This window comes from Anticarsia gemmatalis, chromosome 16 (assembly GCF_050436995.1).
Source record: "Anticarsia gemmatalis isolate Benzon Research Colony breed Stoneville strain chromosome 16, ilAntGemm2 primary, whole genome shotgun sequence".
In the NCBI taxonomy this organism is placed as follows: Eukaryota; Metazoa; Arthropoda; class Insecta; order Lepidoptera; family Erebidae; genus Anticarsia; species Anticarsia gemmatalis.
This window is the reverse complement of record NC_134760.1, coordinates 5,206,961-5,351,139: the sequence shown is the minus strand read 5'-3', so window position 1 is coordinate 5,351,139 and position 144,179 is coordinate 5,206,961. Positions and strand designations below refer to the sequence as shown.

At 34.8% G+C, this 144,179-nt stretch overlaps 1 protein-coding gene across 1 annotated transcript; it reads right to left on the bottom strand.

Moving 5' to 3' along the window:
• Positions 1–41,285: 41,285 nt before the first annotated feature.
• LOC142979553 (transcription factor hamlet-like) lies at positions 41,286–133,946 on the bottom strand. Its single transcript, XM_076124545.1, has 3 exons — positions 133,506–133,946; positions 95,481–95,553; positions 41,286–43,954 (listed from the first exon to the last, which is right to left on the bottom strand). The coding sequence occupies exon 3, from the start codon at positions 43,932–43,934 to the stop codon at positions 43,158–43,160; it is 777 nt and encodes a 258-aa protein (XP_075980660.1). The 5' UTR covers positions 43,935–43,954; positions 95,481–95,553; positions 133,506–133,946; the 3' UTR covers positions 41,286–43,157.
• Between the last annotated feature and the right edge of the window lie 10,233 nt (positions 133,947–144,179).

Here is a 144,179-nt window from a genome sequence, read left to right as displayed (position 1 = left end):
TCGAAAATCCCGCAAAAGGTACAATACCATGCCATATCTAGGTGAATAGATAGTACATCTCTCTAGACCATTATTCTGTACCTTCAGTGAGACTAATGGGCCATCAGGGCAATAACTCAGTGCCGGCTCATTGTCCACGGATCGCACTCTCGCACTATCTATAACGCGGGGACAAATTTATTAATGTTCGACATTGTAACGGTGCTTATTAATCTCTTACTATATCTAATTTGATGTACTCGCCGTGAGATTTTACTATCGGACCTGTATCATGAACCTGCTGATATTTCAGTGAAATTGTATGAGTTTCAATGAAGACGAATGGTTATGTATCGTCCTATTCCATATAGGTAGATAAATTATTTCAATCTAGCTCTTTAAATAACATTCCTACATTGAAATTGAATCAAAAAGTAAGCTAAGATAGTAACGCTTCCTTATATGAGTAGTTAGACCTTTTATATTAAACATGATTTTCTGTATTGTTTTGACTCGACTAGACGTTTCAGTCTTTTCGAATTTCAGGAACTTTAAAACAGACTTACCGCCCTAATATGGTATAGTGTAGTATGAAGAATAGATTGGTAAATACTGCCTCATTTATAAACTATGTAAGGGAGATGATAAACGATTGGATATTAAGGAAGATAAGAAGATTGAAGACTCGTGTCCGTGATGAGTTAGTAGAGGTGTATTACGCCCACGTATCGCTGTTTATGGTCAAATCGGAAAAATTTGTCGAGTATTCTGTATTTGCCGTACAATTTCTATACTACAGAGAACAAGAACTAATCGATTTTAAAATGTTTTTTGAAATAAAACTAAAATAAAAGAGTAAGACACACAAAAAACGTAAAAAGACGATTTGTCGCGGATGGGAAAATATTAAGTTAAAGTACATACATTTCACAGACGCACCCTGGTACCACCTTAAGTCATTTCGTTTGACTTGCCCGCAAAACAAAACATTTTATATAACGAGACAAAGTCTCGAAAAATCTCGCTTTTTTAAGAAGTTGGAAACCGACGCAAGGAACTTATTTGTTGCACTCACAAACTGTCAACAATTTCAAATATATAAATGTCTACCGTTATCGTCTGTGAGGTAACATCTAAGAAATAGTGTTTTACATGTTGTAGTGATTTATTCATAAATCTGAGATATGCAGAACGTCGGCCACTTTCATTTGCTTAAACAACCCAGTTGTATAAATAAACTCGTTGTGAAAATCTAACCGCTGTTTTGCACTGCACTGCATTTACCAGTTAATCAAACACGCACTTTTTTCTTTATATTCAGGCCGATTGCGAACTACTGTCAAGTCAGCAATCGCGTTGTACTCGTCACTAAATATGAAAAACTAACCGCCCGCTAGACGACGTCCGCGTGGAAACCCTTCCATAACTCCGGGATAAAAAGCCTATGTGTTATTCTGGGTCCTCAACTACCTACATACCAAATTTCACCGTAATCGGTTCTGTAGTATTTGCGTGAAAAAGTAGCAAACATCCATGCATACTCACAAACTTTCGCAGTAGTAGAATTTATTCGATTAACGTGTTTGTAATGATCTTCTTTTTGAACAACAAGATTCAGTGCTTCCAATTGTGCTACATGTTTATTTGAAGTCTACGATAATTACGTGTTTATTAAGTGATTTACTGGCCGTCACATATGCGGTCTTTGAGAATATGCAATAGACAAGAACATTGCGTGTTAGCAACTGTATAGATAAAAATATTGGACCAAATCTATTTGTATTGTGAATGTAAGAGTGTTAATGACAACTGCATTAATTTAATTGCAGTGTAAGTAAGTGCCTTCAACGTTGCATGTGTAATAATTTGTTTATAGACTTCATGATTGAGTATATTAATTACATATATTTTTTATATTTCATTCGTAATTAATTAAACTGTTGTTCCGCAACTGTCCGGTTACAAATCAACTAACACATCAGTATTAATTGATTAATTATATTCTAATCGATTTCTTTATATAGTTGACGTATTACTTGTGTGTTGTAATTGATCATTTGTTTGGTATTTTATTGAATCGTAATACGCGAATTTATAGCTTCCGTATTTGTTATGCGACTAGTACATCATTTATCTACTTCATGTATTTCGTGTCAATATTTGAAATGACAATATTTTTAAAAAATCCTTGGAATATCGTTTCTTTACCGAAAACCAGTAGCAGTTGCATTAAATCAAATATAGGAACACTGTCCGTCTGTCATGCTCTTGCGATCAAGCTACTGAACCGATTGGGATGAAATTTATTTTTCATATAAAATTTACATTTAAAAATATTTTTTGCGTAAAAGAAAATCTCGAATAATTTAAAAATAAAATTTGCGTTACCGATCATTACATTTTGTTAGAACTTTCAAAACTCGAATGACTAAAAAGTCTTACACAAAAAGCAACATTTTTGCATCCAGGATGTAACACTGGTAGCAAACATTACTAGATCACTTTAGCGGTTTATAAAAAAGAAAAAAAAAAGCAAGTGGACATGTACGATTAAACTGATAGATAAATTAATTACTAGCGATTGTATCAATACAAGACTAGTGGTACATTTGCATGTAGAGAACATTGCAAGTGATTAAAATAGCTCTTTTATCTATACTTTCTATTTCTTCCAATGTATTACATAAGTTTGTATGTAGACATGTCATTAAATACCTCAATCGAAATTGTAATAGTCTGCAGTAATTGATGTATTACAACCGAGTATGTGCAGTAGCAATCGAGCTAGATTTTAATTTGTATTTTTTACAGTACATATTTATTTTTTCAATTTTCGTAGATATAGGTAGGCTGATGGTATAGGTATGCCTCTTTACCTACATATTGTTCTGAAAATCGCAGTCTATCTTGGTAGACAAAGATAGTAAAATAGTCATAATTCATCCTACTGATTCTATTCAAATGTTGAAAAGTCCCAAAACCACAATCAAAGAGCGTTGTGGGCTAAAGGCATACTTTCATCCCCAACGCGAGAGTATACTGGTGCCCGACAGTGGAACGGCTATCAATTAAACTTGAAAACAATGTTAATTATTACCATAGATCTAAATAGAAAATGGACTACTAAGTCGAAAGTTTCCAGACCATGTAAAATTCATGAAAATAAAACCACCATAACACTTTTACATAAATATGATGTTATCGTTAAGCGAATACTCAATCAGTGTCAGTTTCAGATGTTAGGTGTGAAGGTCTCATCGGCTCGTTGATAGCTTTTACTGCGGTGACGTGGCTACAGGCTATAAATCATCATTCTAACTTATTACTTTACAGTTTTAGCGAGTAAACACGTTTATTAACAAGCTTCAATTTATGAGTGTTTCTTATGTAATTTAAGTTCATTTATCTAGTCTACAATATCGAATATATTGGTAAGAAATATGTACTGTACTACCACCGATATTGCAAGGAAAACTGTGTTTCCATTTTATTAAGACAACAAATGTGTCATTTACAGTACTTTTCACGTAGGTTTTGAATAGGTTCTTATGTTTTTTGTTTAAAATGTAAAATAAATAAATACTACGAAACCAAATCAGTCCACAAGATGAAAGTTTCAAACTAAAAATTGTTGCGGTTGGGCAAAAATCTCACCTCATTTTTTGTTGAAACCACAGTAATTTACCCACCAACATCGTCAAAGGAACCCATCGTCCTTGACGGGGAAGCCCTAAAATTGACCACAAGGTGGTCCGCGTCGCGCTATGCACTTAATTACTTTCAATGGCCTTGTGTCGCTCGAAATCACTTGTCTCCGTGATAACTAATGTACATACTATACAGTGGAATGTCTGTCTGTTGGTGTATTTTATTCTCAAAATATGCTGACGTCGCTCTAATTTAAGGATGCGTCTTTGATGTGCCGCTAAAACGTTTGTCGTGAAACAACAGTCGTACCTTCATACGATATAACTAACAAATGTTTGTCAGTTTCTTACGATGCACGTGAAACCGCAAGCGTCTTTAGTCAAACGCAGTTTCTTTCCACTGGTGATAAATAAGGTTTTCGAGTTCAATTTGATACATATAACTTACCGGCAAGAATATGATTTTTATAAGAAATGTGTGAAATACATAAAGGACATCAGGTTTTTGTGTTCCAAAACGATATCAAAGCTCGTTCGTGGAAACGAAACCGGAATGTTTCAGTTGGTTGGTGATTCGCACAAAGAGAGCCGCGGGCCTCAATCAAATCGATGCGTAACCCGAGCAAAATTGAAAGTGCAAGGTGACGGTCGATGTGCGACGACAAAAACATCGATGAGTAAGCTCGCTGGACACTACAATGGTGCGGGACAATTAGCCAAACTAGGAAATAGCTGTTTGTCATCATAAGAAGCAAAAACCGATCACGGAGTTTATGTTGCGTGAAATTGGGTACGGTGTTTTTTCATGATGCGAGTATATTACGGTCTGTGAGTATAACGTCGCGCGGCGTCGGCGCGGCGCCGCCTGGTACGCGACGCGCTGAAACGTATTATACAGCTGATTCTTTTGTCTGAATGTTGCAAGCTGCCCCACTTACCGATCCACATCCTGCATCCGTTTAATAGGATTTTTAATGCATTTTGTCATTTACACTTAGCTATTATAGTGCTCTTAATGAGTTCTTAAATGGCAAAGTTTCAGTTACATTCAGATGATTGAAAGTCTGCATAAGTTGATTGTGTTTCTTGAGAACTAAATTAACTTACCTAGGCGTCAGCTGATAGCTATTGAAAATCTAATAATGGGTATGATATTGTTCTTAAAACTAATTTCCTGCAAATATATCTAATTTTCTCTTTAATTTATTCAAAGGTCGACCGTATTAAGTTAAAGCATATAATTTATTACGTAAAAATTAGATAATAGAACTGTACTGAAATAAAAATTAGCAACGGTAGCCACCGTTTAATAACAATAATTATTGTAGGTATGTGTTATAAAAACGACAAAGAAAAATGTGACCTGTTTAAATAATAACCTTTGATAAGCGGTCCATAATAATTTGTAAAGTAAATATTCAAATTTTGCGCAGCCAAAACGTTTAATCTGGTATGTAAAACACTGGTAATACGATTAATGTGCAGTAGCCAGTAGCTAAGTGTTATTTAGCCTAGTCTTCCGCGTTCTCAAGGCTGCTGAGGAGACTGATGGACAAAAAATGTCGCCACTTAATTATATTGAACATACAACCGTTTAAGAGGGAGGCACCGACAAGCTTTCTGTGAACGTAGACTTGATGTTAATTATACAGCCAAGAAACCTTTCAGTTTTCTCTCCGAGACTATTACTTGCAATTATTTCTTTTTCCGATGTAAATACATTATTTTATCCTTAAATACTGTTAAATGATCTGACGGAAGCACAAGTTTATTCGTAGCACGTCGATATATCCACTCGCTTTGTAAAAGTTATGTAAGTAGGTTGTAATTCTTAGCCTATTATTTTTTATTAACTGGTTATGTTCTAAGAACTGTTCGATAGTTTTGTATACTAATAGGGCTGCGGTTACTATTCATACATTTTTGAATTCCATAGTAATTTTTATTACAATGCCTAGGTACTGTTTATAGCGGGCAATAATCGAGTTATTTCGCACACAATTACATATTTTATATTGCGGTTAAACTTCCTTGCAGGGTCAACAAAAGGCCTTATTAGGTGCAGCATTGAAGAATTCGCAGTAAATGACAGTAGGCACTTTAGTAGTAAGAGTGACGGGTGTCGCAAAGACGAGGCAAGGTCAAACTCCGTCCGAAAATATTCTGTAATGACACTTTTTTAATCAATTTGTCACAAAGCTTGCAAAACATGCAAAAAAAGTACTCGATGTACCTTTGTTTGGGCTAACCTTAAAAGTCACTCATTAGTTCCAGCTTAGAATTGTCTAGAGGGTCCTTAAATTAGGAATCGATTCTGTTGTGATTGTGTCTATTATTAGTTGTTTATCTGTCTGATTTCATACTCATTACACGTTTTTTTCTATAATGCCAAGTAGGTATGCAAACAGGCTGTTGCATATCTAAACATGAATGGAACAACTTAGCTTAGATGCATATCTAAGTATCTAACAGGAAAAATAAGGCGCTGAAGTGAGCAATGAGGAAGCTTATTCCCGGTGATCCCGTTGGACATACCAAAGAATTTATGTGTGGTTCTTAATACTCTTCCGATGTGTAAGTATTGGCCCTTAACAGGGCTTTTAACTTCAATTCAAATTTACGTAAGCCGACCCCAGTTTCGCTTTTCACAAAGTCGACAATCGTAAAAAGATAAAATATCTGTCAATAAAATCTTACGAAAATATGAATCACCGTGTACTCATATGATTGATATTTCCATATTGAAAATGAAAGGCATATTGATTATAAAGATACCATACAATCTTGGACTTGGTTTTATTGTATTATATCACTATGTAATTCGATAAAAAACTCGCTTACGCCCACAGCTTGGCCTTGCAAACAATGCATTGCTTTTAACATATTATTTACTGTATAAAAAATCGTATTAAGTGTATGTGTAGTATGTTTGGTGTCATTGTATTTATCCATTGACCATTTAATATTAATCAATCAAGTTGAATAAGCTCACATCAGCGTGATTAATATCTAAGTAAGACGGATTATAATATTGTAATTATTTCTAAGTATACTTATCTTACTTGTTACTTTAAAACACTTAGTCCAGTCATTATAGTAAGTTCACCTCGGAATTTGAGATACCCAGCTGTAAGTCTGTAAATACTTGTATATTGACACCCTAAAAGTTGTCTCAAAACCTACATATGGTAGGGTGTACGCATCTATAAAATTTCAAGGTCCAAAGTCCCAAAAACCGGTTTTTTGAGCTTTTTTTGTAAATATCTCATTTCCTATGGAATTTTTGCATTCGTATTCATTACCAATATTGTACAGTATAAAATTCTCTACAAATTTTGTTAGAATTTTTTTTTTTACGGTGAACCGTTTTCGAGATAGAGGGCGGAGAGCGCGCGGTCACAGGATCATTTCAAGTCAACCGGTGCCTCCGGTCGAAGATGCGCCATATATAGTTGATGAACTATCGATAAATCAATGATTATAATAATAAATAAATTTAACCCATTACTGTCCCACTGCTGAGCAAGGGTCTTCTCCCGTAATGAGGGAGGGGTTAGGCCTTGTGTCCACCACGCTGGCCAAGTGCGGGTTGGGGACTTTGCATGCCCTCAATAAATGTATTTAACAAATTTTATTCATGCAAGGTTTCCTCACGATGTTTTCCTTCACCGTTGGAGCATGTGACAATTATTTCTAATACACACATAACTTCGAAAAGTCATTGGTGTCATCATTTTCTTCATAATTATATTAAATCTATATCTTTTCAATAATACTGATTTATTTGTTTTTTCATCATGTAAGAAGTTATTAATATTAATTAGGTTGAAATTCAAATATAGTGCCTATATTTTCATGAAAAATTCTGCAATTACATGGGCAGGTAAGTGTTGATAAGTTAATTAATACTGAATAAAAAGTGGATAGGTTATGAAAAAAATGATAAAAAATAATGTAATAGTTAATAGAAATTGACAAATATTTATTAATCATTGATTTATCGATAGTTCATCAACTATAATATATATGGCGCATCTTCGACCGGAGGCACCGGTTGACTTGAAATGATCCTGTGACCGCGCGCTCTCCCCCTCTATCTCGAAAACGGTTCACCGTAAAAAAAAAATCAAACAAAATTTGTAGAGAATTTTATACTGCACAATATTGGTAATGAATACGAATGCAAAAATTCCATAGGAAAAGAGATATTTACAAAAAAAGCTCAAAAAACCGGTTTTTGGGACTTTGGACCTTGAAATTTTATAGTTGCGTACACCCTACCATATGTAGGTTTTGAGACAACTTTTAGGGTGTCAATATACAAGTATTTACAGACTTACAGCTGGGTATCTCGAATTCCGAGATTCTTACCTAATTTAAGCTTAATTGACTGCACTAACTGATGCTGATTTAGGTCAGAGACAAGTTTTGATCTTGACCTAGTTTATTGGGAAACGTATCCTACCAGCTATAAGAATACATTCGATCTATAGTACAAAGTCATAAAGTACTATAGACTAAGCATAAATGCATCCGGCTCTGACAAGAAAAAGGTAACTGCTTAAAATGAATTTAAATCTTAGAATAATACATTAAATTAATAATACTGTTCAGTTCTAAATAAATTAGTTAATTATTACATAGTTTAAATTAATAGCATTCATAAAAACATTTACATCAGTTATAATAAATTGATGCAAACCGCGCTTAAATCTTTTGACGGCGCAAATTGCTAGCTAATTATAATGGGTGAATGTATTGATGTGAATTCTTAGCTCCTACATGCATATTAACTTTATTTATTATTAGATTAATATGTCTGAGATCTTATCACGCGTGCTTGTGCCGTACTATAGCACTACATCGGCGCGTGCGCAGAGATTTACATCGTCGATATATATTGAGAGTTTACATTAATCTTCCCAACTTAATCTGCGGTTAAATAACGTGTTATTACTTTATTAAGCGATTATGCAAGTTTGTATTGTTAGTAGATAATTAGTAGTTACTTGCTGTGCATCGCTGCGAGGAAAGCAAATTCTGTTATGTTTGAGAAAGGATATTTTGAGAAAATATTTAATAGAATATTTGCTCTACTTCTTTTATAATGTGCTCGTTGAATATTGTTCAATATAAAATTAACTATTTCTAACTAATTCTTTGTTATAAATAAATGATTGAGTAACCAACATAATCAAACAAATTGATCAACAGTCGTCATAATACACGACAAACAATCAAACAATAGTAGATACAGTAGTACACAAAGCTACGGTATTGAAGGCAGATACTCGTACATTGTCGAGTTGTCGACCACTCTGACTGATTTGTGATCAAAGGCTTGATTTAATTTTAATTTTAGTTCAGTGGCTGCACGTACCGTCATGCACGATCGCGCAGGACCTTGACGGTTGATCCTGTGGCGCAAGATGTGACTTGCACAACTACTCCGCTATTTTTGATACCGGTTACTTGTCCTTTATGATGACTTTACGACTTTTTTATTATATTTATGAATGTCATAATGCAAAACCTTCATGAAACCATTGTGTGGACATTCGAGTTAAATAGCATCGTATATTTTTTCAATCGACTCTTATTATCATAACGGACGTGAAGGCTTCTTCAATCGTTCTCCGAATGTTGCTACATCGTAGGCGTGTATTGGGTTACTGCCTTACTGCTCTACATTTTATTTTTTGCAATTTTGCGTATTTTTTGTTTGCAATTTTTAAAGAAATATTTCTTATTTTTCGTTGAATTGAAAGTACAGTGACATTGATGTATGGATGGGTGATATCAGTCGACATCAAACTAACGTTATCTCCCGATATCGCTGTTAATAAATCATGTAAGTTTATTACGACAGTAGCCAATAAACCTATTTGTTCGCAAACAGATTCACATAATCGGTCGCTAGTTGACAGATATGGTGCCCTAAATCACGGGATTATTTTCTTTGTAACATTATTCCGATTAATTATGAGCCTTATGTGGATTGCAAAAAGTAGCATTTCCTGGTTTACATGTCGTGCATGTGTCCCTTAGGCGGTTATTTGGTTATGCCAGCAATTTTACGAGAGGGTCGATTAAGCTAGTCTAGTAGATAGATAATAAATAACGTAGGTATAAAATTTTACAGGTTTGCTTTGAAATTACTGCCCTTGTAATATGATCCTTTATTGTGTTACAATTAAATTGTGACTTCAATGAATTGAGAGGTTCATGATAAAGATTGTGTTTAAGGGCTTTCTTTGCACCAATTACTTAACTTAGTTACGACCAAAGATCTATTTTCCTTGATTTCACAGGCATTCATAGATATAGAAATTCTATATTTTGGCTTAATTACAATTGTTAAAATTAAAAAGCTTTTCCAAAGTAAGGTTTAAACTATTATTAAACTAGTGAGATAATGTAGTTGTGTTATTATAACAAAGATTGTCCTTTGAACAAAAATAGAGCGGATACTCATATTCATTTTACAACACTAAGGTATTTCGAAAATACAAATATTTGGGTACAAATCAGCAATCGTCAGTGGTATGTAGAATGCGCGGGCGCATATGTGGTGTACCGCGGAGTCACGACGCGCGATCCTCCGTGACCCGCCAGACAAATCGAGATGAATTGCTCGAGTACTTTACCTCCCTACTGGCAAACTCGCTAATGTATGGCACATTACGTTGCGATTACACTGAATCATTGCTAACCTAGCCTTTGTTGTTACAGTTTACCGAAGAAGCAGTTTACTTGTTCTTTTTACTGGTAACTATGACTAAAGGGAGCTGTCACGATGTTTGGCAATAGTTGACAACAAATTTCTATATGACCCTTTACTAACCCACTGCTGGGCATCTATCGATAAGGGGTGGGGTATGCGTTGAATCCGCTACGCTGAACAAATAACAATTACTATTGATATTTCATTTAAGTAAGTTCAATAATAATATAGGTTATCAAAAATTAAATCGGTGGTAAATAATATATGCCTGGTGTTTTAAAAGTGATGATATCCTATTAGTTCTATATTTTAAATCTTTAATAGTAAACATAGTCTAAAAATAGCACCAACATACTAAATTCAGTGTATTTCTAGTCCAGGTTTAGACAGAATATTAGAATGTTGCCGTGACAATATTATGCATGAATAAAATATCTGTGGATGTCACATAATCTTTTATTTTTATGGTGTAGGATACAGCTGTGTTTGTTTAAATTATAGCAGTAAAGTTCTGTATTTCTGGAACCTCATTTAAGAAATCTCTAAACAGTTTTGTGTTGTTTTTTTTCACGACGCTACTATTTCAAACTTTCACATCTCATTTATATTTCGTTAAAAAATATTTGGATTTGCTTTAATTAAAGTCAGAAACTGACCTTTTAATAACATGACTGGTTATAGCTTCATCTTATACACGACCAAGGATATCCAACCAACAATTTGCTTTCCTCATTGAAAAAATCTCGCTATAAATGTTTTAAGTTAAACATTACATTTAGTTGTTTAATCATAACTAAATCTCATAATCCCTTATCGACCTACACAAATCATGTCAGCTTATATTTGTACACGTGCTTATTGTCAATGTCAATAGGAGCATAAAAGTAATTGCTATTTAGACTTTTGCAGGAAGTAATTAAGGAAAAGACTGATAAAATAAAAGAAAAAGCCCTACCGTAAACATTTATAAACGGATTAATACTTATCGGTAGAGGTTTGATAGACTTGTACCTATTATTGAGGTAGGTGTATCGTATTTTAAAAAATGACCTAAGTTAAGTCTAGTCTATTATTGATTTACAATTGTCAATTTCCTATAATAATAGTAGATGTGAGATAATGTAACTTTTAACTACTGAAATAAAAACGATTTGGTTTCGTGCTTCTGTGGTGCCAGCGGTATCTCGAAGAATACTGGCAAAGAAAATAGACCTCCTTCATATCGATAAATAGCGAACTCACTGCTCAGTAAAGAATAAATAGAATCGAGCTTAGAATTTTATACTATAGACGAATGATGATCGACCTGTCATGGTCAGTCGTCTTGCAGACTGGAATATCTGTGTATTTTGCCTTTAAATATTGACCCAACAAGTTAATGTGCGGTCGTATTCAACACATGTATGACAGAATAAAGCAATAATTATACAAATCATGTTATTGACGTAATAAATCATAATAGCAGCTCGAACAATTTTCCTGGACGCTGTTTGTGCACCATTAATGTAGAATGTTACGTTTTATTGACACAATACATTATATTCAAGGTGGGTACATATACTTGTGAATATTATGATTATAATGTGTGTTCCACGTGATCGTCGACCGTCGCAGTTTCCGTCTCACTAAGTACTCTTAACTGCAGTTTTAATGTAGGAATGTGTGTTTATTCTTCCGTAATTAGTCATATTTATTTGTCTTTTAAACTATTTGTCTAAATTTTTGTCTAACGTGCACTGCATATTGTCTTACTTACAGTCATAATCAACAGCTACTGTGCATATTATTCGTACCACGTTTGATAGAAACACATAATTTTCTGGAATTATCCGATTCCTGCATAACGGTAGTACCTCAAGCTTCGTCGACTACTTTGAATTCAAATTGAAGGCTACTGTAAGTAGCCTAAAATTTTATTTGAGTTTAATAAATCGACCAGCGCAGCGTAGTTAATTACATCCTTGTGTCAATATTGCAGATTGGTTTCATATTAATATAAAAACCGAAACTAGGTACTTAACCGAGAAAGGTTTAAAAACAATATAACTAAAATGTCAACACATCACTGTGACTGTAAGAACCTGTCCCCTTTATTTCTCACAAGCTGAAAAGAGTTCACGTTAACATTTTCTTATCGAACAAACAAATCATATTTTCGGAATCGGTTAATGGTTGTCGTGTTTAATCCTCGCGCACGTCGCATATGTGCACTGACGGTGATAGCTCCCGAGTGGAGGCTGTTGATTACAGGGCTGCTTGAAAAGCGGTCGCGATGACACACTTGCGAGTATAGGGGAACATTTTCTCTTATTTTATAAAAAAATATGTTAACGTTGGTATTATTATACTACTCGTGTCATGTAAAATGGCTCAGCTCAACGATCATGCCTTTTCTTACAATGTTTTGTTCTGAATGACATATTGGAAGAATATTTTAACTCGTTTAAGAATTAATTTCAGTAAACGATGTACTAATCAGCAATCAAACAGAAGGTTTTACTTACTTTCTTCATAGAAATTCAGTCGGCAATCTATTTATCTAGTGTCACTCAACACAAAAGTTCTAGTTGGTCACAAACATTGGGATTTTGTGTTTCTTATTGGTATAAATGAAAATATATAAGTGAAAAGTATGAGGCAGTAACTCGCTGGCAGTGAGCCAAAGCCTTACCGTGGCGAGAAAATCCGAGAGTGGCGGACGTCGGGACGAGTGCAGTTTCACCGCAATATCAATCAAAATCAAATCGGATCTTTTAATCCAGCTGACGGCCGGACGTCTTACCTTAATTAAGGACACGATACAAACTGGTACCTGTTGCTTTGTACCACTGCTGCACTGTAAACTTAATGTGAGCATTAACAGAATTAACCGTTGACCCGCGCTTTTAACGTTTTATCTTTTGTTAGCATCTCGAGAAATATACGCGTTCTTTTTTAATATTTTTTAACTTTTACAATGTGAAGGATTACTTTCCATGAATTTCTTGGTTAAAGTCTATGACAACGACTGTCATTTTATCGATATCACTGGAAAACTTTATATTTGACTTTATATCAACTAGAAATCGTAGGATAAGTACCGCTCCATTCTGAAGGTGTAGTATTATAATCATGTTCGATTACAATGCGGTTTTTATAAAGGAGTTTTGATGTACGATATGGCTGGAACCAGAACACAAGAAAATTATTCACATGTCAATACATAAACTTGTAAGTCCTTTTTTAAACTGTATCTTCATTATAATGTTGACTGAAGGCCGTCACTTCATTTCCTGTAGAGAACAAATTAATATGATATTATGCTATTTTGGTGCGCAGATGGTACCCTGTTGAGTTGCATGAAGGTTTAAATGACTGGCTGTATGCGGCTTCGTGTAAAGATCAACCTGTCGATGTTCATCTGACAGCTCTGCACACGTCACTTTGCGATCATTTATTTCTCTCTCTGACGTGAGCATGGAAAACATTATGGAGCCTGTTTTGACTAAATTACTCTTATTTAAGGTCTGATGTGGTTGGTTTTCTAACCAAGACTGTCATAACGATGTATAAGTACACTGATGAAGACTCTACAGGTGTGTTAAATTTTACTTCATTTTAGAGTTTCACATCGCAACTATAAGCACTACGTTATTATCATTTTGGTTGGCGTTTTATTTCTAAGAGAATGCAATCTAGTCGTGTTAATTGACAATAAAAGCTAGATGTTTTAACGAGGACTTGTTACGCGAAGCTTGAAATAGTAGGTGACAGCTATGTCTTTTAGTTGGTTTCAAGATCGAAAATATTCTTGTTATGCTCACTAACGCTGTATTTAAAAGGAAAACCTCGAATTCTCCATTACATCGTTTGGTGAACTAACATCTTTCCCAGGATCAGAGGCATGTTAATAGCAGCGCGTAACGGCGAGAATGGACCGATACCACCCAAACTTCGCATAGTTGCGCATTCCGCGCATCACGCCCGCGCACCTCCGTCTCCTGCGCCGTGGGAATGTCAACATTCAACACGTTTATTTGCCCGAATTATTACTGGGGGGCCTCAATTAATTATTGCACGCTACCGACATTAAGTGCAGCGGACGGATTTTTTCACTTTTACGCAAAGTAATGAAACTCCGCCGAGAATAAAGAACTAAAGTAATTTGCGTGTTCACTTGATAAATTGGAGTAAGCCGATATTTTTTGAGCTTCGGGGGCGAGCGTTTCCGTCCGCGCGAACAAGAATTATATCGCTCGGTTATATAATCGAGCTCCAGTTTGGTTCCGACGCAATTATTAGACCCACAACCTGCACTTGTCTTGTTTTCGTGACGAGAGTGGTATAATGGACGTTTAATTTTCATAAATTTCGGTCGTTTTACGCAACGTGACGCGGCCGGTCTGTGGTATTGCACGGATACGGACCACGTGACGGCGACGTAACGTAACGGGTCCAGAAACTGTGAAATTGATTCACGCATCGAAGAACATGACTTATTCAATGACATGATTATTAATAAGTGATGTTTAGATGCGATAAGACGTTATTTGTGGGTGTAAGTTGATGTCGTAAGGTGTCACTTATTAAGTTTGAGTTTTTTCAAGGGCGATGTGCTGTCAAACTAGTTTGTCCAACACGCCTTATGTTTGTAAGGCTTCAGCTGCACTGCGTGATGAAAATGTATATGTATGGACAGATTTGCGAAACCGATATCAACTTATCACAGATTGACAGTTCCAAATAAATATTAACCAGATGAATTGAATTTACACATCGAATGATCTAATTTTGAATATTCATATTCGATTTAGATTTATGTATACTAATAAAGCTCTATGATTCGCTACATTTTTGTATTAAATTAATCGTTTACGTCTAATCAATGGATACTTCCGTTCACATTATATTGACAAACCAATTAATTCTACATTTGAAGGTAAATATAAAAAAGAAAATTATGCGAGTACAAGCAGTCATGCAGAAGTTTGCAAAGTATAGAACCATACGTACAATACAAAGTAAGAAAATACACGGAATCTTAAGTGTAAAAGAAAAACAAGAAAAAATACAAGAGTAAAATAAATAATGACATGAATCATCGCGGAAACGTAAAAACTGGAAGCGAAACAACTAAAAGTCCGTACGATCCAGTTCACGTACATTTAAATCAATTACGCGAAGGTTGTGAGAGCCTTTGTCCGGACACAGAGTACCACGCGGTAGCGGGAACCAGCTAATTTGAGAGCCGAATTGTAATAGCACTTCATTCGAACGAAATGTTAAGGGAGACACGTTATTCAAGTATTTACATATCACAGTATGAATAAATTTAATTAAAGAAATAAAAATAATGCAACATTCATTTTAATATAGTAGTCTCGCAACTAAAATACTTTAATTCTCTATTTATTCAGATGGGAAACCTGCCCATATTGTCAGGAAAACTGATAACCTTTGAGAAGAAAGGTTCGTTTGAAAACCACAGCGTGGGATGTCCTCCCACCAGATAGATACAGTATCTAGTCAACGTAGCAGAGGTCCGTTGTTTAACTCTTATAGCCAAAGGTTTATCTAATGTTGCTATTCATTAAATGTCCACTTTATTCTTGTATGTGAATCGAATATTTTGTATTGGTGCATGGAAATCAAGCAAAAATAAACAAAACTGTCCTCACCGGTAGCTGGAAACCGTCAACAAAGACGGACGCCTGAGAGCCTCTTATTCGATTTATTTCATAATTTACTGTTAACGTTTTCTTGATATTATGTTAAAATATGGAAGAAAACATCATTGCCCAAAAAGTTTTTGCTAAAGGCAATTTTCATTATATATTCAACGTTAATTTCGTCTCATTACCGCTGCGGCGTGAAGCGCAACGATGTTTGCCGATGAGCTTCTGATTCCAACCACCGAGATATCAGCCTACCGATCCGTCCAATAAATAACCAAAAATGCCGCCGCAGATTAAGTGATTATTAAGCACAAAAAGCGTGTAAAAATTACCACAAAAATTGATAAGAATTTCTTTTGTTACTTCAGTGGCGAGTAAATTGCTGTGTGTTGCGTTACCGCTTAAAAAACCGCCTTAAAAGAAGGGCGACGTTGCAAAACCTTGGAGAAAGGTAGCCTCTTTTAATAAAGGCGATCGGCGAACGGACTTATTTAAAGTCGCAATAAAAGGAATGCCTTAATGATGCTGACGCCGATATTAATATTGGACGAAGTCGTCTGGCTGGCTCTTCGGTTAAATGTAGTTATAAATTACGTTTTTGGAGCTCGGTGCGGTCGGGCCGGCCGCGGCGCTGCGTCTGCCCTTTCCACTTGTTGATTGCTGTTACTGTCAGCTCCACGCGTTGTAGCGCACCTTGTTATTTATTGGTGCCCATTATTTATTCAGCTTATTATGTCAATACAAACAAATTAGAGCTTATGAAAGAACCATTTGCTTTGGAAAATAAAATATCATTTTATAAATCATTTTTCATTTATATCATTGTATAGACGATGATGGGTATATTCGAATTTATGTCCCAGGAACTGCTAGAGAGCCTTGATCGTATAAAGAAGGAACAATGCGTTACTTTAGTCGTCAGCACAATGAGACTATAAAAATACAGATGATTGTAATGGCTGCAATAAATAAGTGTATTTCGTCGTAAATATTGAAGAGTCACGCTTAAAAGGACGGTGTAAGATAAAGTATAAATTAGCATAACTTCTGAATTCTTTATCTAGGTATTCATTTCTCAGAAATTTATTATTTCTCCCTTATAATGATCTGAGCCACTTACTACCATACTGTAGCATTAAAATATGACTATATTTTTCGAAAGAACTTATTTGTCGGTTCATAAATACATTTTATGTCTATTTAATACCCCTTATTATAACTCATTCGTCGCAGCCCAACTGATTCCGCGAGATAAATTGTGTACTTACTCATTATGTATGTACTTAACATTCTTGAATATTTTAATACTTTATTACCGTGTAAGTGCAAAAAAGTAAAGCAGACATCTTCGTGATTTTCGAAAGTACTCGAAAACGTACGAGATACTTTCCGCTCTGTACTTATTACGTATTATAGGCATAATGTATCTTCCTATATCGCACATGTATAAACAGTTTCTCAGAAAATCATATCGAGCATCAATTTTATTGGCGCATGATTACGTCGAAGATTGTGAGTGCACAGAATAATTTAATGTAATTTTTACGAAAATGTCGAATTTAAAGTTATCGAGATTAAAACATAATCAGGCGGGCGGGGGTTATTACGTGTCGGCCTCGAGTCCGTGTCGCGAATTACATACTGCGCATGCGCACACTGCGGACTTTGCACATTATTAGACAACCGTGAAGGCTGGCCTTACACTTTATGACACGTAAACATACTAAATGTGGACGCTTTGTGTTATTTTTATCCGACCTATAAAACTCTATATTACACCTGCAACCTGCTATTTCAGATTATAAGTAATACTAAATAAGTACTCACATGTATATGTTCTAGAGTATAACTCTATGCATTGTATTATATTTGTATTTCTTCTAGTCATTCACAATTAATAACATCTAAATAAAAAAAACTAAGTCACAAACTAGTTACAAGACCTAAAAAATAGATAATTATCTTTCGATAAACAGATAAGATCTACGAATCGTGTTAGTTCTTACAGAACAAGTATAATCAATTTCAGTCATTAGGCTTTATATCACACTGGTCATTGGGCTCTCTACAACTACTAGTCCACCGTCCATTTGTGACTACTGATAACATCTATACTTCTATATGGCATAGTGATTGAACAGAGGAAGTATTCGTTTGACCTTACGCTCATAATTCTGATACCATTGATTCACAAAGTGTTAGGAATAGAGCTATTACGAAACTCATGTAACTCTGAGTCGCAAATTTATATAATTTCCGAAAAAAATTGTTTGTTTGTAAAGCTTATACGATTTTACAGATGCTGTTTTATAAACAACAACAATAAAAACGTGATCAAGAGAAACAATAAACATGACAGTTTGAGCTGGATGAAAATTGGGCCGGGATATCTTCCGATGATCATCTCGGCACTGTCAAAATTTACATCCAAGGATTGATGCAAACCGTGAAACTAAATAAAAAGTATAATCACCAATTGAAGCAGTTTTTCATACAATATCATTAATTTCATAAAAAATAATTCTGTCAAAGGCTACACATATTTTTTGATGCTTGAGTTATCTAACTCAAGCATTAAAAAATATGTGTAGCCTTCAGTATAGATATACTGTTTGAGAAACGGTGCCCACTACATCGATTTTACGTGAACCATAGTGTTTCCTGTCATTATGACGTCACAGAGCAGATTGCGAGATGCTACGGATGTCTTTAATTGGAATTCACGTTCAAATCACTGGTTTGGTTTGAAATCGGAATTCTTATTGATAGAAAACACACCATCTCAGTTCAGAAAAGACATAAGTAGCATTATTTTAGTACAACTTTTGCTTTTTTTCTGCTGAACGTACAATCTATTTTTTGCGTAGTTCGTAGTTTTGGTATAATGTTGTTTCCATTAAATAAGTAGTTTGAAGTTAAGTGGCGCAGTTAAAATTATTGAACGATAATGCGCTTAGTTTGAGATTGCTATTGATAAAATAAATAATGGACATTATCATTTTCATGGCCATTTTGTTATCACGAAACTGGAATACATACTTTTGAGTTAGAATATACTATTACTTAAATGTCAAAAGTCAAAGTTTAAGTTTCATGATTGTCACCTTAATTTTTTTTCGTAATGTGTTCTTTATTTTTTGAGTAAAACTTAAAATTGAGTGATAGTTTTCGACCGATAATATGTTTAATGACGAAGTAAAGGTTAGAGTTGATGATTCACCCACATTTTTAGTTTTACAATCTATTTCTTAAAGCTCACGTACTCGCCAGTACTTACAGGCAGTTTGCATAGCTCCATAGCTTCCTTATGTATATTGTTCTTGTAATTACATCATACGGCAGGTAAACGCTTGCTAAATTATATATACAGCAAAATTAACTTGAATTCTCTAGTTTAATTGTATAATTACAAACGTCTAGATTACGTTATACTATTATATTATGTTATATTATTAATACTTATGTTTAATATAATATATTTCGTCTCTATTAAATGATCGTAACAGGTTTTATTCGTCTATAACAATAAGTACACACAAATACATAATGTTAACATGCAAATTACTTAAAGTATTTAAAACGTATTGTGATTTGATTACAAATTTATTCATGTAACGCTGTCGTTGATAACATTTATTATTACAATACGTAATATGTTGTAATTAAACTTTCATAACAACAATTAATTGGAATTGTGTACGAGATTAATTAGAAATTGTCGAGTCGAGACATTCGAGATGTTTGAGATAAGATCGAATTGTTTATTGTTTCACATTAGTGTGTATCGGTACTTCGGTAGCTCATGAACCGCACCCAGGTCATTATAGCACAGCATTCAATGTGTTTTGTGTAACAATAGATAGAGTGTAATAGCCGAAGGGTACCACTCTAGAATAGGCTTCATTTTGCAATATTGAGTGGCGGCGGTAATTAGAGCCGCGTCCGGACGGTTACAGCATCCTGATTCTAACGCGTGCCACTACCACCAAACAAAACGACATATATCACCTTATCTTATGTACGAATCTCGCCTTTATACACAGTCGTATAAAGAATAAAATCGATAGAATATGCAAAAGTACATTCCGGAGTGACTTCATCTATAGTCCAGTGCAGACTAGAATACTGAAAGAGTTAAATGTAAATCAGAGCACGAAGGATTTTGCACTCTATATTCACGTCTCCAAGAGTTAAATTCGACTGTATTTTTTGGAGATTTTAAGATGTTATTTAATGTTGAACGGGGATATGGTCCCTTAGAAGCTGGACGAGTTTCGCAAGGGACCGCCACGCTATCGCATCGAATTCATATCGTCTAATTATAAGGTACGACTCGGAGGTAGTAGGGCGACGCGGTTCGCTATCAATTTGCCCGTTACGTTTCATTCAAGACTTAATAAACGTGGAATGAAGAAGAAAGCGAGATGACGTACACTCGTACACTTTCTGTCGTTGTAGTTTTAATAGTTGATATGAGAACTCATTAGAATAGGTTTTGAATATTCCTTATAGTTAGTATAGCATCCCGTAACACACCGTGTTCTGTGTTTTATTATTTGTGTTCGTCTTTAGAACTCTAGTGTTCTGAAATAATATGTGTTTTATGTTCAATGTTAATTTAAAAACACTTCTTAGTCATTTTTTAACGACTCTGATTCAACGTGAAAGTAAGGTTGTGTACATGTTTATCTCTATACTGCTATTTTAAACACTGATGTAAACACTGAACCAATTTCAATGAAATTGGGCAGAATACCTCGAAAATGAAAAAGGACACTCAAGATATTTTTATCGAGCCGGCAGACGAAGCCGCGGGCGGAAGCACTGCCACTGAAGTTTATGACTGATAACTTGTAAAACCTGTGAGACAAACAGCTTTGTTATGTCTCAAATTATGGCTCGACAAGCGCTTGTCATTCGATTAAATTCTACAGCAATAATGTTAAACACCATTCAATTTTATTTGATGTTTACCGACCACTATAAATTCGGCAAACGAGGAGAGACATAAATCAATATTCTAAGGTATTAAAACTGTTGATTAGCATTACAGGATGTCAAGTTCCACTCCTGACAAATTATTCATTAAGATTTTAGAATTACAGAGATAAAGATCAAACGAGGTCGTTCGATCACAGTAATCTGGGGAGTGTGGCCTTACCTACCGACAGATCAATTCACTCCTGTTATATCAAGTCTTGTTGTTTTGATGGAAGTCGCAGTGTCCCCGTGTTACCCTAACACGTTTTCAATCTACCATCTAAATACGGACAAATTAATTTGGTGAACATAGCAGCGGAGGTTGAGGCGAGGTCGTCGCCGCTCGCTCGATACTCACTAATAAAAAAATACCTTCTTTATTATTGCGATTGTTGCGAGAGGACGCCGTGAATTATGAACACGGCTTCCTTTATCGAGCTTTTATTATACATCACGTCATCATTTTTATAATGCCAATTGTGCCGAAAGTACTCGTGAGATCTGTTCGATACTACGAGTTTATATCTACAATTTCGTCGTAAAATGAGCAAACGCCTGGCTCGGTCGTACATTTATTTTTTAACGAGTGAATATATTTTATTCTGTGGTCGTTTTACATAATGGTGGTGCCCTTAGGTGATCTTAATGCGTCCGTCTGGTAGGCAGTGAGACGTCACCGAGCAAGGAGGCGACAGTAACGAACTGCGAGGACCGTTTAAGGCGAACACATTATGTTGCCTTTTGACATCATTAAGGCGAGTCTCGAGCCGGTCCCAGGGAACCCTGGAGGATATGTAACGAGTTCGCTTATTGTTTTGGTGAAATAAAACTTCCTTGTAAGCACCAAGTTGGCATAATGTGACGTGTGCCTACGAGACGCTATTTACCTGTACGCGGTGTAATACGCCTTCACAATCTTCACATGCGCCGAATAAAGTGCTGGCTATTAAAAATACTGTCTCAGTTACTTTGCATGAAATAAATCATGACTTAACCTGTGACATTATTAACACTGGGCCTTTAAATTTTTTTAAATTGTGATAACGCTACTTGTTAACGAGCCAGAACTTCAAATAATGACAATTAACATTCAACGTGAATCTATTAGACTTTATAAAGTACTGAGCAGGATTCAGGTAATATTTGAAAACGAAAACAATATATCGGTTTATATCGGCTGAATTATAGAACCAACGATATAAAATATTAAATAAATAAATATAACAGCGATTAAAACTCATGATTGTACTAATGTCATACGTGTTAAAAAAGTCTCCTTGAATCCTTCTCGTTACCACAGAGTGTGGCATCGACATAGTTGAGTCATCTTTGAAATTACAATATAATTAACTACGCACATTTAGTTTTTATCCTCAAGGAATGTCGCCTCAAAGGAATTCAAAGTGCCGATGAAAAAGGAGTGAAGATTATCCAAGTTATTGAGGTTTTAAATACCTGGAAACCACACGTCAATTCCATATTAGCCTTAGGACAAGAAAATTAGCCGTACTGCATCATGAGGTTAGTTTTTATGTAATTTATAAGGTATGTGAATATAAGATATGTGAATGTTTCGTAAATCAGAGATGCGGTTAATCATTTTAGATTGTAGTTTCCTCTTCGTTTTCCTTGTGAGCAATCGTTTTTTTTAATTCACAGAATTATGTAATAAAATAGTTTTTCTTAGCGCATTGCTGTGCATTAATAATAAGCATAGTAAATTTCGGAAGATTATCGAAAACCGTAAGCAGTACATGTTACCGAACATAATGACGCTATGCAAGATTCGTTGATTCCAAACTTTATTCAGTATATCCATTGATCAAAATGATTACAGTATTTATTTTCAGTGACTACGTGGTACCAATGTTTTAACTGTAGGTTGTAAACAACAAGTTTGACAGCTTCTAGTCTTGCACTAACTCCAAATATTTAACATTCGCTCATTGATATTCTAGTCTTTTTCCAAGTGTCCCGACTCTTCTGACCCCGCGCCGCTAATTACTAATATTTACTAGAAGCGACTAGTATTTAGTTCTTGTAATCAAACTGGTTTAATCTACAGATAACGACTATCAAGTGCTTCAGCGCAGGATGCGGTGCTACAGTTAAAACGACACCACTCATCCATTCTGCTCTATTTGAGATTGATATTGATTAACATGTAAATTTGTAGAAGGATTAACTAACGTTAAGTATTAATTGCGAAATTATTATGTTTAGTAGCCATTAAGTCTTGTTGACAGATGATAGCAACTCATCTACGATTGGAGTCGTCAAAGGCTTAGTCGTCGGGCGACTTAAGGCAACAATAATATGTTAAAGTCTGTTTGTTTATAAAAGCCTTAACACACACATTCAGTGTTAATACTATGATTTGTAGCAAAACAAAGCGACTTCCTACACGAAACTCATTTCGGCAATACACAACGAACAAAATGAAATAAAAAATATCTTAAGAGCGTGTATGTTTGCCGACTATCTTTAATAGTATCTTGATTCTAATGTCGGTTTTATAGGCTATTATGTGTGCTCAGCTCGGCTCAGCTGACTGAGTGCGTTTACTTGTACCATTTAAATACAAGATTGATGATATAAAATTGCCGGGTGACAGGACCGGGGTAATGATGTCTTCGATAGTCAACGCGATGACCCATCCATTATAAATTTACATAGTAATCATGTTTAAACTACGCCAATAAGTGGTTTTGTAAAAATCTGTATCAGGTTTACAACTGAGAAAGTGGAATGTTCACGTTTATTAGAACATTGTAATTTCTAACAACTTTATTCCTTGGTTTCTTTTATGAGTTTACTTTTTTCTACTGATATTTTTTAAATGAGTTTGCTTTTTTCGTGTTCTTTTTGTGTTTAATTTATGGATTGTTTGTAGTTGACATTGTTACGTGGATTGAGCTACACCTGCATTATAAGTGACTTGATCGTCTTCTGATTGGTGACAATGAATATTTATTGTTACACTTTAAACAATATTATTGCTCTAGTTAGCGTCAGTCAAGCCTAAGTGTTTGACCAAGATTCACATATTTCACAATAACATATTTTGCTTAAGTTCCTTGTACTAGATCCTGGCTTTATTACTTAAGAATAGCTAGAAAAAATACTCATACTGACCGATATACGTCTATGATTTAGAAAAACCTTAAAACAAAGCAACATAGCAACCGAATGTCTATTCGTCATACAGAAACGAGAACAGCTGTGTATTTGTTGAGTCTAATGTTGAATGCTCGAGGGCTTCCATGATGAGATGATTACGTTTAATTGATTGTTGAGGGCACCCGCTAATGTGAAAGTTAATTTACTGTCCTACTCGCAGCTTATTTAAATTGTTTCTTCTTTCGTTTTTGTTTATTGATACAATGTTTGTATAGTGAATGGAAGCAAGTTTTGTTGCTGAAGAAGAGAACTAAGCAGTTTATAAATGTGGTTTGCAAGTATATTAAAACTTCGTCGAACATGTTAAAAATGAAAATATTTGAGCAACTTCGGCGTGCGCGCGTTGAAGTCTTTTACTACGAGTTTAACGTGAATAGATTAAATGGATCATCCAGGTATTTCATTTTGTTGTTAGTCATTGAACTACTACAATAATTGATATATATGTATATATATTCGCTTAGCCTTTGTTCCAAACTATGTTGGAGTCGGCTTCCAGTCTCTCCGGATGTAGCTGGATACCAGTGTTTTACATGGAGCGACTGCCTATCTGACCTCCACAACCCAGTTACTTAGGTATTAACACGATACCCTTCGGTAAGACTGGTTGTCAGACTTTCAAGCTTCTAACTACTGTTAACGACTGTCAAAGATCTTCGAAAATGACAGCCGGGACCCACAATTTAACGTGCCTTCCGAAACACGGAGGAACTCGATATGTATAAGATGGTCACCCATCCACGGAACAACCTCGGCAAGCGTAGCTTAACCTCAGAGATCGATCCGTGCGGCTGTTGTAAACTAAGCCACGAGCACATATATATCAATAATTGATATATATGTATTACATGGATAATAAAACACAAAAATGAAACATGTTTGTCTTCTTTGGTACACTTTATTTTTTAATCTTGGGCAGTACAGACGCTCTCACCTCTATCTATTAACATCCAGAAGCATTTACTTGCAAAGTACTAGTTAAATATACCAAAAATGAAATCAACACTGGCAACAGCTTATCCATCATCACAATACACCAAACACAAGATAGAAATATGCTCTACATACATAAGAATGCGTTTAATCACTTTGAACCGACTAATACATATTTTCTTAACGCAACAATTAGCATGCCATGCAAGTATTAATCAAAGTGAAAATAAACAAAACACAATCGAAAGAATGCCATCCTTTTTGCTCTTACTAATGCCTCTACGGTATCATTGCGCTGCGCCATTCAATCTTTGTAACTCATCGGATTTTTAAACATCATATATGTCTCAAATATCTCTCAAGCGAAAAAATACTTTACCTATACATGTTTAGGTTCATTTTCAAATGTGAGCAGCAATGAGATGAGTTGTTTTAGTTTGAAGAGCGCACGCGTGCCTAGCTCGTGCCAATTTGTGAATAGCGCCGGACGCTCCGGGCAGCTTTCTTTCCTTCATTGCTAAACTTGTTAGTTGAATATCACTGCTATGTTAAATAGAGCCTATATCCACAGCGTATCGATATCGATATTATCTATACTAATATGGTAATAAACTGTTTTTATTTACCTATCTTAATATTATTCAAGTATATTATAAGATGTATTAACATGCGGTCCGTATGACAAGATAATTGGACGTGAATGAAGCAAGGGTAGTTTGTAAGGATCGTAACAAGTGGCATTCTTTGGTCTCTGTTTAGCCCTTTGGGAAAATGGTGTGAGGAAAATTGCATGCATATGCAATATATGCATGTATGTTGTTCAAGGCATCCGTAAGCCTTTTACATATCTTAACGAATTGTATGGTTATTAATAACAACCGGATCGATGTTTATCGTGCTTTTAGAAAAGCGGAACAGTTCTAAGCGGTCACCCATCAGAAAAATATCCTCGCATAAGATTGCTTAACCTACGGATCGTTTCCAGACTGGCAATTGCAATTGGCTGTGATTACCTTGATTGGCATATAATAAACAGTATAATATAAGTACAAATATATTCATAACAATGTTTATTTACTCGTTTTATGATTATATTCGTCGTAAAATTATGATTTATATTTAATCAATGGTTGTATTACAGTAGTTTGAATATGTTCTCGGATAATAGTTGCAATTGGTGAAATAATCTATAAATATTTATATCTTATTCTACGATTCTATTCAAATAGATGTGGTTGGTTGGTATATTGATAAATAATACATTTTGGTTTATGAAAATATGTCCGAATATTCAACAGTTTATAGTAATTGTGAGAAGTAGAAGAGAGTAGCGGAGTTGTGGTATTAAATGTGTCTGAGACATAAACTGTACAAAACAGAGTAAGTATACGATTCCAAACAAAATAGAATTTGTTTTCCTACCAAAAAGTGAGTGGCCCAATAATTTTTCGAATTTGACAATTCTACCCAAGGATATTGATCCTTGTGTAGAATTGTCAAATGAGGTTAGAGAAAGAATTGTCATTGATAATTCTTTCTCTAATCGTCTCAATAATCATTAGATATAATATTATTTTTTTCTCTTTCTCATCAGACATCAATACCTTAACTTTAGCACTTTCACACCGAATCGAGTGCAGATGATTCGATAGATCATATGTGTGGTACATCCCTAGCGTGGTCACGTGACGGCGGCCCGCGCCCGCGGCGGCTACACCCGTACCTGCCTACCGGCCGCGAGCTCATTAGAATGATTGATGCCGTGTTTGAATGCATAAATATGTGCCTACGGACCGTGTGCCATTGACTACCCATCTGAATCACGTAAGTACTTTGATTGAGATGGCCAAATCTCGAAAAGTTTGGCCAAACTTACAGATATTTTTTAGGTTGAGTGTAACCCTTCTTTTTCATCTTTGTGCCTTTCCAAAGTTTATATTATTTTTTCTTTTATCAATACGATCCGAAACAGGACATATTGAAACAGAAAATACTGTAAAAATGCATCAGTCATTTTAATGTGTTTGCTAATCAATATATTTATAGAAATAAGTAAATCTCTATAAAGTTATAAATTTTTTTCAAGCTTTAACTTATCATATCCGGGTTAAAACCAAACATAATTAATGTCGAACCAAAATATACATTTATTATCGCTACAAATCTGCAATCCACAAAATACACAATATTTTGACTTTTCAAATGGTCTTTCAGGATTGTGATGTGTATCCCGGAGTATTACCCGGTCACGAGCCACGTCGCGCGTCTAGCTTCTCTCGGGGGAGGTATAAGGCATAACCACTGCAACCACTTCACACTAACACGAATTGCGCCGCGATTCTTCTCAGAATACTGACCACGATCGTATATACTAGTGTATTCTAATTGCGGAGTAGCTGTGTGGAGAGACTTTTATGGAATAAGGAACATTATGTAGGTATAATTATAGGGCTTGACTGTTGTAGAAGTCTTATATAGTTTAGTTGCTGTGTTAAAGACTAGGTAAAAATATAAATGTAAAACTTTTTGGTTTTTACTCCTTGCAAATGCATTGATAGTTATTATTGTTATTGAATTTATAAACCCGAGGCAACAAACCATGACTTTTCAAAGTTATGTGTCTATAAGAAATAATAATAATTTTCTCATAGTCATTAATAATTTATCGCATTATTGAAAGTATCTCGTTAACAGTTTATGTGTTAATATAATTAAGCCTTATTTGGAAAATTAAGTTATTAATATGGCAGCGGAATTGTTTTATATATTAGAATCGTTGTTTAAATGGTATTATTTATGTTTTATAAACAATAATGTGATAGTTACATTCCGTTCCAGTAATATTATATTTGTCTGCATATATGATCCACATTTCTTGTGCAGTTGAGTCAGACTTGCAATAAAGTGGTTTTATTCAGAAAACTCAGTGTGGTAGAAACAACCGACTCTACACAATATTTGTAAAGGTAATCGGGTTAATCCTATTTTACAAGAAAACAGAAAGAATGCCAAAATTTTTGTTAGGGTGACTGTTTCAAAGAGCCTGCACCGTTGCACCAGAGTCGCGATGACCACTGCAAGGCGAAACAACATTTAAAATAGATTCCGTCGTATTTAAAAAAATACACATTTTTGTATTTGTATTATCTATCTTAGATATTTGAAACAAAGGTGACACTTTATTTATTGGAAATTCATAATCACCATCATCTTCATTTTCTTTACCTTATCCCACATCATGGAAGAGTCGGATCAGCACGTTTTTGAAGTTATTAAAACTATCGCAGTTTTCACACATATAATACAAAGTTTACTGACTGTCTTAAGGTATCGTAACCATTAATATTCTCAAGCAAATTTTGAATTAGCATTTTTTTTAAACGTTCGTAATCATTTTAAGGTAGGCTGTATTAGCATTAGGCATTTCTAAATATTATCTTAAACCAGTGGAACAAATCATAACACTCCTTAGACATCAGTGTACAAATAATTACAGGAGATAGTCGTGTAAGATAGTGCATTAAATGAAGAGACACGTGTACCTCGTGACTGGTGTGTGGCGTCGCCTTTCTTCTGCACATACAAGTTTATTGTTCTGCTTTGTTCAACTCACTTCAGCTTTACCTACAGGGGAGAAAATTGCCTAATAATAATGTTATTAACGTGTGCTTGTATGGAAGGTAGATGTTAGACTAATGTTGTTTGAAACTGTTTGCTAATAACGGGTGTGTGGATTAGGTACTATTTTGCAAATCATTGGTTATTTTGAAAAAAACGAGAATATATCTTAAGTTTGAATAAATCGAAAGCCATGTTTTGTTGATTAGTAAGAATAATAAGGTTCTTACTAATCAACAATTTAGCTAAGATATTGCTCTGATATAATATGACGTGAAGTCACTTATTGTTGTTTAAATTTATGATTTTTCCTTAAGAAGGCTTATTAATCTAATAGTTTCTAATCTCTTTTATAAGAGATTCGGTTTTTTTCAAGTATGACCACATAGCCCGTTGTTTACATCCCAAGATTTTTCGGGCGGAACGTTAACTTGTATTTTAATAACCAAACCCATTCAACCATGAAAACAGTTATGGTGTGCAAAATCACTTAAAGAATTTTCGTAACATTTTCGTTAAGCCCTATTGAATACATAATAACATAAATGAAAGTAAAAAATAAAGAGTTACCTACAGTAACTTAACTGTTCAAAAGATATTTGTTTAGCAAAGTACAGTTGTTTTCTTGTCTATATGGTTTCCCACTATCAGCGATCAATTGATATTTTCTCCGTGAAGTTCCCTTCCTCGGCCGAACAATCCCATCATCAATAAGAGAAGTCCCGCCATCAATCAGGCTCCCAATCAAACCGCATTGAGCCCCACATACAAAAACATTTCATATCAAACAATTCCGACCATGTAATGTCGATGAATCTATCATTTTTTCCGACCAAATTACGACTATAAGCGTTGAGAACGTTCCATATAGAATCAATTCCATATATTTATGATACATTTATTACTTCGATATAAATCTCGAGTGCGCACGGAGCAAAAACGGCGCGGTACAGGCTCGCCTTGCGACATCAAAATCGCAAGTCGTCATATGAATAAAACATAGATATGATGTATTATCTTGTTGCCCGTGTAGTGAGTGTATTAGTAATGCATTGGGTTCGGTTTCAGGTCTGCACCTAAAGCCTTTAAATTCATTCACATGTGCATTACGCAGTCGGTATCGTTATTCGATAGTTGTATATTTACTAGAGTAATGAAACGAAGGATCGCGCGAAATGATTTGGGTTTTAATAAAAATGTACTTTTTGAGGAGTATTTCTTTATGCAGTTTCACTACGGTATTTATGTGTTTCTTAGGTCATTGTAAAGATCCTGGTGTACAATATTATGGTAGAGGGGAGTGTAGGTGGAGCTAGTCCAATAATGATATTATATCTATTAATAAGCGCGCTTGTCACAGTTCGATTGGATAAATCGGTTACACGTGATTAAATATGCGATTACAGTGACCACGTTACGTCTCACGTCGATGCATAATTATTTACATACATTAATTAGTCGCAAAACAAATATTATATTACGATAATGCTTAGTAAACGAATAGGATTCTGCATGCATAACTAATTTTATAATGTCATCAATGAGGTCATGAGTATATTATTAATTCATTAGCAAGTGCCGTTTTTGAAACGGATTTCGGTAGAAGCCAAGCAAGTCTATGTATAACAATATACAAAAGCAACATGTATGACATGCACGCAGCAATTATGGAGTAATATGATTAAACAGTATCAAAATCCCTGTAGCTGTTAATGGGGTACCTTTCACATCAAATAATATTAATAATAGTGATATGTTCATGTGTAACGATTATGTTTCAATCTCATCCAAATTGTGCGAATGCACCTGGGCTTTCAGCTGGCATACGAGACTCGGTAACGAGGTTTAAAAAATATTAATTGTAAAATGTTCTACCAATTTTCTTGAGTAACTTCGGTAGCTAATCAATTACTCAGTGAATTTCCATTGCACGAAGTATCAATTAAATAATTCGTGAACGGAATATGAGAATCCACACACAATGGCCCACCTAAGGCTGATCACAAGTACGCTAATTGTCTGGTTACAAAACGTATCAATACGATACATTCCAGTGTTTGGTAACTGGTTTATTTGTGGCAAATTACTTTCCCATCAGAGGTACCGTGCTTACAATGGAGCGGGGAATAGAAACCAATCGATGTGGTTGCACAGATCGCTTCTTTTGTAACCGCAGCTCCGTATGAAATCACACTTACCAGCCTTGTGTACCTATTCACTGTAAATAGGTGGGTCACTGTTGGTCACTGTTTTTTTCCTGCGGGTGAAAGTTGATTACGTCGGTGGTGTTATTGAAATCATGTTCATCAACCTTTGTGTGTTACGTTTAATTCCAGGTGACGCGTGTGATATTTAATAAATCAGAAAGGATTTTTTACAGCTTTTCGATCTCCACTTCAGAGATATATTGAGACGATTTTAATGAAAGGGAAAGTTTAATCTCGGTTTTTAGTATTCATTGTCAAAATTCAAGCCTTGTACCTGCCATTTATTTGGCCTGGCTGTATTACACATTATTTATTGATTAAAAATGCGGAACACAAACAAATGCCCGTATAGTGACTAATATGAATACCATTAATTTATGATATGAATCACCGCAAAAAAATCAACAAAACTATATTCAGCCTGTTTTATATTCAATTTGGTAGTAACATTACAAAGTTTAACGATCGACCAGCAGTATCTTAAGTATCTGCTAGCATACCGTTGTGACAGATACGTAATGGATGGTTGTCACTCGACAGAACTAGTTACCCATAATCATCTCATAATTTGATTAAAACGACACTTAGAGGGTGCTCCAGTTAAAGGGGTCAATGATTTGCATCTGCGTGCTACAAAGTTGCATACCTAAGACTAAACACCAGGACGTGAATATAAGTTCCGTTCAGGCAGTACCGCGTGGAATTACCATTGGAATTCGATACCTGATCGTCATTTACTTCAGCGAATTCTCACACAGCAGGAGTTTCGATACCGGCGAACGTTATAATTGTTTATTTATGAGTTCAAATCGAGAATGTATCGTAATCTAGATCCAGATTAAAAACATACTAGAGCTATACGTATGAGAAGATATTTTTTCAATCACGTCGTTTTACGAGCGACGAGGTATGATCGTAATGTGTAATATTTTAATTGTGATCGTTGAGTAGCCAACTGTAACATTGTCGCAAATATGCACCAGTTATATTGACGGTTTTTTATCTGTATGTATAATTGATAAGTACCTTGAATTAAAATATAGAACTGAATGTGTTACTGTGGTTATTAAAAAATATTTTTCTTTTAGCTCATGTCGGAAGTAAACCAGGATTAGACGACTCATAGCTATATAACTTCAAAACTATGTTATTATGCATATTTTATGCGCTAAATTGCACACTTTATTATACTAAAAAGGCTAAATTATGCGTTCGACTGTACGTGATCTGTTTGCAATACTGACATTTTAAGACTTGTAGTATTCAGTCTGAATGAGTCTGGGTGGTTTTATTTTCGTTGTGTAGTTCGATATAAAAAGACGTGGCTACTGAACTCTTTCGAAACTAAAGCATTGCAATGGTGTCCCTTTAAAAATAGCTTCGGTAGAGATATTTTTAGCTCAACCTCTCTAAATGCAAACTGACTAAAAAGTGCAATGACGGTAACCGTAGCAATCGGTGCGTATGCGCAGCTTGCTCTCATTTTATTTCGCGCCGCTAACAAGTTTTTTGCGGCAAGAAAAACGTTGCTACGCACTCATCTCGGGCCCCGGTCGGTCGAGCGAGAAAGTCAAGTCACTCGTGCACGACATGAATGTAGAATAATTTCAGTATCCACTAACTGTACTAGGTTGTTTTTTTCAATCACGCGGTTCAGATATATTTCGTTTATAGAAAACGAAAACTGTACGATCGGTTCGAAATTGATATTCTTAGATTGCCTAGCCTTCTTTTTGGGAACGTATAAACTCGTAAGTGGTGGCTGCAATTGAAACTATCTTCGGAAATTGATGGAAAAAGTTGAATCAGATTTTTATTGACATAGATCATATTGTTAAAATGAGGACAGTTTATTTGGCTTTAGACCCACATCTTAAAACAGTCTATAATCATAACTTCACTATTAATAAGAAATTTAGAATGTGTGGTTTTTATTAGGTACACAATTATAAGTTTTTGCTGGAACAAAAACGGCATCGATAGAGCGTACTATACCTTAAAAAGTCATATTTACGTTAGTTATCTTTTTTTCACACCATAGCTGTGGCTTGTTGACAACAATCAGTGAAACCAGTCGCGTAGCGAGTAGCGACCAAATGAAAAACTGTATCACCGTAGAAAATCACCTAGCGGGATGGCATAGAGAGTGAAAACGAATCGGCCGTGGACATAACCAATTTATCTGGACACCAATCTGATCATTACATTTCACTTGTTTTAGTACATTGTTTATGTATGTTCGGAGGCGGGGGAGGTCTCGTTAACTGGCTGCTATTTATGTTTATCATCAGGTCGCCTTTCAATACGTCTATTATTGTGAGACAGACGTGAGTTCTGCCTCGGGCGATGCAAGGGTGTTATTCCGCTGGTAGTTGATGTTGTCATAATTTTGTTTACATTGGAATGCCACATGAATTATTCATTTGTATAGACGTTTGTGAAATCTCTGTACGTATTTATCTTAAGAAAAAATATGTAACACGAGAGATGAATTGCATAAGCAGATTCTGCAATGCTCTCATTTTTTTTGTTTTGTCGGTGTCGCTATTTAAAGACGACAAATGAATATAAAACGAACCGCACCGAGATAACAACAGGAGCTTTTTACGAGATGTTTAAATTGATTTACATTCAATTTAGGAGTTCGCAAAGTTTTTGTGTTAATTACTAATACCTAATAATTTAATTCTCGCCACATCACGTCTATGTCTACGTATAATAAATAAAATGGCGCATCATTGTGCAATTTTAATTTAAAAAATGGCGTCTGACTTATAATGAGATTTATACAAACAGCATATCAAGGTACCCCAACGCTGTTACTCTTTTACGTTCCTTCCAGGAAAAGCAAGAAGGCAGTTTTAAAACATACCATACATTGGTGCATGGTTTATTTTACTGATGAAGAAATATGAGCATGAGAAATATGCATGCGTTCGTCAACACCACAGATTGACACGTTAATTAAAATAGACGTACATTAAACAAAAAAGTAATGTCGACCTCCCAATTCGGTATAAATCACACAAGCAATTAACCGGGCCGGTGGTTGCGCGGGCGCATGCGACCCGCACTGCCCGCGTCTTCCGTGCACCTCATTATTTCGGCATCTGCTCTTGTTTTGCAACTCCAAGTTTTTTTTTCTTATTACTGAACGCATACTTTAAATGTACTGTGAACGCTCTTAAATTTACTTTTTTATGTTTAATGTATTATGCTAAAAGGTAGACCCGAGAGAATGTAATATCAGTCTTACTATAGCATGCTATTATCTCTGAAATACTTATATAGAGTTACTTATTAGGTTTTCTGTTACGTTCACGATGATTTTAGGAAAGTACGCTTACTTGATTCTATTTTTTATGGCTATGTAACACGTACTTGTATCACATCGGTTAATAAAGATTGGCCAGTTGTAGCGTAGAGTAGATCTAACAAAATAAAATAGTATCTAATACCGTATCTAATATCCTCTCGTTACATTTTAACATCAGTAAGTGCTAAATAATTGTGAGTGAGTCAACCTAACGTTGAAATGCAGTTTGTGCCTATCTATTAATTTGAGGCGGCAATAATCTGCGTATAAATCGACTTGTTGCGAAAAACTCGTCTACAATTTACACACTGATTTCGAGTCTGTTCCACTATACACCTTTTTGTAAAACTAATGTTTGGTAGAAGGATATGATAGAAAAGTTCTAAATAAAAATACAAGGATAAGTTATAGATGATAAGAAATAGGTGACCAAAGTACGGTATGAAAAAAATACATATTCTAAGCAATTATTGTTCTAGTGGTAACGACATTTTTTTACTATAGTGCCAATCTTTAATGTTGGCTCAATATTTAAAAACAGCTCTCGAAATCAAGTGTATCTTATCACGTGCATCGACACCTAAGATGTGGTAAAACACATGTCAGACGTATGAAACGTAACCTTGATGGAAGTTAATAACAATGTATAATATCAGGAAATCTAGATGATATATCGCGTTATTCTTCAGTACGGAAATTACGTCTAAGAGCGGAATTTAACATAATGGAGCTAAACGGAAAAACTTGTTGCGCCCGCGCTGAATTTATAATGCGACGACCGACGACTCGCCTTGTCACTCATCTAGAGCAAGACGTGGTCCCGTACATGGAGTTTAATTAATTTTATTACGTTTTCACACTTATTAACTTAATATCATTGTAAAGGCGTTTAATGGCGTGTAATTAATTCGGTCTTTAATTGATTTCCTTAAGTTAGTTAAGCCTTTAAGGAGGGCTTCGTTTATGAGCTTAAGTTTTATGAAATTGTACTGTGTCATTTATTTATATGTAATGCATTATTTTATTGCAAATATAAGTGTGAAGAATAAATGACGACAAATTATTTTAAATTATCGAATCTTCGCCAATACAATTTCATATTTTGCATACCTATAAATTGTAAATAGCTTATAATATTGTGTACTCTTAGAGTAACATTTAATATAACATGCTAATGCACGGTTTTCTTGCATTTCCTCGCTACCCCGGCGGACAGGACCGGTCGCGGCCGGTAAGTACCACGCGTATGCACTGTATAATTTAGTAATACTGGACGACATTATGCACAATAGTGTCGACGCTTATCGTCACCGCTACCGTGCAATTATCGATCCATCGTGCACTTATATTGATACCGACCATCGTTAAAATAAGCCTATAAGTTTCTCGATTTGTATTTTCCATTAAAATGATGGATAACATCGTCCATTGCCGAATTAATCTATAATCGAATTTGTCCAAATTTATTTCGATATATCGATAATTACAGTGTTCGGCGCCTTCGGCTATCGTACTTAATTTTATTACAACTTATGAATATAAAACATTTAATAAGTCCGTGTTATCACGTTATTTTAAACTGTTTCTAGCTGCTACCATATTAACATGTAATTACTGAATAGATGCTTAGCATGAGTAATGGTGGCTGCCCATCCAGAGACGCCTACGCTACAAATAATCGTTAGTAACAAAATTATTCCATTTAGAATTACACTTTACGATTCAATAATATTTATAGATTCATAATTAAAATACTTGAGTAGTGAGATGTAACTTAGCCGGGACTAGACATATTGTTTTTAAGCATGCTGCCTTCTTACCAGGCCGTATAAAGGCTAGCGTTGCCTAAATCGGCGACGTCATTAAGGCTCCTAGCGACGTAACTCCGACCGGTCATTACCGTGTCTATATCTAGTCTACGATATCGATAAGCAAGTTTGCCAGTTTATTAGTGAACGACTATACGAGTCTGTAATTAATTTATCTCGTCCTCATCAAAATATCTCCGCGAGGCATGAGGTCCTGACCAAAGGGGGTCGACTCGCCTTAACTGGTTGAGTAGCAACGCTATGATATCGTATATGCGGATACTTATCAAAATCACGAAATTAAATGCAAGTTTATTGCGTAGAGTGCGTAGTAGCAGAAACTAGAGCTTAGAAATTGATGCTACATTTAGTGGTATATGTAAATATAACAGTCGAAAAACACTCTTAAAGTACGTGTTTCCTTTGTGTTTGACTAAATATATAACATGTTATCCTCTATTTAAATCTTCTCGTTCAACCTAGCTCACAATATTTTAAGATTTAACCACATTACACGTAAGCGAAGGAAATGTACAATTTAGTAAACGTTGGCGGTTAATTGGGCGTGTTAAGCGACCGAAAATTTTCATATCAGTCAGTTACACAACGTTACGATCGCATGTCTTGGAGGTGTAAAGTAAGTACAGGGTACTACCGCTGCGCTGACGGGTTAATGGATTGCTACACTTTTGGGAGCACAATTTACTTCAACTCGAGCTATCGGATTTGCGAGTTGCATAAATAAGTGTTTTGCAGTTTTGGATTTGTTGGTGTCATGCAAAGGGTATGGAGTGCTATTTGGTTTCGATAAAATTATAATTCAAACAATGTAAATAATATAAACCTAGATTAAAATGTCGGCGACTGGGCAAAAAGTATGTTTACCAAAATTTTACTATTAACTAAACGAGCACAAATATTATTTGCCTGCTAAATACCGTATGTAATCAATGTATGTCATTTGTTATGATATAATGATAGTACTAGGATGCAAAGCGCTCTTTCAATTATTATTAATTTCATTACATGACTTTTTTGGTTATATTAGTTTTTTCAATACCAGCAAATCAAGTTACCATTTACATATACTATATTAAAGCTCTTGTCTCTCTATGCATATGCCTAATACGCCGAATAAATTAAATAAATCAAGTACAATTTGTACTTGTATTAGAGTACTGATTACTTCACACCAATCTTAATTAATACGCAAGTAATTAGCATATTAATAAACCTTGATGCGTGTTGCGCAGATTTGCGTGCGACGTGACGTCATGGATCTGAGCGACATCTACAAGTACGATGTAAAAGACGACTCTTACGCAATGTAAAGATAAATACATAATGTACTAAAAATATGTTAAATAAGACCAACATTTGAATCTTTAATGTTGTGTCTTTTTAGGTAATTTAACATCATATTCTGCATAGTCTATGTATGGATGTGAATGATGCAAAGGAAGTTTGTAAGGGTCGTACCAAGTGCCGTTCTCTAGTCTCTGCTTTTTCCTATGGGAAGAAGGCGTGATTTTATGTATGCAGGTATGTATCCTGCATCTCCACTAAAGCAAAAATGGTGATTACTCACAATCTCTCTAATCATGGGTTTAATTTTTTATCATGTGTTTAATATGAGAACAATTTATGTACTTTTATTGTACCTACCTAGAATTATTCTATTTCGTTATTACTGTCCCACTGCTAAGCAAAAGTTACTTTGATTTGTATTTGAATATTGAAAAAATCACATTCATGGACGACAGATCTTATTGCCCCAGTACACAATTTCACTTCGAAGTACAGTCAGTCACATTTTTTAGTGAACGTAGCTTTATATTTTTTGGTGACAAACTAGAGTGGGTGCTAGGCCTGTTTCATCAGTCGACCTTGCTTTCCGTTAATTAGCCACGTCCACGCTGACCGCCGTGATGGATCGGTCACATGCACTCACAATGATTCCGTGAAGAATCTAGAAGCGGCATTGAAGCGGACGTTAGGCAACTTGACATTGGTGACATGCTTTAAGTTTTGACACTTATTACGCTTTCTTAAAATAATTTGGGCGATGGTCCATGCAAATTAGAAGTAATTATGCGTAAATTATGCAGAAATTCAGAGTGTTGGTGACGCAGTGACGCTTATTAAATAGTTCTTACAAGTCAAAGTTCAAATTTAAGTATTGTGTTCTCAAAAAAAGTATACGGCATTAATTTTAAGTATCTAGTGTCGATTTAATAACGTAGCAAAAAATATTTATTATAACTTTATGGAAAAGAAGAAAATGCTTCCTAAATAACTGAAACTTTAAGTATAGGTTCAATTTGCCATTGAAATTTACTCTTTATAAAAAAGTGATTCAAAATGCCCAAGTTTCAAATGACTTATTTTATAGTTTGCTCAAAACAGCTAGTCCTTTCCAATGTCTTTGCATCATTGTGTTCAAGTGTCGGCTCACAAAAATCATGCGACTGACCACAGACAGGTTGATTTGAATAGTTACATCTTATCTCGGTGACTGTACCAACGCGGCAACGTAACGTTGCCAGCTAACATCTAGGCGACCTTTAACATCAATCAGTAACACCTATGAATTTACGATTATTATATTTTTATTGGTAGTAATTTACTGCGTAATTTGAATTGAGCTACTGATGCTACTGTTTAAATGCAAGCGATGTCGAAACATTAATAATGTTTTCTGCATCAGATGATTTTTGTTTCTGTCACTATATCTACTCTACTTCTATTCAGCTTACTACCAACTACTGACTTGAATATTCATCCTCGAAATACTTTGTCGAATTTCTTTGTTTCTCGAAGTTTAACAAGGCAGACAGGTACCTAAATTAAATAAAGAGTAGAATTACATTTTTGAACTTCTGAAAGCTTCATACTTGCTAGTAAAACTGTATCAGTTACGTTTAATGCATTGGAACTAAAACACAGATGACTTCATCAACCGTTATGATATTAAAATACGACACTAGTTAGCATTTTCACATGCAAATTGCTACTACAATACCCATTGACATGTTTTGAGTCGAGGACTAATAAACGTTTATGTTACTACCTACTTACGTATTAAGTAACCAAATTATTAAGTAGATATTTTATTCAAAGTGTTTATCATAATCGTAAAATATTAAGTACCTCACTACTTACAACTGCACGCGATAAACTCGTAAATTAAGTAACAGTAATTTATTGTTACATTGATTACTTTTACTCAATCGATTTTGGTCCAATTAACTTAACGAAATGTAAAACAAATGGATAATTTTCAGGACGATTGCAAAACATGACTTTTTTGTTTTTTTTTGTAAAGTGTACCTATATTTTATCATTCATTACTATGTTTTTCGTTGTGACAATTCTGTAGAGACTATTCGTTGATGATAGAACAAACAAAAATGTAGGTCGATCATTAAAAACATTACCTAAACCAAACAACAAAGCAGTAATAATTGCTTTCTCTTTGCATCACCAGTAATTTGCGTTCCAACAAAAATTGCTATACAAAAACGAGGTAACGATCGACCACAAAAGTGTCTAGCTAAAGATATCGGTAGTTTTTCAATAAGCAATAAATAATGCAACGCAACGGTGGCACGCGCACGCTCGCCCGCTAACAAGGCAGCCGCGCAGCCCGCGCCTGCGCACTCGCCGCCGTACCATCGTTGTGCAACTGCCCCACCCTGCTGTGGCACTTCGAGCCGCAAGTCACTGACGCTCTTACAACAGGATCTACTCTATTACTACTTAAGCTAGTGACTAATTTAATTTTAGATTTATTTAGCGTTGATGTAATATTGTAGCGTATTTAAGTTTCATTAACGGAGTAATGATACAGACGTTCTTAAATAAAAACTCTTTGTTTTTCAGTTACTTTCTTCTTGTAGGCTCAGATAACTAATTTGTTTTCTAGAAATAAGAATGATCTATTTAGGAAGTACTAATGAGACTTTGTAGTTTAGAAATTGCCACAGTTAATACGTAGACGTAGACCTGTCCTGTTTAAATATCCCATTATATTTTGCGCTATTCTAGTGATATAAATTCATAGTTAACATATAAGATTTAAGACCTGTATTTCTAAATCGCACCAATTAGTCACCTGAAGGAATATAAATCCATTCTAGATTTTCGCAAGGCTCCTTTTAATTGGACCAGCCCCTTAGTGATACCGTTCTTGTCCGACTCCCGTGTCCACAATATACTATAGAAGTTATCTACTCCGGCCACTTTCTGTATCTATTAGATCACTGAGCCATGTATCTAAAGTAAAAAACACGAGCAAAACTTTTGCTATCAACTGTCATTGATTAAAAAAACTACGGATTACAAACATTACGTCCTCCAAATAGGTTCTACCTTTCTAATACTGGCGTATTTCGATATCGACAGTCGAAAACGAGATCCTACATTTAGATAACGTCTTATTCATTAAGTTGATAATTATTTTGGTTTGGGCGGCTAACTCGAGCATTTTGCATACGTCAAGCTTGCATACATCCGCAGAAATAAACTATCAATACTTATTATAAGTGGACTTTGATACCACGACATAGACACTAGATAATTCTTATGTACTTTACGATAATATGTTGTTATGATTATTGCTGTATGTACGTGGCATTCAGTTGTTGTGATTAGATCTATAAATTTAATAGTTCGCCCATATGGCGGTCTAGATGGTGCTGGGCGGTTTCGTTTGTCGCAAATTAATGGCAATAAAGCATAATCATATCGTAAACGGCGTTCGTGAGGCAGCGCCGGCGCAGCCTCCGGGCGCCCTTCAATACAACATGGCGCTCCACTTTAATCGTATTTGATGGTTTTTTTGCCAATCTTTTTGTTCAAGCACGCCTAATACTTTTTTCGACAAGTTTTGTTTTTGTCGTCTGGCACACACCCGAAGATCAGACTTACGATAGAGAATTTATTTTAGACTAAGCGGGCCCATATAGAGCATGTTTAGGATACTCAAAGTTATTTTTCTTTTAGAAGAAGAATCAGGACAATACTAGCAATCTAAAATTTGACTCGATGTAAATATTTTAAGATTTTAACACCCTTAGGTATATTTGAAACAACTTCGCAGAATATCCTCTATGTTGTAAAATGTAAAGCATGTTACTAACTTTATGGCACAGGTTTTAACCCCGACTACCAGTTTGTTTATGGTAAATAGTAAGAAAATGTCGAATGACGGGTGAACAATAAAATAAAAATGCATACATAAAAGTTTTATTGTTATTTATTTCATTTTGACAAGGTAATCGGTGACCTTTGAACGACTAATCGGTATCAAAAGTACAAAACGATACAGGTAATAATCTCTATAAATTTTACATTCTAGTGATAAGTTAAATAGCATCTCTTATGCGATTCAAACACGAATTTGGTACGAGTATACAACAGTAGGCATTCATACACAAGGTAACATTGACTCGGAAAGAGTAAATTCAGGAAATTCAGCGGCGGCCTTGGGAGTAGCGGTAGAGCCTAGAGCGAGGCAGTCAGATGTAGCGTCATGGCGGGCTCACTATTGTCTTGGTGGTTTTTTGTTAATGAGAGCGTGATATCATTGAAGCGAAGTGAAGGTTTATCTACCTATGGAAAACGTTAAATCTCTGCTTCGTTTATGCAAAAATTATACTCCGTAACCATTTCCTTTATAGCTCCTCTCCACTTCGCTTCATTGGAATCACATTAAGAAGTCTCTCTGGTTTTCTACTTAGGCAAAGATAAGTGTCTGTCTTTAAACGAAAAGGCCTTTCAATAGACAAGTTTTATTTGAACTACGAAATTATGTACATCACTTGGTTTTCTTGAATAACAAATATAATGGATCATTGTAGAACTTCCCGGGAATTCGTAATGATTTCAATACATTAAATATATAATCAACTTGACACTCGCAACAATTATAGAGATCTATCTATACTTACAGGAACGTTTAGATTAGTTCTTTGAGAGATTTGTATAAGTATTTATCTGTTTTAGTATTGTTTCCATTGTAGTCCAGTAATAAATTAAATCACAGATTTGTATTTATATTAATTTAGTAATTAATTTCGAATAAGTACAATGTTGTAATAAAATTCTGTAGTAATCTCTAATGTCTGTATAAGTTCTAATTTATAAATCTCAATACAATAAAAATAAAATATCTAATTTGCGTAATATTTTGAAACTTAACAATGAGAGCGCCAGACGGTCGCAGTACTCACAGCACTGAGTCGCTCTGCGGTCGGCGCCCAAAACGACAATAATTTACGCAATATTCTGTATAAGTCATAATATATATAAAATTTCGACAGATTAGATAATTTTTAAAACAACTTTTTTTCTAACATTTCATAAAAATATTTAATAATATCTTCAATAAGCAACAAGTTATATTTTTATTGGTAACCGGCGTTTCCTCTCAGACTAATAATACTAATTATTTATATCGAATAAAGCGAAATTTACAAAAAAAGTACAAAGAAACTACTTACATCCATACAATATATCGATATAGCATAATTCTATAATAGCGAACACTCTCTGAACACTTAACATAATTGTCTATTTACGTCTTTTACGACGAGGAATATATACGTACAAATATATTTGTCATACAACTATCGGTAGAGAAAATTCGGTACGCGTCCTAGCTACATACACTAAACTAACTTATTATTTACATTAAGTACACGAGATTCAATATCACTTTATTTATAATACATATCCTAATAGCCGACTTGGTGGCAAGTACATTTACTTTCACTCGTTTGCGCCAATTCAATGTGCCTAACGCGGTAACAATAATGCGTATTTACAAAATGTATGATGCGTGATCATTATGATTACATTGTACCTAGAGTTTCCTGGCTGTACTTTTATCTGCTGCTGGTGGAGTAACGTTTCAAACATTTTGAATGTTATCATCGCATTGCATTTTATTCATCATTATCAAACGGATTAAAATAACAGTTGGCGCTTATTCCATAAGTAGTTTGAACAAAGAATTCACACAATTAAAGGTTTTATAACATACACAAGAGTCATTTGGATGCATCGACCAGATTATTGTAACTGTGAATGTGGTCTGCATGGTTCACTATCAGGTGTGGTCCGCGGCGCTTGCGGTGGCGGCGGCGGCGCGTCGTCCCGGCGCCACGCGCCCCATGAACGACCTGATCTCTTCAAAGTACGTCTCATCCGGAGACCTTCGGCGGCTGTCGTCTCCATTCTCCGCCTCGTGCTTCTTAAGGTGTCTATCGAGATTCGTCTGCTGGCCGAAGCAGCGGTCACAGTGACGACACCGGAACGGTCGCTCTTTGTTATGAATGTTTCTCACATGTCGCTGCAGATTCGACGATATAGAGAAGGAGCGTTCGCAGTATTTACAGCGGTAAGGTTGCTCTCCCGTATGCGTTCTTAAGTGTCGCGTTAGATTTGCACTCCGAGGGAAGGCTTTGCCGCAGTAGGAGCATGTGTACCGGTCTCGAGCTCGTGGTGCTCCGGGGTTCTGAGGCACGGGCGGTGCTCGCGGTGCCCCCGGGGCTAACAGGGTGGCTGCCGCCGCAGGCAGGAATGGATACCGGCCGAACGATGCAGGCAGAGCTAGAGGTAATCGCCGACAGAACTGTAGTAGCGCTGGATGCGCGGGGTGAGCAGGATGCGTGGGATGCGGCGGTGGTGACGGCACGATCAAATTGCAGTTTTCGTCTTCTAGTCTATGCGGACGCTTATGAGTAACTCGGAGATCTAGGGGCTCGTCGGCGCGCGGCGAGCTGAGCGGGCTGGGGTGGCGCTCGTGAGGCGACACCGGCGGGGAGGCGAGGCGGCGCGGCGCCGCGTGCTTTTCGCGCATGGCGGCCGCCGCGCACGCGCTCATCGGGCTCGTGCGCCACCGACCTGGAAACAAACAATCAACTATTAATCTTCGTGGATCTTTTCTCTATTCTATCCTATAAAATGCTAAGCAATCAAGTTTTGCCTAAATATAGTACTGTGGTCATTTAATTCAAACAAGCTGATAGTTTATTGGTCAACTTTGCCCCTCATCCTAAGAGAAACACCGGTATGCTAAAACTTGTAGAAATATTGCGAAATGACGCGCCGGTGCGGCGGGGGTGGCCGGCTGATCGATGTCAGCTCCTACGCTCGCCTTCGACGCACGCCCACTTACTTACGACATCGGTAACTAGAGCACTTGCTACCGAAACCACCACGTTTTTTGTTAATTATTAATACGCCTTTATAAAGCCAATATATTGCGTTCGAACCAGTTGCTTATGGAAGAGTTGCGCATGCGATCGACTGTCTGACTAGAATCAGAATTGACATCCACGTAACCAGTCGGTTGACATATTCAATTCAGCATATTTTGAGTGCGAGAGTTCGTTCGTGATGGGTGGGTGAAACATTTTATGCTTAATATTACCCAAACGTCGGCCCAGATATGTCCATCTAGTTTTTTTGCCCAATCTTGTGTATCCCTAACAATGGCTCTCACCTCGAGCTGCCGGGTAAAAGTGAAATCGAAGGCACGAATTGACATGAAAGATTTAAACGGTATTAAAGTGCTTTCCTTTCGCTATTTCTTGCTTCTGCCCACGTCGTATCATAACAGATAGTGTTATAACAAAAATTATATCCGCGCCGATAATCGTGCAACTATAAATTGGACAACTTCATTGTGAAGATTGATCGGCGCGCGCCATCACCCACGTACCGTCACGCGCATTGTTGGCATGCGCCTGCGCAGCAATGCGCCGCCGCCGCCTCTCCGACCGACGCAACGATATATTTACATGTTAAATCGCATTATGTTGTCATTATAACCACGGACTGTGATCTGTCATAGTTTTTGCCTCAATGCCGCTTAGTGTTTTAGGAGCTTTTGTTATAATGTACATCTGAAAGTATGGTACAAGATAAGAAGTCGATCGATGATACTGATGTAGAACGTATTTTAACGGCTGGTTGATTGGAACACTGTGTTCGATACATATATGGGTGTACCATAGCACGAAGTTGATGCAATTTTGTGCCGACCTATTAACATAAAAAGTAAAAGCAAAACATCCTAATAGTGCTGCTACAAATTTGTTCGCTCACGCCTACAGTCGACATGCGCTAATTTGCACCAAAAGGAGCCGACATAAATCCTTTGAACAAGGGTCGGGCATCGACGTCCGCAGGTCCATATACGGCGCGTTCGTGAGTCCCTGCACCATGCTTATGATTTGTGGAGAGCGCGCGGACGTGGCCCTTTTATGCAAGGATTAGGTGAATAATTGTCTATTATGTCGATGGTCAATCTTAATCGGATACAACTATGCTCTGGGAACTGGGATTATATAGATATGGTTTGTTTTATTGTAAGTTTATTTTTTAAAGGTTATAGATTTTTGATTGTCAATATTTATTTCAACGTTGTTATTAGTAGGACAGCTGTTCACTACGAAACTTTCTTTAAGGCTTGGCAATTTAAATCTTCCTTTTAAAGCGCAGCTTTCTGTTCGTATAAGTGAGCTTATAATTAGAAATTAATTGGTGGTCGAGGTTGTTCCAGTAAGAGCTCGTGCTGGTGGTTCGTGAAGAACATATTTTACGGTAGCGGCGGCATGTGTAGTGTCGTACGAGGCAGCGAGTAGTGTTGTACCGGTTAAGAACAGTTGCACGTTTCGTAGGTAGCTGTTATGTTAGATGAGGTCGCGCATCTCCGGCGCAGTCACGATCCACTAATTACTAAGTAATTAACGATGTTTGGCGGCGGCGTGACGCGCGCGCTTGCCCCGCCCACTCCGTCGTTATGTATGTTAATGTAAATAGCGTGGCCAATGAGAGCCATCATGGCGCGCCGCCTTGTGATATATTAGCATTTGAATCGCTTATTCGTTCGCCGTCGAACGCACTCGACCACTTTTGTGCTATTCCATGCGTTTCGACGTCTCGTCCCACTTGCTTGTTATGCTGTTATGCAAAACTATAATAAATTACCGCGATTCGTTTTACTATGTGCTATGTATTTGGAATTCCGCGCGTCGAATGCGATAAACTATAGTAGCGATAAATTGCTTTATTCAGTCAATAATAATGTAGGTATAATGTAAGAGGCGAGGTGTGAATGGGAAATGAGATGTTGTGTTCGTGGTTTGTATATCTATCAGTACCAGATACCGCGCACGATTCTATCACTACTATGTAGGTATGTAGCGTGCCGAGTCAAAATCTATTTTCTCTCTGCTTAGCGGCAAAACCTGAGCTACAAATAAAAATACTTAAATAAGTTTTATATTTGACTATTCCTAATTAATCATAGTATTTTTTGTTCATATTAATTTATTGTAGATACCTACATAGCTGCTAATTTTATTGGCAGATAAACTATTATAATTTATTACGCATAATGAGGCGTGATCGAGGAGGTATGCGATATAATCAATCAGGGCTATTAAAGAAGTATGTAGGTACATAACTACACACGTCGAAGCTATACAATAATGTTTACATAGTGAGCAGCCAATCGCAGTAGTCGCGCATGGTCGCCGGCCCGGAACACACTATGTTGCGCCTATTTGACACGGATCGTTACCACTGCTAAGTGGTATGTACAATATGGATGATTCAATAAATCTCTAGGCTTGACGCCAATTCATGGGAAACGAAAAAAAATGGCGATAGATTACAACTATAACAATAATTGATCCACATACTTTTTTAAACTACAATGCAATGCTGCAACAAAAATGCCCGGATTTCATAACAGCGATCTTAAGAATTTCAAGAGAATATTGCCGAAAAAAAGCGTGAGCCGAACAACAATAGGTCTAGAGCGGAGATTGCACCACAGTCACTATTGCTACCGCGTATCGATAAAATGATTAGTAAAAAACACAACGGCTTCTATGGGCCGCAACATTGTACAGTCACGAGCCACGGTCCTTCGCAATATTGCGATGAAATACCTGCCTTATAAATTGTAAGCATCGCTCCGCAAAAAATAAGAAAAATATTCGTGCGAACGTAACAGCTGAATCGAGCAATTTGTTAATAAATGTATATTTTCTTGAATTCACACGAGTTCCTGCACAAACATGAGCTTGAAATCATTTTTTATCAACTAGAGTCAACTACCAATATTACTAATTTAAAACAAGGACTGGTTCGTTACAGATACGGTAGATAAAAATATCGTCATTAATGGTCACGTTAGCAACATATTAACAAATATTAATAGCGCAAATCGCATAAGTCATGACGTTAATAGTTGACATTCCGTATCATATTCTCATAAGATCGCGGGCGCAGCAGATTCACACGCACCGCACGTTTTTTTAGACGACATCGTATCGACAAGCACTATCTTTGATTTATTTCACATCACTATTTTAGGAAACGCGTCGCGCCGATCGCCTTATGGCGAGATATGAAATTACTCCGCGATGTATGAACTTACGAGTGATACGTAGCACTAAATGGGACGGTGTTCAGATGGATCGATTATATCCGTGTATTCGTGGACGTATCATGTCTCGGTGCGGTCGATCGTTGCAAAACCAAAGCTACAAGTATTAAATCCTCCTGTTAAGCGCACATTACTTACACTGTATTAGGTCATGTTATTTAAAGCTTCTTCATTGAATATTATCTTTTAGATGACAACCAGTTTGTTGGCTGTGCGAATTTATTTAACATTAATGTCTCTTAACTAGACGCAGTCGTCGATATGCCATTTATTAAGATCGTGATGGAACGCAGTCGTAAATATAGGTGTCTTTCTTTAGCATATTCAATGATAGCGTGTACTTTATTGACAAAGGCCATATCTTGACCCGTGCGTGACACGATAATGCCTTCGTGGGCACACTCAGGCAAATCTCGAGCTATATATCGTGAAGCATTGTAGTAATCGCCTGCCAATAATCTGCATCAATTTACTTATCGATTATTCCAAAATTACATATTCAAAACGCAGGCCGATGTTCTAGGTGCCAGGAGAAATAATTATCTAATCTATTATCGAAATGCGTTTATGGACCAATCAAAACGGATTGCTATGTATTTTAGAGTGGGTATTTAATACACCTCGGGGGCCGATTCCGGCCAATGGCAGATTGATTTGCCACGCATGCGCACTTATGACGATAATGTTGTTTATATAAAAGTCGCGATTGCATGTGGGAACCGGGGCGACGCGCGCCGTGGGAACCGCCGGAAATCGGGACTTTTTTCTGTTCGCCTGAGCCTTACCTACATACAACTTATTTAGCGGTGATTAGTTATGTGAGCGGCGTCCGCAATTAAATTTATTGACGCCGATTCTGCGAAGTATCAGTAGATAACCAAGGGCCATTTTCGTGACATCCTGAGATGACTCGACCGTTAAAGTGCGTTCCAAATTTCATTAACATTTCTATTTAATGGGTATTTTATCAGAGTCATTTTTAGTGTAGCGTTATACATTTAACATCTTAAAACTTGAACGGCTGGAGCTGATAAATACTGGTATATACGGACAGGATTTAAAATGATATTTCGCGATCGATAATTGGATGGTAAAAATGGTAATGACAAGCAAATAGGGCACGTCAACCAGACGTCTAGAACTAAAGATTAGCATGCGTCACTCGCTCGACTTTGCACAACTAATAGCTAAAAGTTGCGAAATATTTTTGACCCCGAAACGGCTTGAAACATATCCGCAGGCAATAAAGGAGATTTATGACACCGAGCGCAGTGAATCATGTACGGTTCGGATAACATAATGTAATTAAATAGACGTACAATGTACTTGAATTATTACATATTGTGAATGATTGCTATGATATTAAAAATATCATCTTTAAAGTTATGTATTCGTCTAGTGAGATAATTTTAAAGATGAGAAGTTCAGAGAAGAATTTAGTAAATCAAATGATTATTTGACTTTGATAAGTTGAGGGTCCTCTTCAAAACCCCGTGTGTTGCTTCTTAAGAAATTATAACAAAATGACTTAGTGTAGTGTGATGTAATTGGTCTGCATCGGTAGCGAAGTGGCTCTATCTAATTAAGCGTGGCTCGTAAAACTTATGCGCGCTGCGCACGCGCCACATTGCAACATTTCATTTCGCGCCGAACACTCGAACATTTCACAATGGCCGTTTATGCTCCGAGCAAGATTAATAACTGATTCAATACAGGCGACATTACTTTACATACAGAAAAGTAACGTTATACAAGCGACAGTCCAAAAAAAGACAGTGCTTCTGTTTTTGTCCAAGATCCAGTCGATGTTGTTACTTTTGTACATTGTTTAGAATAGGTCAATCTTATTGACCTATCGCACCTCTACAGGCTGATTGCAAAATTTCGCATAACAGAATAATGTATTTTCATTACGTATTCAAAGCATAATCTCAACGAAATTCTATAGAGAGACGCGCGCAGATAACAAAACTAGCCTGTCTTATAATTTATAGTTTGCCATTAGATCGTACTTTGTATACTGGCTGCATTTCATTTGCATTGGAGATTCGGATTTGCGGTGACATGTCCAGTATTAAAATGATGTATCGTGGTTTGATTGCGGCGGCGGCGGCGGCGGCGGGCGGCGCAGGCGCAAGGGACGCGGCGAGGAACGCGCGCACCTCTAGGATAAACTACTACGCAGAGCCCCACAACCTCTAACTCTCGTTTGACTTTAACGACGCATATTTACGTTTATGACAAGTATCAAATGATTATTTCGTGTCACTTAAACCATGCTAATGTATAGCCTCGCAAATAATGCTAAAGCGGTCCAATATATTTTATTATGCCCCATTTTATGTGATCTCCCGTAAATTTGGAGTGATCGGAACGTGTTTATTTTAAATGGAGTTAAGATGGTGATATTTTAATATTCAATTAAAGGTAATTGAATTCAGTGGCTAATAAATTTAAGCAGTTTGAATTAATTAACTTTTTATTACTTTAATTTGATGAAGTATGTAATTTGGAGCATAGAGTTGTGACTACTGAAAAAGGTATTATTGTAAGTAAAAATACTTGGTTTAAAAAAAAAGGAGAGCTAATACAAAAATATATTTATGTTGTAAGGGTAATCGAGGTTTAGCGGGTACTAATTTACCACAGACAAGTTGTACGAAAACCGATACTCCGGTCCTTCGATACAACGCATACCAGTGCCATAATAATGTTGACTAGTAAAATCCCTAGTGCGATTTACACCGAACGACTTCCATGTATACGACCTAAGAAACTAAGTAACCAATATCAAATTTCTAGTTCGTGACCCATCAAATGTAGAGCTTTTTACATCTATTTTTCTTTGAGGTTTATTACGAAGCTCCGGTGGTCTGAGTAATAAGTAACTTTGGTGAACAAGCGGCAATTCAAGATTGGGTATATGTATAGTTGATTTTTTTCAGTGGGACAGTTTTGGTGCCCTATTTTTAAATGTACTCGATTGAATTTTAAACTAAAAAGCAATTTTATTGCACTCTTTTTCTGTCTTTTGTGGGAGGAGTCAAAATTAATGCTTTTATGAACAGTACTTGGGTACAAAACCGTATGTGCGAGCATTAAGTACCTACCAAGGATAACAGGTGCTATGTTATTAAAATTTAATTACTTACTATAAAAGCCGCCCATAATTGAAAAACCTTTGATCTATTAGTGATGTCCATTTTGAACGATGACCGAAACATAGTAACACCTTTTTGTGCGATTTTTGTAACTAGTATTTTTTCACATCTCTATGGCTATAAGGAAATAAATGACCAATCAAGACACGTGCACATATTCAGTTGCAGATCATTATGTTTTATTGACATCTAATTGCCGTGAAATAGAATAAGACGGACTATTATAAAATATAAATGAAATATCGAAGATTTATGCTTGAAGTTGTACGTAGTATGTAAGCTAGAAGTAATATTAATTGTACTAAAGACAAGTAAACTGTTTGAAAAAAGGATATTTCTATTAATTTTGTATCGGACCAAACAAATTTGTCCAACCTAAGAATCGAATTCTGACCGTGAGCGGCATTAACACGACGCTCAGATCATGAAAAATATCGTAGAAAACCTACTGAAAAGTTATAAATACCTAAAAATTTCCTTTAAATAAAAAATATTTTCGTAAATCGTCTAGTGTAAACGTCGTTTCGCCAACGCGTTTCTAGCTCGTAGGTGGTCACGCCTTTATCACAGGCACAATACAACTAGAGGGGCCCGTTGCACTTTATTAGACTTCCTCTTAGTAAATATCGAAGCTAGGCCGGCCGCCTGGTATTTCCATGCGTATCTTGTGACGAGAAAATCTTTGGCAATATGATAAATACAAACAATAATAGACGAAAGTTAAAGTGTAATCGAAACGCGCAACTATAAAAATAATAAAACAACAAAAACTTACACCGGATTTAAAAAAAAATATCACTGCTTTTATACATAATAAACTAAAAAGGTTGTAGTAAGCAATGAGGAATTGTTACTGGCCATAACCTGCGAAAAAAATCTTTAAACGCCATAAATAGAAAAAAAGGAAACACTCTACTTATTTTATTTAATGGCATTTATAGTATTTTTTCGGGCCTTTTGTGCCAGATGTTACAAGGTGATTTATTCTAATAAGGTTTTATTACCAGTAGTATATTTTATTAATAACAATAAACGCTAAACATCGGCTAATAACTTTATAATAATTTAAATTAATTCAATCTAAAATGCACATCGTAACGAAACTCGTTTAATCTGAATGCACATACATAAAGATGACGTAAAATCAAATTGGCTTGTTTGCACTGAACCAATAACGGATCGAACTTCTGATTAAAAAAAAAACGGCTAACAGGTTTCTCTATGGTCGTTATGGCGCCATCAAATTTGATTATGAAACAATAAATAGTTGATAACTAAATATTAATTTTGAAGTGTACATATAGATTTTATTAAGCAACGTTGGTTATTATTTTAATTTGCATGTACCGTCCGGTATTTGATGTTCAATAATTACATCTGTAAAATTGATCAAGTGCAAATTGTATTGATTATTTTGTGTCAGTTTATAAGTGTTTCGTTATGGCGGATATAAAATTAATAGACTTTGTTGCGTGGTTTTGTTTGATGGAGTTTTAAAAGAGATTTAAAGTCAATGTCGGTTCGGTAAGGCAATAATTAAATATTAAGGTAATAATTGTGTTATTCTTTATAACAATATTCGGAAATAAGATCGATGAATTATCTTTTGGGCTTTCAGAGATAAAGTAATTCTACCTAGCAATGTATGTTCAGATTTCATTCGAGTTGTTGATATAAAAATAAAACAAATATTAATACTTTCAATTTCAAACGTTTAATGAGAACTCGCGCTAGCTATGTAGAGTGCTACATTATCGAGAAAGCTTGTCAACGAACAAATGGAAACAAGCCGTCATCATTATCATATTCGATACTTGTATCACTTTATTAACAGCATTGTGGTACAAATTGTTTACAATCCACATAAACATGTAGCTCGACATTATCTCGAGCGTTCGACATTTACTGCACTACGGTTGTAAGTTTGTCAAGTCGACAAGTGCTCGGATTATCGCATCCGTACGTAATAAACACTCTCCATATTATTAGTCGAGCAAGAAAATTAACGCCTACAATAATTACGCGTTTGATCGGTGAAAGCGAAGCACCGATGTCGCCTTACTGCGTATTAGGGTTAACACAGAGGATATGATTTAATAACTGTTTTTACTTGTTTATTTCAGTGTTATATCCGATTATGCAGCTGTAAATTTATATGATGGTTAATCTACCTTGGTTTTTGAGTAGACAGCGACATTTAACAGGTTAAGACGCATAAGAATGGAGTCACATTTTTTTTCCGTATTTTCTATGCGATTACATTTATCATATATTACATTAAACAGACAATTGATAGCTTTGATTTCCTTTGTTATTCGGTTTTTGTTTGTAATGGGCGGTAATAGTAAAGTATTTTAATGATTAAACTATTGAAATAGCCCTAAAATATGACGTAAGTTCTTTTTCTTTAAAATGAGTTGTAGAATCGATAAGAGTAGAACAAAAGAATAATGAAAGTACTTTACAATAAAGTGATTAAGTGACTACTTTGACAGCCCTAGACACTAGTCAGGATTGTGTTCTGTCATTTAATTTCATAAAGATTGAGTTTAGATTGATATTTCAAAAAGAATGCCAGCCAGTTTGACAGCTACTACTTTTTAATGATATAGGGGATCTAAATATAGGTACAGTCGACTACATAAAGCAATCATTTGATTGATTCTTTCTTTATATCCATTGTGAACATGAGTAGAATTGAAATAATTAAGTGATCGTTTTGTTAAAACTCCAATAGTTGCGGACGCAATTTTGCATTTTATTATGCCACTAGAAATCGTAAATCATTGTCCATTGATTAGAGAAATAGATCTGCGGGTACAATAATAAATATTGTTTTTATTACTTAGGTATAAAGCATGTAAGAAATAAATTTTCTAATTTTATTAAACCGTTATTTTATTCAAGAAGATATACGCAATTAAGTGTCGACACTATAAATATTGGTGTTATCTGTATCATATTAGCTTATTAGATTTCACTTTGACAGATTGTAAAGTCACAGTTTTATAACTCAATTAATATTACTTAGTATGTAAGCGTAGAATGTTGCGGTCAAGATGATAATGTCACTCGTAAAGGTAAGACTTGATCGTAACACTTTAATTATGTGTCTCACTCATTTTGGTCTCATCCGTTTTCTATGTGAAAGTTTTTAGTTATAGAACACATACTTAGTGGCTGTAATTATTGTTATGCTTACTTGTTATTGGTTATGCTTAATGCCCGGAACTTAGGGGTCTTTGAACAATGACATCTAATAATACATATACATAGGGCGAATCGGGTTTGACCAAATGATAAATACATCATACTCTGATCAATTTATTTTTCTTATTAAGAAAGTGTTAATCCAAACGAATTTCTGTACGCGACTGTATGCTCATTTCTTTGCACACATAACTACAAGTTTTTATAATCAGAATCAGAGCTGCAACCACTTCCATTTAGGGTATGTTCATCCACTTAAAAATATATCATATTAAGTCACCGTGCGATCAGAGAGCAGTGCATTCTTTCCCATAATGTATCACTATTGATAGGTTCGTATAGTCTTCATGGCCTTCTGCATGTTCCACTTATAACATCTATGTTATGTTAATAAAGTAGTTAGCATTGTTATGGAGGATTCAGTGCTGTATTGACCCCGCTTTATATTACTGCATCGCCATATATATGAGTATACGATACATGACGTAATTGCACGTTTATCATATTGGTTTTGTGTCGCCAACATAGCTTTAGAACGGTTCCACTAACGCAGTAACAGTATGCACTTAATAGCTTACGTGTTAGCTGAAATGGGTATTTGTATTTCTGTTATAAAGCTAAATATAATTTAACGTGCTTCAATTACCTATGATTATAAATGATTCTGATGTTAATAACAAAAACTAGTCTATAAATATTATCTCGTTAGTCTTACAAAAACAACTTATCAATATAACTAAAATACCTACTTAATTAAGCAGAAAAAGGTCTTTATAACTTTACTCTATTTTACGGTATTTTTGTCGCTATGCTAATGAAATTAAAGATTATATCTCGATGCTTTAATTAAAGCACTTTGACTAAGTCGTTTTGGCGTAATTTCTCGTCAAGTAGAGCAAGTCGAGCGCATTAGTTGCGATCATGCAAATTCTGGATTACTACAACACCTACTAAATATCGCTTATCTCATATAAGATTTTATCTCTAAATTCTGTAGTTATATATGCCGCAGATAGCTAAGATAGACAGTGCTTGAGCTTAAAATAGTAGGTGTAAAGGAAATATACGCACGTTCAAAGTATCCTAATACCTTACTTCGGTCTGAATATAATCTTCGGATTTAACCTACCCGTCAATAGTACCCATATACGTTTTCTAGTGATTCCGGTATTAAATACCTAGTATTTTAACTAAAGAGCGAGTTACTTTAAATGCCCGCGACATATGTAATTAAGATTATACTTGAGTGAATGTTTAAAATGTTAGTATTTTACTGTGGGTTGGCAAATTAACTTAGTAATGGCCGGATACATAAAATCATCTTTAATCTATATTAATTAGTTTTATTTATGTTTTGATAATATTTTGATTGCTTTAGTGATGATGTAAGTAGGTTTCTGGTCTAAGGTTAGGAATTTGAGTTCAATAGAAGACAAGTGAAATTGGTATCATTGCAATAGCTATTAAAAAGTGCTTAAGAAATATTTATATTTCCAATGTATGAGTTATAATCAAAACGGTTTGATAATGTAATATTAAGTTAAATAAAAACCGATTAGTCATTTAAATAGAAAGAACCGTGCCTTCTTTATATTCCTCGTCGCCAATAACATTCAAAGCTCACTCGTAAAACTAAAGTGGTCTAGTTTTTGCTCCCATTCATACAGATAACAACAAGAGTGAGCATTAATATCAATGTTAATAATCACATCACCTCGAGTGAGTATATCATCATAAATCTACACCGTGATGTTTATCGTGAGTAGAAGTCGGGCAAGGTCGTCTCCTCCCTTAACGCAAGTTCACTCATTACACACATATACCAACATATATGTCGACTCTGCCTATTGATTTTGAACCGGTTTCAGCCTACACACTCGCTCGTCTAAATCACATTAAAACTCTTAGTACCAATTATTTTTTGCAATAATTCGATTGTATGAGGAAGTGACACCTCTGATTGCCAAGTCTCAAATTACAGTAATGCCTAAATATGAAAACGGAAACTTGTTTGGTAGATATATAAATTATTCAGAACAATTCGCACGTAATAAAGTAATATTATTACTGTTTTATATTTACATATACATGGGCTACTTCGTGTTTGAATTAAGAAATCGAAATCCTATTAAACTTTAGGAAAATCATTGATAGGCGTTGTGATTTGATTTGTTTAGCGTGATATGCAAAAAACTCTTATTATGTGAACGTATTGAAATACTTTTTATAAAAACTGCATTCAGACTAGAAAAAATATGTACTATGGAACTATGTATATTGAAATAGACTTATTTTATTTAGGTTAAGTTTGTTAGTTCCTTGTGCTATTGTTATTTAATGTTGTCTAACAAGATTGTGGTTTTGTCACACCTGATGTAATGCATTTGTTATGGTTCGTATTGAGATAAATCTGTAGCAAAGTTAAGTGGAACTAGTTACTGGAAATATTCGCGGATAAAACCGAAATAGATTCGTCTACCGTGTCGAGTAGCCAAGTTATACTTAAAAGACTTCAGCGGTACGTTGTTAATGTGAAGTCTGTATTAAATAATTGAAGGTATGTTCGAATACCGCGAACAGATTACGACAAATACACTGACAAATAATTTCTAACACACATAAATAGCAGTCATAGAAATTGCCCGTCCATGTGTGCGTGTGTAATGACACTGGTATAGTTATGAAATGGTTAAAATTGTGCGCGTGCGACGATGATTACAGTAATTTGTTGCTTTGAGCCGATATCGCGGCGTTCAAGATCTTGCCAAGGTAAGATTTATGCATTGCGCAGACGATCATAGTATTCATACGTGATAAATTGCTGCTTTAAAGCCAAAATTGAGATATTACCTGTTTTTAGTGAACATCTGTTCAAAATTTAATGGCTAGTTCTTACAGCTTGTCTGTTTAACGCGGTGATTAAGAAAAAATACGGGTGACTTTCATTTAAATGATTGGTGGTTTGCGAGGTGAAGTTATCGGATAGTTGGATGATTTCTGAGTATGATTAATGGAGAAATTGTAAATTGATGATATCTGTTATAAATGCAACGAATGATTTCTTACAACATCCTACTTTAAAAAAGTAAAGTAAGTGTTACTAATTGGATTTTTGTACTTGTATCGTTATTTAATCAAAAATATTCATATTACATAAGTAATCTTCCTTATTTCGGTTCAGAACCCGATACGGACAGTGAAAACCCGTCTGTAGATCCGAAGATACGGTGCATGGAAACCAGTCTTCATAGTCATGTAACCAGTACCAGTATTAGTATCGATTGAGTACTGATGGAATATGGAGCATGTATGTAAATGACTCAATACACTAGCAAAATACTTAGAAACTTTTTGTTTACTCGAATTAGTTGAGAATGTTGAAATAAATGCGGTTGAGAGTTTGAAACCTTGTTTGTAGAAGAAATTTAGGTAATGTTTATTGGTTTAGCTTTTGGAGTACCAGTTTCGAATTTTTGTACCTAAGGTTTAACGTGAGTTACACGGTTCTTCCTCTTTAAATTGCATTGTAAATTTCCTAGAATATAAAATATTACATTGGCTTTTCTTATTGCTTCACTTAATTAAAGCTAAGTTTTTGCGGTTGCAATTTCTTAGAACTATAGACGACTAAGTTTTGAATAATACATCCATCCCCATAACCTCCTTATTTGTCAGAAAATAGAAAATTACTGTAATCGTTTGACTTGATTACACTTGATTTAAATTGTAGTTAAATTATAATGTTACTTGTTTCAGTTACAAGAATCAGAACACTATCTGAAATAAGACGAGCTTATCCTTCCATTTTCATAAACAGCTTGGCTTGTGAAAGCCTCCTTTATCCTTTGTACGGTTCAGGTATCTAAATAGAAATCGGTCTATTTTCCCGTACGATGATTCAAGTCACGTCACTATACAATACCGGGTTATCAGTGCTGTGACCGTCATAATGGCGTCCTGTTAGAGCATCGGATAACGAGGCCGATGTACATGCGTTTGTGTCATAGTAAAGATGCGTCTAGAGTGTATGCTACATTTCAAAATATCGAGCTGAAAGCTGCATCAGCTACACATTGACGGTGTGCTAGCTAGTGGCGGTTAGTGTATACAGAGCCCAAAATAATTCCAGTCATCATAAGAGAGAGGTATTTCTTACCAAAGATATTTGTGTCGTGGGTAATAATGTGTAGTAAAATTAAATCGTCGCATTAATCATCTAATGGAGTTATCTGAGGACAAAAAATCAATCACCCTTATTGATCTTTACCGTTATAGACCTCTTGAAGTTCTGTATTTATTTTTAAGTGCGTTATGGTATGTTTATATGAGTTCTGTTTGTGTATGTAGAGCCTCACCTCAACGTGATGTTATGTTGATACGTACTCTTATTTATGCATTGGCCATTTCTATGCTATATGTGCAACATTGTTAGCTTATATAATCCAATTGCTATAGTATCTGAGATAACATCTTAGTAATATAGTTTATTATATAGTCTAAATATGGGTATAATACGAATATTATTCAGTTAGGATATTAACGACTGTTTTAAACGTGAATCCTGTCACATACTTGCCACACGACCTGTCTTAAGAATGATATATATTCTTCAAAAGTAAATAATCTCATCTTTATGACACGAAAAACTTAAATAAATATTTCAAAAATGTTTGCTTCAATAATACAGCGACCATTTCTGTGTTACAGCATCAAGGGCTCAGCGAATTAAGATCCATAGAAGTACCAAGTGCCGACAATAACCATTGAAAAATTACGTCAGCGGCACAATCCACCTGCTAATCAGACGCATTACAGGCAATCGACCTTCAGAGAATGATAACACAGCGATGTAGTGCAAGCCGGGCTGTCATTAAGGTGTACAGCCGCTCCGAGGGCGGTGGATAATCGCCTATTGCGGGACATAATGCTGCGGGTCAAGATCTCCATACCGCATGCTTGCCACGTACTTGCCTTTAGTTCGGAATACACACTAGGAAATGAGATGTACGAATGTTATTATTGCTTTGTATTTTGTAAAAGAGTAGTGTTGGTATATACGAATAATCAATAGAAATGGATTAAAAGACTTACCATTCGATTTCTGATATCAAGATTTATTCAAGTAATTTCAAAAGATGAAATCTTTACACATATTTGTCACTTTACGTATTGAAATACGCGACTGTAGTCGTGTTCAAAACCTATGTATCATCACAAACCTAGTTTAACTCTTATTAGTTTCACATTAATTAACTGCCGGCAGCTAAGATCAAACGAGTCTTTAAGTCTACGAGTCTGTAATGCGCTTTATACTGCTGTTATAATTTGTAGATGACGTAGTAATAGTTGAAGTAGGTTTTAAACTCTTTAGTACTATTCTGTAAGGTGTGTACGGCCCGAGGCTTGATGTAACTACGTAATAACAGTTTATAGGTGCATGCTTCTAGGTAGCTGTTTTACACTTTCTGTCTTGATTTTATATATAGTAGATTAGTTATAAGCTGTTACGTTATAAGAGTTAATATGATTTAGTGTAAGCACTTTTGTATCTACTGAAGGGAAAGGAGAGCAGTAAAGAACAAACGAGTGATTTTTAGGAAAAGGAATTAAGTTGCGTCTTTATTATGGATGTAAAAAATTACAAACACCACCGAATAATTATAATTTTGACACAGTTATTTGTCACGCTACTGACTGACCTTTTACCGAAAAAGACCAAAAGTAATCAAGTATTTTTTCTTTTAAAAGAATAGAAATGAACTTTAAATATCATAAGATTGTGTTATTACTAATTTAGCGACTTAAACGGAAGGCCAACATGTATTCATGTGATATATTTTCGTGACATATAATATGATTAAGATTTTAACAGTAATATTTCTGGTGTCAAACAATCAGTTGGAGCACCTTCCGCGTTGATGACTAATCAACAAAAACTTAAAGGTCCTGTAACTAGTTTACCTACGATATGAACTTCATAACAGCGTCGTAGCATTTATAATATTGACACAATAATAGAAGTGGCCCAATATTTCCAATTAACAATGACACACGGTTACAATGGTCTGCCCACATGCGGCCGAGCCTTGGCATTCTCTTCAAATGTCTGGCAGATTCCTCTGGATGATATGGATGGTAGACGATTGTTAAGTGTTAATGTAATGCTCGGAATTGATGAGCAAGTTGCCCAACGTGTTTGTTGAGACCAACCTTTATTTGTTCTTTCTATGTGTGTATTAGAATAGCTCGAAATGTTGTTTGTACTAATACAGAGTAGTCTTAGATGTTTTGCATAGCGATTTTTCCTTGTTTAATTATTTTAATGATGATTACGAACGGGTTATTGGTGTCACAGAGATGTTGCCGATTTTCCTGTTGTATTTATTCATCTCATCTTCTTTTATGAGTGCATCTAATTACTAGTTTAGTTGAAGTTGTATTTTTTAGTATAATAAAACTAGATCTTCTTTAACCTTTATCAAAATTACAGCGTTATTATCTTGTTGTAATTGCTATTGTCTCAAAGTCCTGTTTCCAAGTCATTCTGAGTAGCGAGTATATTGAGCAAACAGTTTTGACATCCTACCCACGTGTGCTTCAATTTATCGAATTCGAGTTATCAAATAATTTCATTTCATTGTCTATTAACCTTTATATTTCATATTGTCTATTTATTTCGACTGTCAATGAGTGTTGCGCTTTATTGAAACTGAAATATGTTGTCTATTTCACAAAGCACTCCATTAGGTAATAATTTCCTGTAGATATTTGGACAATCTCCATTGAAATTCTAGGTTCACCATCTCAAGCCATTACTCACATAATCTTCTAATAAATAAGCTCTAAACAAAAGTGACGTGTAACACGGGTCCAATCAAACACTGAATGGACCATCAACATATCAAGCTGACAAGTTGGCTCCAAATTGGTGGCTTGACAAAGAAATTTCCTATATGCAATTACATTAAGATCAATGCAAATTCTGGAGCGTACGGGAGGACCATTTATGGTCTTCATTAAGAGGACATAAAAAAGGTATTGAGTTCGCCTTGGCGTTTAAATAGCAACGGTTTTAATTAATAAATGAGAGGACTTTTGTTACCGGCCTCTTTGCTCTGATCTCGTGTGACGAATGCTTACGAAATTCTCTGTAATCCTGCTGAGATTGGCTTCGATTTATTACACAACGACAACTGACGCTTAATTGGATGAGCATTGCTTCATTTTTCGGAAGTTTTATGTGTCCCATTTGAATTAAAAGTAAGTTAAATGTGTGATTATCGCAGTTTGTTTTTGGTTAATTGGATCAATAAACGAAATGTCAAGACAACCATTAATATTGTAAAATGCAAAGATTCGTTAAAAAATACTATTCATCAAAATAATAACGTATATTATAACTTTACAAAATGATCAAAGTTGTGGCAGCGAAAACGCAGCAAACCACCGTATATTCCGTTTAATAGCTTATTGAAATAAATCACTACTAACTTTTCCCGGCGAGAAATCCAATATTGGTATTCTTAACGGAATTGGTATCTATTAGAAATCATCAGAGGAGTAATAAAGGGTCGCTAACTGAACATTAGAGCTCGGACGGTCGTAAACTACTTGAGTTGTTCGATAGATGGCGGTAGGCGCGCACAATAGCGCGGGGGCGGCTCTCGCGCCGCTTCCGATGCGCACGCGCTACCCGCTATTGATTTGCTACTAACTGTAGAAGCTCAAATAAATTCATGTTAGCAGCAGACGGTAGACGTCATGTACTTTATCTATAGCCTCTCAGGTAGTAACTCGCTATTTACATTGCAGCTGCTACTTCATAGATTTTAGATTTTCAGCTTTATGATGTCTAGCGCGAAGCAAAATTTATTGCAATTTATTCGATTTGTTACTTCTTCTTCTTTCACTGTATGTTTATTGTTTAGGAATACACATTTGTGTAATGGGCTAAACATTGAAATTAGACTTTAAAAACGCTCTACGACTGGCCGAAGTCTTTATAATGTAATAATTGTGGACTAATTGAGATTACTAAACCGACCGAACAGCTAGATTATTTTAAGGAAGTGATCAATCATCATCAGTTCTTACATGGACAACATCACTTGAGCTCGCAATATCAAATTAATTAAGACTTTGAAGCCTTGTTTCTATAAAGCTATGTACCTACTATTGATTACAAATGAATTACACAGGTTAAAAACAAAACAATGGTATACATTTAACAAAAAAAATGCCGCTTAAAAGGAATAAGCCTCTTTCATTTTGAACATTATCTGAAGTAAAAACGAAGTACAATAATTGACTACAAAACTGAATTTCGACAAATTCTTATACGACACTATTTTACTCCGACAAAATGGCACCTAAACTATTACTACTATTTAAAGTAAAAATCAGTTTCCGTTAAAGATACTCGAGTAAATGAATACCTTAAAGACAACTGCGTCAAAACACGAAAGATTAATATAAAACCAATCTCTTTGCAAATATCTTCATCGAACACGCTCTTCTATGTTCCAATAAAATTAACATATCAAACAAACAACAACATAACTTTGCGTTGTTCCAGTTCGAAAGTGCGTAAACGCCTTTACACGTCTGTCAAAGCACTGGCTTATCAAGTTCGATTTCGATAATGTATTTAATTAAGCGATGAGAAAACCGGCCGCCTTCCTGTTCTACTAAGAAAAAAACTAGTAGCTATAACTGTTACGAAATACTAATATTATCATCGATATTTTTTATGTGCAACGCGTAACGGAAACAAAGTGACGAGAACTAATAAAATGAACATTAAATTAGATGCGGTCTACTCTGTGGTTAGTTAGGTATGTGTTTACAAGTGTAAGGTTAGCGCTGCATTACTGTGAACCACATAAGGATATCCTAAAAGATACCGTAAACAAGTAAACTACTGCATATTTGAACAGCCATCAAGATTCTCTAAGAGTATTAATTAACGTGACAGGATCCAAAATGAGATGCCTTTCTGACCGCCCGTGATCAAGGTTTTATCTGCTCTTACCGTACGATTTTCCTGAGTAAAGTTAGTTTTAATGTAGAAAACAAACAATCATTTTATTTCTATAGCCTATCAGCACCTAATGACCAGATCACAACAGAGCATTTAATTTCAATTTGGTCTCATATCTCTAGCCCCTAATAGGCCTCATCATGTAACAAAATTAAGCAACAAGATCATCAAAACAATCAACCATATAACTTTCAAGTCAATCGGTCATAAATTAACATCAACTAACAAACAAGAACAAGTTAATCTCCAATAAATTCGACAAAACAGAACATCGAAATGTTTTCGAACAATTACATCACTGATTCTATCGGGGCGCTCGTATTTAATCATCGACAAGTCCGAAAGACTTTCTCTTAAGCAAAGGAAGTCTCCTGGAAAGCCTTCGAGCAGCCATTACGCCTTACACGGCGCAACCTCGCACCTGCTTTACATACTGATCTTGTTCGTCCGGCGAGCGTGCACTAATTCCGAGTGATGTGACACGCTCGGCGTTTATAATCTATCGATAGATTCACGATTATATAGCTGTGGTGATGACTGTACAAAGTAGTTTTATTTTGTTAGCGATAACGTTCTAGTAAAACATTTATCGTTTTTAATCTAGAGGCTAGTTTGTTATGTTAATTTAAAACCTCGATTAGGTACCTAATGTTTTGTGTTTTCAAGTTATTTTTTGTCAATTAGCAAAGACTTATTTTGGAGATAAGATTAATTTCGGGGTTATTATTTCAAAGTATAATCTTAAAGCTATCAATCGATAACGTAATCGATAGTCTTACTCCTTGTTATAAAAACTAGTCTAAGCATTAGGCATAGTTGATGTGCCGAAGATGTCAGTAGCCATTCACGGTGAAACCGCTCTTTATTTAGTCACAATCTCGTGCACTTGATAGTGTTTTACGCTCAACTTGAACGACGCTGATAAATATATGTAGACGTCGCATTCCGTCGCAGTGCGGCGTCAGATTTTTTGTAGAAAATAACAACCATTTCATCGACATCGATATCTTGACGTAATTATATAATCAACATACCTAATTTGAATTCCGCTTTAATTGGCACATCATTTGCTGTATTTTTTTTGCCTAGTTAATTGAGATTGCTGATTGAAATTAGATCATTAGTATGTAAATTTGCCGTTATTGAGCGTGCTATAATTGTATTCGTAAAATCGAATTCGAAATTTTTACTTGAAAGACCACACGCAAGGAGATCATTACTTACCGCCCATCTTAAAAAGACCCGTTGTAGTGCATCATCTTTGCTTATTTTCTGTAATAATTCCAAAGTAGGTGTGGCGTGTCAAGAAAAAATGGTCATGATCGTATTTCAGAGGGTGGGCGCAGTACTCCAATTTGTGCAAAAAAAATCTGAGTACTCTCAATAATAAGGAGTGAAACTTTCCCTTCCTTTATAATGATGAACTCGAGACCCACCACATGTGAGCTCGGACGTGATTTCGTTCTGCTCTGTCATTGGCGAAAGAGGAAATTATACAAAGAAGTTACGACATGTAATTATTGTTCGATAACAATCGATATGTTTGGGACATGCGATTTGATTGATTTTCGCAACACTGGTTCTGGTTCAATATTAACAAACTCAATTATAAATGATATTGCAATAATACTTCCTTCATCTTCAGACATAATCCTTAATAACTTATACTTTCGAATTGTCAAATCGATAAGTAAATATCATAAATCGTATCGATAGGCAATAACGCACGTGTTTGAGCGATGATTGCGATGCGATTTGTCGACATAATTCGATTTCGCGGGGTTGTATCGTTAATTACTATTAGCGAGGATCGATGCATCAACAAGCAAAACTGAGCCGACTGGTTCTTGTGGTGAAACTGGACAGGGGCTACCAACCATTCGGAGCGTTTAAACTCAACCACTTGTTATAAGATTGCACCAGAATTATTATAAATGGCGTAAAGAAAGTGAGTATTTTACTCAGTACTGCCTATATTTGTGCTTTAATGATAATGATGATTCGACACCATTATATCTGTCAGAGGAAATTATTTTAATTTTAGCGATTTACCTTTTCATTTTTGCATGTTTATAGTCTGCTGGCGATCAAATATGGAGCTGGTTGGACATAATTACCTGACATAAGAAAACGGTTTATTAATATTAAACATATTATTAAGTTAGCTTGGTAATTAAGTTAAGCTCAATGTGGTGAAAAATAACGAGTTCGCCTATGCCTAGGAATTGGGACTATTAAAAACAAAGTGTATACTTTAAAAATGTACTGCAGATAATTTGTAAAGAGTAAAACAGTTGAGAGCCACCCAATGATTTCACCGGCGCGGGCGCACGTTCGTCGTGCGGAATTTAGATACCGCTTGGACACTCGCACTTGTTAGAGGGACATCTGCGTCCATTACGTTTTCACTCCACGTTACATAACTATCATTATATTACTAACTTAATTTATTCCAGTACTAACCGGACTGACGTTTTGAGACTCTAAGTATCAATTACAAAATTGAGATACAATTGTAGTTGAGAATTGTCTTACATCTACATCTACAACCTAATACTTGACAACTATTAGAAAGCTTAGTAATTTCTGAATGTTATAAAATTTTCTCGCAGGATGGTAGGAAAATCACTTATAAAGTCACTGGGTAGTCGAATTGAGAAGCAAGTATTTATTATAATCAATCGATACATGTATTTATTAAAATCAAAACCTGTATGTCGTCTACTTTGTATAGATGTTGTATGTTTATTTTAATTGTTATGGATCGCGCAGTGACGGCATACAAATTGGTACTGTGATAACAGATATTATTATAATTCTAGTACGCAATTGCGTCCAATATGTAATCGACAGGATAAACTGTAATATTGATGAAAACGCTCAGCGCTAGTTAAAATTGCGTATTATTTTATTGAAAATTTAGTTTTAGTTCCGAGAGTGATATGATATTTATTATGTTTATTCAGTATAGCTTTATAGTTTATAAGGAAAATCATGAGTTAATGTAGCGGTAGTTGTCCACATGACAAAATGTTGAGTGTAGATAACAAGGTAATTGTCGGCGCGACGCGGTGCGCAGGCGCAGGCGCAGTACTTAGCGGCGACCGACATTAATGCACCGCGGATCACCGTGTTTAACATATCAGTTTATGGCACTCATGCCAACCATTAAATCATCATTAGACATTATTTCATTTTATGGTTATTGATTTTATATTCAATTTTATGAACTCCCAACGTCGAGTAGTTACGTTAAATTACACGGTGCACGTTATGCAAACATTGACTCAGCCGTGAAATAATATAGTTACATAAAATATGTAATAAACTCTTAAGCTTAATTTTTAGAGCGATTGATATGTATTACGAAAAAACGAGAGTTGCACTTTGTGAAAGAACTTCTTTCGTTTCGGGCCTCAACAATGACAGAACACGTATAAAATTACAGAAATATATCGAAGGCTACAGCGAGAGTAATCAGACACAATAAAATTTTATTCGCTGGTTTATTTTTAAAACTTAATGTCTTGCGTAACACTCATAATTTTGTTCCACGTGTCGGCACCGAGCCGCCTGTGCCTGTCTGCCTGCCAGAGCTCGATGATCGGCGCTCGAACAAATCAATTAAGTTGCAGTTACCACCCATTGTCTTTGATTCAGATGTCTCGTTAAGGCGACGCTCAAAGTTAACAGGCTTCCGTCAAATTTATGTTAACCCTAAAATTCCTTGTCGCGGAGATATATTCAGCATTTGGTATTTTAACGAAACTTTAATTTGAGCTCAAACTCGATCGATTGTTACCGAAAAACGCTTCAAAAGGACACGCCACTGTAAAACATACCTTATTGATTGCCTCATTATCGACGTTGTTTTTGACTCTAATTTAATTGGGTGTATAAATTTATTGCACTTTCTTTGCTCTTTCGCCGATTGAAGGAGGTAATGTGGTCGATTTAAAAGGGTGTTTATTTATTCGGCGCAATTAAAACGGCTCCAATCTGCGGAGTGAAATTGGCATAGCGAAATAATCGCGAGCCAAGACTGGTCCCATCAATATACTTAGACACGCATCCGGCGACAAGCGAACGAACAGCCGGACAAGCGGACGCGATTGAAAACTAATAATATTTCATGTGGTCAATAAACCGTGGTATAGATTTGCGCAAGATGTGTCCGTCGGTCCGTGCTTACGCCTCGACGAGCTAATAAATGCGACGTAGTACTCGCTCGACGCTTATGCCTGCTCTGAGTTATTGACTGGGCGATGGGAATTATTTTTATTGGTGTCCTCGTATTCAGGAATGAAGATTTCTATGCCTATTTAAGGGCGGGAGTATAAAACACCGTTGAGGGCAATTCAGGATGCACATATTTGACCGGACAACCTAAGTGTACATATTACGTATAATTTATGTTTATCCTATAAATTATCTGGTTATTCCTTTAAATAGGTACGTCTGCAGCAAATATGCGTAGAGCATGCACCGTACAAGACTAACATAGAATTATGGTTTTTCTTAAATGAGCTTTGCTGTCGACAACATTTTCTCGTTAGGAAAATATTTCTCATCGATCCGGTTATAAGTATGTTTGTAGTTATAGAAATTTGCTGCTCATCTTTGCTAAACTAGTTTGATGAATGATGTCAAATTAACGAACTATAAACCAAATGTAGTAGTTTTATTTATAACGCTTCACTAAAGTGGTAGGATAGGTAGGCGTATTGATTATAAAAATATTGATGTGTTATAAACATCTCACACTTAAAGTAGAAGCTCATAAAACTTTAGGGTACAGTATAAACGTGATAATATGAAATGTTCCGACTTTATTATCTGTCACTTAGCTATGAAGTGTTTATCTGTTTATTTGTGTAAACTGTCATTTGAATCGATTTCTCACGTCCGTGTCGAGTGCTCCAATTATTGATCCAAATTGGACATTTAAAGTAATTGAGTTAATTTTTCAGTGTTTAAATAAGAGTTCGTGAGTGTATAATATTTGTCAGCATTGAGGTTGTAACGGTGAATAATTCAATTTAACATCGGCGGCAATCGGTTGTCGGCATCGGTCGATAAAGGCCCAAACTCCGGTTGGCAATTAAAACATTGTGAAATTCAACACCGAGACATTTCGAGTTTACGCGATTGTTTTAACAAGACTCAAAATTATAACAGATAACGACTGAGTAACTCGCCTTTTAATTGATATACGATTAATTTTTATTTCGGGCAGTGATTTTGTCGGTAAAGTTGTGCGTTTAATTACTTATGCAATTAATTGAGAAAATAATAAGAGATCTTTTATGAATGTTCATTTGCTTCAGAAGTAAAATTAAAAGGCAGTATACTCGTAACTTGTATGCAGATCAAATTACATACTGAAATGTACAACAGTAATTTAATAACGTCGAGCGAGCAGATACATTTTTATCCATCTTATACATTTATCCATCTACTAGCTAGGTACTTGGATACATAATAATAATTGTCAATAAAAACTTTTCGCAAAAAACTCGTCTTGATATCAATGAACTACCTTATTAATTTGTAAATATGTACTAATTCATATTCATTGCACAATAAAATCAGAAACTATTAACCTAAGGACATACTTATATAGCCATTAAAACATAATTAAATGGATATACTGATTTTTTTGTTCTAAAATTTTTATTTTATTGGTCTTCCGTACTCGAATACGTTTTATTAGCGGCTACTTAGAAGAACTTTATAAACATGGATTGTAAATGGTCAATGCTCGTAAAACACAAAAAGTGTAGTTTCATTCGTTCGAGCCCTTACTATATGTTACTCGATCGTTAATAATATGAGTCGATGAAAACATTCAAGTTAAGTCAATTTTCACGCACATTTAAAAAAAGTATTAAGTTGTAACTTTTTTATGAAGAGAATATAAAGTTCGTACAAGAAGGAAAATACTACTATGAATCATATGATTTATATTTACATAGATTTAGTTATGGTTAGTGTCCAAATAATATATAAAAATGAATATCAAGCCATATAACCCAAATATTGATAGTTTATTCGATTTAAATTTCAGATAACCATTACGTTTAGAGCGTAAAAATATTTATCGAGTGATGATAAAGTGAGTTCAAATAGTAGTGGTGACGAGAGTAACTACGCCGGATACAGTGACTAGTTTCTAAATCCGAAGTAATAAATATAAATAAATCAATGAATAAACTCGTAAACGCGTATGATTGGCATATTATAAATATTTGATAAAAGTGCTCCAGTTTTTAAAGCTTGATTTGGTAATTTACGATTTTGTGAATCTATTTAGAGTTGTTAAATAAATTGGCAATAACTTATACAGAACAGCTCTTTTGCCATCAGAATACATAATAAACATCTTTATTTTCTTTTTCAAAATGTGCGAATTTAAATTCTTGAATTTTAAAGCTTTTATTTATAGGAGTAAAACTTGTTTTATTGCAGTCTATTTGCTATGATGAGACTGAAGAAGAAATTATATAAATGTATTTGAAATCAAAATCGGATTTTTAAAACATTTGAATACAATGACTGCCTCCGTGGCGCAGTGGTTTAGGTCACCACGCCGATACCACTGCATCGGGAGGTCGTGGGTTCGATTCCCACACGGAGCAATTATTTGTGCGATCCACAAATAATTGTTTCGGGTCTGGTTGTGCTTTGTGTCCGTTGTTTGTATGTTTGTAAAAGTCCCCGCGACACAAGAGCAATTCTTAGTGCGGGAGTTGTCTTTTTAAAAATGAAAATGAAAAATGAACAATTTTGGAGCAACTACGCGTCGTTGTATCAAAACAGATATTTTTAAAGCGAATATTTTTAATAGACTTCGGAGTTAATTTAATGGTAGCAGTTTTTTGTGGCAATCAATCCTTAAAGATTAATAATAGGAAGCAACCGATAAATAGATGATTGGATGCGCAAAAGCACACGATGAAATTAACGGTTAGGCTAGTTATAGATTAGACATCAACGCGTTGCGTCCTCCTCCATAACATGACGTGAAGACTATTTTACTTATATTGGGCATTAATAAGATTGAAATAATTACTTGTTTTGCTTGTGTATATTTTAGTGATTAAATTATCTTGAGTAATACAACAGAAATTAGATTTTAGAACTCAGCGACAATACATTGGCAAAAAATCATTAAAACACAACATTATGTTTCAGAAGCAGAATCCGTAGATTAAATTCACGAAGTCATTCAGATAAAAATCATCATCCTTTTTTCGCAAAAAACGAGCGCATTACTCTGGCCGACACTTCCCTGCCTCGCTGCAAGTATATTTTCATAAATGACCAAAATAAAGTAATACGTTGGCGGGACCTTAATTACATATTCACTTAATACAGATGGGATCTCCCACAATGTATGAAGATCTCAGATTGAGTGATCGAGTAATTAACCCGGTTGTTATGTGGGACACGCTTTGTGTGAGCTCGCTTCACACATCGATACTTGACGTTATTGTCACACTATATTCTTGCATTTATTTTTATACGAGTAATGCGTAATGTATTCCTTTGCAATAAAAATTGCAGTCTTTCTAAAATTTTTATTTGTTTTCACTTATTCATAGTGTGGTCTCAGTAAGGTACGTGTATGCATAGTTTAGGTGGTTTATATTCATATTTTTTAAGTAGTAAAATTTGTTCCATCTCATCAAGTCAAGTTATCAAGTCAATACTTAGTAATTCGTAATAAGTAGTAATTAAATTGACATCTGTTATACCTGACATACAGCTTAGCCAGTGAAAACTGCGGTAGATGCATGTCATAAATCACAATTAAAAAAGTGTGTCGCCTCATTAATACATTTAAATTCAATAAAACGCAACAATGTAAAGCAAATGTTAATGCGTGTCACTTACAACTAAAGGTTAAAGTACCAAAAAGTATTTAATTAAATATATTTGTTATTAAGGAAAAATGTTCAGAAACGTTTATTGGTTTGAATCGATCGGGTTTATTTATTTTATTGAATATCTCGTGGGCTGTTACTGTTGCGATGTTTTACTTGTATGGTGTGTAAAGAGGGTGTAATGTGAATGGTTTCCGGAGTATTTTGTACAATTTGGGTATATTGGTCACATTTCTGCGATGCATAATTGTGTTTATGGGCAAATAAGTTCTTTTAAATAATGCGATTGAGACAATCCCTTCGTTTGAACCGGCCCTGCGGTATAATACACCAAGCTGTAAATAGTATTTAGTTCACTATTATAAATTTTATATGAATTAATGGCAAAGAAGTTCGTAAATACTTAAAGAGATTTTAGTCTTCTGTGAACTCATATAAAAACAATAAACATCAAGTTTTTTCCAGGTACAAAAGCTTGTATATTTGTTAAAGTGATCGGTATAAATGTCACAGTGTGTTTCTTACTCATTCATCTGTCGGCGAGGCGTCGATTGATCGACACCGACACTTCACCGCAGAAGCCGACAACAATTTAATCGCGTCGTAAACTTTCAACAACCGACCGCTTGAAGGAAAGTGAGTTTAAAAAAACGCGAATCGTACGTAAATTGGAGTGTTTACACACCAACACGGGAATTATTTTGGTACTTTAGTGCAGTGTTGAAACAGCAGCGATGTTGCGTAAGATGACACCGCTACAGGGACTGACAGATTACATCTCGCCACTTTGTTGCCCCAAACATTCACTCGTAAAATATTTTATGAATTTATTTCACGAATTTACCAACGAGAGCTACAATATGAATAATTTCGCTAATTAAATTGTAGTCTTGATAAAATGACTGGCGATGATTGGTATCGCCCTAAGATTGTTAAAATAGCATTACATAATATGTGATTAAACTTACCAGTACTCAGAAGCAATTTCGTTAATTTAAACTTTTATCCCTTTCACCCATTGAAGATTAAAAACTACTTTCTTGTATTTCGTTTTGATTTTGGGCGATTAATTTTATCAAGTGGCCGGTACGTTCACAATCGACCAATTACCGAATAGTTTGCATTCGTTCAAAAGGTTAAACAAGATAAATTATACGGTGTTTGTTTCAAGTACAGCTAATAAGTAAGTGTTGTAGAGAATAAAATAGGTAAATAAAGACAGCTTGCAGGCATTTGTTGTGTTGCTTCCTACGAGCGGCGCTCTGTATAAGTTGGTATAAGTAATGTGTAACAAGCGCTCGCGCCGACGGAAAATGCTTTGATGATGCGTTTACACGCCGCTAGTTTACTCGCGCTAGTGTCTGGAATACACGTTATTTAAAGCTTCGCCTACAGCAAAACTTTTGTCATTTAGAAATTACATGAAGGAACATGGGCGAAGAGTGATGGCTTACATTCTACATATTAAAATGTATTGATAATGTATTTATAACAATCTACTTAATATCTATCCAAATAACTTATTTCCTTAAATGTACTTCATATTTTCACAACAAACAATCTCAAGCTGTTTGTTTCTGTAAATAGCATTCAAACTATCTTCTATACGATAATCAACACGTTCAAAGTAGCAAGTGCTCTCCGATAGCACAAATGGTGCATAATGTTGATCAATATCATCCGAATCGGCGAAAGTCCAAACAGCTTTAGTTACTTGCTTTTACACTAGAGCAGTCCAAACGGTCGTTATCGATGTATCGGGAAGCGAATGGTGAAAGTATGCAAGGGGGGCACAAGGCACAACGGTGCATTCTGCGACACTGCCCTCTGTCCACTACACTTGGTACTAGAACTGGGTACTTAGAACACTTCCTTGTTACAGACTATTGTTTGAAATGACGCCACATTCCTCTGTGTGGGTGTTCTTATTGCTGCCAAAGGTGAGGGCTTGATAACCAAATTCTAGGTTATCAATTTTACTTGGCTTTGGTATTGGTTACAAGATGTTTATAATAGCTCTTTTATATTTAATTCTAAAGTGCGAATGTGGTGCATTATTACATTATATATATATATATTTTTTTTTTTTAATAACCCATATCTGTCCCACTGCAGGGCAAGGGTCTCCTCCCAAACGAGGGGGAGGGGTTAGGCCTTGAGTCCACCACGCTGGCCAAGTGCGGGTTGGGGACTTTGCATGCCCTCAATAAATGTATTAAACAAATTTTAGGCATGCAAGGTTTCCTCACGATGTTTTCCTTCACCGTTAGAGCAAGTGATAATTATTTCTAATACACACATAACTTCGAAAAGTCATTGGTGTGTTGCCTCGGATTCGAACCTGCGACCACTTGCGTGGGAGGTGCCAACTTAAACCACTCGGCTATCACTGCTTTACATTATATATTCTCTATTTTAAAAGATAGAAGTATATTGGCAACTCAGTTCGATTCCTGTACTTGAAATGAAAAGAAATTTTGGTTTGGTCCCACAGAGATATTATACCCTTAGCTTTATTACATACAAATTATAGAAAATTTATGTTTTTGTATTATTAGTTTCGTCTCCAGTAAAGTCCATAAAACGTTTTAGAACCGTTAATTAAACAAATAGAACCAGATTATCTTTATATTTTAATACACCATTATTCATTATAATTAAAGCCTACGGTTTAATACACGAACCTGTATTAAAACGTTACAACTGTAATGATAACAGGGAATTCGAATAAACTTCTCTTAGAAACCATTTGGGATATATTTTCAATACGCTATAAATATCATTACAGCTTAACATTTCTCTTACCGGCTTACATTAGTTGAAATTCGATAGTCTTTGAGTCCGATTTCAATGTTTACAATCAAGTGTGGTGAATAAACGAGCTCGCGTGCTAATGAAGCTAAGATCTCTTTGCTCTTTTAAGCTATAAAGTAAGCTTCAATGTGGCTAGTCCCACTAAATTTATTTATACGTCTGTGATATAATTAATTGGAGTTTAAGTAGAAATTATGAACTGGTTGCAGTCGAATGTGATTCCAATTAGTGAATTGTAACTGCTACGTGATGTTGTGCGGTTATTGCAATGTTTACATCGTTACGTGTAAATAAACTACGAGTTTATTTGAGGTGCAGTAGTATTTAATAAATTTTGTTGTAAGTATTTATTGAATAATGATTTTAGAAAGGGAATAGACTTTGCTTGAATGTATGTTGGTCAGAAGTTACAGGCATTGGGTATACACCAGTATTTATGTGTCTTCTCGATATGTTTTATAAGTCGATTAATACATCTCACACACGTTTGGACTCAAGGCACCGTCAGGGTTCATATTAAGGCGCTGAACACACGACACTTAAATAATGTGCTCGATATCTCCACACATTAAATGTACGCTTCAATACATTCGCGTATTATTTTTTTGCACATATTATTTTCGTTTTAAAATTCCTGTCCCATTGTTGCAAGGTGTGTTGATCGCGATGATAAATGTACAACGGTCGCACAAAGGAGAGTATTAAGTGGCTTACGCACAATGAATATGATTTATTACTTCATCGGGACTCTGAATGTATTTTCGGGTCATCAGCGATACTCCCACTCACGACCTGCCCGGAGCCACTCAATGAAGACATCCCATTGAATGCCTTCATAAATCAAAGATTGGGGAAGAAAATTTCTGTCTAGTTGAAATATCGACGCTTCGTAAAAACTTTCGGAGAAATTCGATTCGTCTTGTGAATACTGATGCGCTCCTCGTAGGGCTGTATAAGCACATATATTCATTTGTTTAATATTACTTCTCAAAGTTATCATTGTAATAATTATAGTAAAATAGTATTTTGAAGTTTTTATATTGACTTCTACAATTAATTGTCAACAAATAGAGATTAACAATATTAGAAACAAAAAAACGTAAAATACAGTTGAACACAATACCAAAAAATAAGTCAAAAAGCATCCATCATAAAACGGTTAACTATACAATAAAATTGACTACTGTTAAGCGTGTTCCATAAAGTTGAATGAGCGTTTATATGGCGTGACGACCCTGTGTATAAACGATACAAATTGAGGCGTTGTTCATCATTGAGCGCTTCATGCCGGCGCCTACGCACATCATGCACCAACATTACCTACTACTTTGTCGCTACTGCCATTACTTAAGGCTTTTTTGATGAAAAATATGAGAGTAATACAATTTTGTATGTTTATTTCATGAAGGTGTGAGACGAATTTGTATTGAACTTAATATTTTAAGGTAGGGATGAGAAAGGCTGTCGTCAAAGCTCAATGCGAAATTTAATACGAGAGACAAATAACATAATCAGATTCACTGAAAGCTAATCTACGTCCCGATTAAACTTTTGTAAGTAGATAAGAACGCATAGCAGACAAACGCATAGGATCTATTATATTTTAATATATTTTCGAGGAAGATGGAATCAAGGGTAGAGGTAAAAATAAAGTATAATAACCACATTGCAGCTGTCAATATGATCCTTTTGTCACAATCTCATTATTATAATTTAGCAGCAATTTTAATATCATTAAAATGATTCGACAAAACAACACACGTATTATTGCTTCGAGCCGCATTATTACAGTTTTTACCATTACTTTAGTGGGTGTTCTTATGCGATGGTGCTAAAGAGAAGATTTGTAAATGTCAAGGGATAATGCGAAATAAAGTAAATATGAGTCAGTTGTGACTCAGTTATTCTATAAACTGAGGTAATTTACTCGGGTACTTCCTTAATAGTTAATTTCGAAACCCTCGCATCTTGTAACGTGTATGTCATCAGTGGGAATGTACGAATTAATAGGAATTTTCCTACGTTTGTAACCAGTGTTGAGACCTGGGGATTTTTTGTTTGAATAATTTATTAAGTAATGTCCTGCTGGTTTTTGCGACGAGAATTCCCAGATTATAACATAGAGCATAAGAACTGTGAAACAATTTTGATGTATAATCGTAAAGTAAATTTCCGTTGCTTCTATTAGGTTTTTCTAGAGAAAGTAATTTAGCTTATTCAAACTTTTTTCTTTACATGAGTGATGTAAGTAACAGTTAATTATATTTTAATTTGAATACACCGATCATTCTTCTAAATGCAATATTAACTTTTTAAATAGATTGATTGTCTATTGTTCAACGGTCGCTTAGTTGATTAATAACATGGTCAATGTAATCGATCATCTCGCTTTTTATAATTCAAATAGTAATCATAATATTTATAAATTAGTACTATACTATGTTTAGTATATACTACCTTACATTAATTGAAAGATTTACTATCTTCAAGATTGAAACGAATAATTAAAATGTACCTACATTTTCTTAGCAATTTTACAAATATATTATTCTACACCAGAATACACTATTAAGACTCAATTAATATCGAAAGCTATCAAAAGCGAAGCGGCCATATATTTTCTCCATGAGCAATAAATAAGTAAACTATATCTACATTTTACAATCCCTACAAACATATCAACACTCTTTACGACTGGCGCGAAGAAATATCTCCCACCTGGAGCATAATAATCAATTCAAATAATATTTCACCACGTCTAATTTACAATTATCGGATGCAAAACAAATAAGCGTTATTCAATTGCTCATATTAAGCCTACGCGGTATTAGAGGCCGGTGAGACGATGGAGCTAATGTTCTACATAAATATGTTGAACTAATGCACACAAGTGAAGAAGCTTGGTAATTGAGCACCTCGCCCCGGGCACGCGGATTAGAACACGGACATTATATATATTATATTTTTCATTATTGTAACGGTGTTGTTCTTTGCGGAATGTGCTTGTAAACCTGTGCATTAATATTCAACTGACAAGTTAATTTGGAGCGTTTTTTTTCGTAATATTAATGTATTCAAAAGTAATATGCTAAGATGGATGGCGAAATTTTGCAAGGATATCAGTGGCTTCTTTGTGTGTATAATTTGGCATTAATACCTTCACGCAAAAACTTTCTATATTTGTAAAAAATCACATATGTAGCTTTGTAAATAATACAACTATTTTTGCGCTATCATATGTCTGCAAACAATTTTTACCCAACCAATCGTCATCGAAACTAATAAATCTTTACAAATAAAATAAGAAGCTGATTAAAGTTATTAAGTGATTTATGCACAATTCGTTAGTTGTCTATTGTGTCTAAATATCCGTTTAGTGAATCAAAATCTACTTTAAATAAACACCCGGCGAAGATTTCTTAAGATTTACGCACGAAGTGTTCAAACTGAATAGCCCAAGTGTTCATAAAAATGATTTGAGAGATTTGAGAGATGGATGGACTGTTACAGAAGGTCGTTAGAGAAGGCTGATTCTGCAATCGCTTTGACCATAAAGTGATACCATTCGTTTGGAATATTTTTTAAGTTCTATGGTACTAATATTTATCCCTCTGGCTAGATGTTACATGTGGTTAGTAAAGTAAAAGAACTTTTACTCAGAGCTTTTACTACGCTAATTATTTTACTAAACTTAAACAGTATTTTTAAACAATCTGACGAAGCCATAAAAATCCAATAGTAAGTTGAATTTTACGGTTAAAACATTTCCATTCATATCAATTACAGTGAGGCAATTTCACACTAGCATTTGAAATGGGAAGATCATTTGAAATGTGTTTACAGAATGGCGCGTGGAATCATTAGCGGCGCGTGCGCAACTCGTGCGTCGATGCGCTATTAAATTTGAAACACTACACACGAATACGTTTACTGTTTAATATTCCATCAGACGCAGTCACGCGGGTTTCATTTAGCTTCCACTAATTTAGTCTAGCTTTCTATTAATTACAAATGTTATTATTTGTTGTTTATTATCTTGACGTTATTTATGCATAAGTGGATGAGCCGTTTAAGGCATGCATACTAAACGAATTTAAATTTTACGACTTAGAGCTCCTTTGTAATTTGTTTCCTGTTTGTAATAATTCTGTTATTTTATGAAGACTATTGAGTGATATCGTTCATTACCTAGCTTTATGTAGACACTTATTTTCCGTAGACGTTCCTGTTTTGAAAGATGTTAGACGGTGGATTGTTTGCTCGCGGCTGAACAATGCTTTATAATTTGAGGAACAAGGATCAGTTATTTATAATGTAACAACATTACAGTAATGTTACAAGAACAATGTCATAGCACAGCTGTTATTACCCGCATCGATCATCGGATTTCTAATCTCATTACATAGGGCTGTCTCTAGACTAAACTAAACTTTAAAAAAATATATTGAATAATAAGTCCTAAAATATAAGTTATTTCACTTTTGTATAGGAATGCCAAGTAACACGTTTAACTTTATTGCTAAACGCAAACCTATTTGCCAGCAATTCAAGACAAGCGTATTTAAAGCAAATAAATCAGTTGTAGCCTGACCCTACCAAATCTGTCTGTGACGGCGTGTAATTTAGCGCGCATTTTCAGCGCTTGCGCCTCCCGCCCACGCGCTCACATCAATCACAACGCGCATTCGTTACCACATGACGTTCTAATGCCGACGGTTGGGCAACACCGCCACACTGACCGTCTGCTACAACACTAACCATTGTACCACCAGCCTTTGTTTTACCTGATGATGAGGTCACCGTACCGTACTTTTAACATGATTACATCCTTCGCAACACATGATATCGAAATATATGCGCATTCCATTCCGGGGACAGTTTTTTCCCCAGAAGATAAGTGCGAGAATGTATATTTATATGGCGTTGGAAGTGTGGTTTCGCACATGCCTCAGCCCATAAAGTACTGTAAAATAGTAAACATAATCTACGTTACACAAAACAGACGAGTTCCTTAGATTCCTAAAAGGCTCCGGTGCCCGTATTAGCGGACTAAACATTGAGTAAAGAACCGTGTATAAAATTTGCATCGAAATGTTGACGATGTCTTAACTTATTCAATGTTTGAGCAAATATGCAGTAAGCACACATATTTTTAATATTATTTGCATTGTAAATTATGTTTACAACATTGTAGTAATTCGTAGTGTCGATAAGTAGGCGTCAATAGCGATGTTTATTGTGGGGATATTGGACCAGTGCACGGTCGCAGTCGTTAGATAAATAATGCTTGTAACAATGGTATGAAGTATTGTAGGTTCAGGCGTTAGGATCGTATCTATATGCAAATTGTGGCGAATTTTCGTAATATGGCGGCGCCGGCGACCGATTCATCATAGAAATGTGGACGGATCTGCCCACGCGCGCTGTATAATGCACCACGCCACCTAAATGGCGGATGTAAGAGGTTGATACGTTACGAAAACTTATTTGTATGTACATAATCCTAATTTGCGACACAGTAATGTCGATTTTGAATTACTTTTTATAAGGACAGGATGTAATCGTTTTGACTTTGAAAATGGGCAATGGTTTCGCCAAGATTGAATTAAATTAATTTAATTATATTGATTGACATTAGTAGGGCGATGATGTAACAGTATAATATATATGTGTATTTAATATAAATCGTTGTATAATGAAGGCGTCTATGTATAAATTATAATCCGCCTCCATCTTAAATTCTTCTACTGTGTTACATATTTGTGACAGGACTGTTCCGGTCTCATGTTGACGAGCTTTCTCTGATTTTGAAGGGTACGAAATATTTCGTGGGAATTGTATGAGTTGAATGCGAATATTGTACCTTATCCGATATCAATATAAAATAATCAAAGCTCTATTCAATATGTGCATCTCTGAGTGACACGGTACATTACAGATATTTCTTGTACATATTCGGTTTATACGGTACCGATAAAACAGAAATAGTTTTCCGATTATGTTTTGTTACTCAGTATTATGACCCATAATAATACTAAAATTTAAATTATGTGTTAATATGACACTGAAATCTTTGGATACAACATTGTATACAGCTTTGAATTTGTATTTCTACGGGGTACGTAGCGGTAAGTAGCGTTACGGCTTAAAGTTATTCTAAAACAATCATATTTATGTTGTTTCGTGATGCATCGAACCAGAGATATTTAACGTCAAACATATTGAACACGGCGTCCATTCAAGCTGCATGACTCCGTTAAATATTCATTGCGTTTGATGCGTACGCGACGATGATCGTGATAAATGTATTGATCGAATATTATTATTGTAAATATCGTTCACACCGAAATTGAATTGCCCTGTTTATTGAGCAGTATAATGTTATTTGATGATATGATTATATCGATAAGTAATAAACTGGTGATAGTCTTATTACTATGATCATCCACGTATAATTAGATTGTTAGAAATGAGGTGCTAATCAATTTCAGTTTACCTTAAAACAGCTTAAGAGAAATTGAGAAGGAAAAGGTCACAACTACATATTATTATCTTCTATTTAGTAATTCACAGTTACATTTGCAAAATTAAGTGTTTAACGTTGTTAGACACAAAATATATTTAAACAAGTGTTTATTGACATAATTGAATACCCGATTTCAAGTCGAGATTGTCTTAAATTCTGATACTATCGTAGATCTCGATCGGTAACTATTTGGAAGCAATTTGGTATCGGTATTCAGAATATCTTTGTTTATAGAGTAGCGTAGTGATAGAGAATAGCTTGTACCATGAACGGTGTTGCAAAATATGTATTCAAATATTTGTAAATGGGTAAGCTATAAACATGTTCAGATAAGACGGAATGCCTTAGATATTTTGCTGTCATTCAATGTTTTAGCGTCTGTCTTTACGTGGGATTTAGCGTCGTAAGTGAAAATTATACGTTTAGATACGGAGGAATTTAAATATTTGATGTAATTGTGTTCGTCGTCGTTATTGATCGAATTTAGATGTAACAATCTCGGTTTTATATGAATAGATTTATTGACAGCGGTGGTAAACATGTTAGTTTATATTACGTCTATAAATACGAAAAATCGAGGTTGGTATAATTTCACATCGATCGATAGTAAAAAACCAATGTGATATGTAAATTACTTTATTTAAAACACGAAACTGCCGCCAATCGTCAGTCGGTTTAGTAAATTGGCGTAAACTTCTGCACACTTAAACGCAGATTTGACCATAAAAATGTGAACTATTTACATTCGATTTTAAGTAAGTTTTTGTGAGAATATTCAGCAGATATATTAAGGAATGATGTTTATAACTTCTTCTACCCATGTTTGGTATTTAATATCCGTGGTCAAAGTGTAGTACCTTAGTTTCAGGGTTGTCGAGCGTAACTAATGTTGAATCTCGAAATGACACTCAATAGCCGGAGGCGGTTGCGGTATTACTTTGTTCAAATAAGGCTAAGTTTGTGCCCGCGCCGCTGCCCACGGCACTGCGTAAACTTTCGGTCAAAGGATGTTACTACGAATTATGTTTTGTAACTCATAATAATTTTAATAGGGTATGGTTTTTAGGATACATATTGCGTGCACTACATTCGTTCCCTTTTAGAGAGCTAAGTTTTTATAATAAGTATGCTGGTATGTATTTAGCTCTTAGGAAATGCTCTTACATATAGGACTAAGGATTGCCAGTTTTTTTGGTATTCAATCTGATACGTAATCAATAATTTCTAAGTTTTTGCTTACCTTTTGTAGCGTATTGCTCTAAATCTGTCTATCAGACTACATAGTTGTTCATTACATAATAAATTTCAATCCAAAAGAATCTTTCGAAGCCTTAAAAAGGACTAATTAAAAAAACACCGTTTGTCGGAAGCTGCACCCCTGCGCGAGTTGCGCGTGCGCACTAGGCGCGGCGTCACTTCCTCTGTTGATCGGCGCCCGTGGCCGGCGGCGGTCGTGTCCGCGCGTAATGGCCTCATAGTCCCGTTCCACAGCGCTGTCATTACATCGGGAAATCTAATAAAACCGATCGCAAAATATATTTATCTTAAATAATATGCTATATAAAAAGTAAATAAGCTTTTATCTGTAGGATGGTTTATGGTTCTTAGTCATTTATAGCTGATTACATTTTTGAACCACCATGGAGTCTGATGGAGAAAACAAAAAATACGAATAAAAAAGCTTAAAATCTTTGGACATTGATAATACCTGCTATAATGGTCATAAAAATATTTTTAGGGTAGACGTTCTGTTCCATTTAACATAAAAAAAATATCTTAAATTTTATTAGTTGATTAAGTTTGAAAAAGAGTTACCTAAGTCAGTCCATTTTTTACAGATATTAGGGACAATAGACCACGATTGTGAAAGATTTCGATCTTTTAATCGATTTTCGATAGTCAATAGTTTAGAAGATAGCAAGAATCAGCACGATTTATCGGATCGCAGCAGGGGATCGTTACCGAATAGTGCATACCGATCATTATCTTATATTAATTGATATTACTTCTAGCGACGGCAGCCACTGAGAATACTCACACATTATTGAGCAACGTGCAATTAAAAATGTTATATTGAGACATTTGTGTCACTCTTCTATGGCAATGTGTTTTATAGACCACTTTTTTATTCAAGTAATTTTTCATTCTGATTTATTTATGGTTACCTGCCAACAGCAACTGTGTGAAATAAAACTTTTACTTTTATGAAAAATAGAGATTTCTAGTCTTTTTTGCGTATGAAACGAAAGTGTTATTGATAATGGGTAAAAATTGTGGCTGGTGCGTCACAGCGGTCGAGTTGAAGGCAAGCGTTCGCCGGCGCGTAACGGGCGTCCAGTGAAAACTTACAAATAACCACCCATTAGCAGCCTCGAGCGGCGCGGGCGCAACCAACAATTTCACCCTGATTTATATCATCTGAACGTCGATGTACACCGAGAAAATGTGGGAAAATTTTCACTATCCGACAAGACCCGTAATTTGATAAGGGGAATCATCGCTCCGGTTCTGCGATTGAAAACGACAGTTTCCTCTAAGTGATGTGACCGGTCCCCGCGAGAAAACTCGATCGAAGGAAAAGTAGTTTGCAGTGCAACTACCCCTTATAGATGATGCCTCATAAATAACACCTTCGCATTGCTATATCGGGGCGCTTTGCAATAGATGATATCAATATTTATAATGTTGCTCTAATCGCCTCCGTTTGAAATATTTTACTAGCTCTTAAACTGCGCTGTTATTTCCCTGGATATTACTTTCTTAAAGTTGGGCATTATATTGCTGGTCCTAATAAATAATCAAAACTCTTGAAATACACATTATCTATACAATAATTATATTGAACAAATTTAAATAAAGTAGGTGTGATGACAGCAGAAACATTTTACACCGCCATTAATTTTCTAGAGCACAGAACAAAGATGAGTCACGGTAATAAACGCCATAAAACGCTGTATGTCAACGAATGTCAACATAAAATACAGTTTTTAATGGTGTGAATGTCGTGTGGTCACATCGCAAATGACATTCAGCCGCTTACGATGTGCCGTGTTACGTGAATTGTTGTTTTAATTACTACCAAGTTCAGGCCGAATATTGTGTCAAAGGTGGCTCAAGCAGAGTAACCTTTCTCACGTACATAGAGTATTAAACATTTAAAACATTACGCTGCAACAGTAACATACAAAACTCGCCTTACGAAACCTCTTATTTAAATAATTTAAAGTTCATAATTGCTCGCGTTTTTTCACGAGTAGAGTGGCGAAATAAACGCAATACAGAAGCGGCGCGCGTCAATTGGCGTGCGTTTTCACATAATAAAAACAGTATATTATGCGTGTCTAAATTTTGTCCGTTAAATTCTGAGGATATGTTTTTTGCTCTGTATGTTCTGATGGCTTGAAGAGGGTAGTTAGTGGAAGACATAACATACAAGTGTATATTCTACTACAGCGAGATGGGAGCAGAGATAAACAGCCTCTTCCATTCAGATACAACTTTAGATATTAGCTTTGAATTTCTGCATTTCGTCCTGCTTGAATACAAATGTTTATACTTCTGAATTGCAAAGAGGAATTTCAATTAAACAGTTTCAGTAGCTAAAATTGTTAACGGTAGTTTTTTTGCAACATTACCCATTTGCTTTAAAACAAATGACTTTTAAAAAGTACTGGTTACTAAATGATTAACGATTAGTGGTTTGTTTTTATTCAAATTTCGATAACGGACGTCAACGAACTCGTTCGGCGAAGATCGGAAGCGCTCGGGCGGCTCCTTTGAGCCGAAGTTTAATTTCTTAATCCTAATTGGATTTGTTTGTTCCGAATGGCGAACGATAACGCAACGCGGCGCTCGCGCTGATCGATTGTTCGGAGTTAGCCGAACAACGGTGACCATTTGATACGGTCGTTGAAGACTGCTTTTTGTATAGTACCTGAGCTGTACTTTTTAATGTAGCAAATAAAATGTTTGGCTTTTTTCTCCGTGGAAGTTCAAGTAAAATTTTAAATAAATAAAACTTTAGACGAAAAAACTAAACTGCACTATTACCCCATATCCAATAGTTGTAGTTTAAATAATAGAAACAGTAAAACAAAGGAAACAAAGAAGAAGCTCACCCACAATCATTGACCGCAGTCGGGATTATCCGCTGTTATACTAACGTGTGGTAATCCTATACGAAACTAATCACCATCGAAGGTTAGATGGATGGGTTCTGTTATTGATTAAGCTTTTGTATATTGTCCTTTAAAGGTGAAGTTTAAGTCGCAATTGTAGTCCACTGTATCCATAGATAAATGGACTTATACCCATGCTGTGTTACGACATGATATACTGAGTAATGCAATGGCAAGATGAGTTTGGTGGGAAGAACTGAACAGGATAAATAAATCGAGGAAAAACTGGAGAAGGATGGAAAAAGATAAATAACGATGTAAACGAAACTCTTTTTGGAAGTGAACATTACTTTATAGCTTACAATCATCTACAGCTTTTAAAGAAAAAAGGGAAATTGCATGAGTTTAACTTGGAATTTTTAGTGTTTATTAAAACTTGTTTCAGTTTGATTAATTCGTACACATCCTGTATCGTTTTCAAGTTAACGATACTATTGTAAGTGTACTTCACACGATGATATTGTAGGTCCATTTCACACGACGCTAAAATATTACGTTCTTTCCTTTTATCGAGTTTAATTACCGAAATGCCGACATTTAAGTCCCCGTTTGACGTTTTTTAATCACGCCGATAAGGACTAACGACACAATTGACGTATATATCCGACAAATCGCAATAATAAATTAAAAGTTTCTTTTTTTTCGCGAATCGGCCGACATTTTCGCAACAATTTTTAATGTTTCCTCTTGATTATGAAATAAAAAAGGTTTTATTGAAACCAATAAAATATGAATAAGCTCTGAGGTTTCGCTAAGATATACGTTTTACAGTCTTTTATTCATGTAACTTTCAGTTTTATGTTTACGTTAATATTAAAAAAGAAATATATCGCGGGTTGCGACACAAGTGGGTTAAGTCATAAAGAAGAGATGTTGATTCCGTCACCGGGTTAAATTAATGTTGTCTTACTTAACTAAACTGCTTGTACTAATCTGTCTACATCAAAATGTCTTAGCACAAGATCTATATTAGATAAGTACTATTCAGGCAGCCAAGTTATATATGTGACAGGTTTATATCTGAGATACAAAGCAGTTTGTTCCAAAACAAAGAATGTTAGGCTGATTTCACAGCGTCTGGGTTTACCGCAAGGGCTGTTCGTGTCGTCATCGGCTGCGACATCGCCGCCGGGGAAGCGAAAGCGAATCAATCCGGCTTTTATCAACGCTGTGCGTGACCGAGGCCATTGTTAGGAAAGGGAAAATGGGACGGAGGCGCCGCGAAAAATAGAAGAATGAGCCGGCAACGCGCTTCACTGGACGTTTTTGTGCGGTCCAACCAAACGCCGTGACGCGTCGATGGGCGCGTGCCACTTCTAACGTCACTCGCACTCACGACCTGAACTGTCTCCATCATACAGTCATCCATACTTCTCTCTTTACTACGTGATCTTAACTACAAAATTTTGCATGAGTACAAAGTAGACTTGTAGACCTTGGTTGTTTTAAAGTTCAAACGGCACGTGCGGCGCGGAAAGCGTATCTGTCAGCCGCGAACATTAAACCTCTATGTGGAATACATCTGACATAAAGATAAGCAGTTTGAACCCGAGACCTTTTCGATCTAGCATTTTACAATTGCGCCACTGTGAAATTGTGGTCGGTTGGTGGCGTGTGCTGGCCGGCTTTTATTTATATTGGTTGTAGTGCGGGAGCGATCACGACCCGGTAATTGATGCTCTCTCCGCGCGCGTGCCTGCGCGCGCCGCGCCCGCGCACCCGACCAGCCGAGCCGTTATAAGTGCTCTAACACACTGAGCGAGCACGCGCTAACATTATACCTCATCTATACATAACACTAGTGCATGCAGAAAAATGTTCTCGCCAGACTATCTGCTTTGATTACGTTGACCACATTGACCTATTGAAATGCTTCTGTTGCGTTCATGTGATGCGTGAATTCGTTCAGAACGACTGCGCATCTAACGCAGACGTTAGATCTTACCTACGAAATAAACTTAGTCCCTAAGTCTAACATTGTCATTGCCCGTTTATCATAGTTAGATTATTTGCCTTGACACAAATAGGACCATTTTATTAATCATAATTATCTTTCATACACTATATTTTAAAGTCATTTAGTTATAATATCAAATCAAACACATTTAGCAACGTATAACGGTTTACAGTCAAATAGAACATTTAAATAACATAGATCCTTATTGGCATCGTTAGATAGGAGTAAATCGAAGGTTTTACGATCATTATAATGATTAAGGGAGGAGATTAAATCCTCCCGAGGTAATCGTGTAGTGCAAATCGAATTTGATGGGCTTGACGTGTAGTGTCGGGTTGAGTAGATTGTTCGATAACTTGTTTTATATTTATTATAATTGTCAAATATTACAACATTTACGTAGATATTGTTATGATGGTGATAATCTTAAGTACTGCTGCATATAAACGCATTATAATGAGTAGATCGATAAAAAGCTATGTGGATGACATTTCTACCATTCAAACATTGCTGGAAGAAACCTTTTTATAAGATGTCAATGGAGTCCAGGCATAGTTACCATTCACTATGTTCATTTGGTAAAAAACTGGCGCCTTATAATACTGGCTCATTTACTTTTTCTAAGCTATCCCTAGTCTTATTCCCGGAGTACATAAGAAAACATTAATTAGAGATAAAGTGTCTTTAATTGCATAATTGTTTTTTAAATAGAGAATTAAATGTAATGAGCTCGGGAGCGCCGCCAATCAGTTTAAAAGGTCCACAAACCCTCGTATCTGGAAACGATCGACGTTTATTTTGGCTTTCGCGCAAATGGAGGTAAAAGTCCTCTGTGATTTCGGTAAATTGTATTAAAGCAAATCGATAAAAACGAAAATTGATAAAGTTTTTTACCAGTCACTTTACGCGTGAGTGCTTCGTGATTTAAGGCATCGATTTCTGTGTCTCGCTTTACTTCGTGAGTGGTCCGATTTATAGTCGAATAGGTCCGATCACGTAACGATCATTTTGAATTGTTTGTTACACGTGATGAAACAGAATTTTCTAATGTCGCATTTACGGTTTCCATTAGAATGTCTGCCCTAAAAGTTTTTTTATTGGAACTAAATTGTGCTAAAGGGTTTTTAAGAGCACCGTAAGTTGCTTGTGTTCAATGGCCAATTATGCGAGTGGTTTTACTAGTAGAGCGAGCTGTGTTTGAAGTAAATTGGCATCACATATTTGTAGGAAAACTGTCTAACTTCCTGCCTATAATTGTGGACGCATCCGTTCTTAATAATGTTTCTCGGGAAAACTTTGATGAACACATTTAAAGTGGAGATTGGTATTTATTGTAATCGGCACATAAAATAGTTTATGTGCAATGAAGCAATTAGATACAGATACGACTTGAAGAAATCGTATTCAAAGACAACTATAGGAAATCTTCTAAGAAAAGAGCAAAGGTACAAACTTGCGCAATATTAAGAAACGAAATGATAAGTCTTACACAGTCCTTTAATATGAAAGTTAAATAAACCGTTCGCGAAGTTATCAAGAGGAAAAAGCTTCTATAAATCCTTTAAAGACGACCGACTCATCGTCCACATTGTATGAGTCAGACGTTTACTCCACTCACGATTTTCTGTATTTTATTTACCGCTCTCGTTGCCAAATATATGAAGTGCGAGTATAATAAAGAGAAGTGAAACTTTATAAACAGTGTAGACAACCATCCTCCGTATAGAGTTGTCGAAGCCACGTCGTTATCGAGACTCTATCTAGAATATCGACTTTTACTGATGCGATACGATAATTGGAGCGGCATAAGTGTACTCATTTTAAACAAGATATCTCTACTAATCTGGGGCCGGTCAATAAAATCTATTATGTATGCATTTGACGTGTTCAATCGCGGTTTTGCGATTTCAAAACGTAATTTTCTTGCTCTCAGTTTAATATAGTGATGTACGAAATTATATCAATAAGGTAATGTCGGTTAAAATGAGATACGCGAGTTGCGTGTTTAAGTGTAAATGTTTAAGAGGTATGTTATCCGTTGTTGCTGTTATAAATAACTGTTGAACGAATTTTAATTAATTTTGTAATTTAAATTGGATCGCAGATGTAATTGGGTAACAATTTTATGTAAATGCAGATCGTGAACGATTATGTCGATGTATTTTAATGAGTAATTTGAGTAAAATATTATTTGTGGTTGTTGTCACATGACCGCAACTGTTAAGATTACTCGTTGCTTTGAACAGACAAAAAGAAGAGCAATAAGAATTCTAACTAAAGCGAAATAGCAGCAGAGCAATAGGTTCTAAAAATGGTTTAATAATCATAAAATATTTATACAAACTAAATTTATTTACGTATATTTCAAAACAGCTCTAACTTGTGATAAAACTCGACTTTTTGCGATATACTTTACACACTTATACTATAGTTTCTCAAGAAATAATCACCTACATACAAAGTTGTGCGTAATCATGTAAGTAAACACTATGATTGCAGACGAGATAAAAAGAGAAAAATTATGCGCCTCGCACTACGATGAGAACATTTTCGTACACTATTAAGAACATAAAATGGTATAACTGTTAAAATAAGTGAAGAAAGTACGTGTATAATCTCGTTAAGTTTTAAGTTTTATTTTAGAGTGATTTGAACATTTGGAAGGCTAGGTAAGAGAATAACAGATTTTACTTTATGTTGTTAAAAAATCCATATCATTTTATATGCACAAAATTAATAGTAAAACTACTTTTCAACACATTAAAATAAATAAATTTTAACCCATTAATATCCCACTGCTGGGCAAGGGTCTCGTCCCGTAATGAGGGAGAGGTTAGCTCAACACATTAACTTAATTAAATAGAAACTAATTCCACGAAAGTTTTATTCTTAATTCGCGTTTAACTGCGCAAAAGAAGCTGCTACCAACTACGCATAAACGTAATCGAAAATTAATCTTAATTACGTTTCAAGAAAGTCTAATTTCAAATTAAAATCGTAGATAAATCGGGCTCATTCATTCCGACGTACAATTAGATGAGATTGTATTAAAGGAAATTAGCAATTATTGGTATTGAAACGAGTAAGTGTTGCTACTGAACTGTAGGAACTAGTTTTACTAGTGGTACTCGCATTTCGACACATTTATAGCAAGTACCACGTAAAATGAAACGGATTTTATGGTAAATATTTAGTAGAAATTAAACGCATCATTATCACATAGAAACTTGCACCGAGAAGTCGTTACACAAAGTTAATCAGGCCTGCGTAAGAATCTGTAATAATTAAATCTGATTTACACATACTGGAATTATAACTAAATCTTCCAATTCCCAATATTTTTTTTTATTATATTGTTCCTAATTACGAACTACTAGGGCCTTAAGAAAGTAGCGTCAATTACATATTTATACTAACAATAATAAAGTAGAGCAAGTATAGCAATCTATACTTATAATATTATAAATGCGAAAGTAACTCTGTCTGTCTGTCTGTCTGTCTGTCTGTCTGTCTGTCTGCTACTCAATCACGCCTAAACTACTGAACCAATTTGCATGAAATTTGGTATGGAGATATTTTGATACCCGAGAAAGGACATAGGCTACTTTTTACCCCGGGAAAATGACGCATTTCCCGGGAAAATTCAAGTGGCGAACGCAGTCGCGAATAACCAATATTATAATGACATTGAAATAACAAAATTCCGTTGTCATGGCAACTGTTTTAATGGCGGATATGCCTTAGCGCGACTTCGTTATATTAAGAGATATAAATAATTTTGAGAATATTTTTCCTGAAAAAAAAAAGCATATTTTATATCATCACGCTACGACCAATAGGAGCAGAGTAACAGTAAAAAGTGTTACAAAAACGTAAAAAATTCTGACCCATTCTCTCTTATGTGACGCAAGCGAAGTTGCGCGGGTCAGCTAGTAGTACATATTTGTTTTTTGACGTAAAACGCAGGCACGACGTAACCAAAGTCCTGTACGATAAATTGTGTGAGTGCATGCGTCTGCGCACTCCGCGCACTGTACCTCTTTAACTCAACTATGTTACAACCTTCTTTTATCTATCAACATTTACATATTAACATATTTTAATGTTACTAGTCGCATTTTGACGCCCTCAATGACTTTATCTGGAATCTAAATAGTTGCATTATAATACTAAATGCTATGAAACTGGTGCTTCAGTGTGTAACCGTACCGAAATGTCTAAATAAGCTCTGTATTTTATTTATTAATATAGTGTAATACTTTATGTTATATTATTTAGAAATACAACATATAATCATATATTTACACCCAGTTTCAAACAAGTGCAAGTGTATTTTCCTAATAGGTAAACCATTTATAGATCATTTTAAGTCTTTATCTACAACTACATATTAAAAGAAAAGAGATGTGGTAGAATTTAAATAAATAAATTGCATTAAACTTTATAATGTTGGATAAGATACGAAAAATAAACATATCATAAACCTACCAAGAAAATAATAAGTCATGCTTGATATTGCTACTATAATTTTGTCACCGAACGATATAAAAAAGAAAGTTTTTATCTAAGTCTCTTATAGTGATGACAGATAGTAGTCGTACGCGCGAAAATTATGTGTTTTGATGTGATCTTAATATACAACTGTTTGAGATTCCTTCTGATAGTGAGTACCTACTACGTGAAGTCGTTTTAATCTCTCTCGTCTCGTCTCTTTATTGTCAACGAGCCCTAAAAACTAAGTGGTTTGTGCAACAGTCATAGCAGATGCGGATTACCTTACCTTTTTTATTAAGCGCCCGATCATGCAATGGGCTTTACCTCACTGATAATTATCAAATTATAATCTCCAGGTATTGTATAAATATTTTAAAAATATTTGTTTCTAGGTCTTTAAGTAATTAGTAACTTTTTAGTTGGTCGATGACTTAGTTTAGTCTCACGTGTTAAGTATTCAAATAAGATCTTACTCGGACTTATAATAGCTACTTAAAATCTTTTTCCTTCTCAAGGTAAGTAAAAAGAACTGTTACAATCAAAACTTTATTATGATAAGTAGATATCTACGTGATTTAAAGTATACATCACTATACATTATGCGAGATGTCTCGAGTTGAAATCGATCTAGTTACCCGTTGTAGTGGTGTGAAGGCGCGTAACATTCAATTGTAGGCAACCGCAAATACCTTAGATCCGTTGCTTTCGCGATGTATCGAACGAAAGTGGGCTGAGATTCTCGCTGTTGTTTGATAACTATCCATCTCAACGGTATTGATATTGAACTATTGAATTTATTACTTTAGCGGAACTAAGTCAATCTTGTAGGACCTACTACAATAACGGTAGGTATTTTTGTAGACCAATTTATAGACCCGCACCTGTACAGGAAACCGAAAGCTGAACACCGTTTCAAATTACAAGTTTTTGTTAACTTGAACATTTCCAAAAAATAAGAAGAAAAATAAAGCATAGTCTTTCTCTAGCACTACAATTAAACAGAAAATCCAAATCAAGAAGCAAGAACTAACTTTCGATTTACGTAGATAATCGCGAATAAAACGAACCAAACGTTTACTAAACCTGATTTAAACTTCAAAATAATCATTGTGCATAATATATTATTTATAAATAACGTAACGATAGGCGGTTTATCGTTTGCATTGAATGGTTAACCCGTGGCGGTTTCACTGTAAGGCTTGCTAATAAAATACTTGGTTGTAAGCTAACTATAATTTATTTTCTATTAACGCTTCTCTTCGGACGTGCTAGTTTTGTTGCGCTCAGTCGCTGTGGGTTTTGTATACTTATTGTACATGTTTTTATATTTGCAATCGCGCTTTTGATTCTTATTTTATCGGTTTTGAGTAAAGATTGGCGAATTGATGAAAAACCATGACTAATGAAAGGCTACGGAGTTGAATTAATAAGGTTTAAAGAGCAAACTCTATCTGTTATTCTGCTTTTTATGTTATTTGATAGTAAAAAGCATTGCAGCTTCGAGTTACTTTTTAGCATTATTTGGATAATAGTATATGGCATTTCAGGCTCGGAATGAATGTTCAAATTATGAATAATCCCTTATTTGCATAAAGTTTAAGCATGACAAGTGGAAACTACAAATCTAAATCGATTATGTAAAGCTGCATTACCTCAAAACAGGCACTCTATCAACAACAGTTGTCCAAACTAATGCAAAATATTTCTTATTTAATACCAAACTGACATTTTTCGTCAACCTTGAGTACCCGACGTGCCAATTTTCAATGAGCCGGCTAAATTGAATCATGAAAATTTTATGATCGATTATGACTGGTTATTTGAATGGACAATTTCGTAGCGTTTAATGAAAATTACTTTTCAATTAGTTGGCATCCTGTTATAAAAAGTAATTAATAGTAGCATGTCATGTCGAGATTGGTAACGTTTAGTCAAACATACTGCGTGGATAATTTATTATGAGATGCAATCAATAGTTATTAGTTGTATAATTATTGTGTGTAAGTTGTGTGTGTAGTAGTACCTCGGAAATGGGCTACTGTTTCCGTGTTGCGTTTGCGTAGATATTGAGAGCGATACAAGTGATCAATGTCGAAGGTACACACTAATAGTAGGAAGAGGACTTTTGTTTATTTATCGTAGTTCTCTTCTTATCGTACGATCTATCGAACAAAACGCACTCTGAGAAACTTTACCTACCATTATGGTATATATTATTGTCGTAACAAAGTGAAATTAGAAATAGTACAGTAAACCGCTGGTGATAGAAATCTTTGATTCAGATAATTAATTTATTATGCGTATAATAGCAAGACAGTAAAGGCTTTCATAATTCTAACACTATCTTCAATGTGAAGATAACAACCTTTAGTTCTCTGGTCTACATTTTCATTAATTATTACTTATAATAAAAATCTTCATTCATTGCCCCGAAGCGGAAATTACCGCGCATCGCAGACTCTATTTAGTAAAGCTTCACGAAGCCACAACAGAACCAAAAAATAACCACTGATTGCTCTGAATAGATCGTCTGTCTGACAGCCACTTAACTCATCAAACCAAACGTGTAATTAAAACAACGCACCCGTTTTTAAACATTAATTAAAAGCGAATAATATCAGAAGCCTTAAGATGTAATTACTGTATGTTTGCACATAATTTAAAACGAATTTGTTCTAATACATTTTGTTCTGTCCATCACGAGTGCGTGACTATCTTTCATTATGAGACGTGTGTCCAAATTAACACGTGACCTCAACTCAATGATACGCTACTACATAACTTGGTTCTTTTATTATGTGTAATTTTATGGATTGATACTTATTGTGTATGTAATTTTGTACCGGTCTTTTGGTAAGATATAAAAATGAAGATTGTGTATACATATGTAGATTGCCCTGCAATTGTAGGACTTTAAAGACCGAATCTTTTAAACAATACTTTTTATTTGTAAGAATAGAGTATATCTACTGCTTACTTGATATTAAAAGTTTATTACAATGTTACGCCAAATTTCTTTGAGTAGTAGTGTATAGTAAACTTCCGGCTATATAGACGACTATAAAGGCAGTATAAAAGTTCACTTAAAGCTAGGCAGTATAAAAAGGGTGAATCATTTAAAATAAACCGAGCAGCAATAAAAATAAAGTGCTCGTAATGCAAATTACTCTAATTTATACAGATTTAAGATGGAAAACGGCGCTCCTAGGAAAATTTCTCTACGGCGGTCGTTTGCTACGATTATATCGGAGCATGTAATGCGTGCGCAGTTCCATGTACAGTCGCCGACGATATATCCTCCACCGATACCACTGGATGAGGTAGCATTTACTAGTAGTTTTTTAAGATCGCGTACTTAGTTTGTAATTTGGAAAGGATTTGTGTATTAAAATTTGATTGTACACAGTATTTAAGTAATATGCTTTTTTTGGTATAAAAATAGATAGTGGGGCAAAATATTTTGTTCATATTATCCTTAAGTAAAAAATACTTTTTCCGATGGAATCTAAGTAATAATTTAATGTATCGTTAAACGAAGATGATTTCGGATGATTGATAACTGTTAAACTCGAGATGATTAGATCACGACTACTGTTTATATTATTTTCCTCATTCGGTTAAGAAATCGTCGAATAAAACAAGTCAATTGATTTGCCCTCGATCTCTTAGAAAGTATAATTTGGCACTTTCCGTGATTACTCTTACAAACCTTTATAGTTTGAGAACAATGTCACGGTGTACTTCACCATAATTTGGCTGACCCGTTGTGCAAGGGCCTGTAAACATTATGACACTACAAACCTATAAACTTAAGTTAAACTTTTTTAAACATAGTATTTACTGCTTTTGAAACGAAAAAAAAACAATTGTTTGTGTGTTTTGTGTTTTGCAGTAATATACTTGAAGTAATTTTTCAGTACAAAATCATCAAATTGCTCAAAATTAAATATATTGATCACACCCATTTTTCAAAAGTAAGAATACATAATTATAAATCACTTTTTCAAAAAACAGCCCTATTCCTAAAACCATGCTATCGTTGCATTCCACAAATGGCGCATTCAGTATTTCTTTACATGTATAGTGTGGCATGTTACGGGGTATTACAAGAAGGTACCTCTAGTCTAGTAGCCGACTAATCGCAGCCCCCGAGGTCAAACCGTGTAGGAGCCCGTCGGGCCCACCACGTTTTATTATAATAAGCTCTGGTAGCCATTATAAAGTTTGCCCATCGCCCTTTATGTTGTTCGGTTACGTTATAGAAATTATTTTCACATTAATTTCCTATTCATTTTGTTTGGATGACAAACTGAGCTATGAAGAAATGATGCTATATTTAGAGATTCGTTTTATTAGTTCAAAAATAATATTCGTAAGGATGTTTTAATGTTGTAAAAGTAGTATAAAATCGTTATATATCTTAAAATTGCGAGCTAAACTTTTTCTGCAATACAGTCACTTATGCGTACTAAAACAAAAGCTATGAAATACTATTAAGTTTATTAAATATAATCACTTTTAGAATCGTATTATGGTTAATGAAAACAGTAGAGCCTTTATATTTCCTGTGTAAGGAGTATAGTAATATAAACGTGTTGCTTTTCTGTAATTGATACTTAAACGAGAATTATTAGATTTTAAACATGTTGTACGTTGCGCAGTTAACTGAAGTTATATAGCTGTAGAAATAAATAAACTTACCTATTAGCGCTTCGACGTGGTAACTGGGTATAATCTCATTTGCGGTAGTCAGCTTGGCGGCGGTATTGGTACACTGTAACAAAATAAACCGCACATTAGACTAACAGAAAGCAAAATACACTAATATGTATCTTCGTCATTCATTTTAGATAAATAAAGAGGCTTTAAAAAGAAGAGACGGATGCCAAAACATGTTATTTAAGCATCACCCGAGGCGACACCAACGTCATGTAAAAGCAGACGCTTTCTCATTCAAGCTAATAATTGCCAATAAAATATACCTATAGGTTTAGATGACAAATAAAGCGGTGAGTCCATACATAATGACAGTCGACGAAACATGTAATAACGGTTGTTAACCAATAATAAGGCTCACTAACTTAATCATCGACATCTGATTCCTCGACAGTTGCGCAAGAGTCGCTCTAGACGTCCCCAAAATGTTGTTCTTATTACAGAGATCCGCAATTATTTCGTGGTATTACGAAATCACAAATTAGTTACATCGTGACAATCCTGACTGACATAGAATTCTACGGAGTATTGATCGAGTGAACTGTGAACTGTTGGCAATAGTTGGCGAGCCCTGCATTGTCGTACAACCCGCTGATTCACGACAACAAACTTTATAGTCCCCAAATAAAAAATGCCACTTTTCCTCAATAACATTGTTGAAGAACAAAGATTACGTGACATGACACTTTCAAATATACTGGGGGTCGTATTTTTTTAGTTAACGATTTCGTTTATTATCTCATAAATTATTGTATACAGCAAAACAGCTGTTACAAATGTCGAGATGTTCCAAGTTTCATTTGCAATGGTCGTAAATATTCATCGCTAATTATTTTCTCAGTCGTAAAGTGTTTATTTTTCAAATTATTATCAATGAAACGAATAATATAGTTGCTTTAATGTCTAAGTTATTAATCGCATCCTCTTAAGTTGAATTTATTATATTCTATCTGTTCTCTGTAAACATAAATAACATTTAAATCTAAGTGTTAGTCTGCTACTCTTGTTTTTAATTATGACAACATATAATGAAAGTTTAAAATTATTTATTGTCGCATATAGAAATGAAATATCCAAGATAGTCATTTTCACAAACCTAAAGTATAATTAGAAAACTGTAGTAGCAAACCCAAATGAATGATAAAACGGTTATAAAGCTAGTTTACGTTGATGAAATTATATACTGGTAGTGAGCGCTAAACGTATTTTATTCGCATAAGCGGAAAATAATTTCTTTATAGGCATGGAATCGATTAGCGACGCGGTTTACGATGCGCCTGCGCACGCCGCGCCGCTGCGGGTGCCAGCTTTATTACGCCACTTGTATACAACTACTAGCTGCCTTAACATACTTGTACGCTGAACTAAATTTGTTTACTGTATTTTTATGCCCAAATATAACAACTTCAGCTGAGCAAAATTGCAATTGACTGTACCCGACTTGTTATTCATGATTAAAGCCTTCCTTAAACGAAAAATTAGAATAGCCGCGTAGAACTCAATAAATGTTAACGCCGTATTAAATTTTATGCAAATTTTAGGTTCGAGCCGACATTTAGTGGGGAAATCGGTGGGGTTAATTATAGGCGATACACTTTGAAGGAGGTAACATTTAAATTGAACATTTATGGAGCGCTTATTAATGTAAGAAATAATTGCTATGTTATGTTACTACTTGGCTACTACACACGCGATCATAACATTCAAATTCCTTAGTAAATATACTTCGCGTTTGTATATAGCTATCAAAATATTTCTTTTTATTGTGACTTGTGGCATACAAAAAATAATTGGCTCAATGTGTCCGCAGTCAAAACAGCGATCAAACCGACCGCACGCCGTCGACTGTTTCATAACAAATGATGATACGGTTGCCTAACAAGATGGATATTTTCGTACACAGTATGTGCATCAATGAATTTGTGTCCCGAATAGCGAAACAAAGGTACAAACAATTTGTGAGCTCCATTACGTTGTTGGCTATTGAAAAAATCGAGACGCGGCGCGCCTTCTTCTGACATACGGATGATTAAGAATGCGAGCTTTGGCACGTGCCGAGCTAAACTTTTATTGCAAAACATTATTTTGTAATGCTTTGGGTACACTCTTATGTATGAGTAAGTGGTATCATATCGGTGTATCTTAATGATAATAAATCTGGGGGCACGGAAGTGCCCCCGCAAGTCGAGCAAAAAAAAGCAGCACGGCCGTAACATCCTTTTCTCGAAGCAATTCGGGCTGTTTTTGACACCCCTATAATTTCGTTGTGGATAAAACAAGAAGCCTGGATTTTCAGCAACTAATCAGTCATTGTATAAACACGGTATATTTAAAATTTCAGTCAATTTGAACCAGTAGTTTAAGAATGACAACTTGTTAAAATTTTGAATTTTGTCACTCACTGATTCACTGATTCACTGACTCACTGACTCACCGATCATCAAAAGTCTAAGGTACTTCTAGCAGACTTAGAAGCTTAAAATTTAGAATACAAATAGGGTTTAGTGTTTTAATCATGGGAAAAATTCAATATTTTCTAATTTCGGTCCAGTTTTCTGAATACACCAACTGCAACAATAACTTTGTAATCCCATATAAATGTATAAGATTACAAGGTTACATTTGCAGTTAATGAATGATTATTACTGTAGAAAATAAAATAAATATGTGTAAATAGGTACCTACTATATGAGGCATAACGGGAGGGGGTATAGGGTGGGTAAGGGTGTTTAGCCCATGAAACTGAACAACATTCCCATAGGAAAATATGTTGAATTATGAAAAAAAACCGTCTTTCCATACAAATTGGACTTATGTTCGCTCTACAAAAAGAAGTGAGATGCCATCAAAAACATTCTGTAAAAACCTCAAGTCTCGCCGTAAAAAGTTGTGAGATCTATATAATACCAAGTCGATTAATCTATTTAGTCTCTACTTAAAGGACCTTCTGTCTTAAGTTATTACGTATGTTATTATCATGCCAATTTAAAAAGAAATACCTTTAAAACAAATAGATCGACTTGGTCATCGCAAGGAAACACAAATTAACATTTCAGGAGCATTAACTTCTCGTCGTGCTGTGTAGTGTGATACATACTAATAATCAAATCATGCGATGGCCAGGTCGGTCTATTTGTTTTAAAGGTATTTTTTTTAAATTGGCATGATAATAACATACGTAATAACTTAAGACAGAAGGTCCTTTAAGTAGAGACTAAATAGATTAATCGACTTGGTATTATATAGATCTCACAACTTTTTACGGCGAGACTTGAGGTTTTTACAGAATGTTTTTGATGGCATTATCATTTTCATAGCGTACCTTATAAGGAACATGTATATTTTTAGTCCTAACCGGCACCATAAAACAAACTAGAGCTTAATTCGCTTAGTAATAGGAAAATCTATTGAAACAGATAATAGCTAAGAGTAATTTTCGAGGCTATAAAATTCCTTTGCATTTTGTGTATTGGCACTCAGAACATTTTTAAAGATTCTCCAAGCAAGTTAGCTGACCGTATCACCCATACGTACAATCACATAACATATCAGATACAATAGACGATGATTCCGATACACAAAGGCGCTGGGAGCCTCCGTTATTAATCCCCACTGAAGATTGATGTGACACACTATGTAACACTTACATATTTTGATGTAGGTTAAGGCTTCAATATTAGCCAACAAGTTATTCAACACACCACAATAGACTAACTAATGTTCTTGTTAATTACGTATTTAGGCAATAATACGGTTCTGTAATATTTTTTGCTAAACCTCTTTATAGTAGCAGACGTCGTTATCTATGTAGTGATTTATAGAAGTTAATAAAGGTCATTGATAGAGTAACGGTGTTTTCTTTTGAGATAAATAAACAGGATGCGGAGTGAGCAAGTTTAAAAGTAATAGTTCTTTTTCGCTACTGATGTGCAAGGCTCTTACAATCGTAGTACGAATTTGCTTATCTTATTTGTAATGCGTCTAAATAATAAAACTTTTCATTATTTCCGTAACGATTGATTAAAAAGGTCCTCAAAAAATAGGTCCGTGATTATGTTCTTCTTCTAAAAGTAGTAAAAAAAGGAACATTTTTAATCGATACGAATATTGTATAGTGAAGGCAACTATAGTCTCAATGATTCAAGTGTTAAATACCAAACAGATATTGAATTCGCAACTTTATTCTCAAGATGTCAGGCAAACCCACCATTAGTAAAGTTACAGTTTCAAATTCATATAAAACTTACGCAACATCCCTTGATGTCTACTATAAATATTAGGTAACAAGGTCGTAGAAAATCATGGAGTAAAAACAAAACTGTAGTTGGATTATAGATGATACAGTATATGCAATTATGTGTATGCGGCCCGTGGTTAACATGTAATAACAATAATTAAGAACTACTCTGAATTTCGATACGAGACTGCTATTATTGTTCTGGTAAACTTGCGTATGCCATCAAAAACATTCTGTAAAAACCTCAAGTCTCGCCGTAAAAAGTTGTGAGATCTATATAATACCAAGTCGATTAATCTATTTAGTCTCTACTTAAAGGACCTTCTGCCTTAAGTTATTACGTATGTTATTATCATGCCAATTTAAAAAAAATACCTTTAAAACAAATAGACCGACCTGGCCATCGCATGATTTGATTATTAGTATGTATCACACTACACAGCACGACAAGAAGTTAATGCTCCTGAAATGTTAATAATGGCGAATTTGTGTTTTCTTGCGATGACCAAGTCGATCTATTTGTTTTAAAGGTATTTTTTTTAAATTGGCGTGATAATAACATACGTAATAACTTAAGACAGAAGGTCCTTTAAGTAGAGACTAAATAGATTAATCGACTTGGTATTATATAGATCTCACAACTTTTTACGGCGAGACGAGGTTTTTACAGAATGTTTTTGATGGCATCTCACTTCTTTTTGTAGAGCGAACATAAGTCCAATTTGTATGGAAAGACGTTTTTTTCATAATTCAACCTATTTTCTTATGGGAATGTTGTTCAGTTTCATGGGCTAAACACCCATACCCACCCTATACCCCCTCCCGTTATGCCTCATATAGTAGGTACCTATTTACACCTATTTATTTTATTTTCTACAGTAATAATAATTCTTTAACTGCAAATGTAACCTTGTAATCTTATACATTTATATAGGATTACAAAGTTATTGTTGCAGTTGATGTATTTAGAAAACTGGACCGAAATTAGAAAATATTAAAATTTTCCCATGATTAAGACACTAAACCCTATTTGTATTCAAAATTTTAAGCTTCTAAGTCTGCTAGAAGTACCTTAGACTTTTGATGATCGGTGAGTCAGTGAGTCAGTGAGTCAGTGAATCAGTGAGTGACAAAATTCAAAATTTTAACAAGTTGTCATTCTTAAACTACTGGTTCAAATTGACTGAAATTTTAAATATACCGTGTTTATACAATGACTGATTAGTTGCTGAAAATCCAGGCTTCTTGTTTTATCCACAACGAAATTATAGGGGTGTCAAAAATAGCCCGAATTGCTTCGAGAAAAGGATGTTACGGCCGTGCCGCTCTTTTTTTGCTCGACTTGCGGGGGCACTTCCGTGCCCCCAGATACTTTGTGTGTGGCCTTATGTTGTGTGCTGTTTGGTTTTCTTCAATAATAAGGACATGTTCGATGATATTTTACGCTACAATTATACAATTATTCCTACAATTGTGTTCATGTTTGTTTATTTAAATTTTATTTGGTAAAAATAAGTTTTACTTTTACCGCAAACAAATCAGATTCTGTCAGCATTACCAAGCTCTCTATTCGTGTGACATTTGCTATTTCATTGATAAGAAGTAATAAAAAAAACTTTCGTATCATGTTTGACGATAAAAGGATTACTCATATTTTTATTCATCACTTTACGTAGGGCGGTGATATATGATTACGAATTACACATTTGGGCTTATTACTCGTCGAGGCATTTACGAGCAAAGTGAAGAGAAGGGTCCTTACACATTTGGATTCTTTTTATGAGTTTCGAAAGTGATTGTCATTGCGCAATATATCGCTTTTATAAGGGAGATGTTAATGACGTTATTTAAGGACAGTTACACAATGTCTCAAGGATTGTTTCTGCGAAGTAAAGTGAGGCATTCTTTGTCATATTAAGGCTAATATAGATCGACGAAAATGGTGCGTCAGTGAGATGAAAAAACAACTATCTCATGGCTTTAATGGCGATGTATTTATTTTATGACAATCTGGAATTGTGATCAGGCTACTACAGTTTCGATATGGACAATGTTGTTAAGGAATTCAGGGCGTAGATAAAGTCCCACACATTAAGTTGTAAAAGGAATGAAGTTACGTGTACTTTTTTTCAGGTTGTATTGCAATTGGACAAAGTATTGGATATTCTTCCTTCTGTAATTGTGCATGCAAATGTTGTTTTTATTACGACAAGTAAACATCTCGTCTACTTTGAATAAAGTTAATTATTCACGTTGGGCACGGTAATTCTGCTTATATTATATACAATTATGTTTATTCTGTTTTAGCTTGTTTGTTATTATAAGAAAGAACAATTAAAATGGTGAGTAGAGTCATAGGAAAAAAATTATATTGTCTAATTTGGATCAGTAATTTTGATGAAAATGGGGAAGACTACTATTATATTACTTCTCATAACTCGTGTTGAGCATTTCAGTGGTGATATTTTCATGGAAATCATGTAAGTTATAGTATTGCGACAATTTTTTCCGCATGTTATAAGGAAGTGTCGTCGAGTCGTAGATCACGGCTGCGCGCGCCGCTCTGGGAATCATCACAATTTTATTACTAACGTTAACCTACCTAATGTACAGTGCGCAAAACACAAGTATGCGAAATTGCTATATTCTTTACTTCGAACTAAAGTATATAATAATAATAACTACAACTTTAATCAGTAAAATTGTATTGAAAGTTGAATGTAGCTATCACTTGATTAAATAAATCTCAAAAGTTGAGTGGTCATACATGTTATCCAAAATTTATGTCAATATACATCAACGACCTTAAATATTATTACACGCGCTACAATAATTCAACAAAAAACAAAACTTAATTTGAATTATCACTATCATTTAAAGTTTCATTTTAGTAAAGCTAAATATAGAACAGTTTAAAGCCTTGCAAACTGTATCACAGTGTCCGGAGTTAATAAAGCATTATTTTTTATTCTTCTGTCCTTACGCCGGCGACATTTTGACGAGAGTGCGCCGGACTGCTTCGCCATATGGCTGGCAGTCTGGCACAAATGGACGGTGTTATTACACGGTAGCATGCCGGCGAAAAACCTAACTGCTGTCCGATTTACCAGTTCTTATTATAACTGACAGATTTAAAGTTTGACTTAGATATTCTTATGGTTCCGCATACATTGAAGAAATTAACATATGTTTTTGACGACTTCGTATTAACTCGCATCATCATATAATCTTATTTTCGCAAAGCACAATACTTAGTAAAAAGATGGTTCGGTAAAAGACGACATTAAGGGAATCAAGAAAAACAAGCGTTACCAATGAAGAAGTCTGTAATCGTCATAAATGAAACAACAAAGATGCTTAAACTGATTAAAAAGGGGGCTATTGGTTTACTTAATTCCTTTGACAAGTATCCACATCAAGTTTTTCAAAGTAGATCGTAGTTGTAGATCGCATGTAAAAAATCTTTGCGGAACCCAAAAAATAAGTCTCTCTCATTGTATAACGTTGTAAAACATTAAAAAAACTCCGCGTCGTAGTAATGTTCATAGTTATTATTTCCGTAAATAATGCAGGAACAAAATAAATATTCTTGTATGTAGGTATATGTGCTAGTCATAAAAACAGTTAGCATTTTATACAGCTTCAAGTATGCCGCGAAGAATTTTATTTTGCAAATTAGACTTTTTGCTGTACGCATGAATAAAATGTACATTAATGTTCGTAAGATTAACATTTAAATGTGAATAATAGTACTACGTTGTACGGTAGGTATTTTAGTATCTATTTTTAATTTAAGAATGCACCTGTTGCATTTTAATGTTACATAGTTTTTAATTTTTAAAACTAGTTTTAGTTTTGGTGGTTCCCATAAACACGTGTCTTTATTTTCTTTAATTGAGATATATCTTTAAAATGTAGCAAAAAGACAAAAACATACAAAACGATCAAGGTGGACATTTGTTAAAACAGAAACGATTAGTAGAATAACACAAATGTTTGTTGTATGTAGAGAAAAAAAACTCTTCTTAAAACAGTGGTACGAGTAAAAAAACACCGGTAAACGTCAGACGATCACAGCAAATTTTCATAACTAAGTTTATTACAAACACTCCTTATAAAGTATACATATTATAAATATAGATACTAGTACCGTATCTATAAGATATCGGTTACCGACGGTATGACGTATACATCAGATAGATAGCCGGATAGTGCGGGGTCTGCGCACGACCCCCGCCTCCTTACTATGCGCATGAATAATTTGTTCCTATTAGTGATTTATATATGATAAGGAATCCACGATATCAAAGCCTCTATGATTTAATATCTGCTACGTTTATGTAACTTAAATAATGGCGCTCTTTGTTTTGATATTAAAGGCTTAGGTTTTAGATATAGCTGTTTTGTAAAAAATAGGATTAGAAATGAATCTAAATAGATTAAATTGTAAGAGATAAATATTTAATAATTGTAAAAGCCTTTAAAAACCTAAATTAGAACCTTATTCAAGTTTAACGAGAGGTTAGTATTTAAAACGCTTTTTTTATTTTTATACGGTTTTAATTGATTTCGAAATTAGAATTATGTATGTAGGTTTGTACTCTCTACAAATTATATCCGAAAGCCATCTTTAAAAGTAACAGGTACTAAAAGTATATCGAATAAATTAAACACTTAATTACGACAGTAATTGAAACTTATAATTTGATTTAAGACGAAGATATCTGTAATCTAATTAATTAAAGGAAGTACCAAAGAGGTTTCAAGTAGAAATCATCTCACGATGAAAAGAACACACACAAAGCTTAACGTAGGTAAAAGTTTAATGTAACAACTTTCACTTTAATTTAATTTCACATCGGTAAGTTAAAAAACGCTTGTGTCGTTATAATTTTGCTGAATATTTGATTTTCATACAAACGATCGTTGCGCCATACAATAGACATCAACGAGCGCTTACATTGCGACACGGTAAATGTAGTCGATATGAAATGATATTGTATTTTATCATTTCACTCTTGTTCTGACTGCTCTATGTTTTATTTATGTGTACTACAAATACTTTATATATTTCACGTAGAAACTTTGATTACAAAATCTCCTTTAGTCAAGTATAAACATTCATATACATAGGTTTTGTCAGCTTATGAAGCAATTCCTTGATCTCCAAATATTGTATCACAAAAATCAGTTTTATTGTTACCCAAAATAAAATGACCGCAAAACCTTTCGTTTAACGACGATTCGATACTGAAGTCTAAAAATAACCGAAAATGTTAAGTGCTCTACATAAGTAAGAGCGTATTAATACGAGGCACATTAAGTCTCATCTCCGTTATTAGTGAGAACGGGTCTGGCTTCCTCACAGGATGTTGCTCCATATACGCCATTCATTAACGTAATGTTGCCAGATCATTTTATTGCACCATCGATCAGAATGTCTGCCAATGGACTTTTAATGGGATTCGCCTTTTGTCATTTTTGTTAAATTTAGAGTCGTGTTTGCGTTAATATAGTAGTCGAATGTTTATCCAAATATGGTATTAAACTGATTTGTAAATATATTGAGTGTATTTTACTTTTATCAGTGGAGTTTATTTGTAGAACTGTATTAGTAAATTATAAGTAAGATTATTTATTGGCTTTGATTGTTTGTTGTAAATATCTTTAGAAAAAATAAAAAAGTCGTCGAAACTTTAGACATGAAAGCCTCGACTACTGGCTATCTTTTCAGCAAAGAAAGTCGAGAATTCCTTACTATGTTTATAATGTTCAACAAACTACCGATGCCGACGTTATGAAAAACAAAAATGCCGAATCACTGTTCAAATATTAAAAATACAACAAACAAAACATTTGAATATGTTTTTCCTTTATGCTACTTTTAATCCCACAGCAAACAATAAAAGAACGTAGATCCCAAACAATCTCTTCAATCAGTTCGTTATTTATTTTTTCTTATTCAATACTAAAATGCCAAACGTAGCAGCAAGACACAGCTATTTAACATACTAATCTCTGATTGTTAACATGAGATGCTTCAAACGTTCCGCGTCTATTCAACAACATATCTAAAAATCACCTTTATCACTTCAAAATAGGGTATAATTTAGGTTGTCTAGTTTGTAAAAGAATCGTGCTTACGGTAGCCGAAATCAAGGGTCACAGAGATCAAACGTGATCGAAAACTGATATTAAAGATTGTAACGAGAGTGACGTATGCGTGAATGAGATATTAGTGAGGCAAGCGGTGATGAAACCGGCCGTACACTGCGGGACACGACCTATTGACCACCACCTATAATGTTGAAATATTACTACTAATTAATTGTATGTATTGTTTGAAGATGTATGGTTCCTATGGTTAATATTGTGTAGTATTCGATATAATTAGAACCTTGATGGTATTTATTTACACGAGAATTAACTAATCATAACTTCTTCACATTCCTAGTAAATGAATTTTGTCATCATGAAGCGAAAGTGGTCAAAAACGTTTTTTTCTTGATTCGATTCAATTAAGTTAGAAGTTAGCATCCCAACAAGCTTTATTTGTTGCTATAATGGAGAATGTTACTAGGTATGCCAAATCGCTTGAAATTTTGACTCAGTAAAGCCTGTACATGTACATGAAAACTAGTTTTTGTTTTAGTCAAAAATACCAAGTAGTTTTGATTTTACAAGCATTCAAAGTTTCAAAAAATATCGAGTCCCGCTAACAGCGTGACGTCATAGTACACCATGCCGCGCGGGCCGCGTCCAGCTTAATATCAAGTCTACAGCCGTAGATGTAATAGCTTATGCAGTATTTTGTTGTGTTTTCGTCTGCTTATTACATTTAAAGTGTAATAATAGTAAATATTATTAAAAAAGACTATGTGAGCCAGACTTAGGGTAATGTACAATGACGTCACACCGATTCACGCGGTTACAACTTGTTTTACTTATAAATCGGAAACTAATTGACGTATCAAAGTAATTCTTTCACTAGTATTTTTTATTTTTAACAGAGAATATGGAGAGCTAATAATCCAAATTTGTTAACATTCTCCATTGAAAAAAACCTAAATCAAGTGTGGCTGAAATTCTTGGCCTCAAGTGTAAATCTTTTAAAACAATACCTACATCAAGAATCAAACAATATACATCAAGATGGTGATGGACGCCGGCCCCCGCGCATTCGCCATTTTTTAGTTCTCCGAATATTTCACTCGTATTATTGTTACATATAGATTTTTTGTTTTAGGCTTTAGCGCGCTGGCAGATTGTCAGTCGAGATCTTGATATGCTTTTGTGATTTGTGAAGATGTAATGTGAAACGAATTGTAACTCTATCATTCATCAGAAAGATTTTGCAATCTTTCTTAAGAATCATTTAACGCTGAATTCGAATTTAGTTACTAAGGTGTTAAAGAAAGGAATTTAAATTAAATGTCAATAACTCTACTCAACACGACACTTTCTCAAAATCTTCAAAAAATAATCCAAATACATGTAAAAGCTTGTTAAAATACCGACGCACAGGAGAATCTTACACTTGACATGACATCAAACGCACCATTAAAATTATCTTCGGAGCAACGTCAACTCTAATCTTGTTCTCCGGCACAATAAATAAAGCCTCTTTTGATGTAGCCGCTTCGCTTAAACTTCGCTTAAATTAAGGCACTCCGCTCATTTGGGCGGCCAATTAAGCGCGAAAAGTATCGCGTTCGCCAAAAACTCTGCGTTTGCGCACTCATCAAAATTGTTCACTTTCATTGTTGCGTCTTTTTATGGTCGCCATGATACTGGCTGTTTATTTTTTTCTTTTTGAAATGTAAGTTTATTTATAATTAGTGTCGTGTTGATATTTGTGTAAATATTATCTTTAATGATGATGAAGTGAGGTAGAATGTCGTCATCAGTTTTATGGCTTAACGGTAGGTGGGGAGTATTTAGACTTGATTACAAAATTAAGTAACGTAATTCATGGAAATTCTTTTGATATTTTCGTTGTCAATACTAGTTTTTGCTAGTTGTAAAAGGTAAAGTAAGTTTTCCAATCAAACTTGTGATATTAAAAAAAAAGATTGTATTGAACTTTTAATATGACATTTAAAACGGGCGTATCTGCACGTAAATACTACTTGGAACTTAATTAAATTATGGAAACCTGAAAGTAACGGTCACTTTATTGCATAATCCCACAATGTGAACATCAACTAGGCTTAAACAACATTTGCGAGTAAAATATGTATTGTTCAGTTGATTGTAGGCTTTACTGTCATTGGTATTCAATTAACATAAACACCCACGTGAAAAAATCCCTTTGCATCCTGCAAATTTCATTTACTTAACTATAATATGTCTTAAATAAGGTACAGAATGAGTGTTCCGATGCGACGGTGTAATCTCGAGAGCGCATTAAAACCTTCGTGGGTGGGTAAAGAAGTGAGTTGTGTCCATATATGTCAATTATTATTGGCACAACCTTGACAGCTTTCGACTGAAATGTGAAGCGTAAACGTTTGTAGTTTTACGTTTGATGTGTTACTGTTTTTGTAGATCCGGGATTGTGTTTTGGTTCTTGTTGTACGAGTAATACGGCAAGGGATTTATTTTAATGAACAATTCAAAGTATTGGAGTATCTTAAGGAATAAAAAATATACTTTAAAATGGTTAGTGATTGTGATAGAAAAGGGGTGCTTAGAAAAAATCACCCTTAAAATTAAAAAGCACAAACAATCATTAAAATTTGCTGTACCCATTTTTGATTAACTTTTGGTAGCTATGACAATAGCAATGTAAATACCATTTTTTTTAAATAAACTTCTGTTATGTCTTCCAGATCGAGTATTACTTTGTTGTTTTAAAACTTTTTGTTCGCAGATAATACAGGGTGTCCGCCGCAGCCGGATCAGGTAGTTACATTGTTTATTTATAGGTATTAACGTCTCTCTATAGATTCCCGGCAGATAATACGACGTGTCGCCGACATTCGTTCGGACATCCAAAGCTTCGTGTGAAGTGACAGCTGATTCCTTCAAGATATGTTGACTCTACAATCACAATACTACAGTCTTCTTTCCAGATTTAAACCTTATTGTGTAATGCATAAGGTTCAATGTCCAGTTAACGAACGGTAAATCAACGTTGCCAACAATACGTCTCATCTCAAACGGATCAAAGCCTTAATGCTTCGCCCGTGAGAATTAATTTTGTAGTGTAATGACCTTCATGTAACACTGATTCAGTGACATCATGTGGGAAAACGCCACAAATGTATGCTAATCTATTTTATAGGCGTTTTAATAGCAATGAATTATTAATTATTGAATCATTATGCGTTTTATCAAAGATCGGATGTTCCGATGTTCGATAGAATTCAATTCTCAAGAATAAATATTGATGAGCGACAATATAATATGTAAATAGGAATGTTTTGATAATTTACAAAGACAGGATGATTAGAATGTGAGAGATATTTTAAATATTTGTGTGAGTGTAAGGAAAGATGGTGGGTTATTTATTATTATAATGAAATAGGTTTTAGATTACCGAATTATACGATCGCTATTGAACCTTCACCATGAGTTTTAATAACCAAAATTAATTTACCTTGTAATGATAATAAATATAAATAACATACAGCGACTAGTTATAAGTTGATAAATAAATTAATTTACTGCGCATCATAACCGAATATAAAACTTTATTGCTGTACTCCATTTGAGCCTATAATATCATAAACAGGTGTAATAACTCAAAAACAACCGGCGAAGTTTCCCACACTGTGGCCAGAAATTACTTTTAAAAATAAAACGAGTAAAATAAAAGTCAAAAAGAATTACTAGGAAACGCAACCTGATACCATTACAGTGCAGGCCGCAATAAACTGGTCGCGGGTGGTCTCCATATTATTTTTGATATCTTCCCGTAATTAATGAGCTCAATGGTTACGTACGTAACGTGTAATATGAATAGACGTTGTAAAAGTAACGATGAATAAATAATATATGAGGTCGAGTATGAATCGGCAACGTGCTCGTCGTTCAACTATTGAGAGCAGGCTTTTGATGTTAAATATCACTCGCCTCTATGAAGCAATACAGTTAAACATTTTGGAGAGACTCACGCAAGTAACTAAATGTTAAGAAGATAATTATCCAGTGACAATAACCGTTAAGTTTTGACACTGTAGCTGTACAAAACTATGTAAACCGTCGACCGTAAAATAATAAGCCGTTATTTTCTGATGTGAAATCGAAAATATTTTAATTAAAACTCTATTTGCTTATGGCACGTATCTCCTATCGGTATGTTGTGCAGTCAAAAGTCGAGCGAGAGATACCGATCTAGATGAATATTAATTGATAATTTGTTGGTTACAAATGATGTGGCCGCCAGTGTACGAAAGTAGTAATGACGAAATGAGCACTGTGTATGCAAACTTACTAATTAAGAAAATTGGAAGTTATCTACGTAACAACTCGCCAATAAGGGTCAAAAAGTGAAAGAAAGAAATCAAGTTTAATATTGATCTGATTGCTGATCAATGTGATTACGATCGTATTTTTAATAAGCACTGGTTAAAATTAGGGCTGTTATGTGTACGCGTAATTAAATTACAAGCTACTGACAATTTACATTATAAGATATATTTAATTAATGTCGTGGACTTAAACTAAGGAAACAGCGTATTTGTATTGTAAATCTTAGTAATATAGAGTCGATTGAAAAGTCACTTACATGCGCACATTTGAATGCATGAGAACGAACGGTGAAACATTCCCCGGCCACCTGTTAATAGCTTTAATAAGTCAAAAAGCAGACCGTTTGTTCTTTTTGTTTAGAATTTCAATTACAATCGCGGTCTAAATAAGGCCGCCGACGAAATCCATCAAACAACAATCTTAAATCGTATCTCACAAGAAAGTCGATCGTCATCCAGTTATAGCGTCCGTATATGATATTGTTACAAAAACGCGTATCAACCGTCCACTTTTCACTGGCACGCCTTATAAAGTTCTGTAATCCAATAGCAATGCCACTTTGACGGGAAATCTTTCGATACTTTTACAACATTTTTGTTGAATTCTATGAAAAAGAAAGCTATTTTAACAAAAAAGTTTTGTGACATATGTCTTCTGTCTTTACTTAGTAGGGTTAGACTTTAATACGGGCTTCAATGTGGCATAATCGACGCTGATATGGCATAACGTGGCTATCATACAGCTCTACATGGTTTTATATCCCGGCTGTTTTTCAAAGGAAAATAAAATACTTTGTTGCTCTACGCTATATATCTAAATGATCCCATACTAGCTTAAGCAGAGATAATTTTATTTACAAAACACAATATTTGAAAACTACAACTATCCTTTATTTTGTAAGATCTGCCTATCATTTTATGAGTTCCACTTTCGCCAAGTTCTACAACAAATACGTGCATACGTGACGATACATCACCTTTTTTTTAAACAATATAACACAATAGTTGTACATTATACAACAATATATTCGCTTGTCGAAAACCCATAGATAAATCAATAACAATAACTAACAAATAAACGTTTACAAGTCGGTCTTTTGTTTCTTACATTGGCTTGTTATCCCATGATAAATGAACTCTTTGTTGAACCTCAAACATTCACGAATCGTTCAATTTTATCGATACATGTACATTGTACCTCTTATCAATACTTTTAAACAAGTAGCTTTTAAAAGTTGTTAGAAAGTTTAATTGAATTTTGAAGTGGTAATATTGATTTGCGATTGTGTCAATAATGTTAAATAGGAGTGCAATTTGTTTACGAATGTTATCGAGACTTCTTCAGTAGATAGTGACGTAAAACAATAGGATATTTATCGAGTCATTATTTATTGATGTGAATAAAATGTTGTAGAGTATAACTACTAGATCAGAAATGACCAAATGAAAAGATAAAAAGGTAATTCAATATCTCCAACACGGACACAGCTACCGACCCACATATAAATTCCTAATCATCACAATCAAAGCCTTGATAACTAAACTAAAAGGAAAAGTGAGACCGACTCGATGCTTAGATAACACCGATATCTTTATCAGGTGTTCAAAAATTACAAATGGCTGAAGACAAGGCCGGCTAAAGAATTTTAGTTCGTTCAAAATGCGTGAGCTGAGATCTAAATTACGAAATGGTTATGATCAGATAAGACGTAACAGTCCGTCGAAAGCAAACGCGCATGCTCCTGACACAGACGTCATAGAAACGCCCGCATGCCATAACAATGTGCCGTAGGGCTGCCTTCTGGCTTTTGTGTATTAATTGTATTACGAACTTACGTAAGTTTTGATCGGTTGGTTTATATGGTTTTTATTTGGTTGTCCATCGATTTCGTTGAAGAATTATCAATGCAGATTACTCCGTATTTCATTTAAAGTCTAATAAAAATTAATTTGGTGGAACGTGTTGTTAAAAATACGACTTACTTATGAGTTCTATCAAATCAATTTAGAGTGAACTTCACTAAACGTCACCGATTAAATAGAAATAAAAAAATAATGAAATGAACTAAATATTCGACGCACCTGTAGGTAGTAGTCTTCTATTAACGAATGATTGAACGATTTATTTTATTTTGTAACGTCACCGTTCAACCCTAACATTGGGCAACTGTATAAAGTTGTAATTAGTAATGTTGCAAGTCGTGTCGTTAGGATCAATATCACAGAACAATGCTGATCGGTTTAGTGACTCATCAAGGTCCTGGGTTGAAGGTTGTGGTGTCAGCTATCCCTTGACCGCTCCCTGTGGCCTTGCTTTCGACGTGGCGATCATGATAACGAGATGACTTGAGCGCTATTCAATATGATTGAAGTTATGACGGTAATACGATCGGGTTTCTTTCTGATCATTTCAATTTAAAAGCTTTTAAATTGGGATATCGGATATTAAATCCCTTCCTATTGTCGAAAACCTTGTTTGTCTTTTGTTGATTTCACTTTTATTTTTGTACTATGACATGTTCGGCATATAACATGACATTTCTGTACTAATAGGTACGTATGAAGAAATCAGTTTGGATCTTTAATTGTTTGAGTTATTGTAGTTGTCGGTTTAAAACAAATGAGTAAAGCATTATGTGCTCGAGATCAATAAGATTGCAGTTAAAGTGCTTTTACAGTAGGGCAGTAATAAACTGTACAAGCTTAACTTCCCAGGAGAATATAACTAGTAGGCCTGTTTTGTGCCTTATAATAGTACTGATAAGTAATCTGCACGCATTTATTTCATTTCTTTGTTCCTGCCACAAGGATATCTTTCTTTATAATATGTTAGAGTACTTTGACATTTACATCTGTGTTGCAAATTGAGGCCTACAACCTTGCCTCCTTTGTTCACTTGTCAAAGTTGAAGTATCGATTAACGTATCGAAGCTTTAACATCGATACAAATGATACTATCATGTCACTCGAAGGTCAATTAAGTCCTACAGGGATTGGGGGTAATGGCAGTCCTCTAGAGGTCCGATTGTATCAATCCATTAGGATAATAATTCATTTTAGTAATACGTCTTTGTCATCGAAAAAAAGAAGATACGAAACTGGTTGTTAATCTGTACCATCGCGCAGATGTTCAGTTACGTGTGTTTAAAAAATAACACATGGTACGGCCGCGGTGCGCACGCGCACTCGATGTTATCGCACCGCTCGAGGGGGCGTTACGAAAACCACTTACCTATCAGATGCCATCGACGAAACACTCATTTTGGCTACTCCGCATTCAAATTATAATTCTAATACTTGTTGGTATGCTCGTACGTTTATTGATTGAATATACCGAAGAATGCGAGGCTAGTCCGTCTAGATTGGTTCGTGAGGTATTTAGATAGCAGGCGTTTTTAGATACGATCTGTTTAACCCCCGTTTTTGTATTGATGTTGACTGCATAGCTTAAGAACCTAAGACTGCTCTTAGAACAATAGTAGTATTAGTTCAAAGGCAACAATGACTATTTCTTATCTTTGATCAAAATAGTGCAATCAATTGATGACAAAACTAGATTGAGTGAAATCTGAAGGTGTTGTCAGACCGTGTCGTGCTACTTGTCGGTTGATAGTGGATTAGTATGTAGTGTCATGTCCTATCAGACCACTAAAGGATTAACGATCATATTAGTTGCAAAACATTGTTGTTGTGACATTAAAATTGTCTTCTTTGAGTTATATGTATATTCTAATGACGTTGACCACAAGGGTGTAGACCGTAGCGAATTGGCATGAGACAGTCAATGACAGAAATCGTTGGAATATTTTGGGGATATCTTTGCAGAATAATGGGACATCTTGAGACGAAGTTTATTAAAAAAACTATTTTTATAATGCGAAAGCAACGGTATCACTTCATATAATAGAAAATAATAAATTTGTTACTAAAAATAATAAATCAATCCTATCGGTTTACAACTTTGTTCCTTCGTTTGTCTGTCTAATACGTTACACGTCATACTAAATACGTCAAAAGTCTTGTTTAAAACTGTCTAACAAAACATATAGTAGGAAGGAACAACGTGTGAGAGTGCCTTAAATTAGCTTTAGGTCACAAATCACGACAAAAGTAAGTATTAAGACCATTTAGTGAACAGAGACGCCTTTACAGACTTTGGCATTCCATCACCATTACCACAATGCTTAGGAAATTACGTGTTCTATCACCTTATTGTGTCTAAACAGACAAGTACATTATTTAATGGTGAGTTACCTACCATTATACACTGGATGGCTGATATATGAACCTTCCAACATAAATTATTAAGAAAACCTTTATTTGTTTGGACGAAAACGTTAACCTTTTGTCATTCTAGTTATGTGTTTACTTCACACGTTTAGCATTCGTATGAGCGATATTTTTGACAGTACAGACAACCTCAAACACAATTGATAAAGGTTTAATTTAGTTTTGCAAACTTTTATCAATTGTGTTGGTTTCATATGAAAAAATAATCGAAACTAGTTCAAATTCCTACGTTCAATGTTACCCAAATGATTCAAAGTTACCCAAATTGACCTTAAATATCCAGAATTTATTATGTTACTATCAGTCGCCCGCGACTTTGTCCACGTGAAAATACTTCCCGTGACAAAGAGTATATTTGGTATTAAATTATTGAATTCCGTAGCTTTTTCGAGAAAGAGTAGCAAACATACATTATAATCCATAGATTCGACATGGATCACAAAGTTCTGAAGTCGAGTACGAGTAGTAAATATTTGATTTATTTATTAGAAAATATGTATGTAGCGTGAAATGTATACGACCAGTGAAATGTATGTACATATATGTGTGTAGCGTAGGTGGATTAAACTATCTATTTTAAATAATTACCTACACATGAAATAAGGAAAACAACGAATATATTTACTTATAGTTTGTGTTGATATACATATAATCGCATACAAAAAACTGACCATCGTAAGCCACTATTAAATTCTGTTTTGCAATTAAACGATTTACAATTTAATAATGTAGAGCACAAAGTTTAAAATAGCTTCAGCAATATTTTTATTACAATTGTCTACTGTAATCCAATCTTCAATATAAGAATACGTCATTCTTTAATCATTGTATGTTCATCTGCTTTCTATAATCGCTTTTATATCCTGCTTGTAGTCGATGTAGTCATCTTTACATTCAAAATAACTGTGTTTAAGATTCCAATAGATATCGTCAATACTCTAGTTTTTTCATCCGGTTTAAAGCAGTTGGTTATTTAATAAAATCAAGTTATTGATGATCAATTTAAATGCGTATAGCATGACAAATTCGGCTATCATCGCAAGACGTTTCGACAGACGAACGGAGGACAAAATAGTTGTGCAACGCATTTAAGTAATTAATACAAAGGTAATATTTTCGTTTTTCGCATGGCCCGATTATCTACACCACCATCTGGACCGCTTTATGCAACAATAGAACCATTATTGTTATGTCGAGCACCGATTGTGTTTGATGTTTTCTTTATTTCGACTTTCAAGGTGATGTTTTGACAGCGTAATTGGTTCGAGCCTACTCGTCGTTAATCTTGTGCTCCAAGAATGTAATTAATTTTAGTTTGGTTTTATTTTTTGAATGGCGCCGTGCCGCATAATGTTTGTCAGCGTAATTGCCGTTTAAATGTACATGAATTCTATTCCGTCGGCCTTGTACAATTTCTATGCTGGGGTTTGAATATAGTTTAAACACGTCATACATTATCTGGGCGGGCGAATTTTCTGTAAATACCTAGTTGTATATGACATTAATTGTGGGTAATATTCTTCAATTATACTAACAGTTGGGGCAGCATACATCTTATACCGTTCTATTGCATCTAACTGCACCCACAATTATTATTACCGGCGTTATTTGGTGCAGAGGACACACCCAGACTCGTTAGCAACTAACCTTATGCCTCGTTTAAATCGTTCAAATAGTCTACACTAAGCGAATTTTACTGGATTAAGAATGCGATAGTAAGGACACACGATATCGTTTTTGTTTTTTATTTGAATATAATTGATCGTATTATGTTTTTTTTTCGCGACACGATGCAAAAGGAATGTAGAGGACACGTATATCAAATTTTTATGTCACCTACAATTTGACAGCAATTTGATATCCATTTTTTTGCTGCAATCCATCTTAGTGGTTCGGACAGCAACTAGCCGAGTCATAAATATAACATTCAGGTCTCTTTGGCTGTAACGGCTATGCTATGTAATAAAATGGCCGACGCGAATGAATTCCTGAGACGAACACGCTGTCTTACAAGTACCGTTGCAACAATTTTGACAAATGGCATAGTACTAGCGCGAGTTCGGGCCGGCATCTGAACACGCCTGTCGCCAACTCCAACGCGGGCCTAAGCTTAAGCTGCGTTGCGACAGAACGCAGACTCATTGTATGTTAAGCGGGCACTTCATCTCTCACGCCGAGCCCGCGCCGATTTATTGGCCGACGCGCCCCTCTTGTGACACGGCTAGATACAACCTATCTTAGAGCCTCGTGTCTGATTGAATTAAAGCCTCTTGGCGTTGTCAAGCCGCAGATAACGGAGTGTGTATCGTACAAGGGTTACACGCAGATTAGATATGGTTTTAACGGTTGTCTATGTTGATGAATTGCGGGAAGGTTGGTTTTATGTTGTTTCCGCATTTTCGTACTGGTCTGAGGACCTCGTTATAGGTACATATAATATAAAATTATTTTAAACCACCAGTCGATGTGATGTTTTTAGTGCAAACGTGACTCGACACTTATGTTGAGCATGTTTGACGTCTAGCAAATCATAATCGTAGAAGCGGTTTAACAATGGATGCGCACGCGCCCTGTATGCCTCGCTCCCCGAGGCGCGAGGCGCGAGCGCGACCTCTGGCCCGGCGCCCGCGCCATCGACACGTGCTGCCGCCGCTCTGATTGGCTCACACCAAACACTCATCGTTTTGTAACACCTAGTCGCTCGCACCGTGACTTGCCACTCTTTTATGAGGCCGGTGAGGCTACTTCCAAACAAAACACTGTCGCATTGTTCCCTCAACATCGATTTAAATCTCTTTTCATAGCCCACTTCCAATACGCGGTTGACTTTGACCTTTCACTTAATATAATTAGATCTTTTATCACATCTCGTAGGCAGTTTTTATTACATTTTTTATCTGGCGTATCTTTTGTCGATAAAACCGAATAAATAAAATTTAATATTTTCTTCAAAAAATTCAATTGTCGCAGTAGGTCATCGATTATGCAGCAGAATTGCAGATTGTCTGTTTCATATGCTCGAATTCAGTAATTTGAATAGACGAATAATGCGATGTTGAATGACATTATTTGATGCAGTGTGACCGAAACGTTTTGGTATCGAGACATTTATTAAATGCATTATATTTGCGTGACCGTTTTCGGGTTTAATGTCTGTGGAAATGTGATCACGTGCGGCCTTCGTACTGCAGGCCTGCGACAACGGATCGAGTGGGACAAGCATTGTTCTATGACATTTCAGCCTTGCTAATGACAAGCAATTTCGATTTTGAAACAGAACACATTAGATGGATTTATATTGTCTTTTAATTTGGCCCAAATTGCTCGTACATCAGACGAAAATGTGAACTGGAATGGGACGAATTATTTGGTATTATATCAAATATTATCAAAATCAAATACATTAAAGTAATTCATGTTCAATATCATAAATTGCTTTGATATATCTTAGTGCAGTAATAAATTGTTCTTCTAGGTTGTGTCACTTATATTTGAAGTAGTTTTGAAAACTGTTTGTGTGCTAGTGTGATGGGAGTCGAGGCTCCCTTTTATGAAGCAACATCTGTAGCGTAGTTTGATCAAATTTTGAGTTATTGTTATTATATCAGTGCCTGAACAATCCCACATACTATTAAATCTAAGCACCCACAGTTTCAACAGTATTATATCGACACGTGGGAGTGCACTCGCTTCAGGGCAGGTTTGTATGACTACCGAATACATTAGTCCATTAGCAAGTACCACTTATTTCACACCCTAAAACAGCTAGACTAGTAAGCGTCTTATCGGTTAGGTCGTGAGTGGGATTGCGAGCTGTCAGACGAGCTGTCAGTCAAGTGACATCACATGACAATGTCAGTCCACGGTCCAGGTGTCAACAGTGTGTGTCGTATGAGGCTCTTTCACAAGTCTTCTCCGCGGTATGCGGTATTTAGACTGCACCGCAACTGATATCATGTTTCGTGATGTCGTAATGGTCTGTCTGTACGTGCTTTTGTTCCTTGTAGGATAAGTGCGAACCTACAGTACTACAACCTACATTTATAACCGTAGTGATGGCGATTTTGAAAGAAGACAACATTTTCAAAGGTTTTAAATAATAGCATTGAAGTATTTTGGTTTGTTATTAAAATTTTTCAATTTATCGCCGTTACAATATCTACCTATCGCCTAGTAGAGATGCGGTCAAGTACGGTTATATCTTTGATTAAACTTCACGTAATATACATTAAAGCGTGAAATGAAAAATACTTTATTGAATTCGTCCATGCAATATTGAAACATTGCTGTTTCGTACATTATGTAATGTGACGTTATTGAACAAAAAATACGAAATCAGTAAACGTTTTTTACCGGAACTAACCGCTACTAAACAATCTCAATTAATTATTTGCTCCAATTTTTCATTATATTTGTGCGTGTAGCAATTGATGGCATAATTTCGCTCACGACAAGTATTTCGATTACATCACAGTAAAAGACTAAGTTTAGACTTTTTCAACATTTGCGTAAACGACTAAGTCGCCCCCCGCAGTGCGTGGATAACCCAACTTCTGTTGCAATGTCTCACTAAATCGCTAGTACAGATTGATTTGCTTCGAAATGAAACTCAAAAGCAAAAAACTCGGCCGAGATTCAATGTCTAGACTATTATTTCATCAAAACTTTACACGATTGAAACTTGTAATCTCTGAAACATTTTAACTTTTACAGATTGCAAATATAATTAAATTCATTCTACTACCAGTCGAGATGACTTAGTTCGATATGTAAATTCAATTACCTATTACTTAGCGTCTAAACATCTAAACATCCCTGTTGCTAAAGACTTTCTATTGGGAAGGAAGCAATCACTTACATTTTGAGGTACAGCACTTTCTAAACTCTATTATGTCAAATAAAATTAAGAATGTTTTTTTGGCGCCGGATGAGTTACAGGATGGGCTCGGACAGGCTTATTTGATATCGCTTCTTCGCGGAAGGAGATATTATTTTTTTATTTAAATAGTCCCGTTGGTTGCGGAATGTCTTCCGATTGATAAGAATCTCGTCCTGTCTTTATATAGCTAACATTCAATGACATGGGTTTAGCTTCAATACCAATCTGTAATTAAATGGTCACTCATATAAGTCTAGTGTCCATTTTTTTATAAGAACAATGTAATTGGACTTGACAAGACAATAATGGTTGTGTGTGAGAACGCGACGAATAGTTGTTGAGTGCGTAGAGTCCTGATTTATAGTGACAACAAACATTGGTCGTGGTTCATTCATGGTCAGCATACATGTTTTATGGAGGTATTCTCGGACGGGTACAATACTTTAGCGTTTAGTATTTTACGGCTTAATACGATAGTACTAATAAGTATACTACTGCTTTCTTAAAAGCCGGTAAAATTGCATAATTTATGAGCATTTAGAGTATTCGTTAGCAGTAAAATTTACTTGAGCATTATCTGTCATAAACTGACTCAAATTCTACAAAATCTATCATTTCGACTTACAATTACGTGCTCAAGAAACTACATTTAAAAGGTTACATTTTTCCAAGTACAGATAGTAACATAAGCAATTACATCCATTAGTAATTAGTTCTCGTGGCCGCGTCTCAATCGGACAGATTAGATAGAAGGAAGTGGGCATACAGCCTCCGTCTCGGTAGCCACTAAGGATGGTGTTAAGAAATAATTACCATTGGTCACGCCTCCCCTGATTGGTTTTCGTAAACGATCATAAATCTCTAGATCAACGTTCCAAGTGTTCGTTGAGAACGTGAACATGTGTTTCTCATTACAAATAATAAGTAGATGGGCGTACTTGCTTAACTTGTGACGTAACGTAGAATTGCTTGTTGTCAAACATACGAGCTAGTTGGAGACTGTTTTGAGTATTTGAAATTGGCTCTATTAAATACGTTTGAGACAGTGTTTGTTACTATTCACATTTTTCTTTCTTTCTATGCTATAATGTTAGCCAGTGTGCAGCAGATGATTGTTTAATTGATGTATTAAACAAGCGTTAGCAATAATAACTAGCGATTTCTATGATAAGTTAATATCTTTCAGTTACATTGTCAACAAAAAAAAACGTTTATTTTTTGCGATGTCCACTTATGTACGGAATTGTCCTTAATATCTTATCCATATACATATTAAATTATTATCTATACGTTATATATAATATTATACAATACCCAATCAATAAAACCTATTATCCGACCTATTAAATCATAACCAAAAAATGTTGATTAAGATTTTATCATCGCGCCACTGAGGCTATAACTCAAAACATTTTATTTAAATAAATTAAATCATGCGCACATTAAAATGATTATTCGTACATAAATAATAGGCAATATATATTTTACAATTCAAATGAAGCTTGTAGTACATTTCGGGGTATTGTTAATAAGATGATGGTCAAATTAATGTTAGTGTAATTAGAGGTTAGGCGCATTTTATTAGATAATGATTACTTATTTGCGCCGCAGATGGGTAATAAATCGGCGCGCTCAGACAAAGTAGTTTGAATGGCACTTGTTCTGTGAGGCAAGAGTTCCACTGAATGATATAAAGAAGCTTTATGTGGTTCAATTGCTGTGTAATAAAATGTGATTGGATGTAATTGAATGCACTAAGCTGATTTCTTTGTAAAAGTAATTAGCATAACATTTCATATGGCTTTTTCGATTGATTATTATTTTCTTCTATGACTTCTCATTAGCTTTTCGAATCTGGTTATAAATAAGCCTTTGTTGTTAGTCAAATAGCTAAATTAAGAGTGAAATTGCAGTAGTACTTTTGATCCTAAGGTTAAGTTTTCTTAAACCTGATAATTTTTTTGTCGCTGATATGTTACAAGACTAGTCTATAGCAAAGCGTTGTATAGCTTTGGTATATTTCTTCTAACAGTACTTAAGAACCTTGTTGGTAGATTATAGGATGCGTAATAATTTGGCTACTTACATCGCTCAATGCACTGGCAGGAACGTTCGAGGACAAATATTGTTACTTCCAATACATTAAATAAGAAGTTCGGACGGAAACTGACTCATGTTTGATTAGTTTTATTATATCCGTGTGAAGTAGAGTGATGTATCTGTGATTATTGCTATAGTCTGACAACTTAGAAGAGAGTATTGGCACGCACAGTTTATATACAATGATCAAATCTATGTGTTTCCAAAAATATGTGTGTCACACAGACATTTGCTGACACAGACAGCTGCATTAGTCTGTGGGTTACTGGTGTTCTCAATTTTGAAGTCTTTAGCAAACCTTGCAAACAGCGCCCCCTACTAACTTATCGGGTTATATTGATATAGGATTCTGTTGGAGGAACTTGTGTAAGCTCACTCGTATATCCCGGATGAATACTGCATTTCCAATTAAATATACATGTTTAATTAAATATAGGTTGAAATCATGATACAGATGATTTGTCGACTTCGTAAATGTAGTTTTATGATTTGTTATAATTTGCGTTTCTCGCAATGTTTTTACACTTTGATTTAATTACGTATCGTGTATTTTTGTGCTATTTATTACTGCGTTTATTGATTATGTAAATATTTATTTCATGAGAGAAGAAAAACTGCGTCCCAAGACTCCGAAGTGTGCTATTGCTATAGCTTTAAAATCTAAATAACTTTAACATAATGTTAGACTGTTCATTAATTTCATAATGACTACACGGCATAAAAGGCTTTAAAACGATGAGCAATATAAAATCAATATAAATAACGATCATCATTGAAAAACCAATCAGGGATCTCACATAGAATTTGCACATATTACCATAAAACTATCATAACTCTGAAATGAGAGCACTACATCGCAACTTCCCGCTTATGAAAGCATAAAAACGCGATATGTATCAATCGTGTGTTCGCTAATCAGTGATTATCTTAAACCGGTGTTTAGTCGCGTCGCTGAACGCTATCCTACTACTAACTCTTATCCCCGACAGTATCTTTTCGTGGGATATTTTCGCACGAACAAATACGATTGTTTGACGTACAAAATGGAATGTCAAGATGCACATTGAGTAACGCTATTATATGAGGCTTCAGCTTGACATTCGGACAATTTGCATTGAAGGTTTGAGGTTTTCACGTTCGGTTTTCATGAACGGCCGTTCTCTTCATTGTTTTGTTTAATAATATGTGTTTTTGTAAGTATGTGTGTACGGCTAATGATGTGAATGGGAGTTCAAGTCAAGTAGGAGTAGCCTGATTGGGTCGGATAGTTGTTTTATTCATGCATTTATTTCAATAGTATAAGAATGCACTTTAAATAGTTCTCAGGTATCTTTTTTATACTTATTTATCAAAAACCAACTTCTAAACGGGATATATCAATCATGATTTCGTACCATGGCAGATTTATTTTTTATCTGATTTTAAAACCTATTGCGATTGATTAAAATGATCAATGTTACTTTGCATACGATCTAAATTAAAGACAAGTTTAGTAGATCAAAGTAGGCTGTAATTAGGCTTGTAATTCTTATCATTACTATCGAATTAAGGTCCAATAAGAATGTCTAACAAGTGTCAAGGTTTGTAACGAACACTTCACGGTAACATTCAATTCACGTGAACTAGTTCGCTAATGCACTAAAAATTACCAGATGCAAATCAAAGGCAATCAGCGTCACATTTCACATAGAAATGAGCGGCACAATACAACGTCGATCCATGATCATATTCATTATGTTAATACGAGAATGTAATTTGACAGCTCACGCACACAGCACGCGTCAGCCTCGCGTCAACAAATTGTGTTACCAACAAAATCTGTTTTAGATTACACTAATTTGTCTACAACTGTGGTCCATTCATGCCCCCACGTGTGGGAAACGTTATGAAATTGAAAATGATCATATTTCTTTTAAAAGACACTAGGCGATTGCACAAAGATTCACCTAGTTTTCGTCGTTAACTATTCATTATTATGTGCCGTGGGAGATTTTTTGTGGCCACCATTGTTAGTTTGATTGGCGCATTCCAAAGGACTTGGACCACCGGTGTGCTATTCGATTCTGTGATATAAATAGGAACTGTAGCAGTGAGATTGTAGGTAGTCACGATTGTCAGTGTATTTTTATATATTGGAGACGAATAAGAGCCTTGTATGTAGGTGTAGAGACTGGATCTTGATCAGTGTAGTTTAATTTTCCTCGCAAACATTGTATTTATCCTGTTATAGTGACTACTAAAATCAACAAACGCCTCGATAACATTATTAAACCAACAACAGCTGATGACCCGCGTATAATTAGTACCTATCCACATTGAACACCCACGGGTCTGAATGAAGAATCTATTCATAACGATGGATGATCTAAATATCGATGTAACAATACAAATCATTTGTTATCACGCCTGCGAGGGTGTATCGTAGTAAAGTGCTCCAATTCTCGAAGGTTTTATGTAAATTTTGGCGGACATCTGCGCAATAGTTACACGTGCAACGTGGACGACTATTAGAACACGTTGTAATCAACGGCACTATGCATAAATGAATCACAAAATCCCATGAGTTATGGACGCTAGACGTTGAATATTAAAACTGTTTCTAGGCTAAGTGCTAGCTAACCTATTTTACCTGTTCACTGAACGCTGCAATTATTTTTTGTCGTCTATCATAGTGTATTTTGTTCGACATAATGTATTCAACAGAATATCTTGTAACGAATGAAGTCGCATGTGGTTTTTACGTGTTTGTTACTGAATATCATCGTTTTTTGTCCATGCATTTATGCAATAATGATAGCGTATTCACGACTGCTGCCATTGTATAAAACGTACTCGGTCAAAGTGGGCCAAAAGCGCTTTTAAGTGGTCCGATAAGGTGTTTTAAGGATCGTTATCTCGTGACTTAAAACTGCAACAGTTTATCGGCAAAAATTAATAAGATATCCGTGTCGATACACGATTTATCACAATTATTTATCGGCTTTTAATTGCGTGAGGCACGTTCACTGAAAATTTATTAAATACAATATTGCGTATAAAATAATCTGAATGGAATCGCGACCAATTAAATAGTGGTGCAACAATCAATGTCTGATTTATATTGTGTCCAGTTTCATAGTGTTTTATTACAATTAGCGATCGCGACGAGTTTTCGTAATTGTAAATAAATGCTAATGCTCGGATAACTTAGCAGTACATTTAAGTAACCTATAATTTTCTGAAAATTACACAGTTGTCTATTTAATTTGATCTTAAATACTGGCTCGTTGAACGATTATTTGTGTCTCGAGAGTTGATTTAAAGTTACAAAAATAGTTTTTAAATAAATAATTGCGTTGTAACCCCGATTTTTTCTTTATTGTTGCTACGATTTCAGAGGTTTCGTGCTTGAAGGACATTTAAGAAGATCAGTCCCGGTGTTTGGCATCAAATAGTAGAATTTTTTTTAGTGAGTTACATTTCCACGAGTTCATTTATTGGGAGTTACATACAATGGCCCTGCAGCACATACATTTGACATAAAAGTAGACCAGTGATCTGTATATCCTTTAGTATCAAAAAAATATTTTAATAGCTGGTATAACGTATTCACAACCTAACATTCTAAGAGCACATATTTTACATTTTATCACGAAACGAAATCATACGTGACAGTCACGCACAACAGTGTTACATGTTCGTAAATTTTCAATAAACGTCAAAATGAAATCGATAGTGACCGAACTCGTGCGTATCCGATATTAAATGATGCAGTTTGTTTCCAAATCGGCTGGAAATGATCGGTTTGTAATAATCTGTAACGGCAATTAACACTGACGCTGTGACGCAATGCCAATTTTTCGCGATTTCTTGCCCCAATGGGAGTTTTTGACTTATTGTTAATGAACACGATAATTATTTCTGTGATTTTCGGTACAGTTAGCAAAAGTCAAAGATAGGTTTTCAAAATAATGGACGTTTGGCTTTTTTCAAAGTAATGGCTTGGACTCATGAACATAAATTTCGAAGCCTGAATCTCAGGTTCCTCTTAAACAATAATCACGACAAAGAAAGGTAACAGTTTGTACAAATTATGAATAATATATTTATAATTTATATACGTACGTTTTCAAAACCTCAAAATAATAGTAGTCGATCCATTTATAAAACTGAACACAGCAATATAGAAAAGTACGTGTCATCACTATTTAATAAAAAGTGTAAGTAACACTTTTGCTGTTAACTGTACCAATGAAATCGCGAGTGATGTTCTAATCAAGGTCGTTTTGTTGAACTATCAATTTTACTTTTTAAAAAACTCCGTAGCCGCGTAATTTTCACGCGAAGGAAACGCTCAATTGTATTCGTAGTTTTATTTCGTGTTCTGCTCCTAAGTAGATATATTTTGTAGATTTACCATTACTATAATATAACGGGAATGCGTGTAATTACGGACGGAAGTTTTAAAGGTCTCTCGAAGCATAGGGCTTGTTAGTTCGAAGCTTACTCAATATTTTGATGATTCACTTTTGGCGGATACGACTTTTTGTGAGAGAGATAGTGATGTCTTGTTTTGGTGTTTAAAATGGGTGTTTGTGGCGTTTTTAAGATGATTACCTCTGACTATAATATTAACTTATTAAAACTGTTATGAATATAAAGAAGCTGTGAAATTGCAAATATTTAGAACAGATTTTGTTATGGCTCTAATTTTCTAAAATGTTAGAACTTGTGATGCTTTCAGACCTTAAAGTAATCATAGATCAGTTGATTAGCTGTAATAACATACTTATTACAAACTAGTACGTAAAGTAACCTATTTAACGAATAAATTCTCACACTTGAAGATCATGTTTCTAAAAATGTACGGTATTACTTAGTTAACTGCATTTCTACGGCCGACTAACTTGTGCATACCAGTAGCAATTTAGCGGTGACTAATAAAGACACTCGTACTAACGGGCTTCAAAGACACATCTTAAAAGGAGTGCGTGAAAAATTGTGAGAAAATACAGACCTAATTTGTTGGAGTTTTATAGGAATGTGAGATGCATTTCGAAACATTAGATACACTCCTTTAAGTTTATGTTAAATTAGCAATTGAAAAGGCGTTGGTCTTTGATGGGCTCTTTTGCGAAATAGTGTAATATTTTTTCCTATTTGCAATTCTTATTAATATACAATATATTATATTAAGTAGCTATTAATAGAACATTCTAGTATCTGCCTACCCGTATACGAAGAAGGCGTGATTTTACGTATTAATGTGTTTGTAATAAAACACTGAACGTAAACAACAATACTGAATTCAAAGTTGAATTTAACCGAAAAATTTGCAGATCATACTCTTAAAACAACATTTGATCTTGATCTATATACATTTAAATAAAAACAAAGCAAATTAACAGTACAACAAAGTCAGTAGCCTATTGCCATCTCATAACGCGAACAGTCATGTGTGCGAACATTTTGTTGAACACAATGAGTTCCCATGCACCGATTGGCATCAGTAGTAAACTTGCAACGTTACGCAATGAAGACGTATAATGTAGATAACGAAAGCACTTTTTGTATGTTTCAAACACGTGTGAGTGAACAATATGTGTATTGAGGTCTTTAGGTAAAGTATAGATGTTGTTTTTGTGGTGAGAACTTGAGTTAAATTGATGTTACTTCATTACTGTGTGATGTATGAAGGGTTGGTAGGTCGACTGCTGCTACTGAGCTATGATTGCGTTTTCGATGTTTTAGTGCTTTTTAAATTAAGGTTTATTTTTTGTATGTCCGGTAGATATTGTATTAATATTCGATAACTAAATACATTATTAGTATAAAATATGTTACAGTAATTTACGCGAACATGCATTTTACTAATGATTGCTGAAAGCATTTGCAGCCTTAGGAAGCCTTATATGTTGTCAAACTTTTAATTGTATACCTACTACAAAAATTGCTAATAGATATAGTCCTGCAAGTTACTCGATATCTCTTGAAATATCGAAGTTTAAAAAGTAGATGAAGTTATTTAATGGAAATCGGCCTTATTGTATAGAAAGAATCTACAAGTAGTTCTGCATTTTTCCATAATTACTTATATTTGTTGTTGCCTGTATCATAAATAAATGGATCGCGTTCCATTTACATGTCTAACATAATTATGATGTCATATTTGAATAAAATGTAAATAAAAATAAATCTCTACTATGTCATTCTTGATAGCGTTTTACACAAAGGTTTTTGTTATTACATATGTATTTATTTAAGTTGAATGTGATATATTTTTAGACATAAGTATATTAATTTCTTATTTAATCTATTCCAATGCCCGATACCCGCAATTTCAAGCCAGTACGCCAAAAGGTAGTGTTGCATTTCAAAATAGGCAGCGTTAAATAAATTGAGAAATATTGGCCAGTGCGCCTCCGTCACAATCATATCCTTTATTGTCGGAGTAAATTAACGAGCGTGGATGTATTGTGCAAAAGTTTCACGACACACGTAAATAACGACACTAAAAGGTATTCATTATCTAATTATTTCCACCGTTGTACTTTCTACAGCGAACATGGAATTAAAACTTTCGGAACATCCTTTTACGTACATTCGTATTCGGTGAAACACCAAACGAATATAATTTAATCGATTACTTCGATATTTCAATTCGAGTTTCTTAATGCCGAAAACAAATGGTTTTCCATATTAATGAGCTCATTTGATACGATATAATTGTTTCTGTCATACGAAATATTAATGTAAATATTTAATATAGCGTAAAGTTTTGTGGGCGATATATCATTGGTCGCTCGTTAGGCTATCGTATTTATGGTACCGCTTCTCCTTAATGGTGTATTAATCTTCGCGGGCCTAAGGCGATGACATCCTTACTTATATCTACTTAAAACGGATGTCCGGCTGAGAGAAAGGTGTAATTGTTTTATAACCAAACACTAACTTTTAATTGAATACAATAAAACCTGAGCCATTTTCTTCGGTTTATGGAGCTTTCAGAGTTATTGTACGGCGCCGCCGCTGATGCTCGCCCTGCGAAATATGAACGTATTTACGGCTCTAACTGTCCAGTTTCGTTTACTCAGAAGTTATAGTTAGCTTTCAAGCGCGAATGTAAATACCTATAATTCGTTTTCTAGAATATTTTAAAACACTAGCATTACCCGCAATTAAAATCACATTTGAAATGTTTAAAAGATTGTCGGTTGCTAGTTGGAGAGTGACCTCAACCATTCGACTGCACATTATGAAAATGAATCTGAAAATTATGCGGACACCGTCTGCTCCGTCTGTGCATTTTTCACGATTTGAATTTCATCTAGAGTGATGTACTTGAATGCAGAATATGTCGAATTTCCTTGAATTTTGATCAGTCAACTATGTCTACGTCTGTGGTGGGTGCACACGAAAATCGACAATCTTGGGCACATTTTTATTGCTTTAGGGACGAATTTTCTGTGGTGCAAGTTTCATGTTCACCCCTAAAATAGAATGTATTTATCGTCTGCATCGTGATTCATGTGTCTGCTGCAGTAGACGAATACAATTGTTGGACAGACATTTTTTGAAGTTGAATGCTCGTTTTTCATGTCAAACTGCACCTAGACTGGATTTAATTTGAATGTCCATTCAACAATAGTACCTGTTTGGGGTAGAATAAATAGGTACATTTATTTTTGGTGATTGTATCAATCATATTTTGCAACAGTTTTTCTCACTGCAAGGTCGGAATAAATGCTCAAAGAGTTTTCCACATTTTTAATTTACAAGTATTCACAGATTTTACAGTGCAAGTTCAATTGAGACATTTAAAATTTTATATTCAGTGGCCGAAATGCTGTTCAGAAATAGCTTTTTAAGAATCTACAACTAGGTTTACATTATGAAACCTATCGATCAAGCCGCAAGTGGTTAGTAATCATCTCTTGGCACATAAAATGGTCATAAGCTTTATAAAATAGCAAAAACTGAACGCAAATCATCCGATCTTATGCATACATTTCACGCAACATCAAATATTCAATAGACACTAGGAAAAGCACACGATAGCTCCAACGATGGAGGCTTTGAGCGTCGATAATTAGAAATGAACCGCAATTATATGGTAATGTGACGCGCGACACTGCCTCGTTTTGAAACCAGGCATCACACCCACACTGTCACCAGTCATTATACTTAGTTGCTCTTTTATGTATGTTTGTTTTAATTGGAGAAACATTAAACCATAATTTTATACTACTTATATTTTAATAAAAAGGAATTCGTGAAGTGTTCGTGATAGTTTATACAACAAGCAATGAAAAATATTGATATGTCATAATAACTACGTTACTTAAAATAAAAATATTAATAGAAAATTGTTATTTTCGGAAACAGTTTTCAACTAATTTTTCAATTAATTTTATGCTTTAGATTATCACAGTTATTAAAAGAGAAATATAAATTAATGATGTTTAATAAACGCGTATCTTCATTGCTCTTAATGCGCGGCTTATCTTAGTAATAGAAAATTTTACTGCTCCTAGTATCTTTCTAATAAAGTACTGTAATATGTTTATTATATTAATAGTGCTCGCTAATACAACTATCTTTACGATTTGATAAATTTCCTATTTGGTTTGTTATAGCTTAATTATCAAGGGACTATAAGCACGTTATAATAAAATAATTGAGATATCAAAGCACCAAAGTACCTATAAAACCTCTATGAAACTATTTGAAATAACTAGCGAGAAGTAATCATATTATATTAAAACAGATGAATTTAATTTGCCAACGGAAATATAAAGCTTAGGCTTTGAAATAAAGCAATCAAAATATAATCATATTTTAACAGATTTCAATATAGAACATTTCTCATAACAATTAAAGCCGACGGCTTAACAAATCTTTAAACAAAAGAAGTATTAATCTCAACAGAATATTCTCCCCTACTCAGTACACAGCACGCATTACCACTTAGCCATATACAAGCAATCTCATACATCGAGCCCTCAAAATCAAAGCTCTACATCTGTAGTAATATTAATATTTCACTCACACCCACATTGCGAAATACTTGCAGGTACCACACACGTACCTGTTAGATACAGATAAAAAACCGGCTACTTGTCGCTGAACTGATCGATATTAAAACGGACAAGTCTGACAGTTACCTAACTCTACGCACGTATTCACTGCCAGTGAAAGCGAACTTTTTAATTACTTTTTTTTACTCCAACAGAGATGACACAGCGTTTCGTTTTGAGCCTATTTTTAGAGTTCGGTATTGTACTTGTTTAATAGGCATTTGCTTGCATTATTTGCGCTTCAGCAGACAGCCGACGGAACAAGAAAATTTCGATAATCTTCCATTACAATTAAATTTAACATTAAAATTGCGTGTATAAAAATGAAGCATTTTATTACATTACCAACTAGTAAAGAAGAATTCATTACTTGCTTGACTACGGAACCTTATACTTTACAAACATATTACTTTGTATCTTTAGCGTCGGTAATAAAACCTTCGCGGTCGATGAGAAAACGTTAAAAGAAAAACGAACATGATACACTTTTGATGCAACAAAACAATAATCTTACAACTGATTAATTCAAGCGAGATTAAAATAAAAAGTATTACATATTTAAATTAGTCGTGTTGTGTTATGTCCATGGGAAATACACTTGCGAATATAAAATAAATGTACTCAAACCGTTTAAGCCGTATCTACTTCATTTGTTTATTAAAAGTCATTAAATATTATTCCATTTCATAAATCAAGGAAGTGTTAAACATACCTATCAAATAAAATAATTCCCATTTCCCTAATATGCATTAGTATCTAAACCAAAGTATGCAAATAAAACAGAGGTCACTGAGTAGTTTACAGTTAACGTTATCGATAAAGCTAAAAGTGTCTCCAAGTAAAGCCCTTCGTATTATTATCATTTCCAATTTAATTTTCTATCGGCCTATAAACACGCAATTCTTAAACATCCACTCAACATAACTGGCCATCAAATGGAGCATAACTTACCACAATAATTGTTATAAGCCAAATAATATATACCAAATAAAATAAAAACAGCCTCAATGGCACCAAGATCGTTTTTATATTATTTTTATTTTATTACAAATTAAACATTTTATGTTTTTATTTTATTAAAAGGGGATATAAAAATATTTTCTTAAAATTTTAACAGAAGCTAAAATGTTTTGGATATAAACATACAATTTTATTTAGGTACCTTCGGTTGTGTGATGTAAGGTACGATAAGAGTGATTTCGCGAACTCGGTTGGCAGTTTTTATTTTCTTTTTTTTGGTAGCCGCCTGATGTAGTGAATGTCTTTTAAGGAGCTGATACATGTGAGAAATACATTTTATGGGCTGTTACACATTTAAAATCGACAGCGATCCAGTTTTCGTCACGTATTCTCGGTAGTCTTTTTATATCTACCTACAGATGTGTCGTGGGCAGAATTGCGAGTTCGTTTTGCGTGGAACGATTCTGATTAAATCTGTAGCAAAATACGTTGCAGTTTTGTAAATTACACTGATTTATTCGCGATATGCCGTTTTAGCTAAATCTGGATAAATACTCTTAGTTTTGAAATTAGATGACTAAAAAAAGGCTTGTTATAAGAGGAAGGCTAAACAGAGGCGACAAATCACGGTAAGACAATTCCGTAAGTAATTAAACAAAGCAGTTACTTCCAAAAAAGGATTTCGCGTTCCATAAAATGTGTCAAAAGAATATTAAAATATTAATCCGCAGAGAGCAATTCATCTTAAAAACGTCAATCGGTTTTAAATTTAAATTGCGGCGTGAAAGCATGAAGTGCGGCGGTGGATGTTTTAAAACAGGATTTAAAGAAGCCTGTGGACTGCACCACTGAGTACAGTTGAGTGGTGTAAGGAAACACGTGTCTCTCATTAATTACTGCACGCTAAGAACAACACTATGACAATTATAGTATCTTACTATTTATTTATTCTTTTTAGTTTTATTTCTAAGGTTTCTCAAAGCTTTATGCGCAAGGAAAAAATATAGAAATATTTATAAATTCGTAGAGTCCAAAACTTAAGAGAAGTAAAAAAACGTAGTATTAAAGTATTTTAAAAATTATTAAGTTATTGTTACAATTACGTAAAATGCGTAAAAGTTAGCTGTTGTTCCAAAATCAGGCTCTACTGGAGCATAATGAGTAAAACTCGAGCAAAAAGAGTTATCCGTCGGACGGCGGGCGGGTGCGCCGGCGGCGGGCGGCGCATGCGCAACTAACTGTTCTGCTTTACTAGGTCGAATAATCTTATTTATTTCATTTTTATTTGTTGTCACTATCTGTGAAAATAATAGTGAAACTGTGCCCTTCACTTTTATTTTGTATTTTATTTAACAATTTCAAGTAGAGGTAGGTCAAGACATACTTTAGACTAAGACTTTTAATCGATAACAAGAAGTTACAATGGTTTAAATTTGTTTTAAAATTAACACGAATATTTTTGATCCTTTGATTCAATATTTGTATGAAAATGTAACATCAGAAAAATAAAATTAATTAAATATCGATCAAATGTATTCAAATTTATGTTAAACAAATACTTATAAATTGATGATCGTTTATTGGAACATCCAATAAATTATTTATTCCGATTCATAAAAGTAGCCATATAGAACCGAGTCACATCACAAATCTCTATCAAATTAATTTTAAATAAGGTTTATTTTATTAATTTATTCTGAAATTTAATTTTACACATGTTATTTAATAAATTAAAATATTTTTCAATTAATTTTGGTGAACAACCATTTTAGTTTCCATTAACACTGCATACATTAACAATAAAAGTCTCATAAGCTAGATTTCAAAATTTATGCGAAGGAGTGAAATATTCGCCAAGTTTTTTGCACATTCAGTTAAGAAACAGATCAATTAATGATTTATAATTGATCTGTTTTTAAACTAAAATGCTAAACAAAAATGCGTAATCTTAAATTTATTTGCGAAATATTGAATTTTTCAAGAAGTGCAACTTGCATAAAAAACACCACCTACCTGTAACGGCGGAAAATGTACAAAATTTCAGCTGATCCTTCTCAATGGCTTTTCAGTTTATCTCTTACAATATCGCACCAAAATATAATTTATTTTAAAGTTTAATTAAAAATATCCTTTCGTTCAGAATACGTTTAATTACACAGAGTATCGGTTTCACTTTCTCATTAACACTTTTAATACGTTCCAACAGTAAAACACACAAATGTAAAAAAGTTAGTCGCGATCAGTTAAACCACTGAACACTTGTCCATAAAAAATATCCATTCCATCACTTATGAGGGCGAATTATTTTTTTAAAATATCCGCGCGAGCTTTAAGCTGCGGAGCGTTACTATGTGCGCGTGCGCAGTTCGGCGTGGCATCGCGTTATCAGCGCGAGCGGCGCGCCGCGCGACAACAACAGAACTTGAGAGTCGATCTCAATAATAACAAGAAAAGAAAACGGTCCAGTTTCAGCGGGGCTTCCGGATGGGTCGCGGACGGGGCGCGGGCGCAGGCGGTGGTACTGCTCGCACGTAAGGCGGCGTTTCGCTCTCTTTGTCTAACGGTACCGATGCGCGCGCGCCGCGTGAACGATAGCGCGGCTAGTCGCAAGCGCGACGCCGCCCCGTGCGCACGCACAACCACTCTCCGTCACAAACCTCACATGTGTCGTTCTTTTCCCGCCATTTTTACGTGAATGAAATCGCATCGAGCTTTGTTCGATAACGTTATCGTTAAAGAAATATTTCATTCCTTTACAAATAATTAATTCGCATCGAAGATTTTTTTTCATCGTAGTTTGGTTGTAACTTATGCAATTATGCAGTCATTTATCATTTAGAGGCAGTTTTCTTTTATCAGTTATGCATATCTAAATTATCAGTGTTGGTTGTAATAATATATTGACTAGTTGCAATGTTTGCTCTAGAATTAATTTGCAGATTTGTACATGAGATACATAGTATTAAAATGTAGTTGTTTATAAAAAAATAATGTGAATTGTTTTAGGCCCATGCGCCTACCTTATTTGGTAGCGAGAAGTCGTAACGCGTTGATGTCTATTGTATGAAGCTAATTAGTGCGCTTAATTGTTTGTTGTGTTAACTAATTTACACAAGTTTCTTTTTCGCATTGTTATGATGTTGGTTTAGTGTGATTGTGTATTTTGCTAAAAGTTTTGAATTCAATCTCAACATTGATATTCAGTCTTAAGGCATATTCAATAAAGTTGATAATTAAATGAGATCAGCTTAAACGGTCAGTTGATATAAATCAAAGAAATTCATAAAGTATTTGACGAAAAACATGTTTTCAATATTGAAGCGGAAATTAATAACGATTTAAATATTTTACACATAATTTATTTTCTCGGCCATTATTTTGGCAGATAAGCATATCTCGAGCATAATAAATAAGGTGGGCAACAGCATATCACATTTTATTAAAAATGCTCTTCAAACAATAAAAAAGTAAAAATGAATGGCCTCGGGCTGTCCGTGCGGTACCGGACGACTCCTTATTAAAATGCAATAAAAGTCACGAAATTTAATCGCTTTTCACGAGAATTCGCGAAAATTTTACATTTAAAGTAGCTACATACGGTTCTTTAAAATAGACAAACTTTACTACTGAAGTTGGATAGTTCTTTTTCATTTTACAGTTTCCTTCTACTTATTTTTGACGGTATAAGTACATGAAACGTTTTCTTTTTCAGATACCGAAATTAAGTGAGGTTGATATAAATATTTATTTTCACAAAAATAGAGAATAGTGTTATTTTGAAAAACGAACAAATATTAATTCAGTAATATAATTTGTATATCATGGTAAAACAATAGCAGTGGTAGCCGAGTGGTAAGTTGGTACATTCCAAGCAAGTGATTGCAGGTTCGAACCCGAGGCTACACACCAATGACTTTTCGAGTATAGAGTATAGTCATCAATGGGATTAATATTTTTATTCACTTTAGTAAAAACCACTACCAATAAAAATGTTCGGATCGGATCCACCGTTAACGGTTCATCCGTGCAATGTGTCCGTCATTTTTGTGCGCGCATCTCAGAAATTACTCAGTTCATTATGTTAAAATCAACACCGCAGTAACTCTTCATTACGGTGGCCGCGGGTCCTGCTCAGACTTTACTTTATATCGGCTCAATCTTAAACCACCTAGTTATTATCAAGTGATTTCGTGAATTATGTTTGTTCCACTTTTTTGTAGAAATCATTAACTAAAGCGTTAAAACTCATATAAAAAAACGCTATTGAATAGATAAACTACCGCTAAATGTACTCAGAAACCGGGGGTAAGTAGACTAGAGTGTATCAGCTGAAACATTAACAATCATACAATTGGTGTTATTTTATCTAGTAGATAGTCTCTGACTGCCTCCGTGGTCCAGTGGTTTAGGTCGCCACGCGGTTACCATTGCGTCAGGACATCATGGGTTCGATTCCCACATGGAACAATTATTTGTGCGATCCACAAATAATTGTTTCGGGTCTGGTTGTTCTTTGTGTCCGTTGTTTGTATGCTTGTAAAAGTCCCCGCGACACGAGAGAAATGCTAAATGCGGGAGTTGTTTAAAAATACATGTAATATACAATAATATATTTGCTTTTTAAAAATACGAAAAAATTGAATAATTAATCTGACACTTAGTTCTCGATTGTGAGTCTGGCAAATTTTGCTACAAAAGTGTAGCAAAATTTATGATATTTTTTTAAAACGAAAAATAGTTTTAAAATAATATTTTTTGAATATTATTGTACAATGAAGTGAACGTTTAATTGATGCTTATCACTTTAATAATATAATTAGCGTTAAACGTTGACCGTAGTTGGTTCGAATCCTGGTCAAAAAAAAAACTTAGTATTTTTTTATCATACATATTTTGTTTTTAGTATTTGTATGTTTTTTTAATTTAATTTAGGAATCATGTAAACTATAATTAAACAAAAATCAAATAAAACATAAAGTATAAGCAATAAAATCGTTAAAAGTAATGTACGAAACCTTTTACTTTCAATTGAGATTATTTTATTATTTATTAGGCAATAAATCAATTGAACATTAAAGACTGCAATTAAAACCCTTTTTTTACAAAATCGTATCATTTCAATTTAATTTGAGTCAATTATAAAATCACACAGATTTCATTCTTATGTTACGAGTGTAACTAAAGCTGTATCTACACTATTGCATAATAACTAAAATGAAATATACTATTATTTTTTGTGGAAAAACATTTATAATAGGTAATTTTTGGTTCAGTAAATATATGATATTTGAAGAGCATTAGTTAGTATACGGGATTAATGACTAAATTTTACATTGTGTAATATTTGTCAGTTAAATGGCGTGGAATGTATGTATATATTACTATGTTACGAATTGAATTGTAATTGTTGTAATTTTACTGCCTCCGTAGCGCAGTGGATAAGGTCACCTCGCCACTACCATGGCTTCGGGAGGGCGTGGGTTCGATTCCCACACGGAACGATTTGGGTCTGGTTGTACTTTGTGTCCGTTATTTGGACGTTTGTAAAAGTCCCCACGACACAAGAGCAATTCTTAGTGCGAGAGTAGTCTTTAAAAAATACTAAAAAAAAATTGTGTCACTTTTTTTTAATAAGTAAGTACTTGATTGCAATATATGCTCAAACATAGCAGGATAGAAGAGTGCGGAATCTTTTCCAAAAATGATACAAGCGATTAAAAGTTCTTTATTTCATCAAAATCTCGCCTTCGTGTTTATAACTCGTCTTTATACTGTAGAGTATGGAGTTTCGTGTGAAATCGCATCGATAATGGAACAGTTCAAGGCTTTGGGAGATTCACTGCATTGTTTTAAAAATGATACGCACTCCTTTGTGTTGTGGACCGTCCGACCTTTGAGCTTGTAACAGATGATTCTCTACTATTTAAATTGTTTCAATTACTTGCATTATTAATTAAAATCTTTACTAGTTGAAGTATGTTCATATTATATAATGATAGGCACATTGTACAAACTATAGAGAGAATGAAAATACTTGTAGAATACTTGAATTTGTCTTTGCTTTGTTTGTTTGGCCTAGGACTTGTTCAAGTAAATAGTTTCAAAATCTTTATTCTACTATATTTGGTAATACAAACATTTATACTTACAGGTTGTTTTGTGATATCATTAAGCTGTCCGTGGGCTCTGTATTTTCGTTTTTAAGGTGCGGATGACAGAAAAATGTATGTTTAAGAAAAAAAATACATACCGAGGAGCCACATGAATCAGTTAATATAAAAAAGTTGACCTGTGCTACCTCTCACCATATCAATATCGGAGCAATCTTTACATCGGTAAGTTCGCGACAGTTAACTTGTGACCCAATAAAATCATCTCATTCATTACCATGCGCCTTAAACGCAATACTCTTAGCCTAATTAATGCAGTCCGACTGAGTGAAATGTCAAATATAATTGAACGAATTATATGAAAATTATACCGTTGGAGAAAAAAGGTTTGTTTATTATGTAGCGTGACGGGAACGGGACGGCTCCGAGGTATGCAATTTTGGGGTCAACGATTTTAATGTTGTTTAATCTAAATATTGTTACTACCGCCTTTGTCGGGTCTGTGACGGTACAAATACTCTTTTCTATATAAGGAGTATATATAAGATAAATTACAATTGCTTCTTAAAATATTATGTGAAAACAACGTGTTACGTGATAGAAAAAATAGTTATTTATAAAGTTGTACTGGAAAATTAAATCAAAATAATTGATGTAATTAATATTTTTTATTTAATTAAAAGTTTTATTGTCATGTATTTCATTTGCAACTATGCATTATTACATTGCCGCTTATTGCGACTAGAAATTGTACCTTAAAACTGTACTTTTGCGAGATGAATAAGTCTTTAATACTTGATGATGATACTGCTTACCTCGGACCCTTGTCGGATCCGTCACGTCGCATCATAAAGAGTCTTTTATATGAAAATTATACCGTCGGTTGAAAAAGTTCGCAATTCAGTATGTTGACACAGTAAATCATGTTGCACGAGACGCTATCATAAAATCACAATCACCATTACTTTCTGTTTCAATTAAACGCGTGTTTTATCTCCAACTCTTAAATTACATCATTTCGTATCGTTATAAATTTCATGGCTTTATTACAATATTTATTGCTAACGTCACACGCGAGTTTTTTAGATAATAGACGTAACTTTGACGTGAGTTCTAGTTCAGTTTTTCACTTTTTGGATTGTTTCCGGCATCGTGATACTTGCATACATAAAATCACGCCTCTTTTCCATAGGAGTAGGCAGTGACCAGAGAACGCCACTTAGCTACATACATTCATAAAATCCTCGCCTATTTTGTATAGCGATAGGTAGAGGTCATAGAACGCCACTTAGCTACATCTATACTAATATTATAAAGCTGAAGAGTTTGTTTGTTTGAACGCGCTAATCTCAGGAACTGCTGGTCCGATTTGAAAAATTCTTTCATTGTTAGATAGCTCATTTATTGAAGAAGGCTATATATCATCACGCTACGACCAATAGGAGCGGAGTATGAGTAAAAAGTGTTACAAAAACGTGGAAAATTGTGACCAATTCTCTCTTACGTGACGCAAGCGAAGTTGCGCGGGTCAGCTAGTACATACATAAAACCTCGCCTATTTCGCGTAGGGGTAGGTACAGGCCAGAGAACGCCGCTTGGTACGATCCTTATAAACTTTCTTTGCTTCATTCACATTCATACATCTTGTCATACAGGACCACCGGTTACGAGAGTGATAAGTAGTAGCAATACATGTTTGAACTTGTAAAATAAAACACAGGTGTATCCGGTGTACTAGAATCTTTCAAAGAATGAAATTGCAAAAATAAAAACTAGTTTATCTTCCGATAGCTATTAATGTCATCTCATGAATGTTAAGATATCTGAAGTAGTACACAAATTAGTATCAAATTATCTTACAAAAGTTAATTAATATGCTATAGTTTACAATTCAAGTAACTAAAATGTAATAGCTTATAAAAAGCTAGGACAATTCAATCGGCACTGCACGTGACTAAATGGCCTATAAGCGAAAGTTCTTCATAAAAAAGACTATGTTGCTATAATAATATATTCATTACGCATTCAATTACGTTATAATTGAACTGACAATAAACTATAAGTTTCGATATTTATGGTCTCTATAAGGCTAAAAGCCTAAATTATATCACACAGTGTATCACAGTGAAGTAACTTTGTAGCAATAAAAATGCAAGAATAAACAGGTAAGTATTTAAATCTTTGTTTAATTGCAAAAGTTTTTGTGAATCATGATTACTATATTATTAGCTTTGTGATATTTAAGAAAAATGCACAATTTCAGTAACTGAAAAATTTACAGAACCGTTTCTTTGGTCTAGGCAGTAGTGTAAACGACTGCTGTACCTCGATTCTCTACCACTAACGACTACCGACAACCGGCTAGCTATCGACATTTTGACATTAGGATGTATTGCCATAAAGTTTCCTACGTCGCCCGTCAGAGGCGCTGATCAGATTTTCATACAAAATTTCTCGATGACAGGTCGGTTGTCGGTAGTCGATAGTAATAGAGAATTGAGCTACCGATCACGATTTCGAATTCGATACCCGTTTAGCGCAAAGTATGATGATATACGAATATAAAATAGAAAATACCATACCATACCGAATTTATTTCAATGTTGTGTGCAAAGTAAGCTTAATGTCTCAAAAAATCTTAGTACACTGTTCAACAATATCTACTGTGAATAAACTAAGATATAATTTTTTACGCGACACCTGACAGTAATCGATCAACGTGCGTATAATGACGTAGAAGGACCTGTTTCGTGAACTTTTTGTTGAGCAATACGTAATAAATTGGATAGTTTAATTTGCAATCGGTATGCTTTGTTCTTGACTGTCTGTCGAGAAGGAAACACAATCTGTACCTCGATTCTCTCCCACTATCGACTAACGACAACCGGCTAGCTATCGAAATTTTGACATTAGGTTGTACTGCCAAAAAGTTTTCTACGACGCCCGTCAGAGGCGCTGATGAGATTTTCATACAAAATTTCTCGATGACAGTTCGGTTGTCGGTAGTCGATAGTAGGAGAGAATCGAGTTACTGTAGTTCGATGATAGCAAATTCTATGCATTAAAGTTATCTTTTTGTTTCATATTTCGTTGAAGTATGTGACGCAGGTGGTTTTTGTAAATTATGTACGTAAAGATATTAATTGGAATGAATGACTCAGATATGGTGATCATATTTCCAACAATTTTTGTCCTCTGACTCTTATTTATACTTAACTTTTCGGTGATCTAAATAATATAAATAAGACAAAATTGCCTTTTAGCTAGGCATCTGGTTTTGAAATAACGTTACCAAAACAGCATTTTCTTATGAAGGCTTTTATGCATATCCTTATCTAACACAAAATTTGAACATGATTGACATTAAATAACACTGAATAACAAAAATAACGGACTAACTGATAATAGTCGTGTAAGCTCTGATTATGTTATGCAGCTTTTTGCCATAATAGCGCTTTTTTACTTAATTACAACTAGATCGATTCTGTACTACTTTTGACTACCGGCTAGCTATCTAAAAAATTTGCACGACTATCTGATCAGCGCCTCTAGCGGGCTCCGTAAGAACTATTTTGGCAGTACAATTTAAATGTCAAACTCTCGTTACTCGACTGTACCAACTGTAGAGAATTGCGTTGCAGATTAATAATATTGACTAAAAGTAACAAAATACTGTATAACTATCAAACTTACTCTACGTTTATTAGTAACCCCCGGTTTCTGATGTACATTTAGCGGTAGTTTATCTATTCAATAACGTTAAAACACATAAAATACGCTATTTAATAGATAAACTACCGCCAAATGTACTCAGAAACCGGGCATAAGACAGTTAATATTTAAAGAACCATATTAGTTATATTACCCTCTTACAACAATACCTTCTCAAGGTCCATAATTGTTTTGCAATCAACATTTGATTGATTATTTTATTGATATCATTTATTGTAAATAATTAACCGTGCAATTGCTAAGTAAATTACTTACTAAACATTAAATGTTACAGTAAATCACATTTATTGTGCTCGGACATTTAAGTTTTAATGAATGCTTACTTAACAGACGAAATGATTAATTAACAAATATTTCGAAAATAATAATGACTGCGGTAAACGCCATAAGCCTTTAAGCCTTTTGCCTGCGTGGAATTTCACGCTACATTATATATACTTACACCTAAAACTAGTCCGTTACCGAGTGCCTGACTGACTGATGGACCACGCACAGCCAAAACTACTGAGCGTAGAAAATTGAATATTCCTTAGGAAGTGTAGAGGAGCACTAAAAAAGGACTTTTGGAAATTCCCCTTTGATTGATATTTATTTCTAAAGTTTCTAACGTGTATTATGTAGTTATATGCAAAACAATAATCAACCGAATTCCATCACCAGAAACCACATCTCTCATTTACTTGAGAAAGAGGCTCTCCCTAGTAACAAACCTAACGATATTTCAAAACAGACCAATCACGAAATAATATTTACTCTTCATATACAAACCCGGGTAAACCCAACTTGTACAACATATAAAAGAATACATAACAATACATTTTCAATAGCACTTACATATTGTTATATAAAACAAAAAGCTATAAACAGCACGAAAGAGAAATTTATATAAATACCGCTCTAGTTCGGTTATTGATTACGCAAATTAACCAGTAGTTACCGGATGATGACTAACTAGTTTTTTGTTTAGTTAAAATATGCCGCGTAGATACAGTAGTTGTAACGCAATCGTGAGGTCTCGGATTCGATGTTGGTTTTGACAGGTCGGTTTAAAAAAAATGTTTTTTTGTCTTAAAGGTTCTCTGAAAACATTTTTTCAATGCCTATAACTCATACTATAAGGCATTTTTATAGACAAATTATGAGATTGAACTCACTTTTCTATATTTGAGACGGATCTAGTTATCGCCATCTAGTTATCGAATTTATAATAGTTTATAAATTCAATTTCATATTTACAGTGTGTAAAAAATAGTGCTTATAATATGCAGTCTATTAATTATCTACAAGAGCATTCCACAATCTAGACATGCATAAATGCACTTCTACTTAATACCGCACAAGTTCTCCAAGCGTGAAATTATATTAAATAGTAAGAACAAGCCGTCAATCAAACGATATTATCACTAAACGGCGAGGTGAGGACGAATCGTGCTTTTAACAGTGATTCATACAATTCCGAGTAGCAAAGCTGTAGCCAGTAAGTGTAGTGTGAAAGGTCGCCCATCACAATAATTGTAAGTGACGCGAGTAAACTTGTGGTACTACTCTCTGACACATCTGAAGACTTGAATACAGGAAAGAAAATTGGACTTTGGCCAGTTTTTTATCAATAATGAACGTGTTTAAAGAGCTTTTACTTTTCCTTTTATCGCTTTATTTCATAGTTTTATCTGATACTCGGTAGATGTTGATAAATAGATGTTTGTTATTTGTAATTTATTACTGAACAGTACGATAATAAATGTGTTGTATTTATTGGATGAAGTAATACGTTACCCTCTATTTGACCTCTCTGTAAGGCACAACTCTATATAGTCGTAAACCAGCAATATCGCTATGTTACGCGGTACAAATTCACGTAACAACCCTCAATGATATACAATCACTCATTACATTAATTGTGTCAGAAAAGGCGAACTGTCAGTTTGTTTTAAATCAGAACAAGTGACAAGACTGGTTATGATGGTCGCTCGTCTCCTCAAGTTTCCATTTTAGTTATGTTCCAGTTATCGATGTTACAAACACAAGAAATTTCTGCTTGCGTAACATTTAATGCACTTAACTAACACGCATGCCATTTTATATGTCGTGGAACTACTAATTATTAATTCTGAGCACTTAAAGTGAGTCCAGTGCGTAATAGTCGTAGGCATCGTTTGCGCTAGGCGTGGCCGCCGGAGACCTTAGAGAGCGGATGTAGCAGCCTCGATCGAGCCACCGCCAATCCAGATCGACGTTTGATGATAACCACATCTGAAATAAAAAATAAACCGCTTGAGTGAAAAGGTCAGACAGCTGCCGCTGCGCCGAAATTAAAGTCCAAAATAATAATCATTACCGCCACACTATGAGTGTACGACCAACAGGTTCAGTATTTTGACAACTTAAAATGTTCAACTCTCTCGTTACTATCGATAATTTTACATATTACATTGTGCCTTTATGATTAAAAGGTTAATCAGTGCTGAATGAGTTACGTTGCTACTAATATTGTAATCACAGAATAGTAATAACAATAAGGCCAAAATGATAATATATGTAGAATAATAATGATGTCTAAAATAAGTAAATGTGCCTTACGCGCGTTAAAAAATGCTGTTTTAGTACAAACAGAACGTCTGAAATCAAAAGTGTTATTATAATAATAATATAATTGATCACCGATCCGTAAAATTCAACCGGAACGACATAATCTACGCTACCAACATCGTATTTTTTCCAACCAATATTTCACTAAAGCTCATTCATATTTAACACATCAATTTGGCGAGATAGAATCATTAAGTTTTACAACTTAATTCTGTTCGATGCATCACCGCAGGTATCGATGTTTTATGCTTTATAC

Excerpts from the sequence above, each read along its gene's own strand:
- LOC142979553 (XM_076124545.1), bottom strand. The coding sequence starts at position 43,934 with ATGAGCGCGTGCGCGGCGGCCGCCATGCGCGAAAAGCACGCGGCGCCG.